General features: G+C 33.9%; 4 protein-coding genes, 1 long non-coding RNA gene and 1 pseudogene across 7 annotated transcripts; 3 read left to right on the forward strand and 3 right to left on the reverse strand.

The window, feature by feature from the left end:
- The first annotated feature begins 15,916 nt into the window (after positions 1-15,916).
- LOC116140638 (exportin-4) lies at positions 15,917-37,005 on the forward strand. 2 transcript variants are annotated; one of them, XM_031426240.1, is made up of 32 exons: positions 15,926-16,185; positions 16,532-16,619; positions 18,219-18,327; positions 18,536-18,634; positions 19,439-19,481; positions 20,003-20,074; positions 20,163-20,258; positions 20,438-20,674; positions 21,032-21,215; positions 21,573-21,684; positions 21,778-21,864; positions 22,542-22,680; positions 22,987-23,083; positions 23,190-23,246; positions 23,350-23,459; positions 28,921-29,025; positions 30,285-30,358; positions 30,489-30,564; positions 30,921-31,157; positions 31,540-31,611; positions 32,875-32,946; positions 33,045-33,109; positions 33,199-33,301; positions 33,393-33,524; positions 33,956-34,099; positions 34,832-34,939; positions 35,060-35,110; positions 35,176-35,253; positions 35,328-35,441; positions 35,737-35,933; positions 36,123-36,192; positions 36,720-37,005. In XM_031426240.1, exons 1-32 carry the CDS (start codon positions 16,078-16,080, stop codon positions 36,906-36,908), a joined length of 3,525 nt encoding a protein of 1,174 aa, XP_031282100.1. In that variant the 5' UTR covers positions 15,926-16,077; the 3' UTR covers positions 36,909-37,005. The 2 variants fall into 2 exon arrangements, 1 of the variants encoding a protein (XP_031282100.1); XR_004129660.1 differs by lacking the exons at positions 33,045-33,109; positions 33,199-33,301; positions 33,393-33,524; ... (6 more) ...; positions 36,123-36,192; positions 36,720-37,005 and adding an exon at positions 31,773-31,880 and having other exon boundaries at positions 15,917-16,185.
- A 6,906-nt stretch (positions 37,006-43,911) lies between these two features.
- On the reverse strand, positions 43,912-48,704 carry LOC116140576 (RNA-binding protein 42). Its single transcript, XM_031426195.1, has 6 exons — positions 48,329-48,704; positions 47,745-47,922; positions 46,193-46,290; positions 44,596-44,692; positions 44,213-44,298; positions 43,912-44,121 (listed from the first exon to the last, which is right to left on the reverse strand). Exons 1-6 carry the CDS (start codon positions 48,560-48,562, stop codon positions 44,068-44,070), a joined length of 747 nt encoding a protein of 248 aa, XP_031282055.1. The 5' UTR covers positions 48,563-48,704; the 3' UTR covers positions 43,912-44,067.
- Positions 48,705-54,739: 6,035 nt separating this feature from the next.
- Positions 54,740-62,108, reverse strand: LOC116140577 (annotated as a pseudogene).
- A 1,284-nt stretch (positions 62,109-63,392) lies between these two features.
- LOC116140563 lies at positions 63,393-63,799 on the reverse strand. Its single transcript, XR_004129653.1, has 2 exons — positions 63,694-63,799; positions 63,393-63,602 (listed from the first exon to the last, which is right to left on the reverse strand). It is a non-coding gene; the product is annotated as an uncharacterized LOC116140563 (long non-coding RNA).
- Positions 63,800-83,537: 19,738 nt separating this feature from the next.
- LOC116140569 (putative lysine-specific demethylase JMJ16) lies at positions 83,538-93,850 on the forward strand. Of its 2 annotated transcripts, none has more exons than XM_031426182.1 (12): positions 83,538-83,578; positions 85,599-85,913; positions 86,063-86,134; positions 86,472-86,549; positions 86,670-87,182; positions 87,340-87,564; positions 87,830-87,991; positions 89,030-89,398; positions 89,973-91,350; positions 91,451-91,554; positions 92,104-92,301; positions 93,152-93,850. In XM_031426182.1, exons 2-12 carry the CDS (start codon positions 85,602-85,604, stop codon positions 93,473-93,475), a joined length of 3,735 nt encoding a protein of 1,244 aa, XP_031282042.1. In that variant the 5' UTR covers positions 83,538-83,578; positions 85,599-85,601; the 3' UTR covers positions 93,476-93,850. The 2 variants fall into 2 exon arrangements, with proteins under 2 accessions (XP_031282042.1, XP_031282041.1); XM_031426181.1 differs by lacking the exon at positions 83,538-83,578 and adding an exon at positions 83,740-84,204.
- A 22,940-nt stretch (positions 93,851-116,790) lies between these two features.
- LOC116140573 (protein LIGHT-DEPENDENT SHORT HYPOCOTYLS 1-like) lies at positions 116,791-118,283 on the forward strand. The gene has a single exon (XM_031426192.1). The coding sequence runs from the start codon at positions 117,394-117,396 to the stop codon at positions 117,988-117,990; it is 597 nt and encodes a 198-aa protein (XP_031282052.1). The 5' UTR covers positions 116,791-117,393; the 3' UTR covers positions 117,991-118,283.
- The last annotated feature ends 15,059 nt before the right edge of the window (positions 118,284-133,342 follow it).

The following is a 133,342-nucleotide window of genomic DNA, read 5'->3' on the forward strand; positions in this document are numbered from 1 at the left end:
ATTTAGTCCTTCATTTAATCATTTTTGCATTAAGTTATTCGAAAAAAAATAAAAATTTAACCAACCAAAACATTTTTACTTTCAGCTGTAAAATGTAAATAAACGACTTACCCGGCCAGCAAAATTTCTCCATGGTCTCAAACAATCTGTTTATGTAGAGATTTCTGCGATTCATTGCCCTCTCACTGAAACTCTTTGATGAATCTAATAGAATTAAATCCTAATTTATTACCTATTAATTAATTAATCTCTATTTGTTTTATGCTAAGTAGAAGTGAAAGAGAAAGTAGTTTAATAATAAAGATGCAAGGATATTCAAATGGCGGAGGAGGAGAAGGTGGCCCCGCCGACTTGGCGAAGCTACAGTCCATCATGCAATCTACCGAGATCGCCTGCTCTAGCATTCAGGTGTCCTTTTGTTTCCGACTTTCCGTACACTTCCATTTTTTTTCCTTGGCTCTGTTTGTTTCCTGAAAAAATGCAAGAATTTGAGATTACTGTTTGTTGTTCCCTAGAAAATGAACTGGAGTATTAGAATCAACTACAAGTATACAACTAACTTCATATGATGTAACTATAAACCCTATGAGTAGATTATGTTGTGTATGATTTATGGAAGTCAATGAAGTTAGATTGATTGTTGATGGATTTTCTCAAGTTTATAAGGTCTTATAGTGGTTTTGAGATTGCCCGTTGATTGAGAGTTTGTGTTTTATAAAGTACGTATTGCTGTTGTGATAGGTTTGAGGAATATTATGCTTACAATTGAGTAAATGTGGGTAAGGCTTAGGTCAGTTTATTCCAAACCTGAGTCCTCAAGGATCGAAACCAAATTTTAAAGAACCATCCTAGGCCCATGAGTTTTCCAAGGACGGACCGGTCGTATATGGGTTGGGAATTTTTTTTTTAATTTTTTGTAAAATTACTTTTAAACCCCTAAATTTATTATGTATCTTTTTATTTTTTAGGGGGTTTATAGAATTTGGAGGGTTTTAAAAATTAACGGCCTGGGCCAAGCCGGTCCCTCCTCCCTTGGGCCTGGTTTGGTCCTAGGGATTAGTCCTAGTACCGAGTTTTGGGCTCGAGTCAAATTCTCATCTCTATAACTGAGTCATACAACTAGGCAAAAAACAATAGAGTAGTCATTTTACATAAATTTTGTGTAATTTTTATCTGGTTGTATGACTCAATTATATGCGAAACATTATTAAAAAATTTGATACTTCGTATTAGAAGGTTTTTGAAAAGTGACATTTACACCCCCAGAACAATAAACCCTAAACAAAATGTCAAATTTTTTTGGGTGTATCAATTGATTGAATTAGGTTTCTTTTGTAAAAAATGCTTCGTCAATGTGATGAATTTGAAGTTTCTAATGACTAAGAAAATTTCCTTTAAGTTTTGTGATCATAATGAGAATATAAAATTTGTAACAATATTTTTGTGTTGTCATTTGATTTTATCTTTTGTCTATACTTGATGAAAACAAAATAAAAAATATTGGAAGTCAGACAATCACAAATGACTGGATGTTAATATTTAGTAATGTGTACAAAACATGTCCAATGTATAACAAGAATAATGCTATCCTTAATCACGAACTTACTAATCGTTTTACTATCCTTTGTCAAAATTACATATGGTACCCGTACTGTGTTTTATATTTACAAAGGATAGTAAGATGGTTAGTAAGATCGTGAGTAAGTATAGTATTATTGGTATAACAATGTAAACGAGAATTGGGTGTTTTGTATGATTTACAATTGGCTTTAATTAACTTAAGTCAATTAGCATATAGTTTTCAGGGTGCATTAGTTGCATATATAACCAGCTAGATGTGTGGAAAATCGATTAACCGGTTTCGGTTAACCAGTATTTTGAACCAAAATTGAACCGAATTCATGCTTAAACTGGTTTTGAAACAAACCGATTAATCGATTCGAAAAACCGGTTAACCGGTTTTGAACCGGCTTTTTCAAAAAAAAANATGTCCAAAAATCACTCAGAAGGCCACGGACTTGACAGTGGCAACCATGGTAACATGCCTTTTTTAAGGCTTTTCCATACCTATTTACCTCCACTTACTCCCTAACATTTCCTAACCATTCTCCCCTATGAAAACATGTTAAATGATCAATAATAACCTCCTTTGTAATATGTTAAATGCTCATGACACAACCATTTCCATTAATTGCCATCAAACTTCAATTTTCTACAATTCACATATAAATCCATCAATTGCAAATTATAGCTTCAAACCAAGCTCAAATTCTTTTGTGTGACAAGGATTAAGGTTCCCTAATACCAAACCTAGAAAACCTAATTCTTATTTCATGTCAAATGAGGGTTCCCTTACCTTGTGTGAAGGAACCACACTCTTTTGCAAATTTCCTCCTTCTTATCTCCAATTGACTCTTTATCCTCCTAGTATCCTTACTAAAGGAAGAAATGGAAGAAATATAAGACACTTGAAAGATTACAACTAAGAAGCTTGAAATTTTAATGGGGGAAAAAGAATTAATGGAGAAGTATTGAAGAAGATGATGGAATATTGTAGAAATATTGAAGAAGATGATGGAAAGTGGAAGAATACAGGCTCGTTTGGTACACAATTTTTCAGTATTCTATTCCCTATTCTATCCAAAATACACATTTATTCCTTTATTCTCAAAATATTATTCTATATTATTCAATTCCTTTTAAACCCCCTGAATTTGTTAATTTAACTAAACACCCCCCAATTTTTTTTTTTTTTTTTTTTTTAGAAATTGACAAAAACACCCTAGCAACCCACATTTGCCAGATTCCGACCACCATCATCGAAAGCTGGCCGGAATCTAGTATAATGGCGCACTATCGACTAGATCTGACCAGTAGTGCTTTAATCTAGCCTTTTCCTACAGTCAAAGATATGGCCATCTTTGGCCGTAGCCAATCGTTGACCATCAACAACGGCCATATCTTTGGCCGTTGTTGACGACCAAATGCGACCTGATCTGGCCGTCAATGTCCAAATCTAATTGTAGATTTGGCCTTTTCCGGCCAGATCCACTGTGGATCTAGCCAGAAAAGGCCATATCGACGCACGACCGGCCAAATCCAGCCGGCAGTGCACCGATACAGCGACTCCGGCCACCCTCCGACAGTGGTGGCCAGCTGTCGATATTTAATGGGTGGGTAGGGGTGTTTTTGTTAATTTTTAATATTTTATTATAGGGGTGTTTAGTAAATAAACAAACATAGGGGGTATTTCTATTAATTTCCAAATCTTACATCGTAATACCCACCCAATTTTACTTTTTTTCAAAATATTATTCTAAAAAGTATCAGAATAATGAACTAAACGCATCCTACATGTACATGTGTTGGTCGACTTATACAAACTAAAATCAAGATTTTTTTGCAAAGTTCATTAATTTGTCTTTTACATTTAATAACTTATAACATTATTTCCCTTTTTGCCCTTAACAATTTTGTTTTAATTACTCCTTAATCCTTCATCATCTTTATCTTGTCAAGCCAACAAAATATCATCATTCTTTTACTACTTTACCCCTAAGGCATGTGCATGGTAGTTAACTTAGCACATAAAAATGAGAAGACTATTTTACCCTTGGACGTATCGGTGGGGTTTATAGAAGGAGAATGAAGAAAATGGCAAATGACAAGGAAGAAAACGGCGAACAGCAAGACGATGAACGACAAAGTATAAAGGTGAAGGAGAGAGCTTTTAGATTTAGGGTTTCTAATTTCTTAATTCCCAAATCGATTTTTACATTATTTGAATATGGGTGGATTTGCAATTTTTAAAACTTATAAATTTCATATGACCGCTATAAATTCAAAAACTGTCAAATTCATCCTCGAGCTTGGAAACACTTACAAGCTTTTTGAGCCAAGTTGTACTGTGATCGAACTCAACTCGTGACAATAGTCNCCCATTGTCCATGCATCTGTTTATCTATCTGTTTCTTTTACTCCCAATAACACTTCTCTACCATCACCTTCGTTATCCCCTGTCCTGAGGGAAATAATTTGTTTGTAAAAAATTTTCTGCTTAATAATATGCAATTGAGTCCGAAAATATTCCCTTGCCATTAGAAAATTTAGCTCAGAATGACAGCATACAACATTGAGTCAAAATACCCCATTGAAAATGTTAAAGTCATTTAAATGGAATGTATATCTCGACGTGGTGGAAAAGCAGTTAACATCATACTCCTGATCAAAAGAATGACTTAATTATGGATTTTGTGGGAGTGGCTGCTTCTGCAGATGGAACAATGGCAATTGCAAACGGGTGAATAGGCAACAATTGAATAAAGATGGGGGAAAACACATTTTCAGAACCCATATTTTCTAAACCTTTCAGCAAAACACTGATGTCAAGATTCCAGAAAGCATCTATTAAGATTGAAGTTTGCTTAAACACTTCTTCAATCCAATGTGGTACCTTCTTTAAGAACCTTCCGTTCTATCAACTTTCGACACAACTTCTTAGCCTCCTCTGCCATTCCAGCTTCGGCTACACTTTTGAGTATAGTGGAATAAGTTGCTTCGTCTGGCTTGGATTGACGTGAGATCATTAATTCTAGAACTTGTATTGCCATATCCAGCTTCTTACTTCTACATAATCCATGGATGATCATCTTGTAAACACAATTTGTGATCATATGGCCTCTTTTACCCATCTCCCTCAGTATCTCTACTGCTTCCTCAACTAGATCTGCCCGGCAAAACCCCCAAATCAAAGAACGATGAGTAATATCGTCAGGAATGATCCCATTCTTCATCATTTGACCATATANCGAGAAAATGCAAGAATTTGAGATTACTTTTTGTTGTTCCCTAGAAAATGAAGTGGAGTATTAGAATCAACTACAACTAACTTCTTTTGATGTAACTATAAACTATATGAGTAGATTATGTTGTGTATGATATATGGAAGAAAATGAAGTTAGATTGTTTGTTGATGGATTTTCATAAGTTTATAAGGTGTTATAGTGGTTTTGAGATTGCCTGTTGATGGAGAGTTTGTGTTTTATAAAGTACACATGTGAATATGCAATTCTTACTAGTACGTATTGCTGTTGTGGCAGATGCATGTGAATCCAGCTGCAGCTGAGGCAACTATTTTGGCCCTATGCCAGTCACCTCAGCCATACAAGGCGTGTCAGTTCATTCTTGGTAAGTTGATTAAATGTCAGATGGTGAAAAATAAACCTAACACATTCATTTTGTGGTGTAATCGTAAAAGTGTTGGATTGCTTAGCACAAGTGATTGGTTTCATATCTTGTGAACAGCCACTTTATCCACAGTGGCAAAAGTGTAGAATTGAGCCCTAAACACCCGTCTGATTACCTTGTGTTGGAGGGACTAACATGGATAATCACTTTAACTTATAATTGATGTTCTTGTAAAATCATATTTTAGATAGTGTTAGTCAATGAAGAATCGCTGTTAACCATTATGAAAGTGCTGACACTAAACGTAATCATATTTCTCATATGGTTTTCTGGTGAGTTCCTGTTCAAACTTCAAACGTTAGATGCATACATGAAGTTAAGATCTATTAAAGTATCTGAGAGAACAAGAAAATCACTTTTTGAATATCATGTAATGTTTTTGTTGTTTCCCCAGTCACTTGATAATACAATCTCTAACATTCAGTGGATGGAATTTTCAATGTATATCAACAGAGAATCATATTGTGGTCATATGATGTTGTCAATAGTTAGTGAAGTGATCTGTCAGTTTTAGTCAAGTTAAACATGTTGTGCATTTATGATCTGCTGGTGTTGATACTAAGCTGTCTTTGATATTTTGCATTCTTTTCTTTTTCTTTTGGACATTACAACTACTGGCAATAGCTATTTATTTGAACTAAGAAACAAACTTCTAAAATATACATGCTTTGTGTATTCTACTAGCTGTGGATGTCAGTTCCATTGCTCCTTATGACTGTGGTACATTCCAAGTTATAGCTTTCATCTTGTTTCTTTCTAACTTAGCAGGTTTAATTAGATAATTTTTTTATCTGAATAGAAAACCTAAATTATTTTATAAAGTAATTGTTCTATTTTGTGAATACAAGGTTTTTTGTTTTTATAAATAGTTGTTACATTTTATGGCTTTAGACTGGAAAGATAGTCTATAGAAATTGTTCTCAAAGTGAAGGAGAAGTGGAAAGAATCTGATTGGAGAAGAAGGCTTTTTTTTTTTTTTTTTAAAAGGCAAAAGTCCAAAAACAGTAAATTATTTGGTTTTAAAAAGAAAGGTGCATTAATGAATGTAGCTGTGATTAGTATGGGACCAACTGGATGTGAGATAGATGAGATTTGGTTGCTTGCATTAAGAGATGGCATTAATTTCCTTGGTTTCTCTAGTTGTAAAGAAATGGAGTAGACTTTATACTTTATGAGGTATGCTATTTTTGAATGATTTAGTTCTTAAGAAATGTTTAAAACCTTTTCTTTGCTGAATTCCCAATCTCCTAACTGTTCAATTTATCTGTTCATTAGGTTACAGTGCTTATACATATTGATGATACTCTCGTCATAGTCTGGTACTAGTTTGTCTATTGCATGGATTTTACTAAATAATATATTATATATATATATATATATATATATATATATATAATATCTATAATATATATATATATATATAACAAATATGTCAATATATGAAACAAAAGTTATACATTCGACATATATATATACAATTATATGATATACATTTACATTTACATATATATGGGATACATTTGACATTATGCATTATATATTATATTGATATATATTATATAAGTATAATGTATATACCTATATATGTTGTACATTATAATTTATACATATATGCTATTACTATAATCTCGTTAATACATAATATATATGAATATATTATTGTTGTTTTGATGGATTATAATGAATCAATAAAATCACTATAATTTTTTTTTGTCCCTCATTGAATCATTATTTCAATTCTTTACCTAATTGTCTTGTTATATTGTGAATTGTGATAGCTATTTATTTAGAATTATTATAATATATATGGTAGTTATTTATTTAAAATTATATAAATATATGTATAATGTATCATATATATACAATATATTAGTATTAAAGAGACATTATATTGTATACTTTACTTAATACAATAATACATAATATTATACGTTAATATATATTATAATTTCATTTTGATATTTGGATTCATATAATCATTAATCAGGGGCGGATCCAACAATGTTGAGGACTTGAGGGTGGGCATTTGAACAAAAAAATATTAATATGTATAATTTCTGGATTTGCCCTACCCTAATAGAATTGTTAATTATATATTTAATTTTTTTTTTTGTCTTTCGTTTAATATGTATTATTATATAATTATTTTTTTTTTTGTTGGTATATATAATTTGGAGAAAATAATATAAAGTATAAAACTTAAAATACAAAAAAACCTCCAAACGGTGAATTCGGGATCAGGGAACGGGTTTTTCAGGGATTCCTGAACGGGCTTCGGGTCGATGCGGGGAATCCCTGGGCTTTCAGGCGGCCCGTGCCATCCCTAGTTTTAACTTTAAAGTATCTAATTTATGATATTTACTTTATAATACTTTATAATGTTTGTATTAAATTTGTAGAAAAAATAATTTAAACAGGAGTCAATAATTAAATATATGTATTATACTTTTGAATTTCACAAAATAATAAACACATGCCCAAAATAAATGTGATTAGATTATTACAATTTACCAAAAATTATAAGAATATACACAATTGCTTAACGACTTACAAATAACACAAATTCATTATCCTTGTAATTAATTAATGAAAATTTCCCCGTTTGGGGATAAAATCCCATGGGGGGAATTTCCCCATGAAGCCCCGTTCATCGGGTTAGGCCAGGACGGGGAGGAGTGATTCCATCCCCACAGATAGGGACGGTCATGAGAATTGTTCCTGCCACTGAGGACGGTCATGGAGTGGATATCGAGGACGGGGACGGGGAACAGGGTCCCAGCTTTGACCCGCCTCGCGCCATCCCTAGGTTAATGGCTTGGTCTCATTTCTATAGTAATAATGGTGGGATCAAATTAATTTTATTACTATGAGAAGATTAAACCTAATAAAGATATAGTTACAAAAAATTATTGTTTGACTTAAATTATCCTTGCGCATGTGGTATACAGATAAAGTATGTACTGCATAATAATTAATTAATAGAGTATGTCAAATCCAAGGTATAGAGATTAATAAAAGTGATGACATACTTTCGTGTCAAGAAGCTCTAAACATACCTGAAAACCTAGTAATATTTTGGTTTTAACAAGAAAATGTCAATGCTGGTGAGTTGTATCGACAAGTTCAAAGATGTATGACAGCTCAAAAAAATAAATCATTATCCCGAACAACTTAGATAAATATTTTATTTCATCTTAACGTTTATATAACATAGTATATATTTTTGAAAATTACAAATAGTTATTACTGTGGGAGACAAGTTTTTAAGATGGGACCTAAAAAATTATAACTATTAAAATGTGGAGTTTCTTCTTATTATTAATTAACCAAGTTTAGGCCATAATTTTTTATAAACTCACAGAGATATTCTTATATAGAGTATTACTATAAAAGTATCTATCCCCACCCAAGCTTTGCAAAATTGTAAGTTTTCACCCTGGTTTCAAAATTATATTCCCACCCTAAATTAGTAGTAAATCGTTTAATATAACGGTCAAATGGTAAAAGGTCATTTGAACTATATAAATTTGAAATGAAAATAAAAAATTTCAAATAACCCTCCATATCTCAAATTTCTCTCACAAACACCCTAAATCACAAAAACTCACAAGAAACCCTAGGAGAGGTCGCCAACGATTGGAGAGCTAATCGGTCGAGAATGTTGAGGCTTTTGAAGAGGAGAGGCCGGTGAGTCAATAGGTGGTGAGAGATTGGATTTTGGTGGTCGGATTTGGTCAGAAAGGAGGGACGGTTTCGTGAGCCAGAAATCGATCGAAATCTGACGATTGGCATGGTCGTGGGGGTGGGGTAAAAGGAGTTTTGGTGTGTGAGGCACGAGGAAGAGAATGGTGATAGTGGGGAAAGTGTCGTTGCCGAAATAAGGCAAAAAAAAACAGGTGGTCGTGACCCTCTTAACCTCCCTTAGATTAGCCAAAACTATTGTCAACGACCTTTCCCATCAACACATTTTTCTCCCCACTGTCCCCCCACCAAAACCCCTCTCATTCCACATTGTTTACCCTATCGTTTGCCATTGGGGAATGGGTGGGAGTTTGTGATCAGTGGTGGGTGTAGGTTGGTTATGGGAAAGGTTGGAGATGATGAGGAGTCACCGATCGCCAGGAAATTACACACAACATTAATAAAAAACACCAATAGTCAGTAGGAAGCTGCAATAAGTGGAAAAGGCCACGAGATGACCAAATTGCATAAAAACTTGACTGTTATGCAAAAAAAAGGTGATAGATAGCGATCGGTGAGCAACCATAGTTTAGGGAAGTATGAGTTTTGAAGAGGAGAGGCCGATGATGTTGATGGTGGTGAGGGGGGAATTTTTTACGTTGAGAAGACCAGAATTTTAGTCCTGAAAACAAGGAAATCACGCGAAGTTATAGCAGGTGGCCAGTCGATCGACGAGCAACAATGGGCAGTGATGATATGGGTTTTGTTTAGGGAGAAGTGGTGCATCATGATGGTGATATGAGGTGGGATTTTGGCGTGGGGAAATCGGCGAGAAATCAACCCTGAAAAGACTCAAATCGTAGTGGAGGCGGAGGCTGAGGCAAAGAGGAGTTGGAGAGATTTGATGTGGGGGTTAATAATGTATTTACTAATTTGGAGGCTAAAAGTTGTAACTGTGTTGGTTTAAAGGAGGGAATTGGAATTTATGAAATAAAGGTGGAAACTTGCTATTTACCAAACCTTGCGTGGGAAATTGTATACTTCTTGTTAATCTATTGATACATTTCAAAAATATTTGTAAAATATTTTCAAATAAATACTAAATGTTAAAAAACTTGTAGTAATCCTAACATTAAAATGTGTTCTAATCTAGAAATATAAATTTTATTTTAAATGGATAGTTAACGTACCTAAGATTTTTACTTTCAGCTTCAAAATGTGAATAAACGATTCACCCGGCCAGTAAATTTCCCGAGAAAAAAAAAATCTAAAAACCCTGAAATTTTCTTTATGGTCTCAAAAAATCTGTTTATGTGGTGGCTTAACCAGACTTCTGCGATCATTGCCCTCTCACTGAAACTCGTTTGATGAATCTAATAGAATTAAATCTAATTTATGCCTAATAATTAATTAATCTCTATTTGTTTATACCAAGTAGAAGGAAAGAGAAAGTAGTTAATAATAAAGATGCAAGGATATTCAAATGGCGGAGGAGGAGGAGAAGGTGGCCCCGCCGACTTGGCGAAGCTGCAGTCCATCATGCAATCTATCGAGATCGCCTGCTCTAGCATTCAGGTGTCCTTTTGTTTCGTACACTTCCTTTTTTTCCCTTGGCTCTGTTGTGTTTCTACAACAACATGGACCAGAAACATTTAGCCAAACTAACTATGTAACAAATTGCAGATGGTTAATCAAGCAAAATCTGATTAAAGTAGAAATTACAATCGGATGCCCATTCAAACTGCAGATGGTTAATCACTAACTTCTTGACACCAAACAATTTCAGATTCCATTTCAGAAAATTACAATAGGATGCCCACTTCAAATTTGAATAAAAGTAATACAACAATTAGAGCAACAAACAGCAGAGTCTCTGAGCTCGAAGTTCAATTCTCAGAAATCCCAACAAATCCCAAAACCCATTTCACCAAAATCATGTGTCACAAATTTCCTACAAATATGTACCATTTAATCCTAAAAATATAACAGGTCTTAAACTAGCAAACATGAAACCAAGTTTAAATAACACAAATACACTACAGATGAATCATAAGAAGCCGACTAAAAGACAGCAACCCTTCATCTCCAAGTTTTTCAAAATATGCAAACTACTCAAAAAATTAAAATTCTGAAACATTCAATCTTCAGTATGCAGGAAAATAACATTATTTATTATTATTATTATTTTATAATTACTCTACTCTCATAATGTAACAAATTTATAGCAATTGCAACAGAACCTTATCTATTTTTTTGGTAACCAACAGAACCTTATCTATTACATATTCACCCCGGATAAGATCCAGTATACGTACATAGATAAAGCCTTTTTCTGCAACATCAACTATTAAATATTCACCCCGGATAAGATCCAGTATACGTACATAGATAAAGCCTTTTTCTGCAACATCAAATCCTAGAACCCCATTTCCAAAGAAAACTGATTCAGCAGATAACATACAAGTGTTTAAATCACCGCTAGGAGTAATTAAGGAACAGAGAATTGTATAGACAAAAGAACATGCTAAAACCCTGAACCCTAATGATTAAAATTAAGGTGAAACATTGAGAAAAGGTCTTGAACTGAATTGAATTACCAGGTCAAAGGATAGAAGAAAATCCAGTTTAGCGGTTTTGAATGGATTTTCAAACAAAAATTCCCATTTGAGACCTAAAAATATAAAAATGTTGTTTTAGTCCTTCATTTTGTGCCACCTTACATTCTTGCATTAGGTTAATGTAGGGATGGGCGTTTCCGCCGGCCCCAAGGGGATCCGGCCCGACCCGGCCTGAATGAGGTGGGGAATCCTTGAAAATATCAGGAATGGTCCTCAAAAAAATCCCCGACCCATCAACCCCGCCCCTGTGGAGCCTTGCCCTGCCTCCTTTTATTGAGAATTTTATGTTTTTTTTTTCTTTTGCGAAATTATATATAAAGTTAGAGTTTAAATCATGGTTTTAACTAGGGATGGCACAAAGTCCGGCCCCGTCAGGACCCGCCCCGAGCGGGGCGGATTTTCCCCGAATTTTTTGGGCTTCGGGCCAAGATCGAGCCTAAGATTGGCCCTCGGAATTCGGGGTCGGGATAGGTTTTGGCTCACCCCGCCCCGCACTGTCCCCGGCCCGTATATTATATATTAATTTTAATAATTGAAAATCAATCATATATACCTATAATAATTTTAATATTTGAAAATTAATTATACATTATACAATAACAAATTATAATTGTGTAAGTATTTTATGAAACTATATACAAATAGGTAATAAATAAAACTAGATTAAATATAATAAATCATTATATATATATACTATCTCTATATCTATATATATATATAGAATATATATATTATATATATATATATATATATATATATACATAATATGTCAATATTATGAAACAAAAGTTATACATTCGACATTATATATTATACAATATATATGATAACATTTAACATTATACATTATATGGTATACTTGACTTATGCATTATATATTATATATGATATATATTAATAGTATAATGTATATAAAATATATGTTACATTATAATTTATACATAATATGCTATTATTCTAAATCTTCGTATACATAATATATATGTAATATATATTTGTTGTTTGATTGATTATAATGAATCAATAAATCACTATAATTTTTTTGTCCCTCATTGAATCATTATTTCAATTCTATTACCTAATTGTCTTTGTTATATGTGAATTGTGATAGCTATTTATTTAGAATTTAAATATATATGGTAGTTATATTTAAAATTATATAATATATATGTATAATGTATCATATTAATACATTATATTATGTATTAAAGAGACATTATATTTAACTTAACTTAATACAAATACATAATATTATACTTTAATATATATTATAATTATCATTTTGATATTTGGATTCATTATAACATTAATCAGGGGCGGATCCAACAATTGTTGAGGACTTGAGGGTGCATTTGAACAAAAAATATTAATATGTATAATTTCTGGGTTTTGCCCTACCCTAATAGAATTGTTAATTATATATTTAATTTTTTTTTGTTCTTTACGTTTAATATGTATATTAATAATTAATTTTTTTTTTTTTGTTGATATATAATTTGGAGAAAATAATAATAAAAGTATAAAACTTAAAATAAAAAAACCTCCAAACGGTGAATTCGGGATCAGGGAACGGGCTTTTTTCAGGGATTTCCTGAACGGGCTTGGTCGGGATCGGGGAATCCCCTTGGGCTTTCAGGCCGGCCCGTGCCATCCCTAGTTTTAACTTTTAAGTAATGTATCTAAATTATGATATTTACTTATAATACTTTATAATGTTTGTATTAAATTGTAGAAAAAATAATTTAAACAAGGGAGTCTAATAATTAAAATAGTATTATTACTTTTTGAATTTCACAAAATAATAACACATGCCCCCAAAATAAATGTGATTATATATACAATACCAAACCATATAAGAATATACACAATTGCTTAACGACTTACAAATAACACAAATTCAATTATCCTTGTAATTAATTAATTGAAAATTCCCCGTTTGGGGATAAATCCCAATGGGGGGAATTTCCCATGAAGCCCCGTTCATCGGGTTAGGCCAGGACGGGGATGGGAGTGATTCCATCCCACAGATAGGGACGGTCATGAGAATTGTCCCTGCCACTGAGGACGGTATGGGAGTGGATATCGAGGACGGGGACGGGGAACAGGGTCCCAGCTTTGACCGCCTCGCGCCCATCCCTAGGTTAATGGCTTGGTCTCATTTCTCTATAGTAATAATGGTGGGATCAAATTAATTTTATTACTATGAGAAGATTATAACCTAATAAGATATAGTTAAAAATTGTTTGACTTAATATCCTTTGCGCATGTGGTATACAGATAAAGTATGTACTGCATTAATAATTATTAATTAATAGAGATGCAAATCAAGGTATAGAGATTAATAAAAGTGATAGACATACTTTCGTGTCAAGAAGCTCTAAACATACTTGAAAACCTAGTAATATTTTGGTTTTAACAAGAAAATGTCAATGCTGGTGAGTTTGTATCGACAAGTTCAAAGATGTATGAACAGCTCTAAAAAAATAAATCATTATCCCGAACAACTTTAGATAAATATTTTTATTTCATCTTAAACGTTTAATATAACATAGTATATATTTTTTGAAATATACAAATAGTTATTACTATGTGGAGACAAGTTTTTTAAGATGGGACCTAAAAAAATTATAACTTATTACAATGTGGAGTTTCTTCTTATTTATAATTAACCAAGTTAGGCCCATAATTTTTTATAACTACACAGAGATTATTCTTATATAGAGTATTACTATAAAAAGTATCTATCCCACCCAAGCTTTGGCAAAATTGTAAGTTTTCACCCCTGGTTTCATAAATTTCATATTCCCACCCTTAAATTAGTAGTAAATCGTTTAATATAACGGTCAAATGGTAAAATGGTCATTTGAACTATATTAAATTTGAAATGAAAATAAAAATTTCAAATAACCCTCCATATCTCAAATTTCTCTCACAAACACCCTAAATTCACAAAAACTCACAAGAAACCCTAGGAGAGGTCGCCAACGATTGGAGAGCTAACTCGGTCGAGAATGTTGAGGCTTTTGAAGAGGAGAGGCCGGTGAGTCAATAGGTGGTGAGAGATTGGATTTTGGTGGTCGGAGTTGGTCAGAAATGGAGGGACGGTTTCGTGAGCCAGAAATCGATCGAAATCTGACGATTGGCATGGTCGGTGGGGGTGGGGTAAAAGGAGTTTTGGTGTGTGAGGCACGAGGAAGAGAATGGTGATAGTGGGGAAAGTCGTCGTTGCCGAAATAAGGCAAAAAAAAACAGGTGGTCGTGACCTCCTTAACCTCCCTTAGATTAGCCAAAATCTATTGTCAACGACCTTTCCCATCACCACCATTTTTCTCCCCACTGTCCCCCCACCAAAACCCCTCTCATTCCACATCTGTTTACCCTATCGTTTGCCATTGGGGAATTGGTTGGGAGTTTTGTCGAATCAGTGGTGGGTAGGTTGGTTATGGGAAAGGTTGGAGATGATGAGGAGTCACCGATCGCCAGGAAATTACACACAACATTAATAAAAAAACCACAATAGTCAGTAGGAAGCTGCAATAAGTGGAAAAGGCCACGAGATGCACCAAATTGGCATAAAAACTTGACTGTTATGCAAAAAAAAAGGTGATAGATAGCGATCGGTGAGCAACCATAGTTTAGGGAAGTATGAGTTTTGAAGAGGAGAGGCCGATGATGTTGATGGTGGTGAGAGGGGGAATTTTTTACGTTGAGAATGACCAGAATTTTAGTCCTGAAAACAAGGAAATCACGCGAAGTTATAGCAGGTGGCCAACGTCGATCGACGAGCAACAATGGGCAGTGATGATATGGGTTTTGTTTAGGGAGAAGTGGTGCATCTGATGGTGATATGAGGTGGGATTTTGGCGTGGGAAATCGGCGAGAATCAACCCTGAAAGACTACAAATCGTAGTGGAGGCGGAGGCTGAGGCAAAGAGGAGTTGGAGAGATTTGAGATGTGGGGGTTAATAATGTATTTTACTAATTTGGAGGCTAAAAGTTGCTAACTGTGTTGGTTTAAAGGAGGGAATTGGAATTTATGAAATAAAGGTGGAAACTTGCTATTTTACCAAACCTTGCGTGGGAAATTGTATACTTCTTGTTAATCTATTGATACATTTCAAAAATATTTGTAAAAATTATTTTCAAATAAATACTAAAATGTTAAAAACTTGTAGTAATCCTAACATTAAAAATGTGTTCTAATCTAGAAATATAATTATTTATTTAAATGGTAATAGTTTAACGTACCATAAGATTTTTACTTTCAGCTTCAAAATGTGAATAAACGATTCACCCGGCCAGTAAATTTCCCGAGAAAAAAAAAATCTAAAAACCCTGAAATTTTCTTTATGGTCTCAAAAAATCTGTTTATGTGGTGGCTTAACCAGACTTCTGCGATTCATTGCCCTCTCACTGAAACTCTTTGATGAATCTAATAGAATTAAATCCTAATTTATTGCCTAATAATTAATTAATCTCTATTTGTTTTATACCAAGTAGAAGTGAAAGAGAAAGTAGTTTAATAATAAAGATGCAAGGATATTCAAATGGCGGAGGAGGAGGAGAAGGTGGCCCCGCCGACTTGGCGAAGCTGCAGTCCATCATGCAATCTATCGAGATCGCCTGCTCTAGCATTCAGGTGTCCTTTTGTTTCCGTACACTTCCTTTTTTTTCCCTTGGCTCTGTTTGTTTCTCGAGAAAATGCAAGAATTTGAGATTACTTTTTGTTGTTCCCTAGAAAATGAAGTGGAGTATTAGAATCAACTACAACTAACTTCTTTTGATGTAACTATAAACTATATGAGTAGATTATGTTGTGTATGATATATGGAAGAAAATGAAGTTAGATTGTTTGTTGATGGATTTTCGTAAGTTTATAAGGTGTTATAGTGGTTTTGAGATTGCCTGTTGATGGAGAGTTTGTGTTTTATAAAGTACACATGTGAATATGCAATTCTTACTAGTACGTATTGCTGTTGTGGCAGATGCATGTGAATCCAGCTGCAGCTGAGGCAACTATTTTGGCCCTATGCCAGTCACCTCAGCCATACAAGGCGTGTCAGTTCATTCTTGGTAAGTTGATTAAATGTCAGATGGTGAAAAATAAACCTAACACATTCATTTTGTGGTGTAATCGTAAAAGTGTTGGATTGCTTAGCACAAGTGATTGGTTTCATATCTTGTGAACAGCCACTTTATCCACAGTGGCAAAAGTGTAGAATTGAGCCCTAAACACCCGTCTGATTACCTTGTGTTGGAGGGACTAACATGGATAATCACTTTAACTTATAATTGATGTTCTTGTAAAATCATATTTTAGATAGTGTAATCAATGAAGAATCGCTGTTAGCCATTATGAAAGTGCTGACACTAAACGTAATCATATTTCTCATATGGTTTTCTGGTGAGTTCCTGTTCAAACTTCAAACGTTAGATGCATACATGAAGTTAAGATTTATTAAAGTATCTGAGAGAACAAGAAAATCACTTTTTGAATATCATGTAATGTTTTTGTTGTTTCCCCAGCCACTTGATAATACAATCTCTAACATTCAGTGGATGGAATTTTCAATGTATATCAACAGAGAATCATATTGTGGTCATATGATGTTGTCAATAGTTAGTGAAGTGATCTGTCAGTTTTAGTCAAGTTAAACATGTTGTGCATTTATGATCTGCTGGTGTTGATACTAAGCTGTCTTTGATATTTTGCATTCTTTTCTTTTTCTTTTGGACATTACAACTACTGGCAATAGCTATTTATTTGAACTAAGAAACAAACTTCTAAAATATACATGCTTTGTGTATTCTACTAGCTTTGGATGTCAGTTCTATTGCTCCTTATGACTGTGGTACATTCCAAGTTATAGCTTTCATCTTGTTTCTTTCTAACTTAGCAAGTTTAATTAGATAATTTTTTTATCTGAATAGAAAACCTAAATTATTTTATAAAGTAATTGTTCTATTTTGTGAATACAAGGTTTTTTGTTTTTATAAATAGTTGTTACATTTTATGGCTTTAGACTGGAAAGATAGTCTATAGAAATTGTTCTCAAAGTGAAGGAGAAGTGGAAAGAATCTGATTGGAGAAGAAGGCTTTTTTTTTTTTTTTTTAAAAGGCAAAAGTCCAAAAACAGTAAATTATTTGGTTTTAAAAAGAAAGGTGCATTAATGAATGTAGCTGTGATTAGTATGGGACCAACTGGATGTGAGATAGATGAGATTTGGTTGCTTGCATTAAGAGATGGCATTAATTTACTTGGTTTCTCTAGTTGTAAAGAAATGGAGTAGACTTTATACTTTATGAGGTATGCTATTTTTGAATGATTTAGTTCTTAAGAAATGTTTAAAACCTTTTCTTTGCTGAATTCCCAATCTCCTAACTGTTCAATTTATCTGTTCATTAGGTTACAGTGCTTATACATATTGATGATACTCTCGTCATAGTCTGGTACTAGTTTGTCTATTGCATGGATTTTGTTTGATAGTCTGAAAATGTTAAACGATCAAAAGTTACCTTCTACTTCTAAATCTCATGTTGGATTCAATAAGGTTGTTCACCTAACATTGTGTAGCAGCACTTTTATTGATAATTTTGGTGTGTGGTTATAAGGGATTTGACGATTCACAAGCCAATCTTTCCTGCTTAAAAGTGGTTTCTGTTTATGTCAGAGAATTCACAGGTGACAAATGCAAGATTTCAGGCTGCTGCAGCAATTCGAGATGCAGCTATGAGAGAATGGGCATTCCTTACAGCTGATGACAGGAGAGGCTTGATAAGGTAAATTTTCTATTTGGATATTAAATGTGTCTGTAAATAACGAATGCAGATCTTTGTATACATACCTTTGGTCAGTTTCTAGTGAGCATTATGATCTTCACATCGGATAAGTATCGCATGAAAGTCTCTTCTTTATTCAATTTGATTAATGCACTATTCACTCAATTTGTTTATTGGTCATGCTACAAATAATATATCTGGTTTGCAGTTTTTGCCTATGCTTTGTTATGCAGCATGCTTGTTCGCCAGAAGGTTATGTCCAAGCAAAGGTGTCTTCTGTGGCAGCTCAGTTGATAAAAAGAGGATGGTAAGCTACCCATAAGTTTATTTTAAACTTCAAGGTTAAGATGTAAAAAATGCATAAGCTACTTGTAGTGCTGATGATGGTATCTTTACACGTCATCTAGCTGCTTCATGTTTCTGTTTATCCAAAAACCCAAAAGAAGGGAGAGAGCTTTCAGGATTAGGATTTGTTTTTATGTTTGCAATATGAGGTTTGGTGATTTCATAAATATGATATGATTTAATCTTTAAATCATGGGAGCTATATGGAAACTTTTGGGTTGGTTTGATTTTACTTGAAGGGGGACCAAGTTTCATTTGTATAAGGGCGCAGGGTTCCTGAGCCCTATGGTGAGTAGAAATATCGTCCTCATCCCCAACTTAAATAATTTTTCCTCTCTTTGCCTTCGGCCCCAGACTTGTGGATGGTTTTTTGACAACTAAAATCTGGTTTGAGTGCTTCTTAGGCTGGTAAGTTATTAAACAAATTGTTTTGGTATTGTTAATAAACTGGCCATGTATTGGTGGCAGTGGGATTATAAGTGATAATGTTGATCTCATTAAAAAGGATGGACCCAGAAAGGAAGGGTGGGATCTAGCAGCAGAACACAAAATATTAAACAGATGATTTGAAGTGAAATGATAATTTTCCCGAAGATATTATGAATTTGAGGATGAGTTAGTGAGGAAAATGGCTGCTTTGTTATTTGCATCTACGCAGTTCATTAAGATTTGAGTAACATTTTAGCTGATGGTTGTATAGAATTCTATGTTAGCCATGTAAGAAATCGGAATTTCTATTGTAATTGTGGCTATATATTTTCTGCAGGCTTGATTTGTCTGCATCTGAGAAGGAAGCATTTTTTAATCAGGTACTGTTCTTCCCTCTTTAATATCTTTGTATCAATTATAACTTTTCCAAGCGTTTTCCCTAAGAACTTATGTTTCTCTAATATTATGGGTTAGTAACATTTTGGTGGGCCATCAATCAGAATTCTTGTCACAGTAATTATACAGGCTCTGCCCCACCTTTCTTCTGTCTGGGGCAATGAGTTGATATTTTCTATAAATTTGTGACCGAATGTAATACCAGATGTTAGTGACTTATACCATTTCTGCACATCAATAATGTGTAAAAATGCAATAAGTTGTGCTCAGAAAATTTAATGACAGGAGGCAAAAACAGTCACAACAGGCAGATATTCGCCATGGAGAATTATAATCTGGAACTCCTAAAATCCATAGGGGAATCAAATAAAAAAAAGAATGGCTTTGTAACTGTTTCATTAATATCTGTAAGATGACATAGCAGCCTTTTGCAAACCTTATTTTACTTGTTATGTCAATCTGGATACTTTTGTTGGTTGGCTTGTGTAACTGTCTATGGCTTCAGGTAAACCAGGCTATTTACTGTAATCATGGAGTAGATGTGCAGTTCATTGGAATCAATTTTCTGGAATCTTTGGTACATGTCTCCTCAATTCTTGTTCTTATCTGCTCTTCACTATCTTACATCATGTTTCCAATTTTAAGGCTAAGATTCTGCTTGGCAGGTATCTGAATTTTCTCCGACTACTTCAAGTGCAATGGGCCTTCCTAGGGAGTTTCATGAGCAGTGCCGGATGTCGTTAGAGCAAGACTATCTGAAGGTTTTCGCATGACTGTTGGCATTGTGTTTGCTACGAAGATTATTGATTCTTATTATATTGAGAGTTATCCCTTAAATGATAGGGCATTTTTGTTCATAAGCTTCCTTAATCATAATCTTTTTATACCCTGATCTTTTTCTTTTTTTATTTATTTATTTTTTGTATGTTATGAATTATAGACATTTTACTGTTGGGCACGAGATGCTGCTATAAGTGTTACAAAAGTAATAATTGAATCTGATGCTGCGGTATCTGAAGTTAAAGTTTGTACTGCTGCACTTCGTCTCTTGCTTCAAATCTTGAACTGGGATTTCCGGTATAACACCAGTGGCACAAAAATGAGTATAAATGTTTTTTCAGCTGGAGTCAGGCAAGATAGTGCTTCAGCTAAGAGAACTGAGTGTATCTTAGTGCAGGTAAAAAATTTGCTCAAAATCTTTTGATTGGTGACTATGGTCATGATGGTGCATAAAATAGAAAGGTAACACATGGACTTAAGCATTCAAAAGTAGTAATTAAGTGTCTGGTTGCATATGATGGTAATAATAACCCATTCTTGCTTATAAAGCTCTTCATGATCTTATGTCAGTAAAATAATACCTGCCAAAAAAAAGCCACTTTTAACAAAATTATAACCATTATAACTTTATCTTTTGTATCACAGCTTGCTCTGAAGAAAAGGTTTTGCGTTACATTTTTTTAATGTGATTCATGTGACAGTTATAATTTTGTTCTCTACACATATCAGTGATACATGTTTATGTTGATTGTAGCCTGGTCCAGCATGGCGTGATGTTTTAATTTCAAGTGGTCATGTTGAGTGGGTCTTGAACTTATATGCGGCACTGAGGGAGAAGTTTTCGTATAAGGGTTACTGGCTTGACTGTCCCATTGCTGTCTCTGCTAGAAAGCTTATTGTGCAATTCTGCTCCCTAACTGGAACCATATTTTCTTCTGGTATGGGTTTCCACTCTTTATGTTTACCATCATGTGTTATATTTCGTTGTTGATGTTTGCTTGGCACCCTCTTAACAATGATATAGCAAGCTGTCAATTTAATTAATGCTTAGAGAATTTGGAATTCTTGGTATTACTAGCTTGCCTGCTCAGTCACTCTTGATGCCATAAACTTGCCCTTAAAGGATGCAAGATTCACATTTATAATCAAAGTTCTATCTGCATTTTGCAATATTATCATTGTTACGAATATTCGTTTTACTCTTTAAAAAATGTGATTTGTTTCAAGTTCTCATTAGTTAGGGTGTTTGATTATATGTGATATATGTTTTTCTGTTGAAATTCTCATTAATCTAGATAATGGGCAAATGCAAGAGCACCATTTGCTACAACTGCTATCTGGGATATTACCATGGGTTGATCCTCCTGATGTTGTGGCTAAGGCAATTGAATCTGGAAAAAGTGAAAGGTCATAGCCTTTAATTTTATTTGTTTTACTATTTGTTTTATTTTGCCTTTTATGTTTTGAAAGGAGTCTTACAGTTATTTTGGTTTTGTTCAGTGAGATGCTTGATGGTTGCCGTGCATTGTTATCTATTGCCACTGTAACAACCCCCTTCATATTTGACCAACTCCTAAAATCGATAAGGTGCGCTTCAAATATATATTTTGGGACTTGTTAATTATTTTTCCCCTTTATTTATCTTTGACTCGTGGAAGGATTAATACTTGGAATATGTCAAAGGAGGTGGCCTAATGTGTGCTTATCTACTAATTGGTCATTGGTGTGTGTTGTGCCTAACTGATGTTTGAAGTGTTGATCATCTGTTCGTCATTACTCTATTGCTTCAAGGTTGTGGTATAAGCTTTTCAAGGAAGCAGGAATTTCTTGAGTTAATTTGGTTTATGTTTCATTTTTATTTTTTATGGTTGAGCTTGTCTTTAATCATCTTCATGGGCTTTGGTTACCAAGGAATGTCATGACACCTCTTTCTTCTTTATTCACTCAAATTGAGATGCTGTTTTGCTTTGATTTTTGAGTTCTTTTTCGTATTTCCTTTTCAGATTTGTCAGGTTTTGTTTTCTGTTTATGTTTTTTAATTTCTTTTTCAATTAGATTGTAAGGTTGTGTTTTTATGGTGCACTGTTGGTTCGCCAAAATTTTACCTTCATTTCAACTAAATTCATGAATTGTCTCTGTTTCATAAATAATAAAAGTTAAAACAAAAGAGAGAGAGAGAGAGATTTACTTTTATGTTGGGGGATCTACAGTTATATTTTATAATGTAGTCTTAAAATGATTTTAGTTTTTGCCATGATGTTCAGGCCCTTTGGTACTCTTACCCTGCTATCAACCTTGATGTGTGAAGTTATTAAAAATCTTATGCTGAATAGCTCAGAAGAGGGGACATGGAGCTGGGACGCACGTGATATTTTGTTAGATACATGGACCACCTTACTTGTGGTATATGATTTTAACAAACTTTTGTGTTCATTTATCTTGTTGTTACTCTTTTACCATACAATGTTGTTTTAATTTCTTTCAATTTATTGGTTAATACCTTTTTCAAGGATAATTGCTAGTTTAGTTCAACCTGAATCTTGGAAATTAGTGTTCTTGTAAAGGTTGGAATTTCAGTTTACAGTTTATCATGATTGAGTTTGATCAAAAGTCATGCTTTTATCTGAAAGATGAAGTATTCTTTCTTCTTGGGTTTGTTTAGTAGTGGTCATCAAATCATAAAAAATAAATTGTTGGAATTCTTTTCAGTCAATTGATAGCAAGGAAGGAAATGCATTACTTCCATCCGAAGTGTTAAATGCTACAGCTAGTCTCTTTGCCTTGATTGTAGAGTGTGAGCTAAAAGGTAACTAATATGCTTCGCTGTTTATGTTTCTTTTTCTGCAGCATTTGCAATGCTACCATTCTCTCTATTACAAGTTCATTCTATAATTAATTTTTTTGTTGTATAGTGGCTTCTATGTCAGCAATGGATGACAACTTCAACTACGTTCAGGCTTCCATTTCTGGTATGTCAAAAGGCTCCAAAGACTTTCGTATAAAGTTTTCCCATCTTTTACCTTTTGTCATCATTGGATCATTGTTCTATATCTTTGTTTTATTTCCTTGCAGCCATGGATGAAAGATTAAGTTCTTATGCTCTCATTGCAAGAGCAGCAATTGATGCTACAGTTCCTCTACTCACGAGGCTGTTTACAGAGCGCTTTGCACGGCTTCATCAGGTGCTTTTTATATTTACATTACCATCATTTGGGGAACCAAGTGTTTGGCTTGTGGCTAATTGATTATAGTGAGGCTTTATTATGATGGTGCAACTGCAAATTGCTGCAGTATCCTTTGCATATCAAGGCATGATTATGCTACAATCATACTACAAACCATGAACCATTTGTTGAACAAAAAATGCTGAGATATGAATAAGGCTGTTTTTGGAAAGAGGAGAAAATAGTTTTCTATTTAAATCTTTTAGCGAGCAATTTATTTCACTTGAACTACAGTTCTGTAAACCACGAATAAATATTAGGAAAAATGTATTTATATTGGTGTAGATATATTAAGAACAAATGATATTATAAGTAATTAAATAGAAATCAAGAATTAGGAGATTTGTTACTCCACTAATATATATATGTATACACGCACACACAAACTGATGTACCTTAATAATTCTCTTGTAAATAAACGTACTAAGGATGAATATTCACACACACTTCTCATTCATAGCTTAAAAGGATACATATTTATATACACTTGTAGTGTTCTAAACTAGGTAGGTGATCAATCTCTATTAGGATACCAGGGATCCCTATAATCCAGGATTTAATGTGATCCCATAATCTAGGAAGTTATATCACTGTACACTCCCCCTCAGCGGAGTATAATATCAATCATACCCAGCTTGTTACAAAGATAATCACTCGAATCCCAGTTAGAGCCTTTGTGAAGATATCTCCCAATTGTTCTCCAGTCTTCACGTACCCAGTGGAAATCAACCTTGCTGTAGTTTCTTACGGACGAAATGGCAATCGATCTCAATATGTTTTGTTCGTTCATGGAACACTGGATTAGATGCAATATGAAGAACCGCTTGGTTATCACACCATAATTTCCTGGTACTGAAGTTTCAAGGCCTATTTCAGTCAGGAACTAATTTATCCACTTTATTTCACAAACAGCTTTGTCATAGCCCTATATTCCGACTCTGCCCTTGATCGTGACACGACATTCTGCTTCTTGCTCTTCCATGATATTAAATTTCCTCTGCCAAGACACAATACCGGATGTGACTTCTATCTACCTTGGAACCTACCCAATCTACATCTGAGAAACTTCAATATGAGATGACTATGATTGGCATATAATATACCACGTCCAGGGGCTCTTTTCAATAACACAAGATCTCCTCCAAAGCCGCCCAATGATGACTGGAGGGAGGCCATAAACTGACTGACAACCTTACTGAATATGCAATATCTGGACGAGTCATCCGTAATAGTTCAACTTCACTCGACCAATCTTCTATATTACTAGGATCTCCAAATAGTTCACCATCTTTGTAAGCTGCATATAGGAACCATCGAACACTACATGACTTTGCCCCCAATTTCCCTGTCTCAATTAATAAGTCGAGCACATATTTCCTCTAGAGAGGAATATACCTCGTTTGCTCCTTGTAACTTCAACCCCCAAAAATACTCAATATCTCTATGTCTTTTGTATGAAACTGGGTATGGAGAACAGACGTAGAGATGTAATGCCCACACTATCACTCCCGTAATAACATATCATCCACATACACAACTAGAGAATGATGTCAGTTTCAGACCGTTTGTAGAAAACAGAATGGTCAGTTTTACATTTCAGCATACCAACTCTCAACAGCCTAACTAAACTTTCCAAAGCAAGCACAAAGGCTCTGTTTTAACCATATAGAAGTTTGCGAAGATAACTACTTTTCCATACTCCCCGTGAGCAACAAACAAGAGGTTGCTCTCATATATACCTCTTCTGAAGATCGCCTTAAAAAGCATTCTTGATGTCGACCTAATGCAAAGGTCAATCATAAGTAGCTGCCATAGAGATAAACAGCTGAATAGGTGAACTTAGCCACAGGGGAAAAAGTATCAGAATATCAACTCCGTAGGTCTAAGCATATCCTTTAGCAACCAGACGAGCTTTTAGTCGAGCAACTAACCCATCTGGAGTAACTTTAACTTAAACACCCATTTGCATCCAATTGCCTGTTTTCCTGAAGGTAAATCTACCAATTTCCAAGTACCATTGTCATCTAAGGCATTCATTTTCTCTATCATTGCATTACGCCAACCAGGTGAGAAAGGCTTCATGAACAATTTTAGGGATAGTAATAGAATCAAGGGAAGCATAAAAGAGCTGATGAATGTGACAAATGATCATAAAACACAAGAAGAAACAGGATAAGTCACTGTTGTTTACCTTTTCGCAATGTAATAGGAAGATCATCACTTGAAACTGGATCAGATGACGAAGAAGTTGGTGCCGGACATGAAACAGAGGAGGTGGACGACGAGTAGACTTTGACAGGAGCAGGATCAGAGATAGGAGCCGATGAAGGAAGCGCAGGTATAGTGACAGGGTCAGAGACAGAGCCGGTTCAGTATTGGTGTAGGGGAAGTGAAGGTATAAAGTAACAAATCATCATTATCATCATCCTTCTGACGATCTGCAAGAGAGAGGGAAAGTATGGTGTTTCTTCTAGAAAGGCAGCATCAATGGAAACAAGATACTATTAGACTTGGACAATAACACCAATATCCTTTCTGAAGTCGAGAATAACCACTTGGGATCTAATTTAGTGACTGACAGTCAACATCCGAACAAAGCAAGTGCTACCAAATACCCTAGGCAGAGGAAATAATGTTTTGTTAGGAAAAGAATACTGTACGGAGTCTCACCATGAGGACAAAGACGGCATACGGTTAATCAAAAAGCGCGGTGGAAACTGCATCAGCCTAGAATGTTTTAGGAACATTCATTTGGAATAATAAGCTCTGGCAGTTTCAGAAGATGTCTGTTTTTCCGTTCTGCTATTCCGTTTTGAGATGGAGTATCAACACATGAAGTTTGATGAAGAATGCCATTCTAGTTATGTAATTTTGAAAAGAAACGACCAGATATCTTTTGCATTATCACTGCGCAATGTATGAACAGAAACATTGAATTGAGTTTTAATCTCAGTACAAAAAGCACAGAAATAAAAACAAATCAGAACATTTTTCATTAAGAATAACCAAGTTACAGAGTAATCGTCCACAAATGTAACAAAATATCAAAACCAGTTTTAGACAGAAATGGACAGGGATCCCAAACATTGAGTGAACTAATTCAAAGGGAGAATTAGCTTTTTATTGACTCTAAGACTAGAACTGACACGATGATTTTTACAAACACATGACTCACACTCTAATGTAACACTTTATTAAACTGAGGACACAATCTCTTCAGTGAAGGAAGAGATGGATGGCCAAACGACAATGTACTTGAAACGGGGATGCAACGCTAGAACAAGCACAAGTGTAGATTTTGGTCTGTCGAGAATATATAAACCTCCAGATTCGTATCTTTACCAATAATCTTATTCGTCGTAAGGTCCTGAAACAAGCAATAATGGGAAAGAATAAAACACAACAGTTAAGAGCACGAGTAAGTTGACTAACAAAAATCAAATTGAAAGAAAAATCTGGTAAATGTAAGACATTTGACAAGGGACGCTGTGGATAGGGTAACTGTGCCAGACCCAAGAACGTAGGATGGTGACCCATCTGCTAAAGTCACATTCGAAGGGTTTTTGATTGATAAGTAGCAAAGAGATTGGATTACCTGCATGTATCTATTGTACCAGAGTCAATTACGAATTTGGAGGATGAGGAAAGGAGACATGTATTTGGCTTACCTAAGTCAGTCATAGCCGTGACAGAAGTAGGTGAACTTTAATGATTCCTGGTACAATGAAAACTTGGCAAATTCATCTGCAGAGATAACTGACTGATCCGAAGTATCATTAGTGGATGCAACATGGGCAGAGGGATTTCTTTATTTCTGTTCTGAAGCTTTCTACAATCACGCTTCATGTTCCTGGCTTATGGCAATAGTGACACACAATTCCTCCCATATTCCTATTTGACCCTCCTCCTCTGTTGCATTCAATTGTGATCGCCCAGATTTAGTCATTCTTTTGACTGACGAAGCACACTAAACTAAACGGTGGGGTATCTTCTGTGCGAAGTACCCTACTAAAGACTCTTGCAACGAAGAGATCTCTAGACTAGCTAGAACTGAGACTTAGCAGTCTCAAATTCAGAAGGAAGACTTGAAAGAAACTCATGACTGCTATTTGCTCCCGTTGTTTTTGTTGAACTTTGACATCAGCACTAAAAGTACACCCTGTTCAACACTTCATAAGTCTTCTTAAACTCCATAAAATAAGTGTAAGAGACTTATCTTGTTTCTCTGCACGGTAGAATGCCTTACACACTTCATATATGAGAAACATTTCCTTTTCCAGAATACAGAAACTCCAAATAATCCATCATTTCTTTAATAAACTCACAATGATATTAGGCCAAGTACCTCACCGTCAATAGAGTTCCGTATTTGTAGAATCAACCGAGCATCATCCCGAGCCATGTCTTTTTCGAATCATCCTCAGGTGGTCATCGTCATGTGATCATCTTTATCAATACTCTCAAATACAGTATAATAGTTTTACCAATCATGGTAATTAGTTATACCATAGCTATCTTCTGTATTTTTCGACATCGTCGGTATCTTTTCATCACTGGCTTTGTATTAGACATGTCTTAAACAACGATAATCCCAATGCACACTAACAAACGTTTAAAACAAAGCAAACTAACAAATTTCAGTGACACACCAAATCAATTAACAGCCACCACCAACCAGAGGCCACACACAACAAAAATCCAATAAACAACGAAAACAAAGTGTCAAGATCACAACTAAATCCTCAGAATATCCAAACAAAGAACAGCAGTGAACCAGTAAGATTACCCACCCAGCACGAAAATGTGTGTACAAGTACTGGCGAAGCAGACGAAGAGAATCGGAGGAGACTTCAGCGGTGGACGTGCTATCACGCGCCGGCGCGTGGTACTGTTCACTAGGAGTTTCAGGTAGCCGTGGAGCTCACCCGCGGGATTCTGATGGCCGAAACTCGGGTTTGCTATTCGGCGGCTTCTGAATCTCCCTAGGGTGCGGTGTGGAACAAATCTCAACCTAAACAGGTGTTCCCAATTGAAACCCAAACCCTAATTTCCCAATTTTGAACCCAAACCCTAATTACCTTTTTAAAGCTCTGATACCATGTAAATAAACGTACTAAGGATATATTCACACACACTTTCCATTCATAGCTTAAAATGATACATATTTATTACACTTGTTGTGTCTAACTAAGTAGGTGATCAATCTCTATTAGGATATAAGTGATCCCTATAATCCAAGATTTTAATGTGATCCCTATAATCTAGGAAGTTATATACATCTGTAACACTCTTTAATATACTTTTACAGTCTTTTAAAGTAAAAAAATATACTATATAGTTTTTTTTGCACTATTTGCTAAAGATGCCTATTTTCTGATTGGCACCTGCTTTTTTATCTTGTTATTTAATTTGTCTGTAGGGCAGGGGCATGATTGATCCAACTGAGACTTTGGAGGAACTTTATTCATTGCTACTAATCACTGGACATGTACTTGCTGATGAAGGGGAGGGAGAGACACCCTTGGTACTTGGTCACTTTTTCTGCTTATTACTAAACTTTGCCATCTTAAATCAGCCACGTTTTATAAATTTTTTTATTTTATGTTCTCCGATGTTTACATGCTTTGCTCACGTGCATATCAAATCAGCCCCACTTTACAATATAATTTGTACATGATCTAGTGTTCATCTTAAGACACAACACAAGTTGATTATCCCCTTTGAAAAGTCAATATTTAATGCAGATTAAACTTTCTAACTTAATTTTACTCCTCCAAAATTAGCCTTGCATTAGCTTACTCTAAAATATAGGAAAATGCCAATGCGGTGAGATGGACTTGAGAAAGCCAAATAAATGCATCATCAGCAATTTCAATGGCAACAATTACTGGAGACCTGCTGAAATAGAGGAAAGTACAATTATGATTGGACTAGGAAGCATATAATGTTGACAGATTGAAGGACTTTCTTTTCTTGATAACTTTTGCCGTTTATATAACAAAATGCTTCTTTACCAGCTGTAAATTATATAATTCAGTTGCAGTGTGCTGAAGTGTCCTCTCTGCATTTTGGAAAAGATTGCTCTATTTTGGATAATCAGTAACTAATTGGTAGTAATTGATGATGAGCTACCATTATAATCACAGAAAATCTCCTCAATTCTTTTCATCTGTTTCTTCTTTCTTCTTGAATTTCGATTGCTTTTTTAGAACTTAACAAGTTGAATGCATGTGCTAGACTATTATTACTCTTGAAACAGAAAAGTATCGTCTTAGCTTCTCCTTTTATCATTATTTGATTATTTTATTTTATTTATTTTTGTTTATAAAAAATGAGTTAATATAAGACTAATTTTACATAAGTAAACAAGAAATCCAGTGAAAGACTAGCATGAGAAAGAAAAAAATCTGTATGCCGAAATTTGTCAAGTAAGCAAAAGGTGCATATTTTATCCACCCAGCTTTCGGAAACTTAAAATGTACAGGACTAACTCGCTTTTCCCTCTCAATTTAAATGAATAAAAACAGAAAGAGGAATCTCAAACCTTTTAGACATTGAATTCCAAGGTGAAGCTGAAAAAAAACCCTATCCGCCTATTTTCCAAATCTTTTTTTAGCATTTCTTGTATATGGCTGATTGTCTCATTCCAGATAGCTGTTTGCTGCATTCCTGGTTGTGCATAAATGTGATGAATTTTGGATTAACTTCTAAACGTTACTGTATTTGAAGCCAGCATCTTGTTACCTGGAATTCTATTTATGATTTTTACTTTGTGATAATCAGGTTCCAAATGCTATACAAACTTGTTTTTTGGACACCTTGGAAGCAGATAAACATCCAGTTGTCATTCTCTCCGGGTAATCTTATGCTCATTTTCACTCACCTATACAACTGCCAAACTGAACCAATTTATCAAATTTTATTCAGTTTCAAGTTTGGAGCAAGAGATGCAATAATTTATGTGGTGCTTATTTTTATTTGACGCAGCTCAATTATAAAATTTGCTGAGCAGTGTTTAGATCCAGAAATGAGATTATCAATTTTCAGTCCTCGACTTATGGAGGTACCTTATTGTTTTAATTTTCTGACCTTAAAATTTGCTACTTCACCCGTTCTGCAAATATTACTACTGGCATGAACCCATGTGTGATAGGTTGTTCACATGCTTTATAATAGTTCCAATGAAGTTGATACATGAAGCCTGTCCTTTATATGGTGGAGATCCAATGGTGGTGGGAGACTATGATTGAAATTCTTGGATCCCTCTCTCATTCTGTAAACTTTATTCTTGTACTAAATGGCTTTGCCATAATGGAATTAACAATTATTATGATGGGGTGTTATTTTTTAAAATTTTGATTAATCTATGGTCATGTTATGCCATGTTGGCTTACTTGTTTGAGCTGATGCCATATGCAGGCTATTGTATGGTTTCTCGCAAGATGGTCCCAGACATATCTCATGCCTTTTGAAGAAATTAGAGATGGTTACAGCAATTTTGGTCATGATTACGAACATCAGCTTCAGTCATTACATTCCAGGAAAGCTTTGCTTAGTTTTTTTGGAGAACATAATCAGGGAAAGCTCGTGCTTGACATTATTGTTCGTGTTGCTATAACGACACTTGTTTCATATCCTGGCGAGAAAGATTTGCAGGTCAACATATAGAACCTTTTCCTCTATATTTTACATTTATTAAATGTCTGCTATATCTTCCTCTTGTTTGCTTATGCTGTATGTTGAGAGGTTTAATAAGTGAATCATTATATATAGACAGTTTGAAAACTAATTTAAGTTGCATTTTGCATCAATGACTTGACATAGTTGAATAATGAAGTGGCTTTTTAGCCTTTAAATGATGTACAATAAGTTTCTCATCAAAAAAAGAAAAACATGCCGTCATTTATGAAAATGGAAATAGTTTCTTTGACTGTGGCTCATGATGCTGTCAAATTATTGAATGTGCTCATAGATCTTATTTACTGTCCAGGGAAAGAAAATGCTTTGGATATTGACCTTATTATTATATGCTTGACAGGAACTCACATGTAACCAGCTACTACATGCACTGGTTCAAGGAAAAAATATTTGTTTACACCTTGTTGCACTGGTGAGTCATAGGCTTCTCTGTAGTTTTGAATACAAAACCCACTACTTTGCTTATCATTTCCTTTTCTTCTTTTTCCTGATGAGTTACACACTTATCTGTAATTTAAGATGCCTTTATTATTTCTCTTTTTTCCTAACAGTGTTCACAAAATTACTTTTAAGATGATTATGAGATACATTAGGTTAACAGCAAATGTTCAAGTCTCATGAAATCACATCCTGAATAGTGCAAAAGCGTTAATGGAGCCAAGTCTAAACATTTTACATTAGGTATTGTTGAGCACTTGACTAGTGTGGTTATATTGAGCATGCAGGGGTCTCATTTCTTACTTAGTGTCATGCATTTTGTATTATTATGACTCTAATTCAAGAATGAGGTGTTCATCCTAACCAGCAAGTTGATGATCCGAATGAATACGTAAATCTGAAATTGCTAATTTATTTGTCAAGTGAAGAAGGCTAATAAAGTGCCTTACTAAATATCATAGTAATTTTGCCATTGCAGTACTATTAGTGATGCTTTATTGGCCTAGGTTACGATTACATCATTTGAAATTTGGGCGATGCTGTTATCTGGTTAAGCTATGGCATCTGATATCTTTTAGTGGCAACCTGAAATAAGAGTATGTGATTTGCCATATATTACCTTGTATTATACACTCGTACAGAGCTTTTTTACATGAAAGCAGTTTATAAAGGGATATTGGTCCCTGGACTGATTCCCATAGTCACAGGAAGTTGGTTTCTTTAGGTACCTAAATTTATATGGAACTGGAAGGGCCTACTTGTTAATGTTTTTCATCACATCAGAAGACTTTAAGCCAAGAAATGAAGAATGAGTGTATACTATTTCTATTGTTCTGTAACCGTTGATACCAACAGGCTAAGTTTAAGAAAGGGCTAAATAGTAACATTTAAAGTTGTTGGTGTTGATGGTTGATTGACTTTAAAGCTGTTTGGTTCAGTGCATTTTTACTTCATATGGTGCAGAATGACCAAGACTATCTTGGTAGGATAATCTATATTGGCCATTTGACTTAGGCATTGAAAATAATGAACAATTCATTTATTGAATAGTAGAGAACTCAACTCGACTAAATCTTAATTCTAAATAAATGAAACAGGCTGCATGAATCCTTCTGCACCACCCTTTGGTCCGAAGTGTCTGGACAACTTATTGAAGAAGAAATCTTTTACATGACACTTTCTTTTTAATCGAATTTTGGTTGTATACTGTAGTTACTTATGTTGATATGTATTGCAGGATTCATGGCGTGAACTGGCAAATGCTTTTGCTAATGGTAAAACTTTGTTTTTGTTAAATTCAACCAATCAGGTGAAACTGCTATCTGATATCCTTCTATAATTCCCTGATTTGTTCAGTTATTAGTTTTTTGCCCCTTTAGTAACTATAATTCTTTCATGCTTCTCCAGCGTTCACTAGCTCAAACACTTGTTCTCTCAGCTTATGGAATGAGAAATGCAGAAGCATCAAATCAGTGAGTCTTCCAGTCAGCAGTTATCCTTGTGCGTTTCTTGTCTGCTTTTAGATTTTATGCCACTAATAACCTGACATAATTTTTCTTAGATATGTACGGGATCTTACTAATCATATTACGACATATCTAGTAGAATTGTCTAACAAGAATAATCTCAAAAATGTGGCACAACAACCAGATGTCATTCTTTCAGTAAGTACATGAGTTTTCTGGTTTAAAATATTGTGAATTCATGGATATCTTGAGGGATAATTTTTCCTTCGTTACATCTCACATCCTGTAGGTCAGTTGCTTGTTAGAGCGGCTCCGTGGAGCTGCCAATGCCACTGAACCTCGAACACAGAAGGCATTATATGAATTGGGCTTCTCTGTAATGAACCCTATTCTGCTTCTTCTTGAAGTTTATAAACACGAGGTATTAAACATTTCCCTGTGCATACTTTTCTTTGTCAAAATTAACTACAAATGGTTCCATCATGCACTTTTTAGTTTCACATCCTCCAAAAAATTGCCTCAAAATTTATTGTTTCAGTCAACAATTAACATCAAGTAGAACTCTTGTCGTTTATATATAAATGATTGATTGCTATATTCATCTCAATCAGTTGTTACTTGTTTTTGCCAAACTCTTCACAAATATTCTTGTCCACTATTCTTTTTATCTTGCAAACAGGATTTTAGTTTTTCTAATTAAAATTTTAAATCTCCTATGATTTCAGTTTATGTTGGTGAATTAAAATCAATTGTACTTTTACTTTCTGTTCTTGAAATTTAATCTGCAATCATCCTAATATGTTTTAAAGGTTGTAGTTCATTTACAAGTACTAACTTCTGATTGTTTCTTAGTCTGCAGTTGTTTATCTGCTACTTAAATTTATTGTTGACTGGGTAGACGGACAAATTTCTTACCTAGAGGCTCAAGAAACTGCTGTTGTTGTAGATTTTTGCATGCGTTTGCTTCAACTTTATGCATCTCACAATATCGGCAAGGTAACTTTTTTGGCTACCTGTGGTGCTCGTATAAAAGCAATGCTAGTCTAAAGATACTGGTGAAAGAGTATAAAGTAAGCTTTATCATTGCATCTGATTCTGGCTGTATTTTTTACTCTTACCATTGGTAATTAAGTTGCATTTCTACTTTTCAAGGCTGCTCATTTGAATTGTATTTCTATATGAGAATTAATTATTTTTGGCTTCGATGCATTTGGTTTGAGCCCAAATAAATTGTAACTTTCAAACTCTCTACCCTCTTTTAAAGAAGGTGATTGATGAATTGAGAATACGAAAGCTGTCCATTTTAGCTCCGTATGCAGGTTCTGTTTTATTGTAAGTACTTGTCTCAGGACTTGCTGCCTCTATGGATCACCATGAAATAGTTCAAGCAATAGGGAATATCATAGAAATCCATGAAAGATAGTTTTTTAAGCCAACCTCCATCCAAGATTTCATGTTGTCCTAGATGGTTGACTGGTTTGTGATATATAGACACCTAAACAAATGTAAAAGCAATAGACTTTGAGTTTAAATCTCCTTACACCATTAGCACACATGTACTTGTTCATATATATATGTAAGGGAAGGCATATTATGTTTTAAGCGATATAAACCAAATTAGTCTCATTGCTTTACTGACTTACAGAAAGCTAAAAATGACTGTTGCCACGTCTGTAGACATCTAATATTTTTCTTTTTCAAATTGTCTTTCATTCACCATTCTTCCAGGTTCTAATGACTCTCTCAAGCAGCTTACTTAATGAGGCAAAGACTGAAAAATACAAAGATTTGCGTGCTCTTCTTCAACTTCTCTCAAGTCTCTGTTCAAAAGATCTAGTAAGTTTTTCTTTATCTTGTAACATGTTTATTTATAACCTTGGGAGTGGAATTTCCATGTCATTTGTATTAGGCTTCTAGTGAAGCTTGTTAAATTTCAAGAAACAATTAATATTGCAGGTTGACTTCTCGTCAGATTCCATTGAAGCTCAGGGCACCAATATATCTAAGGTAAATTTATATTTTCAGTCCTCTTATGAATCCCATCAATAGTGCCTGATGTGTTGATCTTGTAGGTTGTTTTCTTTGGTCTACACATTGTCACCCCTCTTATATCCTTGGACCTGTTGAAGTACCCCAAGCTTTGTCATGATGTAAGAGTTCTCTCCTTTGGTGGAATGGCCATAGTGTTATCCTTGGGAAGCTGATTTGCTGTTTTTTTGTGCAGTATTTCGCATTGCTTTCTCATATGTTGGAGGTTTACCCCGAAACTGTTGCCCAACTAAATACTGAAGCTTTAGCTCATGTACTTGGAACTCTTGACTTCGGTCTTCACCATCAGGTAAACGTCTGTCTATTGTATTAGTAATGATGTTAATCTTTTATGAAAATGTTTAGTACTGCTCACATTTTCTTTTAAAAAAGTATCCTTCTTTGTGATTGACATAGTTAAAGGGAAATATGCATGTTGTATATGCTGAGCAACATGGCCCTTTATGGCCCTCTGCTCATATTTGGCATCAGTCATTGATATGTATCACCATGTAAATTTGTTTTGGGCTGCTTTCAGAAACATTGAATCAGTTTGCCTAGAATATGTAGCTGAGCTTTTTCCTCTTTTTATATCAATGCTACAGGACTCAGAAGTTGTTGATATGTGCCTGAGAGCTTTGAAAGCTCTTGCCTCCTTCCACTACAAGGAGATGAGTGCTAGTAAAGTAGGCTTGGGTGCACTTGCTGCTGGTCTCAAAGATTCAAATGGAAATCCACAGGAAGGGATTTTGAGTCAGTTTCTTCGTTCATTGTTGCAGTTACTCCTTTTTGAGGACTACAGGTAAATTGTTGTCTTTTGTGTTATTATATAAAGTTACAGTAATCTTATATTAAAAATGGTATGGTGTTGTCTATAGTAGTTGACACTCTTTATCTGCAGACATGCAGTCTAAACATAAGCATGCATATTAATTTTAATTTTGCTTCTTTGTACTTGTACCTTATAAGTCAATTTTTTCTGAGCATTCAGCCCCGATCTGGTCAGTACTGCAGCAGATGCTCTCTTTCCATTGATCCTCTGTGAACAAGGTTTATACCAGGTATAACCTAAGCTGTTTCTGTGATCATCAAAGTCATTTGAAGTTATCATGTAATTCTATGACTTGAAATCTGTTTACTTATTACAATCTTTCAGTACTTTTTTGTTTAGTGATGAAATTCTTGTAGTAAAGAACTTTTATTCATTATAAGAAAAAGTGTTACACTGAAATCTTCACGTAGCTACCGATGCTTCCCTCATATGAAAGACTATTTTTAGGTTGAAGAACCAGTTTTAAGAACTACTGGTATATTCCTCCTTTTTCAGTCAGGTGAAATTGGATTGTAATCCTTAATGACGGGATAGTTTCTTAGAACTCTGATGAGTTGCACTGAATGAAGATATCAAGTTATATCAAGTTATATCGCTTTGCTGTTTCTATAGCTAACTGAATTAGTTTACATTTGTGCCTTACAGCAGCAGAATGGAAAATTATTAATCAGAAAAATATCAGTCAATGAATTATGTTGTAAAAGTCTGTTATATGAATGTTTTCTAAGAGGATTTTTGATCGTTTGTTGGCTGCAGAGATTAGGAAATGAATTGATTGAAAGGCAGGTAAATCCAACACTCAGATCAAGACTGACAAATGCATTGCAGTCCCTAACGAACTCAAATCAGCTTTCTTCTACTCTTGATCGTGTGAATTACCAGAGATTCAGGAAGAACCTAAACAACTTCCTGATTGAAGTTCGTGGATTCTTACGGACAATGTGATATGTGCAATCATATGTATATATGTTGGAAAAAACTTTTTGTTCTCTCATTGTTACTGTTGTGAGATTCAGAAATTAAAGGAAGCATCCATTTGTCACAGCCATCATTTTCAGGCATTGCTTGTGCATATTCCCGGAATGCAATTCAGCTGGTAAAAGGTGGAGTCAGGTGATTGATGCAGGCTTTGTAGAGCAATTTGAAGTGAATTATCACAGTGAGAACACTTTCTCTTACAGCTCTCATCATGGTTTTGCATGTTGATATCACTGCAGTTTAGCGAAAACTATCTGGAAAGCTTTTAGTGTGTTTGCCTGGTATCTGTTATGCTGCCATATAGGTCATCCAGAATCTTGCACCTGTTGAAAAAGGTCAGCAGACGCTGGATATGACTATATGCTGTGAACTAAAACTGGATCTCCTGGAGCTAGACTCTCCCAGTCAGTGATGGGCAGTGGGAAGTGGGAACGTTACCAGGCAATTCATTCTTGACCCTGCAGGTTCCTTTTACTTTTTCTTTGTTTCATTTCGATTCTTTTTGAGATGCCAAATTTTTATTGAGCTTATGTTGTTGAATTTATAGTAACAGCATAACCCCATTTATTTGTTTATAGAGTAGATTGGTTGTTAAGTATATGGGGGATTGATAGCAATAGAGATTACAGTCAAATAAGAGTTCTTACTTATAAATCTACATAAAGATTTCCGCTAATCAAAGCAGGCACTAATATGAGCCGAAATGCACAATATGATAAAATGTAAAGCGAATGTAGGAGAGTTATATGAAAACCAAATTTGTAGAAAGAAAATTCTAATAGCAATCAATTTATTAATGATAATTTCGTTTGGGCACTTGGAATTTAAATTAAGGTAAAGATTGACTGTCTCAATGGGGTCTCTTGTCCTGGTCGGAGGAGAAATTACCAATCATCTAGCATTTTCTCACGCTTAAACGTTTAATACCAATGAGTTTTATATTTGAGAGGAAATAGAAGACTATACCTTCACCATATTAACTATTAAAATTCAGTAATAATAGCTATGTCCAAATCTTAAGAAACAAGGTTCTTAATTATGTACCGAGAGAGTAGTATAAGCCAAATGTAGGGTATTTATGACCTTATCTTTCTTATCTTAGGCCTATTTCAGGCTTTCAGCGTCGCAAACTTTTTTTCACACTAGAGGGTTATTAACAGGATTTATGGCTTTATTAATAAGCATAAATGTTAGTAACTAAATTCGCATAAATGATGTCAAAACTCAAAAGGTTGCTTTAATATTTGAGTAATACTACATTTACAAATAAATTTTACAAAGATCTTCATACAAAATAATGTGGCAAAAAATGAATAGAAGAGTAAATTTAATGAGTTTTATTTTTTGTTTCACTCTTTCAATTATTTTTTGCTACATCACTTTGTTTAGAAATCTTTGTAAGATTTTTTATAAGTATAGTATTATTGTTAATATTTACTAATATTGTTCTCTCATTGGAGTGAGAAGGAGCAAAGGAAATGTTTTGTAGCATCATTCCTTGAACTTTAATTTTCCCGAAAGGTCCTAAAACAATTGTTTATGTAAGGTTTTTCAAAAAACACCATGTTCCCACCCAAAGTTTCGCAAATGTACAAGTTCCCACCCCTAGTTTCATAAATCCCCAATTCACACCCTTAAATCAACACCCTTATTGATTTTTGGGATTTAATAAGTGCTATTATTAAATTACTCTCGACAGATAAATTATTTTTAACCTCAAAATTAGCAGAATTACCCTTAAATCAACACCCTTATTGATTTTTGGGATTTAATATTACTCTCGACAGATAAATGATTTTTAACCTCCAAATTAGCAGAATTAAAATGACCATCTTATTTTCAAATTTATTTCAACAACACCCCCTTCTTCAACCATTCACTTCATCCCCATCTCCAACCACCCAGCCATTGCCGCCACCGCTACCCAGCCACTATCACCATCCAGCCAAATTAATAAAATATAGTATGAAGTTTAGTAAATCCAATCAATCCATCATTTCCTAATTTCTTCCTAAATCACAATGGACTCTATGCTGTGCTAACAAACCTCCTATTGTTCTCGCTCTCGACTTGCTGTGATTTTAACCTTTGAATTTTTTTCTCTAATGCCTCCAATTCCACTCATTTTTCCTCACCCAAATTCATCTTTAACTCCGCCCCCTCCGCATTCCAAGTCTCTGTAGTATGATTCCTGCTATGCACAACATCTATTCTATGTAAATTCTTTATTAAAAAAAAATTAACATCTCCCATTTTATTTCTTAAATTATTTATTCTTCTCGTAATTTTGAGAGTAGGATAGTGGTATTGTTCACAAGGTTAGATTTCTTATGATGGCTTGAGGAAGAAAATATATTTATGGATAAATGTTTTGAGAGGGTTGGGTGGTGGCTTTGGGTGAGGAATTTTGTCAAACAGGTGGTGGGCGGGTTGGCTATGGGAAGGTTGGAAATGATGAGGAATCGCCGACGACCAGGTAATTACACACAACACACACAGATCAACACCAAAAAAATCCGAGGATTTGTAGAGACTTGGAATGCGAAAAGATGAGTGGAATTGGAGGTATTAGAGAATAAAAGAGAGAGTTTTTGATGGAAGTGTTGGGGTGTTCGGTGGTGCCGATATCTGGCTAGATCAGGCCTGAAACGGCGGTTGAATGGGTGGAGTGGGTCACGGGAACGATGCAAATCCAGCCAGAAAAATTCATATGCTTAACAAGGCTACGACGTGAATTCTTTTTGATGGATGAATAATGTAATTTACAGTTCTCAATTTTTACAGGATACCATTTCATATTTTTCATGGTTCTATCGCCATGGAAGTGTTCTTATCCTTTTTAATTATTATATATATGTAGAAATGATAGGCTTACACAGAAGAATATAAAGAAAAATATACAAAGACAAATCTTACCATTTTTATGATTGTCTTTCTCTCTCTCTTTTTCTTCTTTTAAGGGTACAATTTATCTTTGTATGGTTGTCTTTGTATTCTTTTTTGTAAGAGTAGTATTTCTCTTTTATAGATATAGTGTTAATATCTCACCTGTTGAGATTATTCCAAATTAGTAAGGAGTAAACGAGAAGGAGAGAAGAAAAAAGAAAGGCTTAGATCTGGCTAGTGAAAGAAATTTGATATGTAAAGGGTTAAGGTAAAATTTTCATTTTTATTTAAGATTTAATGTAGTTTAAATTACCATTTTACCCTTTAAACGTTAAATTAAATGATATTCTGTTAATTTAAGGGTGGGAATCTGGATAAATGAAACCAAGGGCAAGAACTGAAAATTTCACTAATCTTTGAGTGAGAACCAATGTTTTTAAACCCAACTTGGGGTGAAACCTAGTGGCGGATCCAAGAATTTCACTTAATGGGGGCAGAAAATAAACGGAAAAAAAATTAAAACCAATCATATTCAGACTTTTTTTTCATTATGATGAGCTTCAACAAAAAGTTACAAAATACAAATAAATATCTTCAAAAAACACAATTTTTGTAAAAATAAAACAATTTTTCTACAATTGTCCTCGACAAGTTTTCATATTCCGAAAATGTTGGATAATTATCTCATCATCAACTGTATCAAATACATCTTTCTCAATATAAGTAACCAAGCAATCATTCATTTATTGATTTTTCATTCGATTGTGTAACCAACTTTTCAAAAGATTCATTGTAGAAAAAGTTATTTCAACGATCACAGTCGCAACTAGTAAAACCAATACAAGTTTCACAAGTTTATAAACCAACGGATACAAAATGTATTTTTTAAGCTGAACTAAAATCTTAGCTAAATCACCAATTCCTTCTAACTCAGCAAAATTCATCACAAGAAAGCTTGTTAATAAGTCCTTGTATGGTTCTCAAGTACCATCAACTCAAGTACAGAAAAATCAGTTAGATAAAACTGGGCAAAACAGATCAACTTATGCTTGTCAAAAGCAGAGAATGAAATACTTGGATCTAAACATGTCATACAAAGAAGCAGCTCAGTACTAACCTTAGTGAAACGAGTGTTAAGTTTTTGAAGTTGCATATCTATCACTGTATAAAACAATTCAACTCGATAGTGATGCAAATTTTTCATGTGCTCAACTCTTTTTCGTGGCCGCCTTCGAATTGCAAACATATCATCCATATTCAAAATGACAATATCATGTTTTTGGCAAAATGAAGAAATTTCACTCAACAAAGATTTCTATCTTTCATCTCTCAAAAATTGTAACCGTTGTTTTGGAGACTTTGACTAAGGCTATAGCATTTACAATGTCTTGATCTTTTCTCTGCAATGCTTGTGACAACTCATTAGTAATTGCCAATATATTTTTCATCATATGCAAGCTAAATGCAAAATCAAAAGAATAGATTACGTCTAATAGATTTAGGGGTTAAATCAAATCAAGTCGAATATTTGGTAAATCAAATTCAACTCGATCTCTATAGTACCAAGTTCGAGTTCCAGTTCAAGCCTGATCGAACTTGAGAAATCAAGTTCAAACTCGAACTCGATACTTGAAATTGGAAATCGAGTTCGAATTCAAGTTCGTATAATTGAGCTTTTTTCGAGTTTTAGTCGAGTTTTATTCGAGTTTAAGTTCGAACTTGATTTCAAGCTCATCTAACAGGGGTGGATTTGCAAATTTTATAACTTTTAAATTACATATAACCTCTATTACTTTAAAAACTGTCAACTTAACTATCGAGCTTGAAAATACTCGCGAATATATTGAGTCGAGTTTTACTCGATTAACTACTCGAACTCGACTCGACTAATGTAGAGTCGAGTTCAAGCCAACATCAAGTATAGTTTGAGTGGCTCGTGAATGGCTCGACCTGATTTTCACCCCTAAATAGACATGCTTCACCCGTTTGTTCAGGATTTAAGCCATTGCATGCAAACCCAAAAGCTCTCATTCCTTTCATTTTCACTCCCAATAAAATTTTTAAAAACTAATAGATCCCCTTGCATATAAATAAAAATCACAAAGAATATGTAATAAATATATTAGAATTAAAAACGGGGTTTTACAAAAACAAAATCCAAACTTACCGTGGGGGTCGACTATTCCGTCTTCAAAATCTCAAAGATTTATGAGGATAAAATTTAAATAAATAGAAAATCTAAAATTTTTTAAAAATTGAGTGGGGGCCGTGGTCCCCACTCGTCATTCATTAAATCCGCCCCTGGTGAAACCTGACAAAGTTGTTGGGTCCCAGTTTGACCGTTGACCGTCGACAAAAACATCTAAAACTAAGCAAATACACCCTTAAAAATTACAATGAAGTCCCTATATGTTTAAAATTTAGCAAACACACCCCAAATACAAATCAGCTGGCTACTAGTTGGCGGCGACGACACCCCAGATGCAATCCCAATCGTCCATTGACCCATTCCCCTTAAAATATACCCAAGATCTAGTCGAAATATGTTCGATTTCGGCCAGATCTCATCGATGCCAGAGTCATCATTCCAGGCCAGATCTCAACGATGCCGGCATCGAAATCAATGTTCCGAAAATCAGACCGAACTATGACCCGTTCAAGGGTCCGATTTTCGGTTTGACCGGTTGGATCGTATTCTGTAAAAAAAATTTAGTCCCTGAAGGTTTGAAATTCATCAAAAACACCCCTATAATACTCCCTTAAGGTTTGAAATATGTCTAAAACACCCCTATCGTGCGAAGAAACTGGTGAGTGGTGGCGACAACGACGATCGACGGCCAATCGAAGTTGGAATCATGGGGCTTTTGATGTATAGGTTACGGCAAATCTGATGGTGGTGCTAGGGAGTTCTATCGGCGCCAGAACTCGGCGGAATCAACAAAAGAAGCCTGATGGTCGTGTGAACTTTAGGTGGACGTTGAGCGACGAAGGCGACTAAAAATGGCTAGGTTTTGTCGTAGAGATGCCGTCACGTCGAATGGTGGTGTTTTTCCCGCCGAACGATGCCAGAATCCGATGCGATTGAGCAGCGATTGGACCGCGACTCGACAGTATTCTGACAGTCCAACCGCTGCTTAATCCGATTTAACGAGAAATAACAGTTTTTATGAGATACCGGACCGAAAATACCACCGGTTCCTGGTCGAACCTGTCCGACCGGACAGTCCGGTCCAATTTTTAGAACATTGTCGACAACCCTCCCCATCACCCAGAAATTACTTCCCTCTTCCCCCCGACCAAAACCCACCTCACCCTACCCCCGTTAGCCTCGTCAATTGCCAACAAAAGCCGGTTGTTGCCCTGCTAGTTTTGTTCGATTTCTGATCGATTTACTCACCGAAAATCAACTCCGTCACCACCATTGCATTCACCGACACTTTCTCTTCAAAAGCCCCAACATTCCAGCCATTAATTGTTCACCGATCATCCTCCCAAACCCTAAGGTTTGGGGTGAATAAGAAAAATATAAACCCAGCCCATTGAAGCTTCCGAGTCCCCATTGAACCGATTAAACCGACCGGCCAGGCCAGGTTTAAAACATTGGTGAGAACATGTTGTTTGCTCTTTTTAATAAATTTAATACAAACGTGGACATACCGAAGTAATGTATTTGATAACACCTTGTTTAAGTCGTAGAGCCATCAGGCTAGCGCGCGCATAGATAAAAAATTAAACCTTTTTGGAGTTTATACACATTACTCTTATTTAATTTTATCATCTCCATATATAGAAAGGATACCTTTTATAAAATAGATTTCCTAAAGTCATCTGAGATTTAAGAAATTGAATCTTATTTTTACAGGGGGGGTCAAGACTCAAGACTAGAACCGTAATTGAACTTTTCAGGTGTACAATTACATAATATAAGTTGCCAACCTAGTGGAGACTATGAACAAAATTTATTTCGTTTATAATCAGACTGAAATCACAATTTCTTGCTTGGTTAAAACTTAAAAGCTGAATTTAGGAAAAGCATAGACTAAAGACATAATCAATATGGTTCTATCTTTATGAAAAATTCAAATGAAAGCTAAATAATTGGTTACTGAAATTTTATATTGAAACAGATACAAACTAATTCAAGTCATTATCTATTAAAAGGAGGGGTAAAAGATTCTTAGAGATACATTCTAATTGCTCACTCAAAAGTTTCATCATATGTGTACACACATTCCACTGATCACTTGTGCAAGAAACTCTTCTTTGGAAGCTTCGGTTTCTTTTGATTGTGATTCTGTCAAAGTTCACAAATATAAATCACCACATTAGCAGGGCTCACACAATAGGTAGATTAGATAAAACACACCCATCAGACATAGAATTACCTTATGCCTTCCAAGGGCATCGAAATCTGTCCTCTCCTTCCAATTGCTCTTCCGCAGTTTTATGGGTCGATTTCCAACATATTTACCTGGAAGAGGGTTGTATAAGTAACATTAGTAATGCAAAAGAATTAATTTAGTTTCAGAGCGCAGCGCAATAGTGCACCAACATAATATCAACAATGCTCTACTTATAAAACAAATATTACAATTTCATACGTTAAGTAATGTGATATATATAATATGAGATAATGTGATAAGTCATACAATTATGCCAAATAAATTGTCACATTACTGGATACTTATTTTATAAGTGTAGAATTGCTCACAAAATATGTTAAAAGAAGATAAAGAGAACTTGGTATTGATGTTCAAAAATTACTTACCATTCATTTCTTTAAGAGCGGCTGCAATGTCAGCAGGGTTTGCAAAGCTAACAAATCCATAGCCCTTGGTTTTGCCTGTCCGCTTATCTCTGACAACCTAACATCACAATGTGAAAGGTGTTTATACACACATGTTCAGTTTCTGATAATAAGATAAGATAAGATATCACAAACCATCTTCATAATATTCATCAATAGAGAAGAATAAAAATAAAAACAAGAGAAACAATGTTAAATATGATAACAAAAAGAGAGAGTCACACAGCATAGACACAAGACATAATACATAATACATAGACATAAGAATTGCAACCTAACATTGAATATGAAGCAAAATGCCTACTATATTCTGTCCTACCATAAATATCATACTATAATAAGATTAGTCAAAGCATCAGAAGAGCTTTCCCAGGCTAAAATGACCCTGAATGCAGGAATCAAGGTTTAAAGTTCCCTCCCAAATATGCATCGCAAACTTAAGAGACTACACAATACCATTGGCATCTAGTTTTTTACAAGAAATGTGGGCAAACTTTAACTTCATGGCAAAAACAATAAAATTGCTTCCAAGCAAACACAACACAAACCAGCATAAACTTCAGACGGGCATCAATGGACCAACCCCCATTTAAGTCCCTTTTATTACTATACCGGTTGTTTTTTTTAGGGGAAATTGTGAAATCTTTAAAATTTATTTTTGAACATGTTTTAAGAGATTTACTAATAAGGATCCACACTTTCATAACTTGTCAAAAGACTCAGAACCAAATCGCAGTGGGGATGAGATTCATGCTGGATCAAACGTAAAACAGAGTAGGCCATAAGGGATCAGCAGGTAAACAATCTATTTTTAAGGTCAGCTAAGGCAAAACTCTTTTTTTTTTTGGTTTTCTTTTTTTCTACTTTCAATAAGAAACAAAGAAGTTTGTATTGAGTAGGAAGATGTAAAAGAACTTTTTTTTTTTTTTTTGTGTTGGAAAAGGAGCGCACATGGATATCATCAGTATGGAAAAAAAGTAAGGTATCAATGTATTATACACTTTTAACGCTTCTTAAAATGTCAATATATTAGAACCCACTTCAAGAGTTCAATGGACTAACCTGACTCCAACTCCAACTTGTTCAAATCAACTCAATCTTGCTATAACTCATGTAAGTCCATGAATTGGGTAAAATTTAACCAATTCAAGCCTCAGACGATTCCAGCTGTTCATATCCAATATTAAAAGGTCAAACCTGACTTCAAGCTATTGGAGATCTCATATATAGATAAAGAAATTCAAAATTTTGAGACATGTTAGGGTGTTAAAAACATCCTCAGACAAATTAAATGACTTCCAAATTGATGTCATAAGTAGACAAGCTTGAATATCATCAATCAATGTAAATTGGAGATCCAATGTGCAAGTCAGAAGCTAATCACAGATCAGAGGTCTAACTGGTACAAAAATTGTAGACAAAACCTACCTTAACATAAACAAACATAATATAACTTCTCTGTGCCTTCAAACAGAAATCTGAAGAAATACAAAAAACTTCACAGCAAGCAATGTTTATGATACTAGAATAAAAAGAATCAGGTGAAAATGAAACTTACCTTTGCCATGTTGAAGGAAGGAAATCGAGAAAATGCTTTAGAAAGAACATCATCATTCACCTCATTACCAAGATCACCACAGAATAGGCGATAGTCATCTGCAGAACGTTAAAAAATAATTAAACACATCAGAGTTGCTTGTGGTGGAAGAGCAAATACATAAACAATTACATCAGTAGAACAATGTGTCCAAACTTAAGAAATGATGAATCAGAATGCTCAGAAACAAAAGGCAAAGACACATTAAAAACCATATAAGCATTTATATAAATCCTGGCAGAGCAATACAAAACAATTATCAAACAAACATTAAAAAGCACACATTTAGTAGTTAACTTTATTTTATTATTTCTTTGAAATAAGCAGAAAAAGATTATGTTAAATATGAGCGAAATACAAGACTCAGGACCAGTGGTCCACTTATCAAACGCTTATGAAGAACAAAAATCTAAAAACAAAGCATTATCTTAGTCTTCAACTGTTTCCCAATTATCAAAAATATTGGGAAAGCTATTGCAACATGAAACCCATAAAACTAAAACACCATCTCCCTACAATTATCAAAAATGTTTCAATCCCTCTCCAGTCAAATGACCCAGTATACAGCCATCACCACACTTCTCCATAGGACACTGTTGGATACCTACCCAGAATCACTAACTCAAAACACGCCTCACAGCAATCACAATGAATCAACCCAGAAAACAAACACAGGAAATATCAGAAATTATATATATATATTGAAGATGATGAACTCTACACCAATTCAAAGGGGAGACCTGGGAAAGGGCTACTTGGGAAGGGGCGAATTGGGAGAGTAGGCCACCTAGAGTGAAGCCGTCCAAAGTAGGCCAACGTGGATGTTGGGTCTCGAAGCGTGGAGGAATGTTAGGATCCCACATTGGAAGGGAAAAAGGTGGTCATGTGGGTTATAAAGGGCTTAGGCACCCTCCCTTGGCAAGTCGGTTTTCCAAGGAGAGTTCTATCCAAACCCACAAAAGGCCCACTGCCCAGCCCGATTGTTTGAGTAGTTAGATGGGTATCCATCAGACACCTTTGTATAGAATAAATCCCTCTAATTGCACATAAAAAATTAAAATAAAAACAAAACAAGAAGCACCCTGAAGCGCACTTAACAGCTTGTGCCTCAATTTCCAAAATCATAATTTTCAGAACATTTAAGTCCCAAAAACATCATACTGTACATCAAAATGAAGTTTGCCACTAATAAAACATTAGATGACGTCTGGACTTCATAAACATACAATTAGGTATGACAGGAAAACATAAGTGGAAGGGATTTCATAAATATTCCCTATTGGAAAGTTAAAATCATGTTATATTGGTCTAGCCCCTTCAGATTTAAACATATGTCATCAACACCATTCTTATTAAGCATAAACAGCACCCTAACAAAATCAAGCCTCGACTTCAGTAACCAGAAAATCTAACAAACAAACTAAATCTGAAGCATAAAAATAATTCACTCAACTACACTAACTTCACAAAGCCATCATCAAACAGAGACGGGTAAAATGCATCAAATTCTTACTTTCAGGCCAATCAGCAAGGGTAGGATCTTCCCAAGTTTGTCCAGCAGCTTTACGAGGAATTGCTTTCTTTTTAGTTTCAGCCTTATGCTCAATCTCACTACTCGCAAGCGCAGCTTTCACACTCTCAAGCGCTTCAGGAGTAATCGTCTGGGCATCCCTTTGAAACAACTGTTGTGCCTGTTCAATCAAACTACAATGAATCATCAAGATAAACCTTACAACATACCACAGTTCCACAACTAACTTAAAATCTAATTCAAAGTTTGAGTTCCACAAGTTTTAACTGTTGCGCCGGTTCGATTCAACTAAAAAAATTATCAACATAAACCATACAATACGGCCACAAGTACAAAACCTAAAACTTTATTCATATAGAATCCAAATCAGTAATTTAAATACCCGTTACTCAGACAAACGAGTCATGTCATTACGTATTTCTATTAAAACCTGACAGATATTTTGAAAATAAATTCCTAAAATACTTTTAAGATATTTTGAAAATTAATTCGTAAAAGATTTGTCAAATATTTTGAAAATTAATCCATAAAATCAACCAAAATGAAAAAGATGAAACTGCACGGACCTGGTGGTACTGGGGGAGCGAATAGACAGGGGCGGAGTAGACAGAGGGGACGACGGGAGCGGGCGGAGGAGCAACGTAGGGTTGAGGATATGTCGTCGGATCGGGTTGTTGGAGGTGGAAAGGTAAGGGAAAGTAGGAGCTAGTAGTTGCCGTTGATGATGATGGTGTTGCGTTGTATGTGAATTGTGCAGAGGAAGAAGCCGATGGAGCGGCAGAAGAAGGTGGAATCGACATTCGGCTGAAACGTCGTCGGATTCTAGAAGAATGATTCCTTAATTAGGGTTTGGGAATTAGAAAGACGAAGAAGGCTCTAGAGCTTTGTTTTGGCCAACGGACTAACAGCCTTTGAGGGTGGACGCCTGGACGGATATATCGCTTGTGTAAAATTACTATTCACACCCTTGACTTAAAATTTCAGAGAAAATTAATATTGTAATATTATATTACTATTTGTTAAATGATGTAATAAGTAGGCTTTCTTGTGACTAATGTTTTTCAAATAATTTTCTTATATATCATCAAATTAATAATACAAATATTTAGAGTATTTAATATATATAAATACATTGTATCAATATAATATATTTTAAATATTTAGATTGATTTTATGATTATTTTTAAAAAAAAAATCATGATATTTTGTTTTCAAAATATTGAAATAATTATTGAAAGATATACTTGGTAAAATAATAAGGCCACTGCAATTAGTTGGCCCATACCTAACCAATAACACGGGCTAGAGCTTGCCTGGGTAGCCCAAGGTTGGTTAAGGTCAAGCCCATGAAGCCCGCAATGATGCTCATTTATAACATCACTGACCACAGGTCCAATAGAAGCAAGCCCAGCGGCCGAATTAGTGGACTCATGTTAAGTTCCTATAAACTCATTTATAACAATTATCATTATGTCGTCTATAATAACCTGGTAAATTAAGCAAAAATTAAAACTACAAATAAATAACATAAAACATGGATAATAATATGACTTAACTTTTTTTTTTTTTTTTTTTTTTTTTTTGTGTGTGTGACGGGGTGTCTGAGCCAACTTGCGTGTACCCTGACTAATCCTTCGGGACCTTGAAATTAACGACTAGATAAACCTTTCAATGCCCACCCTCGTTAGCAAACGAGGGGAATCGAACTCAAAATCTCTTAAGTAATACACCCAAAAGTCTTTATCTCCTATGGATATATAATTAGTTATACTTACTACCGCAATCTCATGTATTATATCAACACTAAAAATTTATGCGCATCTCAACTAATCTCCAAGGTCTATGGAACACTTTACAAGTCCAAAAGATCAGGTAAACCACAATCTTATTGTAGTAGGTAACTTCAAAGTTTGAACCTAAAAACTTAAAGAAGTGAGCAAACTTTTTTTACCGTCAGGCCAATCCCTTGATTGACTAGCTAGTTCAATAATTTGATATTTTGAAAAAATTTCAGTTTTATAACATTTTTATTTTAATTATAATAATATAATTTAAAACTGAATTTATTTATTTTTAGCGAGCTGGTGGTTTTGCTCCATAATATACAAAGCCTGAACAGCGTTTTGGACTGGTAAAAGTAAAAGCAGTGTGCTGCTAATAGCCCACTGTTATTTTATTTCATAATAATAAAATCATTTGTGGACCGAATCAACATCTAACTACCCACCACAAGTAGTTTATTATGTAAAATCTTCATCATGATTGTTCTCACTTTTCTAAGGAAACAAGAAAAACGATACTTTATCAATGACTTATATATATATATTTTATCTCAGCTCTATTTATTTATTATTTTTTTCAAATTACTTTAAAATTTGACATGAATGGGGTGTCACTTATATTTTAGTCCATTTTAAATGGAGAAATATTGTTCTATTATAAAAAGGTGAATCTCCACTATTTACCTAGTGGTGGAGGTAACCTTGAGTCAATTAAAGTGGGGGGGTCTGTTAGTTATAAATACCCCGCATCCCTTTCATTCTTCACTCATCCAAGATTTTAGAAAACACATTATATCTCTCACAACTCTCACTTCTCTCACTTTCATCCCTTTTATTTTACTTTCTCCACTTTATCCTTCCCGAATTATTACTGAATAGCACTACTAAATTATAACACGTTATCAGCACGAAAAGCTTAACAAGTGTAACGGTGCACGCCTACTGAAAGTAAGTATTTTCACCCTACAAGTGTTATTTAATCTTTGTTTTCACCTTTATGGTCGGATTTATGTATACTATTAAATTCCACCTCCATGGACGGATTTATTTATTATTGTTAAATTCCACCTCCATAGTCGAATTTATTTATTACTGTTAAATTCTGCCTCCATGGACGAATTTAGTTATTACTGTTAAATTTTGCCTCCAAGGTCAGATTTATTTATTATTGTGAAATTTCGCCTCCATGTTCGAATTTATTTATTATTGTTAAATTCTGCCTCTATAGTCAAATCTATTTACTATTGTTAAATTCGCCTCTATGTTCGAATCTACTTATTATTGTTAAATTATGCCTCTATGGTCGGATCTATTTACTATTGTTAAATTCTGCCTCTATAACTGGATCTATTTATTATTATTGAATATCGCCCTAATGGACAGATCTATTTATTCTTGTTACATACAATCTTTATGGTTAGGTATGTTTTTATTAAATTTTTGATAACCAATGTTAGCAAATATGCTTCCATATTATATTTGATAAATGAACTTGAAGTTCCATAAATAAATATCGTTTTAGAACTTGAAGTTCTAAATACTAATTACAAACATGAAGTTTGTAAAACAGAGACAAAACTTGGACCTAAAGTTCCATATCATAAAGATGAAGTTCTGTAAACATCATCACTTATGTAAATTATTTTTTTAAGGATGGACTTCGAAATTGAGACATCGATATCTAGTAATGGTAGAGACATTTGTATAGTAGATAATGCAACAACGCACACCATCCTTTGAGATAGAAAATATTTCTCAGGTTTGACCTTTACCGAGACTAAAATAAATACCATATCAGGATCTGCAAACATAATTGAGGGCTCCGGAAGAGCAATACTCGTGTTACTAAGTGGAATTAAATTAAGTATTTATGATGCTTTATATTCTAGCAAATCCAGAAGAAATTTGCTTAGTTTCAAAGATATACAACTCAATGGATACCACATTGAAACTTTAAATGAAAAAGATGGAGAGTTTCTATGCATCACTGCTAATATTTCATGTTAGAAGCATGTACTAGAGAAATTCCCTACTTTCTCATGAAGGTTATATTACACATTCCTGAAGAATGTTGAAGTCTATGTAGTTATGAACCAGAAGTTCACTGATCCTAAACTTTTTAGAATTTGGCACGACCATCTTAGTCACCCAAGATCTACTATGATGCGTAGGATCATAAAAAACTCACATGGACACCCATTAAAGAACCTGAAGATTCTATCACTTAATGAGAGTGCTTGTATTGCTTGCTTACAAGGCAAATTAGCACTTAAGCCATCCATCACTAAAGTTGGTGTAGAATCCCCATCATTTTTACAAAGAATTCAAGGGGACATATGTGGACCTATTCATCCACCAAGTGGACATTTCAGCTACTTTATGGTACTAATTGACACATCGGCAAGATGGTCACATGTTTGTCTACTATCTACCCGTATTATTGCCTTTGCTAGATTGTTGGCACAAGTTATCAGATTACAGGCACACTTTCCAGATTACCCAATTAAAGCAATTCGTCTAGACAATGCTGGCTGGTGAGTTTACCTCAAAGACATTTGAAAATTATTGTACAACAATGGAAATTGATGTTGAGCACCCAGTACCACATGTACATACCCAGAATGGTATGCAGAGTCATTTATAAAGCATATCCAATCAATTGCAAGAACTTTGCTATTACGTATGCAATTACCGACTTTTGCCTGGGCTCATGTTGTTTTACATGCTGCGGCGTTAATTCGCCTAAGACCCACTACATATCATCAATACTCTCCAATACAGCTTATATTTGGGCATCAGCCTAATATATCCCATTTAAGAACTTTTGGTTGTGATGTGCAAGTTCCAATTGCACCCCCTCAACCCATCTTTAACAATTCAAAGGGACATTTTGCGGATTGTCATTTTGATGAGACAACATTTCCATCTTTAGGGAAAAAGGTAAAGTCTCCTGAAGTAAGGCCTGAGCTTTCCTGAAAAGTAAATTCTACGTCTCATTTAGATCATTGCACATCTCAATCTGAAATTGAAGTGCAAAGAATAACACATTTGCAAAATATTGCTAACCAAATGCCTGATGCATTTACAGATCTAGTGAAAATAACGAGATCATATATTTATGTTGTCAATACACTAGCAAGGATTGATGTTACAAATGAACAATCCATACGGACAACAATCAATTCATTTGTCGCACGCTAGAAGCGTGGTAGGCTTATTGGAGCCAAGGATATTGTTCATAGGAAATGAAAGGCACATAATCAAATAGATGTCATTGCTCCTAGGAAATGAAAGGCACAGAATCAAATAGATGTCACTGTTCCTAGGAAATGAAAGGCACATAATCAAATATATGTCATTGTTCCTAGGAAATGAAAGGCACAGAATCAAATAGATGTCAATATTAACAGTATTGAAATAATTGACAATTCCACATCTTCTAAACTAACTCCAAAAAAGTTAACAATCCCTGAAAGGACAGAAGCCCCTGAAGAGGAAGAAAACCCTAAAGGAATACAAGAATATAGAATTTAATAAATTTCTATAAACTATGCTCACTCTAGAGAAATGTGGAATCGTGAGACAACTATTGTCGATAACATATTTTCATACGCAGTAGCTACTGAAATTATGAATGATGAGTTTGAGCCACGTTCTATTGATGAATGTCGAAAGAGATATAACTAGCCAAAATGGGAAGAGGCAATTCAAGTAGAATTAACCTCACTAGCAAAATGTAATGTATTTGGACCTGTAGTCTAAATGCTTGAAAACATGAAACCCATAGGATACAAGTGGGTATTCACAAGGAAAAGAAATGAGAAAAATGAGATTGCAAGGCATAAAGCCAAACTAGTGGCTCAAGGTTTCCTACAGAGACCTAGAATTGACTTTGATGAGACGTATTCACTAATGATGGATGTAATCACATTTCGATACTTGATTAGTCTATTAGTCTCAAAAGGACTTGATATGCGTCTCATGGACGTTGTCACTGCGTATTTGTATGGTGCACTAGATACTTATATCTATATGAAAATCTCTAAAGGATTCCAAGTGCCAGAAGCAAATAAAAGGAACATGTATTCAATAAAATTGCAAAGATCGTTATATGGGTTGAAACAATCAGAACGAATGTCGTATAATCATCTCAATGAATATCTGATGAAGGAAAGATACGTCAATGATCTTGTATGCCCCTATGTCTTTATAAAAAGGTCAGAATCAGGATTTGCAATTGTGGCAGTATATGTTGATGACATGAGCTAAATAGAGACTCCTGAAGAGGTCACAAAAGCTACTGAGTACTTAAAAAGAGAATTTGAAATGAAGGATATCGGGAAAACAAAGTTTTGTCTCGGCCTGCAGATTGAGCATTGTTCAGATGGAATTTAGCTCCATCAATCAAATTATACTGCAATGATCCTTAAGTAATTTAATATGGATAAATCTCACCCCTTAAGTACCCCAATGGTAGTTCAGTCTCTTGATCCTAAAAAGGATCAATTCGTCCTAAAAAAGACGATGAAAAGATACTTGGTCCTGAAGTACCATATCTAAATGTAATAGGCACATTATTATATTTGGCACAATGTATGAGACCAGACATAGCATTTGCAGTGAATCTGTTGGCAAGATTTAGCTCTGCACTAACTCGCCGACATTGGAATGGGATCAAACATGTCTTTCGTTACCTTAGTGGAACAAAAGACTTGGGATTATCCAATGAAGCCTGATAATGATCCTAAATTAGTTGGCTATATAGATGCTGGGTACCTTTCTGATCCTCACAAAGCACGCTCACAGACAGGATATGTTTTCACTTATAATGGTACTGCAATATCATGGCGCTCAACAAAACAAGCATTGGTTGCCACTTCCTCCAACCACTCCGAGATACTTGCGCTTCACGAAGCCGACCGAGAATGCGTATGATTAAGATTTACCATCCATCATATTAAAAATACGTGCAAATTGTCATGTACCTCAGATGCTCCCACAATTATAAATAAAAACAATGCAACATGTATTGCTCACGTCAGGGAAGGATATATCAAAGGAGACATAACCAAGCATATTTCACCAAAGTTCTTTTACACACACGAACTCTAGTATTTGTAGAATTCCACAAAATCTGTCTCGAAGTGAACATAACGATAACTTGGTATTGAGTGTTCACAAAATGATACTTACCATTCATTTCTTAAGAGCGGCTGCAATGTCATCAGGTTTTGCAAAGCTAACAATCCATAGCCTTGGTTTTGCCTGTCCCTTATCTCTGACAACCTAACATCACAATGTGAAAGGTGTTTTACACACATGTTCAGTTTCTGATACTATGATAAGATATCACAAACATCTTCATAATATTCATCAATAGAGAAAGATAAATAAAACAAGAGAAACAATGTTAAATATGATAACAAAAGAGAGAGTCACACAGCATAGACACAGACATAATAATACAAGATCATAAGAATTGCAACCTACCACATTGAATATGAACAGCAAAATGCCTACTATATTCTGCCTCCATAAATACTCATACTAGATATAGATTAGTCAAAGCATCAAAGAGCTTTCCCAGGCTAAAATGACCCTGAAGGCAGGAATCAAAGTTTAAAGTTCCCTCCAATATGCATCGCAAACTTAAGAGCTACACAATACCATTGGCATCTAGTTTTTACAAGAATGTGGGCAACTTTAACTCATGGCAAAACAAATAAAATTGCTTCCAAGCAACACAACACAAACAGCATAAACTTCAGACGGGCATCAATGGACCAACCCCCATTTAAGTCCCTTATTACTATCCGGTTTTTTTTTTAGGGGAAATTGTGAAATCTTTAAAATTTATTTTTGAACATTTTTTAGAGATTTATATAAGGATCCACACTTTCATAACTTGTCAAAAGACTCAGAACCAATCGCAGGGTGGGGATAGATTCATGCTGGATCAAACTTAAAACAGAGTAGGCCATAGGGATCACCGTAAACAATCTATTTTAAGGTCAGCTAAGGCAAAACTCTTTTTTTTTTTTGTTTTTTCTTTTTTTTTTTTCTACTTTCAATAAGAAACAAAGAAGTTTGTATTGTAGGAAGTAGTAAAAGAACTTTTTTTTTTTTTTTTTTTTTTGTTCTGAAAGGATAGCCCCATGGATATCATCGTATGGAAAAAAAGTAAGGTATCAATGTATTATACACTTTTAAACGCTTCTTTAAAATGTCATATATTAGAACCCACTTCAAGAGTTCAATGGACTAACCTGACTCCAACTCCAACTTGTTCAAATCAACTCAATCTTGCTATAACTCATGTAGTCCATGAATTGGGTAAAATTTTAACCAATTCAGCCTCAGACGATTCCAGCTGTCATATCCAATATTAAAGGTCAAAACTACTTCAAGCTATTGGAGATCTCATATATGATAAGAAATCAAATTTTGAGACATGTTAGGTGTTAAAACATCCTCGACAAATTAAATGACTTCCAAATTGATGTCATAAGTAGACAAGCTTGAATATCATAATCAATGTAAATTGGAGATCCAATGTGCAAGTCAGAAGCTAATCACAGATCAGAGGTCTAACTGGTACAAAATTGTAGACAAACCTACCTTAACATAAACAAACATAATATACTTCTCTGTGCCTTCAACAGAAATCTGAAGAAACAAAAAACTTCACAGCAAGCAATGTTTATGCTACTAGAATAAAAGAATCAGGTGAAAATGACAACTTACCTTTGCCATGTTGAGGAAGGAAATCGAGAAAATGCTTTAGAAAGAACATCATCATTCACCTCATTACCAAGATCACCACAGAATAGGCGATAGTCATCTGCAGCCGTTAAAAACATATAAACCATCAGAGTTGCTTGTGGGAAAGAGCAATACAAACAATTACATCAGTGAACAATTGTCCAACTTAAAAATGATGAATCAGAATGCTCAGAAACAAAAGGCAAAGACCATTAAAAACCATATAAGCATTTATATAAATCCTGGCAGAGCAATACAAAACAATTATCAAACAAACATTAAAAGCACACATTTAGTAGTTAACTTTATTTTATTATTTCTTTGAAATAAGCAGAAAAAGATTATTAAATATGAGCGAAATACAAGACTCAGGACCAGTGGTCCACTTATCAACCGTTATGAAGAACAAAATCTAAAAACAAAGCATTATCTTAGTCTTCAACTGTTTCCCAATTATCAAAATATTGGGAAGCTATTGCAACATGAAACCCAAAAACTAAAACACCATCTCCCTACAATATCAAAATGTTTCAATCCCTCTCCAGTCAAATGACCCAGTATACCCATCACCACACTTCTCCATAGGACACTGTTGGATACCTCCCAGAATCACTAACTCAAACACAGCCTCACAGCAGATCACAATGAATCAACCCAGAAAACAAACACAGAAATATCAGAATTATATATATATATGAAGATGATGAACTCTACACCAATTCAAAGGGGAGACCTGGGAAAGGGCTACTTGGAGGGGCAATGAGAGTAGGCCACCTAGAGTGAGGTCCAAGTGGGCCAACGTATGTTGGGTCTCGAGCGTGGAGGAATGTTAGGATCCCACATTGGAAGGGAAAAGGGTGTCATGTGGGTTATAAGGGCTTAGCACCCTCCCTTGGCAAGTCGGTTTTCCAAGAGAGTTCTATCCAAACCCACAAAAGGCCCCTGCCCACCCCGATTGTTTGAGTGTTAGATGGGTATCCATCAGACACCTTTGTAAGAATAAATCCCTCTAATTGCACATAAAAAATTAAAAAACAAAACCAGAAGCACCCTGAACGCACTTAACAGCTTGTGCCTCAATTTCACAAATCATAATTTCAGAACATTTAAGTCCAGAAACATCATACTGTACATCAAAATGAAGTTTGCCACTAATAAAACATTAGATGACGTCTGGACTTCATAAACATACAATTAGGTATGACAGGAAAACATAAGTGGAAGTGGATTTCATAAACATTCCCTATTGGGAAAGTTAAAATCATGTTATATTGGTCTAGCCCCTTAGATTTAACAATATGTCATCAACACCATCTTATTAAGCATAAACCAGCACAACAATCAAGCCTCGACTTCATACTAAAATCTAACAACAAACAAATCTGAAGCATAAAAATAATTCACTCAACTCACTAACTTCACAAAGCCATCATCAAACAGAGACGGTAAAATGCATCAAATCTTACTTTATTCAGGCCAATCAGCAGGGTAGGTCTTCCCAGTTTGTCCAGCAGCTTTACGAGGAATCTGCTTTCTTTTTAGTTTCAGCCTTTTGCTCAATCTCACTACTCGCAAGCGCAGCTTTCACAACTCTCAAGCGCTTCAGGGAATCGTCTGGGCATCCCTTTGAAACAACTGTTGTGCCTGTTCAATCAAACTACAATGAATCATCAAGATAAACCTTACAACATACCACAGTTCCACAACTAACTTAAAATCTAATTCAAAGTTTGAGTTCCACAAGTTTTAACTGTTGCGCCCGGTTCGATTCAACTAAAAAAATTATCACATAAACCATACAATACGGCCACAAGTACAAACCTAAAACTTTATTCATATAGAATCCAAATCAGTAATTTAAATACCCGTTACTCTCGACAAACGAGTCATGTCATTACGTATTTCTATTAAACCTGACAGATATTTGTGAAAATAAATTCCTAAAACTTTTAAGATATTTTGAAATTAATTCGTAAAAGATTTGTCAAATATTTTGAAAATTAATCCATAAAATCAACCAAAAAAAAGATGAAACTGCACGGACCTGGTGGTACTGGGGAGGCGAATAGACGGGGGCGGAGTAGACAGAGGGGACGACGGGAGCGGGCGGAGGAGCAACGTAGGTTGAGGATAGTCGTCGGATCGGGTTGTTGGAGTGGAAAGGTAAGGGAAAGTAGGAGCTAGTAGTTGCCGTCTGATGATGATGGTGTTGCGTTGTATGTGAATTGTGCAGAGGAAAAGCCGATGGAGCGGCAGAAGAAGTGGAATCGACATTCGGCTGAAACGTCGTCGGATTCTAGAAGAACGATTCCTTAATGGGTATGGGATTAGAAAGACGAAGAAGGCTCTAGAGCTTTGTTTTGGCCAACGGACTAACAGCCTTTGAGGGTGGACGCCTGGACGGATATATCGCTTGTGTAAAATTACTTCCACACCCCTTGACTTAAAATTTCAGAGAAAATTAATATTGTTATTATATTACTATTTTTTAAATGATGTAATAAGTAGGCTTTCTTGTGACTAATGTTTTTCTCAATAATTTTCTTATTATCATCAATTAATAATACAATATTTAAGTATTTAATATATATAAATACATTATCAATATAATATATTTAAATATTTAGATTGATTTTATGATTATTTAAAAAAAAATCTGATATTTTGTTTTCAAAATATTGAAATAATTATTGAAGATATACTTGGTAAAATAAGCCACTGCAATTAGTTGCCCATACCTAACCAATAACACGGCTAGAGCTTGCCTGGGTGGCCCAAGGTTGGTTAAGGTCAAGCCATGAAGCCCGCAATGGATGTTAATTTATAACATCACTGACCACAGGTCCAATAGAAGCAAGCCCAGCGGCCGATTATGTGGACTCATGTTAAGTTCCTATAAAACTCATTTATAACAATTATCATTATGTCGTCTATAATAACCTGGTAAATTAAGCAAATATTAAAACTACAAAAAATACCATAAAACATGGATAATAATATGACTTAACTTTTTCTTTTTTTTTTTTTTTTTTTGTGGTGGTGACTGGGTGTCTGAGCCAACTTGCGTTACCCTGACTAAATCCTTCGGGACCTTGAAATTAACGACTAATAAACCTTTCAATGCCCCCTCGTTGCAAACGGGGAATCGAACTCAAAATCTCTTAAGTAACACCCAAAAGTCTTTATCTCCTATTGATATATAAATTTATTATACTTACTACCTCAATCTCATGTATTATATCACACTAAAATTTATTGCGCATCTCAACTAATCCCAAGGTCTATGGAACCTTTACAAGTCCAAAAGATCAGGTAAACCACAATCTTATTGTAGTAGGTAACTTCAAAGTTGAACCTAAAAACTTAAAGAATGAGCAAACTTTTTTTAACCGTCAGGCCAATCCCTTGATTGACTAGCTAGTTCAATAAGTTGAATTTTGAAAAATTTCAGTTTTATAACATTTTTTTTTAATTATAATAATATACTTTTTAAACTGACATTTATTTATTTTTAGCGAGCCTGGTGTGTTTGCTCCATAAATAACAAAGCCTGAGAGCGCTTTGAACTGGTAAAACTAAAAGTAAAAGCATGTGCCGCTAATAGCCCACGTATTTTTTCATGCCTTAAATAATAAATAATTGTGGACCAAATCAACATCTATCTAACCCACCACATAGTTTATTATGTAAAATCTTCATCATGATTGTTCTCACTTTTCTAAGGAAACAAGAAAACGATACTTTATCAATGACTTATATATATATATTTTATCTCAGCTCTATTTATTATTATTTTTTTTCAAATACTTTAAATTTGACATGAATGGTGTGTCCTTATATTTTAGGCCATTTATAATGGAGAATATTGTTCTATTAAAAAAGGTGAATCTCCACTATTTACCTAGTGGTGGAGGTAACCTTGAGTCATAAAGTGGGGGGGTCTGTTAGTTATAAATACCCCGCATCCCTTTCATTCTTCACTCATCCAAGATTTTAGAAAACACATTATATCTCTCCACAACTCTCACTTCTCTCACTTTCATCCCTTTTATTTTACTTTCTCCACTTTATCCTTCCCGAATTATTACTGAATAGCACTACTAAATTATAACACGTTATCAGCACAAAAGCTTAACAAGTGTACGGCCAACGCCTACTGAAGTAAGTATTTTCACCCTACAAGTGTTATTTAATCTTTGTTTTCACCTTTATGGTCGGATTTATGTATACTATTAAATTCCACCTCCGGACGGATTTATTTATTATTGTTAAATTCCACCTCCATAGTCGAATTTATTTTATTACTGTTAAATTCTGCCTCCATGGACGAATTTTAGTTATTACTGTTAAATTTTGCGCTCCAAGGTCAGATTTATTTATTATTGTGAATTTCGCCTCCATGTTCAATTTATTATTATTGTTAAATTCTGCCTCTATAGTCAAATCTATTTACTATGTTTAAATTCGCCTCTAGTTCGAATCTACTTTTATTGTTAAATATGCCTCTATGGTCGGATCTATTTATTATTTAACATTCTGCCTCTATACTGATCTATTTTTATTATTGATATCGCCCTAATTGACATATCTTTTATTCTTGTTACATACAATCTTTATGTTAGTATGTTTTTAATTTTTGATAACCAATGTTAGCAATTGCTTCCATATTATATTTGATAAATGAACTTGAAGTTCCATAAATAATATCGTTTTAGAACTTGAAGTTCTAAATACTAATTACAATCATAGTTTGGTAAACAGACCAAACTTGGACCTAAAGTTCCATATCATAAAGATGAAGTCTGTAACACATCACTTATGTAAATTATTTTTTTAAGGATGACTCGAATTGAGACATCGATATCTAGTAATGGTAAGACATTTGTATGTGATAATGCAACAACGCACACCATCCTTTGAGATAGAAAATATTTCTCATGGTTTGACCTTTACCGAGACTAAAATAAATACCATATCAGGATCTGCAAACATATTGAGGGCTCGGAAGAGCATACTCCGTGTTACTAAGTGGAATTAATTAAGTATTTATGATGCTTTATATTCTAGCAAATCCAGAAGAAATTTGCTTAGTTTCAAAGATATACAACTCAATGGATACCACATTGAAACTTTAAATGAAAAGATGGAGAGTTTCTATGCATCACTGCTAATATTTTCATGTTAGAAGCATGTACTAGAGAATTCCCTACTTTCTCATGAAGGTTATTTACATTCCTGAAGAATGTTGAAGTCTATGTAGTTATGAACCAGAAGTTCACTGATCCTAAACTTTTTAGAATTTGGCACGACCATCTTAGTCACCCAAGATCTACTTTATGCGTAGGATCATAAAAACTCACATGGACACCCATTAAAGAACCTGAAGATTCTATCACTAATGAGAGTGCTTGATTGCTTGCTTACAAGGCAAATTAGCACTTAAGCCATCCATCACTAATTGGTGTAAATCCCCATCATTTTTACAAAGAATTCAAGGGGACATATGTGGACCTATTCATCCACCAAAGTGGACATTTCATGCTACTTTATGGTACTAATTGACACATCGGCAGATGGTCACATGTTTGTCTACTATCTACCCGTATTATTGCCTTTGCTATTTTTGGCACAAGTTATCAGATTACAGGCACACTTTCCAGATTACCCAATTAAAGCATTCGTCTAGACAATGCTGGCTGGTGAGTTTACCTCAAAGACATTTGAAATTTATTGTACAACAATGGAAATTGATGTTGAGCACCCAGTACCACATGTACATACCCAGAATGTTAGGCAGAGTCATGTATAACTAATCCCATCGCATAAATGTTAGTAACTAAATTCGCATAAATGATGTCAAAAGGCGGCTTTAATATTTACTAGTACTGTTCTCTCATTGGAGCGAGAAGGGGAAAAGAAAATGTTTTGTAGCATCGTTCCTTGAATTTTAATTTTCCCAAAGGTCATAAAACAATTGTTTATGTACGGTTTTTTAATAGAGTAAACGCCATGTTTCCACCCAAAGTTTCACGAATGTACAAGTTCCCACCCTGGTTTCATAAATTCCAAATTCTCACCTTAAATCAATACTGTTTTTTATTTTTGGGATCTAATAAGTGCTATTACCAAATTACCCTTGACAGATAAATTACTTTTAACCCCCAAATTAGCATAATTAAACAACCATCTTATTTTCAAATTTATTTCAACAATACCCCCTTCTTCAGCCATTCATTCATTTCATCCCCATCTCCAACCACCCAGCCACTGCCGCCACTGCTACCCAGCCACTATCACCATCCAACCAAATTAATAAAATATAGTATGAAGTTAGTAAATCCAATCAACCCATCATTTCCTAATTTCTTCCCAAATCACAATGGACTCTATGTTGTCATGTGCTAACAAACCTCCTATGGTTGTCGCTCTCGACTTGCTGTGATTTTAACCTTTGAATTTTATCCTCTAATACCTCCAATTCCACTCATCTTTCCTCACCCAAATTCATCTTTAACTCTGCCCCCTCCGTATTCCAAGTCTCTGTAGTATGATTCCTACTATGCACACCATCTGTTTTATATAAATTCTCTATTAAAAAAGAATTAACATCTCCCATTTTATTTCTTAAATTATTTATTCTTCTCGTAATTTTTTCATACCCAAGTAATTTATTTGATTATACCTTGTTTTAAGTCATAGAGCCATAAGGCTAACGCGCGCATAGATAAAAAATTAAACTTTTTTGGAGTTTATACACATTACTCTTATTTAATTTTATCATCTCGATATATAGAAAGGATACCTTTTATAAAATAGATTTCCTAAAGTCATCTGAGATTTAAGAAATTGAATCTTATTTTTACAGGGGGGATCAAGACTCAAGACTAGAACCGTAATTGAACTTTTCAGGTGTACAATTACATAATATAAGTTGCCAACCTAGTAGAGACTATGAACAAACTATATTTCGTTTATAATCAGACTGAAATCACAATTTCTTGCTTGGTTAAAACTTAAAAGCTGAATTTAGGAAAAGCATAGACTAAAGACATAATCAATACGGTTCTATCTTTATGAAAAATTCGAATGAAAGCTAAATAATTGGTTACTGAAATTTTATATTGAAACAGATACAAACTAATTCAAGTCATTATCTATTAAAAGGAGGGGTAAAAGATTCTTAGAGATACATTCTAATTGCTCACTCAAAAGTTTCATCATATGTGTACACACATTCCACTGATCACTTGTGCAAGAAACTCTTCTTTGGAAGCTTCGGTTTCTTTTGATTGTGATTCTGTCAAAGTTCACAAATATAAATCACCACATTAGCGGGGCTCACACAATAGGTAGATTAGATAAAACACACCCATCAGACATAGAATTACCTTATGCCTTCCAAGGGCATCGAAATCTGTCCTCTCCTTCCAATTGCTCTTCCGCAGTTTTATGGGTCGATTTCCAACATATTTACCTGGAAGAGGGTTGTATAAGTAACATTAGTAATGCAAAAGAATTAATTTAGTTTCAGAGCGCAGCGCAATAGTGCACCAACATAATATCAACAATGCTCTACTTATAAAACAAATATTACAATTTCATACGTTAAGTAATGTGATATATATAATATGAGATAATGTGATAAGTCATACAATTATGCCAAATAAATTGTCACAATACTGGATAAAAAANTAAAATGCATTTTTCATGAGCAATATATTTTAAGAGTAAACGACTTTTTCCCACCCAAATAATGGTCTAACAATACTTTCCCACCCAAAAAGTTACAAAATACAACTTTATTACCTACAACACAAATTCGTTAGTAAATTTTGTTGTGAAAAATGGCAGGATGGTCAAAAGTCCGTTATGAGTAAAGGCATGATGGTCAATTAACATTTTGAATCAAAATTTAAGATTCCACTTTGCTTGAAAAACAACAAACAACGAAGGAAGGTGACGATTCATGGCCAACGACTAACGAGTAACCAAGTGTCAGGGTTTGGGGGGTTTTGAAGAGGGGAGGTCGGAGGTTGAAAGGGTGGGAGAAGGTTGGTTGGGACAAATGGTTGAGCAGGTGGGGTGGTGTTGTCTGGTGAGGTCTGAGTTTTGGTTGGGGCAAATTGTCAAGCAAATGGTGTGTGCCAAGGTTTGGAAGTTGCGATGAAGGTTGGGGAAGGGGGAAAAACTAGAAAATTCACCTACAAACTCAACCAATTTAACACTTCTCAATACACACAGCAATCTCCTACCAATTTTTTGTCAAACCAACTCTACAAGCAACTGTTGGTGTTATAAAACGCAACCGTCGCGCGATGGCAAGTGCAGTTCTTGGACGGTAAACGGTGACTGGGGACATTCAATGGGTGGATGGTTTTGTTGAAGAGAGGATGGGTGTTCGAATGGTGGTGGCATGGGTGATTTTCGATGGAAAAGTTGATTGGAATCTGGCTTTGAAGATGGGAAATCGTGCTAAAAGGACAGTGGTCATTGGCCGACAATTGAAGGGTGCACCGATGTGAGAGTGAGAGGAGTTTGGGTGTGGGTGTGGGTGTGGGTGTGGGTGATGTGAATAGTTTGATGGAAGTGTCGAAGGGTTGCAGTGGTGCCAGAATCAGGCCAAATCTGACCTAATTTGGCATAGGCCTATTGGAGCCAAGAATACTATTCCTAGGAAATGAAAAGCACATAATCAATCGATGTCATATTAACAATACGGGAATAATTGACAATTCTACATCTTCTAAACTAACTCCAAAAATTAATATCCCTGAAAGGACAAGCCCCTAAAGAGGAAGAAATCTCTGAAGGAAACAAGAATATATTGAATAAATTTCTATAAACTATGCTTACTATAGAGAATCTGGAATTGTGAGACAACTATTGTCGATAAACATATTTTCATATGCAGTCTACTGAAATATGAATGATGAGTTTGAGCCACGTTCTGTTGATAATGTCAAAAGAAACATTACGCCAAAATGGGAAGAGGCAATTCAAGCAGAATTAACCTCACTAGCAAAATGTTGTATTTGGACCTGTAATCCAAATGCTTGAAAACATGAAACCCATAGGAATAAGTGGGTATTCACAAGGAAACGAAATGAGAAAAATGAGATTGCTAGGTATAATGCCAGACTAGTGGCTCAAGGTTTCCTGCAGAGACCTAGAATGGACTTTAATGAGACGTATTCACCAATGATGTGCAATCACATTTCAATACTTGATTAGTTTATCAGTCTCAAATGACTTGATATGCGTCTCATGGACGTTGTCACTGCGTATTTGTATTACACTAATACTTATATATATATGAAAATCTCTGAAGGATTCAAGTGTCAGAAGTAATAAAAGGAACATGTATTCAATAAATTGCAAAGATCGTTATATGGGTTGAAACAATCAAGACAATGTGGTATAATCATCTCAGTGAATATTGATGAAGGAAGGATACATCAATGATCCTGTTGCCCCTATGTCTTTATAGAAAGGTCAAAACTAGTTTGCAATTGTGGCAGTATATATCGATGACATGAACTTAATGCTCCTGAAGAGGTCAAAAGTTGCTGAATACTTAAAAAGAATTTAAATGAACGATCTCGGAAAACAAAGTTTTGTCTCGGCCTGCAGATCGAGCATTGTTCAGATGGAATTTTGCTCCATCCATCAAATTATACTGCAAAGATCCTTAAGCAATTTAATGTGGATAAATCTCACCCTTAAGTACCCCAATGTAGTTTAGTCTCTTGATCCTAAAAAAGATCATTTCGTCCTAAAGAAACGATGAAAAATACTTGGTCTTGAAGTACCGTATCTAAATGCATAAGCACTTATTATATTTGGCACAATGTACAAGACCAGACATAATTTTGCAGTGAATCATTGGCAAGATTTAGCTCTGCACCAACTCGCCGACATTGGAATGGATCAAACTGTCTTTCATTACCTTAGTGAAACAAAGACTTGGGATATTTATCCGGAAGTCTATAATGATCCTAAATTAGTTGGCTATAAAGATGTTGAGTACCTTTCTAATCCTCATAAGCGCACTCGCAGACGGGATATTTTTCACTTATATGGTACTGCAATACATGGGCGCTCAACAAAACAAGCATTGGTTGCCACTTCCTCCAACCACTCCAGACACTTGCGCTTCACGAGCCAGCTAAGAATGCATATGGTTAAGATATGTCATCTATCATATTAAAGTACATGCAAATTGTCATGTACCTCGATGCTCCCACAATTAATAATGAAGACAATGCAGTATGTATTGCTCAAGTCAATGGAGGATATATCAAAGGAGACATAACCAAGTATATCACAAAATTCTTTTACACACACATCCAGCAAAAATCGAGATTGATTTCAAACATTTGCGCCATTGATAACTTGCAGATTTATTCAAAGGCCTACTGACATCAACATTTGAAAAGTTAGTGTGTAAGATCGGTATGCGGGCGATCAATAAGTTACTATTAATTTCTACCATATGAGGGGGAGCATTGATCAAAAGAATCGATTAGGGGGAGTTTTTTCTTTAGAAAAGTTTATTGTACTGGACATATATGCAGGTACTGCTTTTTCCTTGTTCAGTTTTGTCCCATTGGTTTTCCTACAAGGTTTTTAATGAGGCAGTATGAAACGTCCAACTTCATTGTAGAGTTGTATTTCTTTACTTAGGTTTTTTTCCCACTGGGTTTTTCTCGAGTAAGGGTATACAATATTTGTAAATGTGGATGTCCAAGGAGTATTATAAAAGGTGAACCTCCACCATTACCTGGTGGTGGAGGTAACCTTTCAGTCGGTTAATTGGGGGGCTCTTTGGTTATAAATAGGGCTACAAGCAACGAAAGTTCGCAAACAACTCATTGTTTGTTCGATTACTGTTCGATAATGTTCGCGAACAGTTCAATAATATGTTGATCGAGTTCGAACAGGTTGTTCGTTCGATTATGTTCGCGAACATTATACGTTCGACAATCCATCCGTTCGCGAACAATCGTTCAATTTCGTTCGTTATGTTCAAAAACATGTTATGCATTATTATAATTTTGTTTTCATTTTTTATTGTGTTTGATTTAGTTTGGATGAATTTTTTTAATGGTAATCATAATAAAATATATGTACTTTTGTTTTTTTTATATATTAATATGTTTGGATTTATTTTTTTTCCAAATGTCATCATATTAAATATATAGTAATAGCATTTTAATTCAAAAGTAATAAATTATTAATACATAGCATGATAAATTTAATACATAATAGATTGTATAATCAAGTGATATATATATAATAATCCATAACATAATAGCTTCATTTTTTTTTTCCAAATGTAATCAATAATTAATATTTAAGATAGTATGTCAATTAATAAATAAAATATAGTATGGTAAATTGATAAACATAACATATTGTATAATCAAGTGATGTATAACATATCAAATTTAATAATATAATAGTTTAATTAAACTTAAATTAATCACACATTGTATTGATCATATATATAATAAACCCTCATACAATTATGAATTTATAGGTGTTGATACAAAATATATAGTAGATAGTAATGATACTATATATATATATATATATATATATATATATATATATATATATATAACAAATTAATCACACATATGTATTGATCATATATACAATAGATTTTCATTCCATTAAAATTTATGGGTGTTGATACAAATATATGTAAACATTTAAAATATTTATGATAATAATATGATAACCTATAATTTTGGTAATTCATAACATATTTAACCTATGATTAATATATGTATAATAATAATTTTGTCTATACACATACACATTATATATAACAAATTATCATACATTGTATTGTATAATTTAATGACCCTCATTTCACTATGAATTTATGGGTGTTGTACAAAATATATAGTAAACATTTAAATATAAGAAGTGCTAGTTTTAACAAGACAAATACAAAAGGGGCATACAAAGACAATCCCTACCCTTGATCTTCATGATTTCTCTCTCTCTCTCTCTTTCTCTTTTCCGTTTTTTCCTTCCTTTGTATAAGTCTTTGTAAGGATAGAAAAAACAAAGAAAAAGCGGAAAAAGAGAAAGAGAGAGAGAGAGAAATCATGAGATCAATGGTAGGAATTGTCTTTGTATGCCCCCTTTGTATTTGTCTTTGTAAGACTAGCACTTATCGGATAGCATTTTTCTTAAAAATTTTGATAATTTATGCAATGATAATAAATATATGATAACATATAATTTTGGTAATTTCATAACATATTTAATTTATGTTTAATATATGTATGATAATAATTTTGTACATACACAATTTATATATATATATAATATATGTTTTGAAAATCCAAAGTCCAAGTCGAAACCCACAATTTGTTTGAATGATTTATTATTCGTTTAATTTTTTTTGAAGTTTTATTATTTATGATGGTTAGTTATTTTAATTTACTTAGTTTTTATTGATTTATTTAAATATATATAAATAGAGAGTTTGTTTATTTTCAAATGTTGAATTAATGGGTATGAATTATAAATTGTTGTATGTTTGTTTTTATAGCATGAATTGAAAAGTTAGTGTATATTTTTTATTCGAACATGTATTCGACGATTATTCGAACATGTATTTACAAGTTATCGAACAGTTATTCGAACATATATTTACGAGTTAGTCAAACGAACATGAACGAGTTATTCGAACAGTATTTACGAGTTAATCGAACGAACACGAACGAGCTTTTTGTTAATCGAACGAACACGAACACACATCCTGTGTTCGTTCGAGTTCGAACATGAACAATCAAACATACTTATCAAACATTTTCGAACGGGCCTGTTCATTCGTGTTCGGTTCGATTGCAGGCCTAGTTATAAATACCTACATCCTGTGTTCATTCGAGCTCGAACACGACAATCGAACATGCTATCAAATGATTTTCGAACGGGCCTGTTCATTCGTGTTCAATTCGATTGCAGGCCTAGTTATAAATACCTACACCCCCCTCCCTCTCCTCCCCAATCCCTTTCATTCTTCACTCATCCAGATTTTAGAAAGCATATTATATCTCCACAACTCTCACTTCTCTCACTTTCATCCCTTTTATTTTACTTTCTCCACTTATCCTTCCTGAATTATTACTGAATAGCACTACTAAATTATAACATGTTCTAATTTTTAAATTTTTTTTTTTTTATCACCTGATAGTTCTCAAGTACATAATACCATGGTTGTCAAATAGTGTATTGTATCGTGCTTGAAAACCTAATTTTTCGAATCGTTATCGCTATCGTATCGTATCGTACGCAGGATACGCCTTTTTCAAAAAAAAATAAAATAATAAATTTTTTCTAAATTAATATCATCCCCATAATTAATTAACAATTTTGTGGTATTATTGACTTTAAATTATGCTATTACGTAATCAAAATTAACACAAAATTACGAATTTATATCATTTCCTCTCAACCATTCATATCCTTTCCAAGATCAATGTTAATATCTATAACTCCACTTATGTTATTATTATCATGCAAAATGGGCAACAGATCTTCCTTTTCTCTTTCTCTATCATAATGTAAAATTTGGGCAGGTTATAGTGACCGTTTTGATAAGCCAGATTCGACTTGAAATTTTTTTTTGGACCTTTGGCCCAAATTAATAAAATCGTATCGATTTGTATCAATATTTTAAGGATACAAATAGATACGTATCGTATCGTAGGATACTATCAACGTATCGAATAGTTTAGGATACCTCTCTGATACGTATCGTTGACGACTCGTATCAAATCGTATCATAGGTATGTATCGCGTATCGTAGGAACTAACAACCATGCATAATACTACTTATAATCACATGTGGAAGACACCAAATTGGCCTAAATATCAAAGGGATGTCTTTTTCTTAGTTAAGTTTTAAAAAAGTTGAATTAAAATGATTAAATAAAGAACAACGAAATTTTGTACATCTCTCACAACTCTCACTTCTCTCACTTTCATCCCTTTTATTTTACTTTCTCCACTTTATCCTTCCTGAATTATTACTGAATAGCACTACTAAATTATAACACGTTATCAGCACAAAAAGCTTAACAAGTGTAATGGTGCATGCCTACCGAAAGTACGTATTTTCACCCTACAAGTGTTATTTAATCCTTGTTTCTGCCTTTATGGTCGGATTTATTTATACTGTTAAATTCCACCTCCATTGACAGATTTATTTATTACTGTTAAACTCCACCTCCATGGTCGGATTTATCTATTACTATTAAATTCTGCCTCCATGGACGGATTTATTTATTACTGTTAAATTCCGCCTCCATGGTCAGATTTATTTATTACTATTAAATTTCGCCTCCATGTTCGAATTTATTTGTTATTGTTAAATTCCGTCTCTATGGTCAGATCTATTTACTATTGTTAAATTTCGCCTCTATATTAGGATCTACTTATTATTGTTAAATTCTGTCTCTATGGTCAGATCTATTTATTATTATTAAATTCCGCCTCTATGATTGGATCTATTTATTATTATTGAATATCGCCTTCATGGATAGATCTATTTATTCTTATTACATACAATCTTTATGGTTAGGTATGTTTTTATTATATTTTCAAGAACCAATGTTAGCAATTATGCTTCCATATTATATTTAATAAATGAACTTGAAGTTCCATAAATAAATATCATTTTAGAACTTGAAGTTCTAAATACTAATTACAATCATAAAGTTTGTAAAGCAGAGACAAAACTTGGACCTAAAGTTCCATATCATAAAGATGAAGTCTGTAAACATCATTACTTATGTAAATTTCTTCGAATTGAGACATCGATATCTAGTAATAGTAGACATTTGTATAGTAGATAATGCAACAACGCACACCATCCTTTGAGATAGAAAATATTTCTTAGGTTTGACCTTTACCGAGACTAAAATAAATACCATATCAGGATCTGCAAACATAATTGAAGGCTCTGGAAGAGCAACACTCGTGTTACCAAGTGAAATTAAATTAAGTATTTATGATGCTTTATATTATCGCAAATCCAGAAGAAATTTGCTTAGTTTCAAAGATATACGACTCAATAGATACCATATTGAAACTTTAAGTGAAAATGATGGAGAGTTTCTATGCATCACTACTAATATTTCACGCTAGAAGCATGTACTAGAGGAACTCCCTACTTTCTCATCAAGGTTATATTACACATTCCTGAAGAATGTTGAAGTCTATGCAGTTATGAACCAGAAGTTCACTGATCCTAAACTTTTTAAAATTTGGCACGGCCGTCTTGGTCACCCAGGATCTATTATGATGCGTAGGATCATAGAAAACTCACATGGACACCCATTAAAGAACCTGAAGATTCTATCACTTAATGAGAATGCTTGTATTGCTTGCTCACAATGCAAATTGGCACTTAAGTCATCCATCACTAAAGTTGGTGTAGAATCCCCATCATTTTTACAAAGAATTCAAGGGGACATATGTGGACCTATTCATCCATCAAGTGGACCTTTTTGCTACTTTATGATACTAATTGACACATCGGCATGATAGTGACATGTTTGTCTACTATCTACCCATAATGTTGTCTTCGCTAGATTGATGGCACAAATTATCAGATTACATGCACACTTTCCAGATTACCCAATTAAAGCGATCCGTCTAGACAATGATGGTGAGTTTACCTCAAAGACGTTTGATAATTATTGTACAGCAATGGGAATTGATGTTGAGCACCCAGCACCACATGTACATACCCAGAATGGTATGACAGAGTCATTTATAAAATGTATCCAATCAATTGCAAGAACTTTGCTATTATGTATGCAATTACCAACTTCTGCCTAGGCTCATGCTATTTTACATGCTGCGGTGTTAATTCACCTAAGACCCACTGCATATCATCAATACTCCCCAATACAACTTGTATTTGGGTATCAGCCTAATTTATCCCATTTAAGAACTTTTGGTTGTGTTGTGCAAGTTCCAATTGCAACCCCCTTAACCCACCAAAATGGGACCCCAACATCATTTGGGAATATATGTTAGCTATAACTCAACTTCTATCATCAGATATCTTGAGCCCTTAACGGGCGATCTGTTTACCACACATTTTGCGGATTGTCATTTTGATGAGACAACATTTCTATCTTTAGGGAAAAAGAAGCCTCCTTAAGTAAGGCCTGAGCTTTCCTAAAAAGTGAATTCTATGTCTCATTTAGATCCTTGCACATCTCAATCTGAAATTGAAGTGCAAAGAATAACACATTTGCAAAATATGCCAACCAAATGCCTGATGCATTTATAGATCCAGTGAAAATAACGAGATCATATACTCCTGTTGTCAATACACTAGCAAGGATTGATGTTACCAATGAATAATCCATACGAGCAATAATCAATTCATTTGTTACACGCCAGAAGCATGGTAGGCCTATTGGAGCCAAGAATACTATTCCTAGGAAATGAAAAGCACATAATCAAATCGATGTCAATATTAACAATACTGGAATAATTGACAATTCTACATCTTCTAAACTAACTCCAAAAAAGTTAATAGTCCCTGAAAGGACAGAAGCCCCTAAAGAGGAAGAAATCTCTGAAGGAATACAAGAACATATAATTGAATAAATTTCTATAAACTATGCTTACTATAGAGAAATCTGGAATTGTGAGACAACTATTGTCGATAACATATTTTCATATGCAGTAGCTACTGAAATTATGAATGATGAGTTTGAGCCACGTTCTGTTGATGAATGTCAAAAGAAACATGACTAGCCAAAATGGGAAGAGGCAATTCAAGCAGAATTAACCTCACTAGCAAAATGTAATGTATTTGGACCTGTAATCCAAATGCTTGAAAACATGAAACCCATAGGATATAAGTGGGTATTCACAAGGAAACGAAATGAGAAAAATGAGATTGCTAGGTATAATGCCAGACTAGTGGCTCAAGGTTTCCTGCAGAGACCTAGAATTGACTTTAATGAGACGTATTCACCAATGATGGATGCAATCACATTTCAATACTTGATTAGTTTATCAGTCTCAAAATGACTTGATATGCGTCTCATGGACGTTGTCACTGCGTATTTGTATGGTACACTAGATACTTATATATATATGAAAATCTCTGAAGGATTCAAGTGTCAGAAGTAAATAAAAGGAACATGTATTCAATAAAATTGCAAAGATCGTTATATGGGTTGAAACAATCAAGACAAATGTGGTATAATCATCTCAGTGAATATCTGATGAAGGAAGGATACATCAATGATCCTGTATGCCCCTATGTCTTTATAGAAAGGTCAAAACTAGGATTTGCAATTGTGGCAGTATATATCGATGACATGAACTTAATAGAGCTCCTGAAGAGGTCAAAAAAGTTGCTGAATACTTAAAAAGAATTTAAAATGAACGATCTCGGGAAAACAAAGTTTTGTCTCGGCCTGCAGATCGAGCATTGTTCAGATGGAATTTTGCTCCATCCATCAAATTATACTGCAAAGATCCTTAAGCAATTTAATGTGGATAAATCTCACCCCTTAAGTACCCCAATGGTAGTTTAGTCTCTTGATCCTAAAAAAGATCATTTCGTCCTAAAGAAGACGATGAAAAGATACTTGGTCTTGAAGTACCGTATCTAAATGCAATAAGCACATTATTATATTTGGCACAATGTACAAGACCAGACATAATATTTGCAGTGAATCTATTGGCAAGATTTAGCTCTGCACCAACTCGCCGACATTGGAATTGGATCAAACTGTCTTTCATTACCTTAGTGGAACAAAAGACTTGGGATTATTTTATCCAAGGAAGTCTAATAATGATCCTAAATTAGTTGGCTATAAAGATGTTGAGTACCTTTCTAATCCTCATAAAGCGCACTCGCAGACGGGATATGTTTTCACTTATAATGGTACTGCAATATCATGGCGCTCAACAAAACAAGCATTGGTTGCCACTTCCTCCAACCACTCCGAGACACTTGCGCTTCACGAAGCCAGCTAAGAATGCATATGGTTAAGATATGTCATCTATCATATTGAAAGTACATGCAAATTGTCATGTACCTCAGATGCTCCCACAATTATAAATGAAGACAATGCAGTATGTATTGCTCAAGTCAATGGAGGATATATCAAAGGAGACATAACCAAGTATATCACCAAAATTCTTTTACACACACAAACTCCAGCAAAATCGAGAGATTGATTTCAAACAAATTTGCGCCATTGATAATCTTGCAGATTTATTCACTAAGGCCTTACTGACATCAACATTTGAAAAGTTAGTGTGTAAGATCGGTATGCGGCGGATCAATAAGTTACTAAATTAATTCTACCATTATGAGGGGGAGCATTGATCAAAAGAAGCATCGATTAGGGGGAGTTTTTTTTCTTTAGAAAAGTTTATTGTACTGGACATATATGCACTGTACTGCTTTTTCCTTGTTCAGGTTTTGTCCCATTGGGTTTTCCTGACAAGGTTTTTAATGAGGCAGTATGAAATACGTCCAACTTCATTGTAGAGTTGTATTTCTTTACTTAGGTTTTTTCCCACTGGGTTTTTCTCGAGTAAGGGTAAATACAATTATTTGTAAATGGTGGATGTCCAAGGAGGAGTATTATAAAAAGGTGAACCTCCACCATTACCTGGTGGTGGAGGTAACCTTTCAGTCGGTTAAATTGGGGGGCTCTATTGGTTATAAATAGGGCTACAAGCGAACCGAACAGTTCGCAAACAACTCATTGTTTGTTCGATTACTGTTCGATAATGTTCGCGAACAGTTCAATAATATGTTTGATCGAGTTCGAACAGGGGTTGTTCGTTCGATTATGTTCGCGAACATTATACGTTCGACTAATCCATCCGTTCGCGAACAATCGTTCAATTGTTCGTTCGTTTATGTTCAAAAAACATGTTATGCATTATTATAATTTTTGTTTTCATTTTTATATTGTGTTTGATTTAGTTTGGATGAATTTTTTTTAATGGTAATCAATAATAAAATATTATGATACTTTTGTTTTTTTTATATATATAATATGTTTGGATTTTATTTTTTTTCCAAATGTCATCAATAATTAAATATATAAGTATATAGCATTTTAATTCAAAAGTAATAAATTATTATAATACATAGCATGATAAATTTAATAACATAATAGATTGTATAATCAAGTGATATATAATATAATAAATCCAATAACATAATAGCTTCATTTTTTTTTTCCAAATGTAATCAATAATTAAATATTATAAGATAGTATGTCAATTAATAAATAATAAATATAGTATGGTAAATTGATAAACATAACATATTGTATAATCAAGTGATGTATAACATATCAAATTTAATAATATAATAGTTTAATTAAACTTAAATTAATCACACATTTGTATTGATCATATATTATAATAAACCCTCATACAATTATGAATTTATAGGTGTTGATACAAAATATATATGTAGATAGTAATGATACTATATATATAGATATATATATATATATATATAATATATATATATATATAATAACAAATTAATCCACACATATGTATTGATCATATATTACAATAGATTTTCATTCCATTATAAATTTATGGGTGTTGATACAAAATATATATGTAAACATTTAAAATATTTATGATAATAAATATATGATAACCTATAATTTTGGTAATTTCATAACATATTTAACCTATGATTAATATATGTATAATAATAATTTTGTCTATACACAATTACACATTATATATAACAAATTAATCATACATATGTATTGATTATATATTATAATAGACCCTCATTTCACTATGAATTTATGGGTGTTGATACAAAATATATATGTAAACATTTAAAATATAAGAAGTGCTAGTTTTACAAAGACAAATACAAAAGGGGCATACAAAGACAATCCCTACCCTTGATCTTCATGATTTCTCTCTCTCTCTCTCTTTCTCTTTTTCCGTTTTTTCCTTCACTTTGTATAAGTCTTTGTAAGGATAGAAAAAACAAAGAAAAAGCGGAAAAAGAGAAAGAGAGAGAGAGAGAAATCATGAAGATCAATGGTAGGAATTGTCTTTGTATGCCCCCTTTGTATTTGTCTTTGTAAGACTAGCACTTATCGGATAGCATTTTTCTTAAAATATTTATGATAATTTATGCAATGATAATAAATATATGATAACATATAATTTTGGTAATTTCATAACATATTTAATTTATGTTTAATATATGTATGATAATAATTTTGTACATACACAATTATATATATATATATATATATATGTTTTGAAAATCCAAAGTCCAAAGTCGAAACCCACAATTTGTTTTGAATGATTTATTATTCTGTTTAATTTATTTTGAAGTTTTATTATTTATGATGGTTAGTTATTTTAATTTACTTAGTTTTTATTGATTTATTTAAAATATAAATATAAATAGAGAGTTTGTTTATTTTCAAATGTTGAATTAAATGGGTATGAATTATAAATTGTTGTATGTTTGTTTTTTATAGCATGAATTGAAAAGTTAGTGTATATTTTTTATTCGAACATGTATTCGAACGAGTTATTCGAACATGTATTTACAAGTTATCGAACGAGTTATTCGAACATATATTTACGAGTTAGTCGAACGAACATGAACGAGTTATTCGAACAGGTATTTACGAGTTAATCGAACGAACACGAACGAGCTTTTTGTTAATCGAACGAACACGAACACACATCCTGTGTTCGTTCGAGTTCGAACATGAACAATCAAACATACTTATCAAACGATTTTCGAACGGGCCTGTTCATTCGTGTTCGGTTCGATTGCAGGCCTAGTTATAAATACCTACATCCTGTGTTCATTCGAGCTCGAACACGAACAATCGAACATGCTTATCAAATGATTTTCGAACGGGCCTGTTCATTCGTGTTCAATTCGATTGCAGGCCTAGTTATAAATACCTACACCCCCCTCCCTCTCCTCCCCAATCCCTTTCATTCTTCACTCATCCAAGATTTTAGAAAGCATATTATATCTCTCACAACTCTCACTTCTCTCACTTTCATCCCTTTTATTTTACTTTCTCCACTTTATCCTTCCTGAATTATTACTGAATAGCACTACTAAATTATAACATGTTCTAATTTTTAAATTTTTTTTTTTTTATCACCTGATAGTTCTCAAGTACATAATACCATGGTTGTCAAATAGTGTATTGTATCGTGCATTGAAAACCTAATTTTTCGAATCGTGTATCGCATATCGTATCGTATCGTATCGCAGGATACGCCTTTTTCAAAAAAAATAATAAAATAATAAATTTTTTCTAAAAATTAATATCATCCCCATAATTAATTAACAAATTTTGTGGTATTATTGACTTTAAATTATGCTATTACGTAATCAAAATTAATCACAAAATTACGAATTTATATCATTTCCTCTCAACCATTCATATCCTTTCCAAGATCAATGTTAATATCTATAACTCCACTTATGTTATTATTATCATGCAAAATGGGCAACAGATCTTCCTTTTCTCTTTCTCTATGCATAATGGATAAATTTGGGCAGGTTATAGTGAACCGGGTTTGATAAGCCAGATTCGACTTGAAATTTTTTTTTGGACCTTTGGCCCAAATTAATAAAATCGTATCGATTTGTATCAATATTTTTAAGGATACAAATAGATACGTATCGTATCGTAGGATACATATCAACGTATCGAATAGTTTAGGATACACTCTCTGATACGTATCGTTGACGACTCGTATCAAATCGTATCATAGGATATGTATCGCGTATCGTAGGATACTAACAACCATGCATAATACTACTTATAATCACATGTGGAAGACACCAAATTGGCCTAAATATCAAAGGGATGTCTTTTTCTTTGTTAAGTTTTAAAAAAGTTGAATTAAAATGATTAAATAATAAAGAACAACGGAAATTTTGTAAAATGCATTTTTCATGAGCAATATATTTTAAGAGCAAACGACTTTTTCCCACCTAAATAATGGCCTAACGATACTTTCCCACCCAAAAAGTTACAAAATACAACTTTATTACCTACAACTCAAATTCGTTAGTAAATTTTGTTGTGAAAAAGTGTAAGATGGTCAAAAGTCTGTTATGAGTAAAGGCATGATGGTCAATTAACATTTTGCATCAAAATTTAAAATTCCACAACAAACAACGAAGGAGGGCGGCGATTCATGGCCAACGACCAACGAGTAACCAAGTGTCAAGGTTTGAGGGGTTTTGAAGAGGGGAGGTCTGAGGTTGAAAGAGTGGGAGAAGGTTGGCTGTGACAAATGGTTGAGCAGGTGGGGTGGTGTTGTTTGGTGAGGTCTGAGTTTTGGTTAGGGCAAATTGTCGAGCAGATGGTGTGTGCCAAGGTTTGGAAGTTGCGGTGAAGGTTGGGGAAGGGGGAAAAACTAGAAAATTCACCTACAAACTCAACCAATTCAACACTTCTCAATACACACAGCAATCTCCCACTAATCTTTTTATCAAACCAACTCTACAAGCAACTGTTGGTGTCATAAAACGCAACTGTCGCGAGATGGCAAGTACGGTTCTTGGACTACAAACAGTGACTAGGGACAGTCAATGGGTGGATGGGTTTTGTTGAGGAGATGATGGGGGTTCGAATGGTGGTGGCATTGGTGATTTTTGATGGAAAAATCGACTGGAATCTAGCTTTGAAGATGGGAAATCGCGGCCGACAATTGGAGGGTGCACCGATGTGAGAGCGAGAGGGGTTTTGGTGTGGGTGATGTGAATAGTTTGATGGAAGTGTCGAAGGGTTGCAGTGGTGCCAGAATCAGGCCAAATCTGACCTAATTTGGCAAGTGGTGGTTTTGGCCACAATGGAGGCTTAGAAGAGAAGAGAAGAGAAGAGAAGAGAAGAAGAAGAGAGAAGGGTATTTTTGTTATTACAATGAATATCATTGTGTTTAACAGAAATAATTATCGGAATATAATGTTTGGGTAGTAAAATTGTATTTTGAAACTTTTTGGGTAGAAAAGTGTAATTAGTCATTATTTTGGTGGGAAAAAATCGTTAACTCTATATCTTAATCATGGGATGCTAGCAACGAAAATTAATTTTCGTCCTCGAGCCTTGGGTTTAGTAGAATTTTGTAGCAACAATATGATTCCTGCTTGTTGATGAAATTTCCTTTTTATTAAATTGTGTGAGGGTATTTTCATCTTATAGATAAGGACTACAATGTTACTAAAAAATTCTACTAAACTCAAATTTTAATTAGCCCAAACTTTTGGGATGAAATTTAATTTTCCTGATTCATGGGTGGTTGGATAAACCATTCAGAATTTGAACATTTAAAATGCTTTTGTAATTCATCTTCATCCAATAGATTTATGTACACGACACACGTGATACATTGCACAAGTCAAATGTTGAATATTATTAAAAATAAAATTCCTCTCAGAATTAAAATATTAAAACAAAAACAGCTTTCATATACAATTTTAAAACCTAATTTAAATATCGAATACTACCATTGAAAATTCTCTTATATTTCACAATTTAAAAATAAGAATAGCTTTTGAACATTATACCACATATGAAATAAGTTTAAGAAACAATATTAGAGCCAACTACCTCAAGATAGTCGAGTGGTTTGATAGAAACTTTTAGGTGTATTACTCAAGAGGTCATGAGTTCGATTTCCTCCTCAGTTGCTAATAGGAGTAACCACTGAACTCTTACCCAATCGATAGTTCTAGGGTCTCAGGGATAGTTCTAAAGTCTCGAAGGATTAGTTGAGATACGCTAAAGCTGACTCAAACACCTCTGATCATAATATATATATATATATTGGAGCCCAACGAGCAACCATGGTCGAATTCAAATTTTAGAGAAAATTATTTTAATTTTATAAATTCTAAAATTATATTGATTTTATAAATAAATAAAAAATATGTTCGTTCTTATAAATATTTTTAATTTTTAATTTATCAAACACTTGTTAATAAAATTTTTGTTAGCTCACTCGAAAATAAAATTCTGTTAAACAACCCAGAAAAAAGTTAATTAAAATGCTCAAAATTCTTAAATGCAATTAATACAATATAAATAATTTAAGCAATTATTTCAAACTTATTAAAAGACATAGTTAATGTTGAAAAATTTTGGCCAACTATAAATTTATTATTTCACGAGGAGGAGGGCTAAAGAGACCTAGACTTATTAAATTGTGATAAATAAAGAGCCTAACCCCCCTATAACAACTTTTTTTTTTCTTTTTTTTTTTTTTAATGATTTGGAGTGTCTGAGTCAGCTTACGCACCTCAATCAATCCACGAAACTCTAAAACTATCAACCGAATAAGAGTTCTAATGGCTATCCCTATTAGCAACTGAAAAGGGACTCAAACTTATGACTTCTTGAGTAATACACCCAAGAGTCTCTATTGAATCACTTGATCACCCAAAGTTACCTTGCTAATTTAAACACCAATACTTCCTCCATATGTCATGTGATTATATATTATATGTAACATATTTAATTTATTTATTTTTTAATAAATTTTATGAGTATAATTTTCATTTAATTATCATGAAATTTGACATCCCCAATCTTCTAATTGTTCCAATCAAATCTTCTTCCTAATTTTGAGGCAATAAATGGATATATTAATTACCAACATTCCCCTAATTTATACGAGACATTTAGAATGATAGGGTAAATAGGTTACAATTTTTGACAAATTACAAAATTTATAAAAAATAAGTATTTTTCTAGGATTATATATTATAATAGAATTATAATTTTAGGATAAGGTACCCAAATCCTTTTATCAAAACATAAAGAAAAATAACTACCTCTAGATAGTTTAACAGTTCGTTTGAGACTTTTAGGTGTATTACTCAAGAGATCTTAAGTTCGAATCTCTACATTCACTAACAAGAGATAGTCACTGGAAGCTTATTTGACCGTTAACTTTAAATCTCCGAAAGATTAGTTGAGATGCATGTAAGCTGGTCCAGACACTCCCCTATACCCAAAAAAAAAAAAAAAAAAAAGTAGATTGATAATTACTTATCAATAGCTATATTGATAATAATGTTTGTACACCTAACTCTTATTCGAAATTGAATGATAATTACGTAATACAACACGTCACAAGTTTTATTTAATTTCTCTCTCCCAAAATGACATATATGCTACATGACATAATCACATTATTTGTACATTAACTCGTTATTTAACTGAATCATACCTTTTTTTAGATCGAAATTGAAGATAACACAATAAGATCTGTAGTATTCTTTAGGCCGCTGAAACATGCATATCATTTGTACACATAACAAATAGTACATTTCACATCATGTCATATACATACTTTCTGGTGGTCGAGTGGTCAACTAGGATTTTTTGCTATATTACTCAAGAGGTTATGAGTTTGATTCACCTCGATTACTAATAGGGGAGGTCGCTAGAGTTCTTATTTGGTCGATAATTTTAGGGTCTCAAGGGATTAGTTGATGTGTATGTAAGCTGGCATGATACCCTACTCATAAAAAAATGATATTGTAAGTGCAGCTACAAGGAGCTTTTATCCGGTCGATAGTTTTAGGATCTCAAAGAACTAGTTGAGGTGTGTACAAGCTGACCCGATACCCTCAATCATAAAAAAAAAAAAAAAAAAAAACGCATTTGTAGGGATTAGTTAAGGTGCATGCAAGTTGACCCGAACACCCTGTTTAAAAATAATAATAATAATAATAATATTGTGAGAAAATATGCAATAAATAGCTTATTATCCTATGCATAAGATACACATGAAATTTCTAAATCATGTAAGATAACAAAATTCAATGGTTTTTCACATCAATTTACCTAGTGGCATAATCTATTCACATGGGATTGTATACCTAATACTTTCTTCAAAAATCGAAACTTAATTACAAAGTCTTACACATCACAAATTTTATTCAATATTTTTCGTCTCAAATAATTTATACTATGCAACGTACCACATCATTTATATACCAACTCAGTTTATATGTTAATAAATATCACATGAATTTAAATTGAAATCGAAGATAACACATAGAGACGTGTAACATGTCTTAGCCGACACTAACATTTCATACCGTCTATAAACATGGCCAAAAAAATCTAAACAATTTTAATTTCAATACGGTTCATAAAGAATATTAATTATTAGATTAATGATACCTTAAGAATATTAGAAAGCAAAAGGTATTGCAATTTTTTAAAAATTATTTTTTTGCCTTTTGTATATAATAACATCAACATAAATTAATATTTATTCTTTTAGTATTGTAATATATTTTCTTAAAATATACGACAAGACAACTGTTATATTAAAATAAGAAAATATAAGAATATAAACGGTGTAACCATCTTTGGGTGGTCAGATAAAGTGATAGAGATTCTTAGATATATTATTCAAAAAATCTTGAGTTCGATTTCCTTCGATTACTGATAGGGATGGTCACTAGAAAATTTATCTAATCGTTAATTTTAAGATCTCTAAAGATTAATCAAGGTGTATATAAACAGGTTCGAACAACTTCTATCACTACATAATTCAAGAGATTTTTAGTTCGATTTTCTTCGATTATTGATAGTAATGATTACTGAAAGATTTATCTAATCGTTAATTTTAAGATCTTTAAAGATTAATCGAGGTATATATAAATAGGTTTGAATAACTTCCATGTATATATATATATATATATATATATAGTGGTGGATGATAAATTAGAAAATGTGTTTGAGCACAATCACCGAAAAAAGAAAAAAGAAAGAGAGCTCACACGCAACACGCATCCTTGACAAGAAAAAGAGGAAACAGCCTAATTACAAATACAAATCCAAATCCATGGGGCGGGGCCGCCCGTAGAAATAGATATTTAATTCCCCACTTTTACTAAATTATCCCATTACTCCACTCTCTACAAATCACTCCACGCCACGCTCTTTCCTTCACGCAACAACGATTTTTAAATTACAAAACCAAACCAAACCAAACCAATCCACCCAACCCAATCCTCCGGGTAATTTCAATATCTCACGTTTTTTTCAATTTCTCTTTCTCTAAACATTTTAAATATTTTTACATTAATTTTTTTTTATCACCAAATTTGCCCTTTTCTACTAACATATGATTTTGACTTTTCCATAAAACAGAAAACTGGGGACATAATTAAGGCAGTAAGACAGGTAGCCTGCCCTTTGATAAAAGGTAAATATTTATTTCTATTCTAAGTTTCTAAACCTAAAAAAATATTAAAAATAAGAAAAAGAAAAACACAGAAGATTACAAAATTCCTTTTATTTTTATTTTTGGTTAAGGGCTGGAGTTTCTAGAACTTTTTTTTTTTTTTTTAAGATTTTAATTTTTGCTGTAAACTCTGTTGATTGCAGTGACCCACAAATTTTGTTCCAGATTTGCCCTTATCTTCCTTGTGTAGTTGATTGGGATTTGTATTTGAGATTTTGAAGACCCAAAATTTTGTTCTAGAATTCTAGGGTTTGTTTGATTGATTTAGAAAGTTGGTATTGTTTTGTTTGTCATACGTGGATTTGTGGGGTACCCCTTTGAAGCCATAGCTTTTTCTGTAGCTATTCAGACCATCTGGGTTTTTGGTTTAGGGTTAGGATTAGATCTGAATTCTGATAATAATCTGATTGATTATTATTTTTAGATTTTTTTCTTGGATTTTGAAAGAAGGGTTTGAGGTTTAATATTTCTAGGTTGATTTTTTGAATTTCCTAATTTTGTTAATTTATTCTAATTCTGGGTGTATTTAATGGAGTTTGAGCTGGATTGAGTAAACTGAAAATTGCAGACTCTTGGATCAGGACCCTGTAAGCCCAAAATTTGTATTCTTTTGATTTCTTAATTTCTTGTTAATTTTGTCCTTTTATGTAATTTTACCTGATTTCAGTGGGTATTCAGTGATGCATTTGTAATTTTAGGGTTTTTTAAATTAATTATTATGGTTAGATTGGCTGATCTTGCATGTATGTGATGATGAAATTCACTTGAGTTTTATGAAAAACTTGTTTACAGTCAAATTGATTATGCATTAGGTCTTCTGATGGAAGAATTTAGTTGAATTTTTTAGATCAAGGGCGTGATCTGTATTGTGAATCTGGACTCAGCTGCAAACACATCTTGGATATTCATTCAAATCTTTATTTTAGAAGACAAAAAATCGAATTAAATAGATATTCCCAGAAGATAGGTGAATAGTGAATCTGCCCTTTAAATTGGCATGATAATTAAAATATTTGATTTATTAACACTAAATACATTACTTTGCTTTTCATGGTTTATGTGATGGTTTACTGTTGTAAAGCTGAAAATGGGAAATACAAGATACCTGTGAGATTTTGTTGTGATGATTGAGCATGGAGTTGTTAAATTTTAATGGTGATGGTTGAAATGATCTCTAGGCTAAGTAGATATTAGCATTCTAATGTTTCCCTTTAAGGCAGAAGATGCTGAAGTATGTGAAAGGTTATATTCAGGTTTACATGCCATCGGTCTTTTGGATGAAGAAACCTATAAGTAATTAGGATCTTCCTTCTCTTGAAATTTTTCTTCAGATTGCTGCTTCATTGCAGATGTTTATAGTTGTAAGGAATAGACCTTTGTATGTATTTTGTTTAAAAGAGGTAGTACCTCAGGGTGGGGAGGGAAGAAATTCTGGAATAGGTATCAATCCTTATTCATGAAGTTAATTTATGAAATTAATGCTATGCGCTCTCTCTCTCTGTCTCTCTCTCTCTCTCTCTCTCTCTCCCCCTCCCTCCTCCCCCTTCCTTCTGCTCTAGGATAGAGCCAAGTATCAGTTTGTCTATCAAATATTTGCTTATTGGTTAGAGCAAAGCATATTGTAGTGTTTGTACACCTTTTGAAATCATACATTTTTTTTCTTCCAAATTATGGTTGTCCATGGATTATCAATTATGTGCAGTAGAAGATAACAATGTAGCATGATGTATTTAGTATAGACTGTGAACTAGATAGCTAATTTTAACCATAATCATCTATTATAATCTTTTTATTGGCAATTTTGAAGATATTAGATTTTGCACTAGCTACCATGGAGTTGTACATAAACTTTGTTATACTGCAAGGTTATAAGCCTTTGGTTGGGCCATTATTCTATGTATTGGATTTTAACTTAAATAATTCACTTTCATCTTTAAATTGTGATTTATTGATAATATGACCTATTGTCTTTATATTACAGAAAATGGGGACGGAACTCATGAGAGTTTGCGTTAAAGAAGAGAATGATGACGTTCCATCAGTTCCGCCAGGTTTTGAGTCATATGCATCTTTCACCTTAAAACAGGTACAAGATAATGAAAAACATGATAGTGACATTAAAAGCAGTTGCTCTGCTTCTGGAAGTGCCTCTGGATCACAGCAAGTTCAGGTAGAAACTGATATTGGTGATTCTGATGGTGCGAAGACGAGGTCCCTTCGGCGTAGACCATGGATAAACTACTTGCAATTTGATCATAGTTCAGATGATGAACCTGATTCCGAGAAGCTTGGTCAAGTAATGTTATTAGAATTTTTCCTCTTAAAAGTTCTGGTTTTCTATTTTTTTTTTTTTTTTTTAACCTGAATTTAACAATATAACCTGTACTTTCATTTCTGGAGTTCTACATGTCTTGATAGTGACATATTTAATGTTTATTAATGCAGAATTTTAGTGTTAAGCCTTGTCTTCCTAAGGGTGTTATCCGTGGATGTCCAGGGTGTAGTGATTGCCAAAAGGTTATTTTCTAAAACTTCTGTACCACATACTTTTTATGCAGTCTAGCTCATCAATATTGCTACACCACTAAGATCCCCTTTTATTCTTTCCTATCTTATTATCATTGCCTCATCAACCTAAGGCAGTCTGTGTGCAATATATTAATAGAAGCAATTACTTATGAATTGCTCCAAAGTATTTGACAATTTTTCATTGGGCTGGTTTTGTACCATGATTGCTGTTTGGCTGGTGATCATAAGGGTAGCTGAACCTTGCAGTCTTGACGTTGTTTTTGATATATTGCGTCCCCTTTCTTGTCCTACGTCTTCTATAGTCTGTAATTGATTTATGGAACAGGTCATTGCAAGATGGCGTCCAGAAGATGCTCGCAGGCCTGTCCTTGAAGATGCTCCTGTATTCTATCCTACTGCAGAGGTCTCTATTATTGCTTTCTGCAATTGAGTTATTTGAATACAAAAGCTGGCATTCTACCTACTTCTTGCGAAATCTGGCATCAGAATTTAGATTACTGAAGTGGTTTTATCCTTTTTCCAGGAATTTGAAGATACGTTGAAATATATAGCTAGCATTCGTCCAAAAGCTGAACCATATGGAATTTGTCGGATTGTTCCCCCACCCTCTTGGAAACCTCCTTGTCCACTTAAAGAAAAACATAAATGGGAGGGTTCTACATTTGCAACCCGTGTGCAAAGGGTTGACAAACTTCAGAATCGGCATTCAATGAGAAAGATGTCAAAGTTCCAAAACCATACTAGGAGAAAAAGGCGTAGATGCACGAAAATGGCTGTGGATTGTGGAACTGATAGCGGCAATGTCCCTGGATCTGGTGATGAGAGATTTGGGTTTGAACCTGGTCCAGAGTTTACTCTGAATAAATTTCAGAAATATGCAGATTTTTTCAAGGCCCAATACTTTAGCAGCAATAGGAATGATATTCAAAATATGGGAGTTAACGTAACTATGCTTCAAGAGCACCGGGAGCCATCAGTGGAGAATATTGAGGGGGAATATTGGCGGATAGTTGAGAAAGCAACTGAAGAAATAGAGGTATGACGTGTGAGTTGTCACGGTTTTCTGGTTTATAATTATTAATTGATTTGCTTCTTTGCTGTGTCCTTGTTTTGCTTATCAGATATCTCATCATCTTTTCTCAAAAGAGTTTGTGAAACTGAGCCCTTAATTGTTGTGCTTGTTTCCTGTGCAGGTCCTATATGGGGCTGATTTGGAAACTGGGGTTTTTGGTAGTGGGTTTCCTAAAATGCCTATTCAAGTTGGTTCTGCTTCAGATGAGTGGTACATAAAATCAGGCTGGAACTTGAATAACTTTCCACGGCTTCCTGGATCTGTCCTCACTTATGAAAGCGGTGATATATCTGGTGTTCTTGTGCCATGGTTGTATATAGGGATGTGTTTTTCCTCCTTTTGTTGGGTAAGAATGCCTAAAGTTTTTTTCTATTGGATGAAATGAATGTTGTTTTTTCTTTTGTAAACTTTTATGCTCTAGCATGACAAATTCCAACTTTCAATCAGATTATTGCATCCAAAATAAATTTACCTGATGAATTAACTCATTTATTTGTTTGCATCAAAATATAAGGTTGCTTAAATCTGAAGCCATAATTTTGTTAATCTGTTCTAGATTTCAATGTTGCTGATTGTTTAGTTGTACCTTTTGTTTACATGTGGGAGAACAGCATGTCGAAGATCATCACTTGTACTCACTAAATTACATGCATTGGGGTGCTCCAAAAATTTGGTATGGTGTTCCAGGAAACAATGCCCTTAAATTGGAAGAGGCTATGAGAAAGCATTTGCCTGATCTTTTTGAAGAACAGCCTGACCTGCTTCATAAACTAGTAAGTAAATATTCATGTCCTATGTCACAATGTTTTTTAGTGCTATCAAGCCTAATAATGAATTTAATTTTCTAGAAGCATGATATACGCATGCTTGCATGCACAACATTCTGTCACATTTATGTTTGTTGAGTAATTTGGGAAGGCATAAGTCGTTTTTTATTTTATTTAGTTTAGTTGGGGATAGAAAGCTGAATCCTACTAATTTTAAAATGCCTAGTTGTACATGTTGCAGACTCATTTTGGAATTGGTCTCTCATGTGTCTTCAGCAAATGCTATTGACATTGTTCCTCTTAGCTATAGTTCTTTATGGTTTATGATTTGGTTCCTCTTTCTTTTCTTTATATGTGGTGCATTTTAATCTATCTTGTTCCTCCCCCTTTTCTTTGCTGATGCTTTTGTGTGTACTTATATTTAGTCTGTTAGAAAATGAGCTCCCTCTTCAAAGGGTACTTGAAAATTCTGCTATTTGCTTTCTTGCATAATAACTCAAAACATTGCTTTCAATATACAACTCCATAAAACTTTTGCCTTACAATCCCACCAAAGGTATAATGTTTCTGAATCAAAAGTGAGATGCTGGAAGCTGAACGAGAAGGGTTTCATTGCCTTAAAAAGTTTAGGCTATGGTTTTTTAGCAATGGATAAAGAAATAAATGCTGAATGATCTCCACCTCCCTTTTACATGTTAACACCAATTAGGTGATAAACAAACTTGAGGTCTATTCCTTTGATCAATATCACAGTATTAATCTTTCCTTGGGTCGTAGTCCTACAAAAATTTGAATCTTACAAGAATGTCTGCTTTATATATCATACGTAATAATTGAAATAATAAAAATTAAGGACTGTAAATCAAACCAACTGAAATAGGATTTGCAATATGGCCTCCAAAAACTACCTGCCATTTTTGAATCATCAAGTGAGAATTCTCTAATTGAGAAATAAGCTTAGGAATTTTTTATGCTTCCCAGTCATTTATCTTCATATATATGATTCTATATTGCATGTCAGCCTGAACTTGTTCTTTCATGCAGGTCACACAGCTTTCCCCCTCCATACTGAAATCTGAAGGAGTGCCTGTCTATCGCTGTGTTCAGAACGCTGGAGAATTTGTTCTGACCTTCCCTCGAGCATATCATTCAGGATTCAACTGCGGCTTCAATTGTGCGGAGGCAGTAAATGTAGCTCCTGTTGACTGGTTGCCCCATGGGCAGATTGCTATAGAGCTATACCGTGAGCAGGGGCGTAAAACTTCCATCTCCCATGATAAACTTTTGCTTGGGGCTGCAAGGGAAGCTGTAAGAGCTCATTGGGAGCTTAATTTACTGAAGAAGAATAATTTGGATAACCTAAGGTGGAAAGATTTGTGTGGAAAGGATGGAATCTTGGCAAGAGCACTTAAGGTCAACTTTGCCTCTCTTATTCTTTTCTTGATTGGACTTATTTATATCAGATATATTATAGTTGAAATAATACTTGTGAAAGAACTAAGTAGAAATTTGGAACTTTTTAAAGCCAGTATGCCAATGCTAAAAGTAACTCCGAGCAAGATATCTAGAGTAACAGCAAACACAGAGTTACCTCTAAGAAAATTATCATTTACAAATCATTTTATCATTTACAAATCAGTGCCCATAGGAAGAATTATCTTTTGAGATGGAAAATTTGGGATACAGTGGCACTACTCATCAAATATATATTACTGTAAATGCATAACAGTGTATTAATTAAGTGGTGGATGAAAATCAAGATATCATTTGGCAGCTTAATTTTGGCTCTGATAGGTTAAGGTGGCTTCACTGTTTTTACATATTAGTTTAATTTGTCGAATTGTTTTTATGATTTTCACATAAAAACCTGGAATATTAACTCTGGACTTACTAAATCTTTTACTTCCAAAAGCATACACTTCACAGACAAATATGCACACCTACATATCACTTTACTCTCTTGATTTTGTTTATTTCTGCTGTTTAGACCCGTGTAGAAATGGAGCGTGTGAGGAGGGAATATTTTTGCAGTTCTTCACCAGCAATGAAAATGGACCGTAATTTTGATGCCACTAGTGAGAGGGAATGCAGCGTATGCCTTTTCGACTTGCACCTGTCTGCGGTGGGTTGTCGTTGTTCCTCTGATAAATATGCCTGTTTGAATCATGCAAAGAATTTCTGCTCATGTGCTTGGGGTGCCAAATTTTTCCTCTTTCGTTATGACATCAGTGAATTGAACATCCTTGTTGAGGCATTGGAAGGGAAATTAAGTGCAGTTTACAGATGGGCAAGACTAGATCTTGGACTGGCCCTGAGTTCATATTTCTCCAGAGACAATATGCAAGTTGATAATTTATCTCATTCCATTGATAGCAAGGAACATAAAGAGGTGAAATCCCAGCCATCAGAAGCTAGGATATTTGGTTTAATGTCATTTCAACAAAATAATAATCCATCAGAAGCTATCTTGCCTTTGAAAGACATGAAAACATCGTCTACATCTGACAAATCTTCTCATGGAATTGAAATAAAGACCGAAGAATCTATCCATTTGGCTTCCAGTCTAAGACATCCTGTTTGTCAGTTCTCTCAAGAAGATATGTCATATAATGCAGATCAATCTGACCAGAAATCTTTATTAAATAAGCCTTCGGTTTTCGGAAATAATACTGTTATACTTCTTAGCGACGATGAAGGTGACGAACCAAAAGAGCCAGTTTCAAAAAGATCTACAGGAAGTTCTGTAAAAGATGTAGAACATTCTAAGCGATTGGCTTCTTCTGAAGATAAAGCGAGCACATGCAATCATGATAAAGGTCCAGTCTTGTTTTCCCCAGTAACTGATGCTGCATTAACAAGTCAAAAGGATTTGCGTTCGGTATCTGATGTACAAAGGATTAATTATTCATCTAATACTGTGCAAGTGAAAGATGAACATCATCCAGATGGTGGAACATTGTTGGCATCTAATCCACCAGAAGTTCCCTGTCCTGTAGGCTCTACACATGAAGAATCTGGTAGAATTCTTTCAGGTTCCACAATTAGTGGGGAGACCAGTTGTCATAATGTGGCAAATGTTGGGAGTAACCTTCAGCATCTTCCAGCATGTGATAATGGAAAGTCTAACAATGAGGATACTCATGAAAAGTTGGGAACAAATTCCACCTCAAATTTAGTGAGCAATATGAGAACTAATACAGGAAATCCATCTTGCTCTCAAAATAATATAGACAGATATTTCCGCCAGAAAGGTCCTCGTATTGCAAAGGTTGTGCGGAGAATCAACTGCAATGTTGAAGCCCTGGAATATGGCGTTGTGCTTTCTGGAAAATTATGGTGTAACAGCCAGGCAATATTTCCCAAAGGTCAGCATATGGATTCTTTATAGAGATGATTAATTTTGAGAGAGATGGTCAACTACATGAAGAAGAAAAGTACTTATGGACTTTATTTTACTTGATGCAGGATTTAGGAGCCGGGTTAGGTACATAAGTATTCTAGATCCAACAAATATGTGTTACTATGTTTCAGAAATTCTTGATGCAGGACGCAACGGACCGCTCTTTATGGTAATTAGTTTTTTTTTCCCTTCCCCCAAATTACTTTTATGTCATGCTATGTATTATGCCATATACATTCTACTCTTGCTCTTCTGCAAGGTTCTTGCAAGAAGTCTTGGGAAGTAGTTTTTCCAGTGTGTGTATGATTTCTGATGATGGTTTTACATAAAAGAAACTCAATAGAGATATTAAATGAATGATTCCTGATGTATTCAACTGCTAAACTATTACTGAACAAGGTCCAGTTTTGCTTGCTGACATAGCTACTATGTAGCTTCTTTTTGCTTGTATAGAAAAGGAAGAATCATAATAGTTTGATTATCAAATTTCAGTCCAACCCTCTTGACACAAATAATTCAGCATTATGTTATTTGAATTATATCATCATGTGCTCCTTTAAACTAAGGCTGCACTATTTGGTTAGCCTAAGAGAGTGTATTCTCAGGGATAAGTATTATGAGTGTGTCTTTTTTTCCTTTTCTTCTTTTAGTCTCACTAAACTGCAGAAAATCAATAAATTGATATCAAGGAGGCATGACATATTCATTTAATTTTCAGGTTTCCTTGGAGCAAAGTCCCAGTGAGGTATTCATTCATATTTCTGCTGCCAGATGCTGGGAAATGGTGAGAGATAGAGTGAATCAAGAGATAGCAAAGCAACATAAATTGGGAAGGACAAACCTTCCTCCTTTACAGCCTCCTGGGAGTCTTGATGGTTTTGAAATGTTTGGGTTTTCTTCTCCAGCAATTGTGCAGGTAAATTAGCCATTAGGACTGATGACAATATGATCAAATGCAAGTACTTGAGCGATTGACATTCTTTTTGCGTGCGTCTTCTTCTATTCTCTTTTTTTATTGTATTCTAGGTTTTGTCTTTTGGGTCATCTGGGGTTGAATAAAACCTTCTGATGGATAATTATGGGACCTCTAATTTGGAGTGCTGGACAAGGGTTGACAAATAACATTATGAGAACAATAGTTAGTCTTGAAGTATTATTAGGTGCTTCTATGCAATGTTTATGCTGAAAGCCAAGATCACCCAATACTTTATTACTTGTGTTAGAGGCTATGAATGTCAATATTAGCTATAACTCTATACATGTTTTACAGTTGCACATGAGATATTATTTCTCTGTCTTTTTTATTTTCGCTTGAGTAAGAAGTTGAGGTTCAAGAAATAGTTTAAAGCCTACTAAAAACAAAACACAGCCTGCTTCTTTTTGAACAGAAAGTCAATTGATAATGGAAGTTGGTTTGTTTCCTTCATTGTGATCTGTTGACTTTTCTTTTTCAAACAATTGGGTTGGAGTATTATTGCTGCCATGAATCACTTAAGACTCTTTACGAAGTGTTCTACATTGTTTTCTTCCTCTTTGTTATTCCACTATTACGAACTTTGTGAAATGAAAATTTGTATCTTTGAAGCACTATTAAAATTGTCATAATCTTCATTTGTTTTTTCTTCTCTTCCTTTCAAACATCTTTGCCCTCCTATGGCTCAAGCATTTCTGTATCCTATGATTTCATGGCTCATTAGTTTTCTTACTTTATGAGAGATATGTTCATTAAATATGATACTTGGTTCAATTTTCATTTCTTTTAACAGGCCATAGAGGCAATGGACCATAATCGAGTTTGTATGGAGTATTGGGATTCCCGGCCCTACTCCCGGGCTCAAATGCAGATTCGACAACCTTTTCAAAATTGCAGTAACTTAGATAGGGCATCTGGGGAACAAAATAATCGGGATTCACCTGGGAGCCATCTCTTGCCGGTTGGAGCTGATTCAATTGTCAGAGGCCTTTTTAAGAAGGCAACTGCTGCAGAACTACACTCACTTAATAGCATTTTAAATGAAAATAGGCCAGCAGCTGATCGCTTCTTGGTAACTCAACTTCTTAACGAAGAGATTCACAATCGTCCTAGCTGATTCATTATTTCGGATCAAAACCATACCATGGCAGTTTTGACTTCTGTAAATTCCCCAGTTCTTTCTTTCACTTTGCACATGCACCCACATTTCTCATTCATCATTTTTTTTCTTTTTATTTTTAATAGATAAAGAAAAAAAAAAGCGAGAAAATAGTGTATGGAATTTTTTTTCCTGGAAATTCATCCAGTGGATACCCCCCATTTTTTTTTTTTTTTTTTTTAGAGTTAATATGGTGTACGGTACGCGGTGTCTAGCCGGGGTATACATTTCAAGTCTAACAGTTTCTACTTTTTAACTCTATAAAACTTGAGTTGAAAATGCCTATGGATCTTTCTTGTAACAATTAATATAAATTCCTTCTAAATTTCTCCATGGCATGGGTGCTGTCACTTGATATATGTATTAAATTTGGAAATCACGGAATTTTTTTTTGGTGAATCCGAGAAACTGAAATCTGGGCAATTCTCTTCCAGGTTTTATTGGATGAATAAGAATAACTAATTCTAGAAGACAATTGTTAACCTTTTTCTGGCGGAGTAAATTAATTATCTCAAGTATAATCATGACCCGATGGAGTCAATGAGTTAACGTTGCAGGGTTTTTTCTTCTATACCCCGGAGAGAAAAGGACGTGTTGATCGCCTGCCGGGTTTTTGGAAAGGATGAAAAATTCCCCCTTGGATCCCATTTGCTGTTAGACTCCGTTACCATAAGTGAACTTTGGACCTTTGACTTTTCCAATTACGTTAATACCCTTAGAGAAGAATAATTTCAATTTAAAATACTGAAATACCCTTATGTAACTAAATGACGGATTTACCCCTTAATGGGCATTTGGTTCAGGGAATATTGAATTACTAGAAAATTAAATTACCTTGAAGATTACTGAGAATCTTTAAAAAAATGTGTTTGGTTAATTGGTAGGTATGTTATATTAATATGTTTGGTTGGGAGGAACAAATTAGCGGGTATGTTATTTAAATTACTGAATTGTCCTCTAATTAAATATTATTATTATTATTATATTATCTGTTAATATTGATTATTATTTGGATCATATAACCCGCCTGCATTTAAAAACTTAGCAAAAACAACCCCATAATAAAAGTTTTAAAAATCAACAAAACACCCCCACCAACCCAACCATTGCCGACCGTTGGCAACCATCGCAGGCCGCCGGCAACCTAATGGCGCACGGAAGGCAGGAAATGCCTCCGTGCGCCGTATGGCCATTTCCGACCAGAGATCTAGCCGAAATTATCTAGACGCAACATATCTGTCCTTTGACGGCTAGATATCTGGCCGGAAATGGCCATATCGGTGCACGACGGCCATTTTCGGCCTTCCGTACATCGTTCCAACGACGGCAACAACTGACTGCAGCGATGGTTGCCGGCGGCAGGTGGGTGGGGGCGGTGGCTTGGGTGGGCTACAATTTGTTTTGAATTCAAAGGTAATTTTGTCCAAAAAGTTAATTAATTGGGGTGAAATAGTAAAAACTATATTCATGTAAATAAATTTAAAAATGAAAGTATTATTGTCCTAAAATTTTATTAATAAGAGATAGAATTGTAACAAAAAAAGATTACTTTGATAATCTTAGAATACCTAAAAAAATAAAGATAATCAGATTACCTATAATATTACCAACAATAACTACTATTAGTATTTAAAAATTACCGGAATTTTATATTATTTGACAACCAAACGTGATAATCAAGTAATTTAAGATAATATAACTCCAGTAATCCTACATTACTCCCAACCAAACGCCTCCTGAAAGTTGATGTAAAAAGGTATCAAGTTTGGATAAATGTTAGTAATATTTTATTATTTTTATTCAATCTTTGTTATGACTAAAATAACCTTTTAAACATTAAAAATGGTGCTATGCTAATATGTTATTTACACACAATCGGCCATTACACACAATTTTTTTTACAAATAGCATGGCACCATTTTTTTTCTCCATCAACCATGTATACCAACTCCAAACTCCAGCTCCCTCACAAACACATCTGCGCAGTCAATTTCAGGAGGCAATATGCAGTTCAGTTGGTTTTGAAAATATATGGAATTAAGAACCATTATAACAATATCAAATCCTTCTCAAAAACATTTGAGTATTTGTTATCATTATATATCAATTTCCCAATTATATGATCAAAAATCATTGCACAAACATAATGCCCAATGAATTGATCAGCTGTGGACACCACAATACATACACAAAAGGTTACTACAAATATGTTCAACCTAATAATAAGCAGCCTGCACAAAAGCTTACTGCAAATGCTTCAAGCTTTTGACAAAAATGCTCCCCAAAAAGTCACTTGCAAATGGGTTCAAGCTAATCAGAAGAAGGCTGCAAAAGAAAAAAAAAAAAATATATATATATATATATATATAATGAAACAGTTCCAATTAGTTTCCACCAAAAAAAAAAAAAAAAAAAAAAAAAGGATTCCATAAAATCTATTATATCCTCTGAGATAACTATCATACAAATAACACAGTTCATAAAAAATTCACCTGTGAAGGCCTAACCGGTTGAGAGTTTTGCTGTTTTAATGCTATCATATTATCCCCACATCGAGTTATACCAGTCCTAAAGTAAAATGTAACATGACAAAGAAAAGGTTTAGTCATTTGTAAACAGAAACTTAAACTGAATTTGAAATGTGTTTACAAGAGCATACATCAATACTGTCTAAATCAAAACTGGCAGGTTCATTAGCATGTTCACTTGCAGGTTCATCTGAGGTGCCATTGACTCACTAGATGAGATGTTTGACCTTATTTTTCTGCATAAATTAAATATAACCGGATTAGTTTCCAATACAATATTATTGATACCAAAGTTCAAACAAATTACAAAAATAAATAATTACCATTGTTGCTCTCCTCTTCCTACACTCCCCTCAAATAAGTGGAAAACCCTTTTGTTGTGTCCCAATTCTACAATATGAGAGTTATGTTCCTAAAGAACTTTTTTTGGGTTTATTAACCTCTCTTCTTATGGGGTGTTGGCTTTCCAAGTTTTCTCTTGTTCTTAAGGCCACTAGATGGGGATCTTCTGGGATTTCTGGCCCTAATGAAATCTGGGAGGGGCTGAATAAAATGTTTATAGATTTTTGTTCAGTCCTCAACATTTTTTTTTTTTTTTTTTTATAACCGGTTGTCTAGCAGCTTCGCGCACCTCAACTAATCCCAGGTCCATTGAACAATCTACAAGCAAAGGATAGGTAACCACAATGTTATTGTGGTAAGTGCTCAAGGTTTAAACCCAAAAACTCAAGAATAGCAAACCTCCTTGACCGTCAGGCCAACCCTTTGGGTTAATCCTCAACTTTCATGGGTAAAATCAACAACTTACCTCTTATATGTTTGATAGAGATCAGGCATGTCTCTGATGCCGCAGTGCATAAAGTCTACACCCTTAAGGGCGTAAAAGCATGAGAAAGGTTGTTAAGGAAAGGGACCACAAAGTACAGGTGTCATTGGGGGTGATTCAGTTTTGGAGAATACAAATTGTGTGAGTAAGGGTAATTGTGGAAAAAGGGAATTAGTATATATTCAGGGAGGTTGTAGTGAAAAGATACTATTGATTTTGGGTTGATAAACAGTGGAGGCTCCTGGCTCTCCTCGAAACGCCAGGTGTTAGGATATTCTAATGCTCATCTGTTCTATTTTCATCCATTTCTTCTGTTTAATAAAAGTAGTGCGGGTTCATTTGTGTCTTGAGTTGTGATTGATTGTGTGTTGACTGATTTGTGTAGAATTATTACTATTGGGAGTTGTTTGATTTATCTGCAGGTGGTTGTATCAATTGGTATCAAGCCAAGTTGGGGAATGGTTAAATCCAAATGAACCTAGGATGGATAAGGTGGAGAGGAGATGATACAGAAAGAAAGACATAGGATCCTTGAAAATTGACATGGGTAGTGTGAAAGAATATTTGACAGAAATGAGGGAGTTAATGCCATGAGAGAAGAGAGGAAGGAAGGAGAGAACAAGAACGAGAAAAGACTTCTTCATCGGCAGAGAACCAGAGTGCTAGTAAGATAAGAGTCAGAACGTGAAGACAGTGGAAGACGAAAAAGAAACAACCGGAACTGGAGCTACCCCTTTAATGGAGAGGATCCATTTGGATGGTCTTTCAGCAGGCAATCGCTACTTCACCATCAATCATTTCCAAGAGACAGAAATGGTGGAAGCAGCAGCAGTTTGCATGGAGGGAAGAGCTTTAAGCTGTATCAATGGGTCGAATCCAGAGCACCTTTCATTCGTGGGAAACCTTCAAAACAGCCTTGATCGACCGATTTCGACCATCTTTTAAAGGATCAGCACATATGAGGCTTTAGTGGCCTTGAAACAAGAAGGGACAGTTACCGAATATAGGAACAATTCGAATCTAGTGCAGCACCTTGAAGGACCTGGGTGATGAAATGCTCAAGGAATTTTCGCGAATGCTTAAAAGAAGACATAAAAGCTGAGCTTCGTCTGTCTCAGCCAAATACTTTATTTGGGCTGATAGATCAAGCCCACAGGATTGAGGAGAGAATTAATATTGGATAAACAAAGCCCAAACCATTTAGGAACATAATGGGTCGTGGGGAGCCTTATTCACGGGTCAGCCCAAACCCAATCACAAGAACAAATTGGTCGACCTTCAGTGAAAGACCACCAGACCTGTCATCGTTAACGTCAAATTTCAACAAAACCACCGAACGAAAAGAGAATCGACTGAGTCTGTGGGTTCCGTCAACCGATCTGTAATTTCCGGCGGCTTTCTGACGTTGATCTGCAGTATAGCAGAGCGTGGGCTCTGTTACCGCTGTGACGAAAGTATGGACCAAACACCGAAGTAAAAACAAGTTTCTGCAGGTGTTGTTACTCTTGGATGACGACGACGCACATCCACAGGAAATGAAACGAAACGACGAAGAAACCCACGGTGAAGGTAAATCTCTAGCCCTTTCGATGAACTCCATGTGGGTATTTCTTCGGGAAAAACCTTGAAATTACAAGGGGAGATTGGGAATGAAAGGGTGGTGGTTTTGGTGGATAGTGGGCTTCCCACAATTTTGTCCCATGGGTCGTACAAAAGTTAGGGCTGAAGGTGGATGAAGGGAAGCTTTTGGAGTAATGGTTGGGGATGGATGTACCATTAGGGGAAAGGGGATTTGTAAGGCAGTGAGGTTGAAACTGCAAGGAATCGAAATACAGCAGGTTTTTCCCTTTTGAATTAGGAGGGGCAGACGTGGTTTTAGGGGTTACATGGCTGAGTAGCTTGGGGGATGTGAGCGCAAATTGGCAGAAATTAACTATAGTTTGACTGGGAAGGGAAGAGGTGAATTGGGAGGGGATCCCCTACTGGTAAAGACGGAGGTATCACTAAAGACTATGGTTAGGACTCTGCAGTCTGCGGGAAATGGGTATTTGGTGGAATTTGGGTCCATAGGATTGAAGGAAGAGCCAATACAGGAGGAAACTGACCCGGGAATAATCGAGTTAATAGACAGGTACCCACAACTGTGACCAGAATCCTAAATTACCACCCCGTAGGACCATGACCATGCCATAGAACTTCAACCAGGTTCCAAACCACCCAATATCCGACCCTAAATACCTGTATTTTCAGAAGATAATCGAGAGGTTGGTGGGGAAATTTTGTCTGCAGGGATTATCCAGCCTAGCGTCAACCCATATGCCAGCCCTGTTTTATTGGTCAAAAAGAAGGATGGAAGTTGGCGATTCTGTGTGGATTAAGGCATTAAACGATATTACCATACCCGACAAATTCCCAATACCGCCATGAAGAATTACTTGATGATTATCCGGGCAGCCATTTTCACTAACTGGACCTAAGTCAAGTTATCAATTCGGGTCGAGAGGTTGATGTTCCCAAAACAGCCTTTCGCACACATGAGGGGCATTACGAGTTCCTTGTGATGCCTTTGGCCTCACTAATGCACCCTCCACATTTCAAGCCTTAATGAACTCAGTATTTAAGCCAGTTCTCAGAAAATTTATCCTGGTCTTCTTTGATGATATCCTTGTGTATAGCCCTTGCTTAACCACACATCACACTTAACACTCACCTTTCAGATTTTGCAGGAACACAATCTGGTGGTTAACAGGAAAAAGTGCTCCTTTGGCCAATCTAAGCTGGATAATTTGGGTCACCTAGTCTCGAATACGGGGTTGAGGCAATCCGAAGAAGATTGAAGCCATGGTATCCTGGCCGCGACCGTAAATGCGAAGGGAGTAGAGGTTTCCTTGGGTTGACAGGTTATTAGAGAGTTTGTAAAGGGTTTGGTTCAATTGCTCAGCCCCTTACTCAGTTGTTAAGAAGGACTCTTTCACTTGGAATGATTCAGCTCAATCGGCTTTTGATAGTCAAGGAAGCCATGACTACCGTCCCTATTTTAGCAGTTCCAGATTTCACACGGCCCTTTGAAATTCAACAGATCATCAGGAAGGGGTCCGGGGCTGTTTTGGCACAGCAGTCCGCCCGATGCATTTCTCAGCAAGGCATTCTCCCCTACAGCCAATTGAAATCGGTTTACGAGCTTGAGTTGATGGCCATTGTTTTTGCAGTTAGAAATGGATCACTATCTGTTGGGCAGAAAATTCCTTATCAAAACTGATCAGCGCAGCCTCCAATTTTTAACGGATCAACGATCAAAAACTCCGGAACAACACAAATGGATCCCCAGTTAATGGTTTTACCTTTGACATTCAGTACTACCCAGGGGCTTCCAACCGAGTAGCAGATGCTCTTTCCAGAGAGAAATGGGACCGAAGTGGCACACCTTTCAGCCTTATCTACTTACAGTTTTCTGAATTTGAGGAGATGGCCACGGAAGCACAAACCGATCCGAAACTCAGGGAAATCATTCAGGATCTTCTCCTTAACTCTTCTAGCCGACCCAACTATCGAATCCGCAGAGGCTGCCTATTCTATAAGGACAGGCTGGTTTTCCAAAAGGGTCCAGATTGTTTTCCAGATTACTGAACGATTCCATCAGAGTCCTAGTGGAGGTCACTCGGGTTTCTTCCGAACCTACAAAAGAGTATCGTCGTAGTTTACTGGGAGGGCATTCGGGGTATATACAAAGCTTCATTAAAACCTGTACCACCTGTCAACTAAATAAGCAGTCGTCGTTAAAACCTGCCGGACTCCTCCAGCCTCTTCCCATTCCAGAACAGGTGTTTGAGGATATCTCTATGGACTTTATAGGGGTACCCCGTTCAAAGGGTGTGGATACCATCTTTGTTGTCGTTGACCGTTTAACCAAGTACAGCCACTTTTTTAGTCTCGGCCACCCATACAATGCAAAGGATGTCGCCACCATATTTGTTAAGGAATGGTCCGTCTACACGGTTTTCCCAATTCCATTGTTTCTGACAGAGATAAACTCTTCATGATCAGTTTTGGCAAGAGTTGTTCAAGGCTGCCGGTATGTGTTCTGAAATTTAGTTCGGCTTACCATCCGTAGACCGATGGGCAAACGAGGTGATCAATAGGTGCCTCGAAACATATCTTCGCTGTTTCTGCATGCGCAGCCCTCAGTGGCCTAATTGGCTTCCTGGGCAGGTATTGGTACAATACAACCTACATGGATCCATCCGAATGACGCCGTTCAAAGCCCTCTATGGAAGAGATCCTCCCACCCTTTTAAAATTCCCAGACTGTCCATCCGCTGTGGAAGATACAATGTCCAACTTACCGAACGTAATGCCATTTTAGAGAACTTAAGGACAATTTAGTGGCGCTCAAACTCGCATGAAAAACAATGCTGATCTTCACCGGCGAGATGATTGTTTCCAGCCTGGTGACTCGTTTTCCTAAAGCTCAGCCCTACAGTTTAAGTCTCTTGCCCGAAATGAACGAGAAACTCCCCCCGTTCTACGGTCCTTACCCTGTTCTGGAACGCATAGGACCAGTGGCTTATAAATTGGATCTGCCTTCCACAGCCCCATCCATCCTGTATTCCATATTTCTCAGCTCAAGAGGAGCTTACATCGTCGGTACCCATCCAACCCCTTCCTCTCACTCTCTGAAGATATGGAATTAATGGTCCAACCAGATACTGTTCTTGCGGTGCTACCCTGTCAGGTGGGTCTAAGAGGTCTCATCAAATGGCAGCATTTACCTGATTTTGAAGCAACCTGGGAACCATATGAAGTGATCCGATTACAGTTCCCACAATTCCACCTTAGGACAAGGTGAATCTTAAGGGGGGGGGGGGGGGGGGGGGTGGGGGGGGGGGGGGTAATTAATAAGCCAGGCAGTGCATAAAGTCTACACCCTTAAAGGGCGTAAAAAGCATGAGAAAGGTTGTTAAGGGAAAGGGGACCACAAAGTACAGGTGTCATTGGGGGTGGATTCAGTTTTGGAGAATACAAATTGTGTGAGTAAGGGTAATTATGGAAAAAGGGAATTAGTATATATTCAGGGAGAGTTGTAGTGAAAAGACACTTTTGATTTTGGGTTGATAAAACAGTGGAGGCTCCTGGCTCCTCGAAACGCCAGGGTGTTAGGATATTTCTAATGCTCATCTGTTCTATTTTCATCCATTTCTTCTGTTTAATAAAAGTAGTGCAAGGGTTTCATTTGTGTCTTGAGTTGTGATTGATTGTGTGTTGACTGATTTGTGTGAGAATTATTACTGTTGGGAGTTGTTTGATTTAATTCTGCAGGTGGTTGTATCAGTCTACAAGGAATGTCAGTAACCTGCTAGTAGCCACAATCACACACCCAATGTTGAAGGTTCTCAACATATTGTCTAGCATCTGTGTCCCAACATTCATATTTCATATCCCCACCTGGTAGAATACCAACATTTCTTGAATTCACTGTTGCAATATCAATCAGTCCACTAACTTTTGGAGGGAATGGTGCTGTCCATTTAGCTGATTCTGCATGCCTTTCGTTAATTCTCCCAAGTGTTTTTCTCTTGATATTTTCAAGAAGTGTAATGAGACGCTTCTCTATTTCTGCATCAATCCAAGCATTAAAGCTTTTAGACATATTATTTGTGATGTATCACCGCGTATTTGATGGTGAAAAATATGTATAGACCAATGTTGAGCTCCAATTTTATCTAAACACTCCCATGCCTCAACATTTTTAGCCTTAATCTCATCCATAACAACCTTGAACTCAAATTGGTTGAAAGCCCTTGAAGCTGCCCAAAACATTCTCTTATACTGAATTTCAAGCTAAGTGAGCCTGAAATTGGCATATATATGCCTAGAACAGAACCTTAAATGGGCTTCTGGCCAAATAGCCTTCATAGCTAGGATGATTCCCTTCTGCCATCTGACATAAAAGTCATTCCCCTCCTATGACCTATGAATCTTTCAGAATACCAAGAATCACTACTCTCACTTTCAACAACACTCACTGCAATCGGAATATTACACAATTGTTATCTATTGTCACTACAGCCAACAACATACCTCCATGTAAGCCTTTCAGATGGCAGCCATCAATACCAACAAATGGTCTGCAAGCCATAAATGCCTCCCTTTGAGCAGCATAAGAAAAAAAAACCCTTTTAAACACCTTGTCTTTACCAAAGATTTTAACAACTGATCCAGGGTTAGTAGTTCTAATTATGTTAGCATAACTATGAAGCTGAGTGAAGGAGAAGTTGTACCCATGATATGTACTCTCCATGGCTATTTGTTTTGCCTTATTAATCTTCTGAATGTTGACCGTAACACCATATTTGGATTTCAACTTCTCCTAAATTTTCTTCCCAGTGGCTTTAGGATGGCTCTTGATGTACTTTACTAGTTTCCTAGCTATCCACCCACTACTCACTCCTCTGTCTACTCATTGTCTTTGGTCTGCACTTGAAATGTTGAAGTCCCTATCATGACAGAGGCATGAATCCTCACTCGCACCCTTCCCCAAGACACTCAACAGTAACTCCTTGTGGCTCATTCCTAATCCTGTCCAGCATAAAACACTCTTGAACTTTGTAATCAGTCAAAATGTCCCTAAAATGTTGTACATTTCTAAAGATTTGACCAACCTCAAATTTTATCTCATTTCTTTTTGGCCCAATCTACTGAAATTCTCTACCGTGCATTGCCTTAGGAATGATACATTTTAAGAATGAAATCACAACAAAATACCCTTCCACAACAAATATGAATGAATGATACATTACATATACAGTATCAATATAGCAGTCAATCAATGACATGCAAACAACGTCTATGAATAGTAATCAAATTACACACAGACACATGCATTTTACACTCAGCCATCTAAACTCATATTTAAGCAAAATTTATATATAAGAACAACAGAGTCCATTCAAGGGTTTTGATTTATGAATGCAAACAATAAAGATTTCTTACATGCAATCTAATCTCAGTGCTTCTCAACATTGTTTTGCAACATACAATACTTCCAATTTTACAGAATGAATAGTGCTTCTCAACATGGTTTTGCAACATACAACACTTCCAATTTTACAGAATGATATTACACTCAATCACATACCAAATCCATTAATACAAGCCATATTTTTAAAGGGAAATTTTCGGGTCTACAAAAATCTAACAAAGCGAAAACATCATAAACACAAAAATCTTTTTTTTTTTTTTAATGCATGTAGAACTTATGAACAGTAGCCCTCCATCTTTTACTTACCTTATTCACGTTGTTGTTAAGTCTTGAGAAACTACCACACGGTTCAAAACGCAAGCTTTCCCAGGTTCATCACTCGTTGCCGCCAGTGTTNTGCAACATACAATACTTCCAATTTTACAGAATGAATAGTGCTTCTCAACATGGTTTTGCAACATACAACACTTCCAATTTTACAGAATGATATTACACTCAATCACATACCAAATCCATTAATACAAGCCATATTTTTAAAGGGAAATTTTCGGGTCTACAAAAATCTAACAAAGCGAAAACATCATAAACACAAAAATCTTTTTTTTTTTTTTAATGCATGTAGAACTTATGAACAGTAACCTCCATCTTTTACTTACCTTATTCACGTTGTTGTTAAGTCTTGAGAAACTACCACACGGTTCAAAACGCAAGCTTTCCCAGGTTCATCACTCGTTGCCGCCAGTGTTAACCGAATCGTTGTCTTCAATACCAGGCTACAAGGGTTTTTTTTTTTCCCGCGCATAGAAGTTTCTTCTGTGGTCCACACTGGTTTGTTTATGGCAGGTGCATAGAATGTGTTTAATAGGGCATGGGAATAGAATATGGTTTTTTCGATAAGTCCAGCTTTCTTTTGTTAGATCCTAGGGCTGTGAATTGTTCTAAAATTAAATTACTTAATTGCCCATCTAAACAAGGTTTCAGATTTTTTTGCCTAATGAAATTACTATTTTAACCTTCCGGCAACTGACTAAATTGACTTCTGGTAACAGAGTCATAACAGCAAATGGGATCCAGGGGGTTTTTCATACTTTACGAAAACCCTAGGGGCGATCCACTTCTTCTCACGGGGGTAGAGATAAAACCCCCTAACATTGCATCACAATTTCTATGAAAAGAATGATACAGCGTTAATCCTAAGGGTTTGGTCTAGCGATCAAGGAGGTTTGTTCCCTTTATTGACTTCCTGATTTCGAACCTTGGAATCACTTACTACTTTTGTGACTCACTTTAAAATATTGGGCTTGTAAAATGTTCAATAGGTCTCGAGGAGTAGTTAAAGTACACACAAGCTAACCCAGACACCGTGGTCATAAAAAAAAAAAAATGATACAACGTTAACTCATTTCGGTACTATGTAGTATGAAATATTGATAGTTCTATAAAGCAAGGGCACCAGTTTGTCTTTAGGTTAAACCATGAATGGGTATAGTAATTTTACCTTTATGTTGGGCTTATTTTGGTTTATATCAGTTGGGCTTTTTTGTAAAAAAGTCACAGACCAAAAAATATAGATGGGCCAAATCTTAAAGTTACCCCCACCCACTTCCACTTCCTCATCTTCATCTCCCTCTCAAAACTCCATTGCTACATTTGCCTCTCCTCTCCCCGACTCAATTATTATTAGCAACCTCTGTTTAAATAGTTTCTTCCAAAAAATTATTAAATGCAGTAGGGTCTCTTGATCAAATATGAATTTAACAATTACAAATTTTGTCCTCAATTAAAATTTATTATAATCATGGGGAGGGGTTAAATGAGAATATAGTTTAGAATTTCACTCACCCATGTTAGGGATTTATAACTAATACATTACGTATATTTTTCTCACCAAGCACTTCTAATTCGCTTAAATGGAATGTGACGACATAATTTATACATTTAATATTATATTGTATCTTGTAATCTCATTATTTGATGAATATTGACCATTAAATCGGCATCTAAACATCGAATCAAATCGGTATCGAGACACCCATATCTTATAACATTATTAATGTTTTTCATGTCTTTTCATCAAAAAAGTGGCATTTCTTGCAAGCTGTAAGATAGTGGGCTCCATAAGTACTACCATCGGAGCTTCTGCATTCAAATTTGGCACTTAATAATTTATAAATAGTCATAACACTATTATTGTGAGCACAATTTGTTGATGATAATATTTAATTTATTATTAATAACATACAATGTTAGACGTAAATATTGACATTAAAACGGATCTACTGTTTATTGTATCGTGTATGATAAAAAATATATTATCAAACTAATATCATAATCTTCAGGATAGATAAATAAGTAAAGGGTTTATGTTAATTTCCCCCCTTGAGATCATTTACCATTAATTCATCCGTATGTTCAAAAAGTATCAAAAACCACCCTAAATATATCAAAAAACCCTTCCAACAATGCAAAAACCCTATAACAAGTGAACGAAACAGATGAGTTTAATAACAAGTGATCTCCCATGAGGAAAATTGAATTAACCCAAATAAGTAAAGCAGAACTATAGTCCTTATTGTTGTTGAACAGGAAAGTCCAATAATGGGATAGAGAGGGTAGCAAAAACAGGAAAAAGGGCAGCAAATTAAAAGTTTTGAAAGAATTGTTGATAAAACCCTTCTGTTCCCTGAACAAGAAACAAGTGAGAGTAGGTGGGAAAAATAGATTACTTTTGCAGAGAAGGAGATGGTGAATTTTTCCATTTTTGTGTTAAAACTGAGAAAATGCTGTCTACTCTAAGTGGAAAAAAAATTGACACTATTTCTTGGTTTTAACAACTACCTAATTTAACCATAAAGAGACTGATTCTCAGTCTCGGTCAGGACCATTTTTGAATCTGATACAGTAAAAAATGTAACCCAATTTGCAGGATTGAGATTCCAAATACAGGGATTGTGTTTCTTACTTTAAGTGGAAGCTGCACAGTTTTCCTTTCTTAGTATTATGTAGATTGGTGAGTGTTATTTAATTCTCTTTGTTGACTATCATGATGTAAAATATTATTGGGTTCACAAAATATTCCATATTCCCAACCAATCCCACATAATTTATACATAAAATTAAGAAGGTTGGACACTTGAAGCCTGGATTTGTTCATCCATAATGTAATATTTTAACTGCCAGCAAGTGAAGTGAAAGCTTTTATTTCTCCAATAATTCTTAACTCTTTTGGCACTTCAATGCAAATGGTCCCTCCCTTCCTTGTATCAACTCTAAACCCTATTCTCATTTCTTGAATTTTTGTACACTCCTTTTGTTAAATTACTCCTTCCATAAAGCTATTGGATTGTTATATAATTCTTTAATTGAAAACTTACTTCGAAAAATCTACTTAATAAATATGATATGTACTTCATCACATTATCTAGTTCATATCATAATGAACCCATATAGTTATGACCTGGTCATACCAACCTTGTCGAACGGGGCTTGAAGTTAACCAATTGGTAATCCTAATTGGTTTGAAAATATGATATTTGGATTCAAGTTGGAGGACGTGTTTTAAACCTTACTATTTGAGATAAGTAAGAGATAAATTTAAACCCCTCATATAAGGTAAATAGAACAATGCAAACCTAAAGAATTGACCTGACGGTCAAGGAGGTTTACTTTCTTTCTCGAGTTCTTGGGTTTAAACCTTTAGTTCACCTATCATAATAACATTGTAGTTTATTTAGCCCTTTGGGCTTGTAGGGTATTCAATTTGATCCCAGAGATTAATTAAGTTGCGCGTAAACTGGTTCGGACACCCCGATTATCAAAAAAAAAAAATAGAATAATGCATAATGATCTTAACTTTCTAAGCCTCGCTTGGTTCAAATAAGCCTAAAACCCATTTAAAATCGTTGAAAACAATATTATTTTCTAAAAAGTATACCAAAATTACATCAATGAACTCCAAATAAATACCCAGTGAGAACAGTTATCGAATCCTAATCCAATCATTAATACCATTTAAACTTTTGGTAACTTTTCTTTATAAACTTCCGCAATTTTACCCAATCACATAATGCCCTTTCTCGTTTTGGGTAACTAATAAAACTAATAAAAATCATTAATCATAACAACTCTACAACAAGTTATACAATTCGAACGAATCAAATTTAGTTAAGCTTAAAGATGACTTCATCTCATAAAGGATATAAGATAGATTTTTATCATTGAAGACTTTTATCATTGAAGACTTCTTGTACATTATATTTGTGGGCAATTTCTATGAAGTTTCGTGATTTGTTGCTTACGAATTTTAAGTGTTGCACTAAGCCAGAAGTGAGTGGAGATAAATATTTTAGATCTTAGATTTGATTTAAGAAATGGGTTTATTTTATGTTTTAAAAAAAAATCAATTAAATTTTGAAAACAATAGAATTGTTTTTTGTTTTTTAATATTACTACCATTTTTTCATTTAAATTACACCTAAACTTGTATTCTAAAACACTGAATTGCATCCTAATTTCAAAAATTATTTTGGGATTGAGAACTAAATAATCGCTTAAATTTCATGTGGGTTCAAATATTTTTTATTTATAAATTTAGCTATTGAGAAGCCGATTTTAAACTCTTTAATTTAGTTATTGAATCTATACTAGCATCAATGGATCATAGCATATAAACATCACAAAACTTGGTTATATTACGTAAGATTATTGTAAATAAGAATTATTATTTTTTCTTAATCTAACTTTATTAAGATCATAATAGCGTAATCAATTTGATTGTTTTGAGAGTGGGAAATAATGTAAGAAATTTGTTGGCTTGTTTTAAGTGGAATTGTGTAGTTGTCTTTTTCAATCAACCCAAGGGATAATCAATGGGCAACAAGATATTCCCCTCCACAATCAAAAGATTATCAGATTGATTTTATATTCTTATTTATCTAATTTCCAATCTATTAGTTGCATTAATTTTGACTTAATTATTGAGAAATTCTATCCTATATGTATTGTCACTTCTTTCACTGATGTTAACAAAATAACAATGGATACAGTTGATATTTTTTATAATTATTATTTGTCAAAAAATTTCTGAGTTAATTTTATCCACTCACCACAGATCGACAAGTATATCCGGGACCTTACAGATTTTAAGATTATTAAAACTCAAAATCTCCTAATTTTAATAAATGGTAATTATATCTCCTTAATGTTTACTTAATTATCGTTAAATTTCCTGCACAAAATAGTGTAAGGGAGTTCAATATTTAATTATGGGGAAGATTGGTGATAATTAACTACTTCTGGGTAATCAAATAGTTTGATAAAAACTCTTTAATATATTACTTAAAATGTTTAAAATTCAAGTTTCTTTTCGATTATTAATAGAGATAATCATTAGAGTTTTTATTTGATCAATAATTTTAAGCTCCCAAAAGAATAATTCAGATAACAATTGAGGTGAGCGTGAGTACTAAACACAAAAGGTGAAAGGGTGACTGAGAAAATACCCCTTTCAATAAGAATAATTAATTCATTTTAATAACTCTTTGCAATTTCTTAATAGTATAAATAATTTCTAAGTTTAAGAATTTTAATTAAAATAATTTTTTGGTTTATTGATGCGTCAATTCAGATGATGATGTTGAACTGCCATCCACTTTTGTCAAGTCAGTGCTGTAAAATCAGAAAAGTTTTAATTAAATTTCAAAGGGTGATTAAAAATTCTAGTTTAGGCATCATTAAAAGTCATACAGAGGGCTGTAGAGTAGTACAATAATGAACCTTTAAAGGCTGAAAATTATTCTTTCGGTCCAGAATTAACTGGCCTCATCAAAAGAAACTTGAAAGAAACTCTTACGATTTGACAAGATTCTTTCAATTTTTCATTTTCTAAAAATATTTAAATTATTTTTGTGGTAAAAAATATATCATATTTAATAAAGAAAAATATCAAAACAATAATTTTAAGATGTTCACCATTTACAAAAAATAGATAATTTAATGTTTATATTAAAAAAAATTACTGTTCATATTTACATATTTAAATTCGATTAAAATTAATACTTATTCAAATTTTAGGTAAAAGAAGAAATGATAAGTAACTTAAACCCAAAATTCAGCCCTCTTTGTTTCATTATTTTGAATCATTTTTTGTTATCCTATTTGGATTAAAAAACAGAATATATGTTTATTTATTTATTGAGATTATTATTCTGAAAATTAATCCAAATCAAATAAGATTTTTCCTATTAAAAATGAAAAGAGGGAGAGACTTGTTTTCTATTATCTTATTCTATTCAACTCAAAACATTTTTTTAACCCTATTTAACTAAAAATAATTACCTTTCACTCTTTTCAATTTGAAAATTAATTTACCTAAGACCATCATCACCTGCCGCCAAATCTAGTTGTAAACGAAGACCAGAGATCTAGCTAAAAAATACTACATCAGCACACGACTGGTCAACTTGGCCGGTCGTGCGTTGTTCCGGCGGTGGTGGCTGTCGGCCATTTGCCTCTTGGGTAGCTGTGGTATTTTAGTTAATTTTCAAACTTTTTATTGTGGGGGATGTTTAGCTAAATTAACAAATGTAAGAGGTTACAAAATGATCTAAATACTTTAAGAAAATATTTTCTAAAAATGTCTCAAACAACTATTTAATATTTTATTAAACTATAATTTTCAAATATTATACCAAATACATTCTCATGATCATATCATATTCTATTTAATCCAACTCAACTCAAGTTAAATAACTTTTTTATAATAACATTTTCTAAATAATCTACCAAACAAGCCTGATTTTTAAATAAAAAGTATAAAAAAGGTTTGTGAAAAATTCGACGCATTCACAAACCCAGTGCAAGAACCAATCCCATAATTGACAGTTCATAGAAACTTCCCATTAATTTTACAATACCTATATGTAAATATGTTAATTACAAGGGAAACTAGTTAATAATTAAGCAAGTGCATTTTGGAGGCATATTACACTCATTAAGACCAACTCCAACCCATTGTACCAAATTGGTGTGATTTTTTTGTATAAAACACTATTGCATCTCCAACTCATTACACTAAATATTACACTAAAAATAATATTCTCTTTCTTTTTCTTTAATTGTAATAACCAACAATTAATCTATTTTACTCATTATTTATATATATATATTAATTAAATATTATAAATGATATTTTTATTAAATAATAATTACTTTGAAAATTATACTATTTTAATAAAATTAAGCATTTATTTAATCAAATAAACATTACAATTAATATAGAAAAAACATTACATCTAATATAAAATGATACCCAAAAAAAAAAAAAAAAAGACAATAATAACTCAAAAGTAAAATTTTATACTGATAGTAATTTAATTTTTCGAATTCAGAACTAATCTATTGGAATACTAAATTGTTATTTTAGTAGATGTTGTATTTTCTTTTAATTTTAGTGTTTTTAAATTAGTGTTAATTTTTATTTTGAGTTATTGTAGTTTAATATTTGCATTGAATAAAGTTTTGTTTTTAATTTTTCATCATTTTTTGAATTATATCATTATTATGAATTTATTATTATAAATATTAATATAAGTAATAATCAAATTAACTTAAATACAAAAAAAAAAAAAATTTATTGTATGAACAGTGCCACGCCAATTTGGTGTAGAGCTAAAGTGTTGCACCAAATTTGGTGTGGCACTGTAACAGGACACCAATTTGGCGTAGCAAATGGCGTTGGATTGGAGTTGAAATTTGCGTTATTTTGGTGTAAATAGGGTTGAAGATGCCCTAATCTATTACTTGTTGGTGATAACAAAAACAATGTTGTTAAGTGTTAATATGTATTTTTACACCAACGAGATGTACGTAAACTTTTAAGATAGTTTGCGCAAAGGGTTTAAAGGAGACTAAGAAATGAAATATGATGTTGAACTTGTGGTCAATAATAAAGATAATGCATAAAAGTAAATGAAAGAGCAGACAAGGATAGTTTTTAAAGTAATTCGGATGTAAAGTGCAATTCTACGTTTACTGTTATCTTATTGATGTGTTTACAAAAGATATTTACACTAAAGAGATAACAACTCTATGTCTCTTCAGAAAATTAGAAGCTGGATCCTTGGTTTAGAGTGGAAGACCCCTATTTATAGTGTTCTAAATATAACTCTTAGTGTGAAGTAATCCACATACAACTTGACAAGTGACACTGCACTCGTTGGCTTATAGATAAAGTAGTACACATGCTAGTTAACACGTGGTTTAGAAGACAACTTCCACTTAGGGGTGAAGAACTCCACATGCAAACTAACAGGTGGCTTTGAGAGGCGATTGGCTTCCTTTCCTTTGAAGTTTCTCATGGCTTTTAAAGGAAGTGTCTTTTAATAAGCTGACACGCTTCCTGGTGATAAGACAATGTAGGAACACATGGCGTTAATTAAGTTTGCATAATTTTACCACCCAACATTAAGTAAGAAACCAAAGGTTCAAAACAAATCATTAATCAATTCTAAAAGTTGCTTCAATCACATTAAGTAAGAAACCAAAGGTTGAAAACAAATCATTAATCAATTCAAAGAGTTGCTTCAATCAATTAGATGAAGATAAATTCTTGAGTTAAAGAAGAATATTCTTCTTGAGGAATTGGATCAGATAACATATTATTTGAGTTTTTAATTAGATTAATCCCAAGATAATGCATGTCTCAAGGCCTTAATTAATTCTAATTAAATTTGTTAAAATTCAACGTGGAACTCAAAAGATAATTAACAAATCCAAAAGCTCATAAATAATTGGACTGTAAAATTAATTAAAGTGGTTTAGTGTGGCCCGTGGTCGAACTAGCACGTGAAGACATTTCTTAATAAATCTTGAATGACGCCAAAATAATAATAAATATTTAATAAATTATTAAAATAAAATCCAACACAATGAGACATTACATTATGTCTCTGCAGACATATAAACTATTATATAATAAGCTTTTTCTCATTCTTATATGTCTTCTTCTTGGGTCATATATATTATACAACCGACTACATAAATATTACCAAATTAGTATTGACTATTCAATTCATTTTTGTATTTATGCTTTTAAATTAAATCTTAAGGAACTTATCCTATATTTTATTAATCAAGAACCCACCAACCTGAAATTTGTAAGATTTTTTTTTTTTTTTTTTTTTTTAAATAAGAGTGGTTATTGTAAACATTTGAAGTGAAATTGTCACTATTTTGACCATACATCATAAAAATACTTATATTTTTACCAATCCGAAGAGGAAGTAATAATATATTTTCATAATTAGTTCAATATATTTATATTTTTTATATGAACAATACTACATTTACAACTTAATTTCATAAACTTTCTCTCATAACTATGACGAAACAGCTCGCAATGGGTTTCATTTACCTAATAATAGGTCCCACCTATCCAATGACGAACTGTCACTTTGAAATTGTGAGATAATTTATTATGAGTCAATCTTTATTATTCATTTAAAGAGTTAATTGAGGCCGATAGACTTTAGAAGTAGTTAGAGGAATTTCCAAATCAGTACGGATTTTAATTTATCGATTCATTGCTAGCATCAATAATACATAATTTTATTATAAATATAAATAAGAAGAAAATTGATAAAATACTGTTCATGGTGATACGAGGTGCGCATAATGGTTTAAGAAAGAGGAGGCATTGCTATGACCATTCACCTAAACTGAAAACTACCTGTCTTCAATCACAATAATGCCCCATTTAGCTCTTGTGAACTTCAAATTTTTGCTGAATTACCAAAGTTTGATGCAAGATCCTGATTTTTGGGAAGACAATATTATAAAATATTAAAAGCAACGATAACTAAATCAATCTTTTCATGAAAGATTTCTTACTTATCTTTTCGCTGAAAATTTATATATATATCCCTAATATAGATATGAAAATTTATGAGAAAAGTATGTAAATTTGAAATAAGGCCCACCTATATTACTACTACGGAAATGTATTAAATTAATGTTATTATATTTATATAAATGTGTGTAATTATGCTCTTGATGAATGGAAGCGGATAAAGAATTCTGAATTCTTTCATAATGGATGAGCACATTTAGTGAGAAAATCAGCATGAGAATCTGCACAAGAACGGGAAATAAGCTGGGTCTTGATCTGCTCAATAGGATTGCCTTTAATCTATAATAAATTAGGCTGTGTAGTCCAGGATTAGAAAAACATCTTGTACCAAACATCATCAGGGAGGATTTTAAGTTTATTGGGTTTAGAATATACTAAACTTCTAATAGCAATTATTAAGCTATCCACCTAAAAGTTTAAGCTTGTAAGTGAGGCCAACATATATTAGAGCAATAGAACCCCTTGCATCAAATTTGGATTTTTTTTATTTATTTAGTTTGTATGTAGGGATTCAAACTTGAGGCATTTAACTCTGATACCATGTTAAATTGTCATCCCACCTAAAAGCTTAACCCAATTTACTTAACTGCATGATTTACAATATTTTAGTGATACGTTGATTGTTTGGAAACATTATTGGAAGAATACTTTCAACATTTGTTTGTGAACTAATACACTGACCAACCATAATTTTTTTTTTTTTTATAAATAAAAAATCATTTGAACTCGTTTTAAAAACTTAAATTTGAAATTGTAGCATTTCCCTAACTCTTCAATGGAATGAAAAATAATGTTTTTGATTTTGTAGGTTCTTACAAGGGAATTCGAACTCTATATCTTGTGAGATCAAACTAAAATCTAACCCCTAGGCTAATGTCTTATGAAACTCACCCAAATAGCATCATTCCACTGTTTCAGACGGCCTACATAATGACACAAACTTACTTATTTTTTCCATTTATCACGATCATGTGTTTTCTAATTACCTAAAAGATTAGTCTATTGTAGACGTAAAAATCTACTGGTACGGAAGGAAGGATTGATCCTGTGAGGTTGAGGCCACTAGCAATCTGTTGTACCTGCACACGTAAAGAAACACGCGTGAAGCGACGAAAAACACCAGAATGGTGTTCGCCGTAGGCACTCCGACGCTCAAGTCAGCAAGACTGAAAGAGGCTAATATAGTGAGGGCTAGGGAGTAGAAAGGTTACCGAAAGTCTAGTCGGAGACTGTGACTACGACCGTGATGTGAAGCTCTCAAGTAGAAGCTTCGGGTGTGAAGGTGTATTGTCAATCCCCTTTGTGAGAGGGTTGACCTCTGTTTATATAGTGACTATCTGGTCTCCCAATCCTGGTGGGAGTAGGGAATCCTAATGTGACTCTGATACAAACCCTAGAAGAATTAGGGCCGTGATAGGCTGTCTTACCAGTGTCCGGATAGGAAGGTGATTCTGATTAGGAGATCAACTTTGAGTAGGAAAGTGTAAGTCGGGAAGGTGACCTTGAATAGGAGATTGCTCGGGAATAGGAAAATATTCTAAGGGCCATGGGCCCTGGATTTGCCCATGGGCCTAGGAAATGGGCCGGGATTAGGCTTGGCTTCTTCCTTGTCAGGCCCGTTTTCTTATTTGGGCCGAGGACGATTTTTGGCCCTAACATCTATTAAGTGATATTGTCTATCCACCCTTTTAAGCTCAAAACCATACCCGTGTCTATCCTTCACGAGGTAGCAACAATAGGCACGAACCGTATATTCTCTATTATGATTTCTAACTTTTGTTTTGATCATTTATATTTTGTTACTAATTAGAATATCACCAATGTATTTCAATGTTTCATATTCTTAAATATATTATCACATTTTGTGATTATATTCTTAAAAAAAAAAAGTGTAATTCTCATGATTAATATATAATTACCGTCCACTTAATCTCATTTATATCATAACGACATATTATACATGACAGAAATCAAGTAAGGTTGTTATGCGATATATCCATGGGGCATGAATTTGTGCCACATGTCTTGTGACTATACAAAAGGAGCACGAGCTCTCGTCCATGTGTTCTGTGATTATACATCTGCCCAGATCGCGTGTCACACCAAGAAGGAGTTACTTCATTTGTAAGGCCGTCATAGGTTGCTTCAATAGTAAGGTTCACGACTGAGTTGTCATCCAGGTTGCATGTTATTTCATGAGAGAACTATTTCACTAATAAGTCTCCAATAAGGGCAGCTTGTCAAGCCACATGTCGTGTGATGAGAGGGTTACTTCATGAGCAAAACACTCTTGTAACAGTATAAATAGAGGTCTCTCACCTCAAATAAGGAATCCTAGAATTTCATTTTCTCAATAGGTGGGAGCAATTGTCTCACTTAAGAGTAAATAACTTTTGTAAACACACTAAAAATATATTAGAAAAATAATAAGATGACAATAGGATTTGTGCTTTGTATCCAAACCACTTTAAAATATGTTTTTGTGTTCTTCTTATCTATTTACTCTTATTGTCATTATTTTTTCATTGGCTCAACATCATATTCTCTGTCTCAAACAAACCCTTGCTTGAAGATTCCCAAAAGCTTATGTACTTCTTGTTGGTGTCAGAAATCACAACAACAAAATCTATCTAGCTTATAATGTTACTACAAAAATTTGAAATGAGTAACATATAAGTTTTAATTTTTACTTTAATAAAAAAAAATTGAAAATTAAAATAAAATAAAATAAAAGAGAGAGAGAGAGAGAGAGAGAGAGAGAGAGGAAATGGGTAATTGCTGTGAAGGTTCCTTCTATTACTTGAAATAAAATTCATGTAAGATTGGTATCAATCAATTCAATCTTTCAACTTTTAGACAATAGGGTGTTGTTGTGTTGTGTTGCGTTGGACGCGCTCTGAATAAAAGTAAATGACAGCATATTTTAATTTGTGTACAACCATGGGTCACCATCAACTTTACTCACTGCTAAATCCTGTCCTATTTTTAGCAAAAACAGTCTCTTGTCAACTTTACTTATTACCTGAGACTTAAGACCTCTTCACCCATTGGATTTCTCCCTCCCTCTCTTTCTCTCTCTCTTTCTCTTTATCAACCAGTAGTTTAACTTCAGTTCTTTTAAAGAAGTTTTGATGGCTCTGATCTCTCATCATCATCTTTTTCCTTCTTCAAGTATCTTACTGTAACCATCCACCCGCTTGTAACTTCAGTCTTTCCACATTTCTTGCAGCTCTGTTTGTTTTTCTTTGCGCAAACTAATTAAAAGCTCCAATTATTCTTCTCTCTTCAATTTCATATCTTCTTCTTCTTCTTCTTCTTCTTCTTCTTTCGCTCATGAAATAGTATGGATTCCATGCAGAATCTACCTCTCAGATTTTCTACATGAAGATTTAGACTAGTGCTCAATATTTCACCATCATCAGCTCCAAGCTCACTAATTAGTAGCATAAGACCATCACTTCCACTGTTTTCTCCACACACCTCAAGAGTCAACTCTCTAGGGTTCTCTATAGCATCACGAGAAGCCAAATATTAGAGGAAAGAGCCCTAAAAAAAAGGCGAAGACCAACTCTAGCTTGCTAATATTATCACCAAATCTCATCTCATTTAAGATCTGGTCAAGAAAATTTCATTTTCTATGGATTTAGTTTCACCACCACCACCACCACCACACAGTGCGGGCTACTCAAGCCCCCCTCACGCGAACCCAATCGCCACCACACCAAACACTCCAAATAGCGCAAGCTCTCCATCGCCATCAAATTCCACAACTCCCACGACTCCAAGCCGCTATGAGAACCAAAAACGCCGAGACTGGAACACTTTCTGTCAGTATCTCCGCAACCACAGGCCCCCTCTTTCTCTCCCCATGTGTAGTGGCGCCCATGTCCTTGAGTTCCTCCGCTACTTGGACCAATTTGGGAAGACCAAAGTCCACAACCAGACTTGTCCTTTCTTTGGACTCCCGAACCCGCCTGCCCCCTGTCCATGCCCCCTCCGACAGGCGTGGGGGAGCCTCGATGCACTAATTGGGAGGCTCAGAGCGGCCTATGAGGAGCACGGAGGGAGACCTGAAGCGAACCCGTTTGGTGCAAGAGCCGTGAGGATTTATCTGAGGGAGGTTCGTGATTTTCAGGCCAAAGCGAGAGGCGTTAGCTATGAGAAGAAGCGAAAGAGGCCGAAACAGAAGGTAACAGTTACACCACCACCATCTGATTCTGGTTCAAATGGGTGAAAAATAATGAAAAAAAAAAAAAATGTTTTAAGTAAACTAAAATGAATAACAACAGAGACCCGGTTATGTCTTGCGTTAATACTTTGCTTTATAAGTAATGTATAGGGATGTTTTTACTTATTTTGTGTTGTTTTTGCAAGTTTCATTTTAGGTGTCTTGAATGTACTTTGATTTGCTTATTGCTATAAATTACGAATTATGTTTTCGCTATTTGGGTACCTTCAAAATGATATTGCTCTTTCAGAGGACTGTTGAAGTAGCTGAAAATGTAGTACAAATTAATGAGTGCAGCAAGTGATGATATTACTCTTTCTTCTAGTTTTTAACTTTCTCTTTATATACTGATAGTGATAAAATTCCCTCTCGTTTCTGTCCAAACAAAATATACAAATAGAAAATCCGAAATTGATACATACATAATATACATATATTATCAGAATACAAGAAAGATATGCATGTAGATTTTGTCTTCCACATTGTGAAAGCCATCGAGCTCGCTACAAGCTCAATTATGATTAAGAAAGGCTTTTATAATTATAAATTTATAACACTTATACTTTTATTTGAAACAAAGCAATTGCTAGGAGCTAGCAGACATTGTGAATGTTTCACGAACATGGAAACTACAATCTGATCTCTCTCTTCCGTTTTAATTAAATAATTGTTTAGAATTTATTCCAATAAAATATGTGTCTAACGAGGGACAAAATATAGGAGAGGTGGACACTCACGAGCCTTTGAAAGGTGAAGCCGGTTGGTGTAGTAATCTAAAGATAATCTCAACAGATCTATTATTAGGCAAAAAGACAAAACCTAGATTTATCTTTTCTAATATTGATGCCAGCTAAATGTATGTAAAGTAATTAATATATTGCATAGAGGAGGGTGGTTTTATATATGTAAATTGGAATATTATTGGGAGATTTGAGAGGCTATTTCCTAATCCACTTGGGCGACAAGCTTTAATTTGACATGATTAATTAATTAATGATATTAATTAATTTTTTATTAGTTGGTATGAAGTTGGATTGTCCTTTTGGGACTATCTGATTTGGTGTCACCTTTGAAGGATTCACTATTAAAATATTCAAAAGCTTCAAGAAGGAATTTAACAAAATAAATAAAAGCTGTTGATACGATGAGTATATATATGTATGTAGAGCCTGATGATGATATAAGAAATTATGCTCTGCAGTACCTTGAGTGAATCTGTGGAGTTTGTGTGATTAATTCAACTGTTCAAGAATCAAAGCTAAGGATTTGATAGCACAACTAATATATAATTAATTGGCTTAAATATCTGACTTAGTAGTTTAAGATGATTTGTATGTCTTTTGGATGTCTTAAAATCTTCTAGTTATTTAATTTACTTATTGGTATTGGCTTGATTCTATGCTTCCAGGACATTAAATAAAGGGTATGATATATTCTTTAAATATTCTCTTACTTTAAGAAGCAATTGTGCTTAATCATAATTAGCAAATCTAGACCTGCTCGACTAATTGGTCTGGTTTGTTTGGAGTCTGTGTGCTCTTGTTTGGAGCCCACATCCGTTTCTCTTTTCTGTTTGGTTTGAGCCTGTGAGCTCCGTTAGGGCACTTGTGTCCATCTCCCTCCTTTGTTTGGAGCCTGCATGCTTCCTTTTGGGCTGATGCTCTCATCCTTTTGTCTAAAAAGATGGGCACATCTGTTTTGGTCTTCTTTAAACCTCTTCTGAGGGCATGCCCCTAGTTTGATGTATAGTTTTTCTTCTTTTAAGAAAATTTATCCTTTCCAAAAAAGAAAAAAAAAAAATTATTAATCATAATTATTCAGTGTGAAAATTCTATTTTATAATCTGTCAATATGTAACTGCCTCTTTAGCTATATATGCAATTAATGGATCATATGAGCATTATACTTTGAAAGATGATCCTTGAACATATATTATTCATTTACCATTTATTTATTTTGGTTCATTGAGATTTGATTTTGAAGGTATTATTTTGAGGCACTACATGAAGAGATTATGTTGAATCCTTGAATGTGCTTATATTCTTGATTCTGATATATATGATCTAATTGTATAGAGGCATTTGCATATATATATAAAATTGTACAGAGGTGTGTGTGTGTGAGAAAAATTAAGTTTCATGATTTTTATCTGTATAACTATAATCTCAAACAATTTATATGTCGCTATGTCTAGATCGAGGCTCAGTTGTTTTCTGATACAAATTGGATATTATATAAAAAGAGAAAAGAGAAAAGAGAAAAGAGGAATAAAAAACACATGATATTCTTCATGTGTTCTTGTTTCCAGATGTGAATATCCTTTCTTTTTTCTTTTTTCAGTGAACCTTGTTGGAGAACTCAATTAAGTGTGACCTTTACAGAGTCAAAACATCATCAGAGACTACCCTAAAATGTCTCTGTGATGCATTACAAAGTACCCAAATATTAGAGTTGTATTGTATGGCATTTCTACTTCTGGTAAAGTCTAAAAGTTGTTTCAAGAATAAAGTGAATATGCTTTTCCCAATTTCTCTGGTGGTTTTTCTCTCGATGTCCCACCCCAGGCCTCAATCTTAAACAAAATTATATATATGGCATTCCAGGGAAACTTGCTCTTAAAAACTCAATAGACTTGTGGATCTTGCATTTAAGTTTCATTAACTGGAAATAAAATTATTCAAGATCGATTTTCAAGTGGGCTGATTATAAATGCTCCAGATGTACTCAAAAATTTAATAATCCAAAATGTTAGTGGTTGAGAAAATGGATGTGATGTTCCAACTTCTAAAAGCTGTACTGATTTATAGTGGATATTGACTTCATGTCTTTCTAGAGAAAAATATTAGAAAGAGTAATGAATGTTTTTGAGACATATGCATGTACCTGAGGTAGCTAGCTATAGTTTTCTTCTGGTTCTCTTTCGAACAATGTGATGCAATTCAAAAGCAACAGTGAAATTGCTTTTGAATTGCATAATATTTACCTAGATAAATTATTGAGATCTTATTATCATATAATATTTTACCTAAACTTTCTAGGGTTTATATATTTTTTTTTTTCGTATTTTTGTGTATTAACTACAAGCTTAAATTAGTTTTACAATTTTGCATCCTTAAATGAGCACTAATAGAATTGGTTTACCAAAATCGCATTATTCTTTTTGGGTAACACTATATTTGCAATCTAATCTCACAAACTTTTTTTTTCACAATCTTGATGTTTTTCTCACAGTGAGTTTCGTCTACCCAATAATGGGTCTTGCTTGCTTAATTGTGAGTTGTCATGTTAGGATTGTGAGAGAAAGTTTGTAAGATTGGGTTGTGAGTCTATCTTTATTGATTCCTCTTTTATCCTTTCTAGTGGAGATTGTATTACAAATTAAATGTTATTGTAAGGTTTTATCTTCTTCTATGTTCCAAATTTTTTAGTGTTTCCTGGTACTTAATCCTAACTAATGTTTTGTGATGCAGTCGGTCTTCCATGAAGTTGCTTTCTAAGACAAACTTCAAATGATCACATGCAAATAAATTCTCCATAATATAATGTTAGAAATTCATTTTTCGAAAGGTGGTTAGGAATTTATCCGATAAATTCTGCTGGAAACAATTAATTCTAAAATTTAGGAATGCTAGAAGCCCAATTATATACACTAAGTTTTACGTAATTAATTATTTTTGAAAAAAAAAATTTGTCAAATCGAAACCAAAAATTGAACTTCGTATTTTTCAGATTTGATAATGCATCTCTAAAAAGTTTCTTAAGAACGAAAATACAATTTGATAATAGTATTTTTTTTTGTTTTTGTTTTTAAAAAGTAACAGATGTTATCTCGAAAATTTCAGCATTGTGTGTTATTTTTGTTACACACTGCATTGCTGGCAAATAGAGTGTATGTTCAATTTATAAGGTTTTTGGTCTCCATAACTAAGTAGATTTGTTTCAGGTGAAGAAGGCTTGTGTAAAACCTAAAAGCATCTTTGTTGGTGTTATCTACTTAGTTAGGGATGGTGTGGTGTGACCAACTCATGAGCATAAGGATGTCGGGGAATCCCCATCCCCACCCTGCGGGGATGGGATGATCTTTGTCCTAGCCCCGTATGCGGATTTTGAATTCCCAGTATGACTTTGATGATTTTTTTTTTAAATGGTTACAAAACTATATTATGTTAATTATTATCTATCAAAATTAAAAATACTTACAAGATTGATAACACTCTTTTGTCATAATCAAATATGGTAAGCATAACACAATTATTTTATTAATTACCTGTTAATTTGGAAGTTTAAATAATGAGAAATTATTAATATAATTAGAGATGCATCATACATCAAGCTTTCGTAATTTGTAATTTTGTAAAGCATTGAATAAAAATAAAATATTTAATGTAATATTAATTTTTTTTATTAAAGAAACCAATAATATGTATAACAAAGTAACAATAAGAATTAAGAAATATAATAAAAAGAATAAAACATAAGTAAATGAATTAAACTATCATCTATAAGAGTATAAGTTAATATTATTCATACCATTTCATCTCAAGGTACTTTTATTCCACAAGTAAAATATATAATAATAAATTTAAGATAACAATCACAAATTTTGATACATAACTTAAAATATATATTCTTAAATATAAAATATAATAAACGAAAAAAATTTTAAATTTTTAATTGCCTACCCTTGTCCTCACCCCGTCCTTGGAGTCGGGGAATTACCTAGTGCCCCATCCTTGACCCCATTGCCTACTATTTTGGGGAGTACGGGGTGGGTCAAACGCCCATCCCTAGTTAGGGATGGTGTAGTGTGACCATCTCATGAGCATAAGGTGGGGACTTTTCACATTTTACATTGCTAGCGAGAAGAGTTTGTCATAACTCATACTGCTAGTGAATAGAGCATGGGTAGCATGGGTTCACTATTTTATAAAAGCTTGGGTGAGCATACCCCATACTCTAGCAAGGAGAGTTATCCCACGTTGCTGCGAACGAAACTAGGTTCTTTTCATGAAGCTTGGATTCCCATAACTTATTATATGGGGTTCATAAAGCTTGGTTTTTCACAACTTATTAGACGAGGAGTTTGTCACATCACACATAGTTGGCGAATGAAGTTTGTTCAATTCTATTTTTAAAGCTTGAGTCTTCAAAATTAACTTGATGCGTTTTAGGTCAAGGATGCTAGTGTCCCTTTAACTAATTAGCTGGATTGTTGAGTGAAGGACACTTGTGTAGAAGCTAAAAGTAAACTCGATCTATAAAAACTGGATCTATTCTATTTTCAATTCTTTGAACATAGATAGTATTGATGCATCTTTTATACAAAAGGAAATGTTGATGCTAATGAAAATTAAAATATTAAAATACTTAAGATATCTAGAGAATTTTCAAAGTTCTTGCAATATAATATATAATTTTTGGGTCTCGTTAAATAAGTAGATGTTGTTTTGGGTCAATAATAGTTGCATTAAGTCCTAAAACAATCCATTCATATTAGGTTAAAAATGGATAATATCTACTTAATTGAGCTTAAGCTATTACAATTAGTATAAAAGATGACTCGCCATTCAATGATATAGTGCATTATGATTTAATGAGGACTTAAGCTTCATAAGGTGTAGAGTTTGTTACCTCTTACTAGGCTTGCAATCGAACCGAACACAAACAAACAGCCCCGTTCGAAGCTCGTTCGATAAGCATGAAGGGGTGTTCGATTTCGTGTTTGAACTCGAACGAACACAGGATGATTGTTCGTGTTCGTTCGATTAACAAAATGTAAGTTTGTGATCGTTCAACTAACTCGTAAATACCTGTTTGAATAACTCATTCGATAACTTGTAAATACATGTTCGAATAACTCGTTTGTATACCTATTCGAATAAAAAATATACACCAACTTTCCAATTCATGCTCTAAAAAACAAATATACAACAATTTATAATTCATACCTATTTGATTCAACATTTGAAAATAAACAAACTCTCTATTTATATTTATATTTTAAATCACTCAATAAAAACTCAGTAAATTAAAGTAACTAACCATTATAAATAATAAAACTTCAAAATAAATTTAACAAAACAATACATCGTTCAAAACAAATTTGGTCCATATCAAACATGACACAAACAAAAGCAATTTGCATTTTGCACGCACACACACACACACACACACACACACACGCACACACATATATAATGTGTAATTGTGTATATACAAAATTATTATCATACATATATTAATCATAGGTTAAATATGTTATGAAATTACCAAAATTATAGGTTATCATATATTTATTATCATTACATAAATTATCATAAATATTTTAAATGTTTAGATATATATTTTGTATCATCACCCATAAATTCATAGTGGAATGATGGACTATTGTAATATATGATCAATAAATATGTGTGATTAATTTGTTTTATATATATAATGTGTAATTGTGTATATACAAAATTATTATCATACATAGGTTAAGCATATGTTAAATATGTTATTAAATTATCAAAATTATAGGTTATATATATATATATATATATATATATATTATCATTACTGTCTACATATATATTTTATATTAACACCTATAACACCTATAAATTCATAATGGTATAAGGGTTTATTGTAATATATGATCAATACAAATGTGTGATTAATTTAGGTTTAATTAAGCTATTATGTTATTAAATTTGTTATGCTATATATCACTTGATTACACAATATGTTATATTCATAAATTTGTCATATTATATTTAATTAAACTATTATATTATTAAATTTATCATGCTATATATAACTTAATTATACAATATGTTATGTTCATCAATTTATCATACTATATTTAACTAAACTATTATATTATTAAATTTGTTATGCTATGTATCACTTGATTATACAATATATTATGTTCATTAATTTACCATACTATATTTATTATTTTTTAATTGAAATGCTATCTTATAATATTTAATTATTGATTACATTTGGAAAAATATGAAACTATTATGTTATTGGATTTACTATATTATATATCACTTGATTATACAATCTATTATGTTATTAAATTTATCATAACATCATAATAATTTATTACTTTTAAATTAAAATGTTATATACTTATATATTTAATTATCGTTGACATTTGGAAGAAAAAAAATTCAAACATATTATATATATAAGAAAAACAAAAGTATCATAATATTTTATTATTGATTACCATTAAAAAAAAAATTCATTAAAACTAAACCAAACATAATATAAAAATGAAAAAAAAAATATATAAATTATAATAATGCATACCATGTTTTTCGAACATAAACGAACGAACAATCGAATAGATTATTTGCGAACGAATGGATCAGTCAAACGTATAATATTCGCGAATATAATCGAACGAACAGTCCACGTTCGAACTCAATCGAACATATTATCAAACGAATGTCGAACTGTTCTCGAATATCTGTTTACGAACAGTTATCGAACGAACATCGAGTTATTCGCGAATTGTTCAGTTCGTTTGCAACCCTACCTCTTACATCAATTATGAATGAGCTCTTGGATTTGTTTAGAAGCTTGAGGAGGTCATCTCAATAAGGTATAGAGTTTGATACATTTTGCATCAATCGCGAATGAGCTCTTGGATCTATTTATAAACCTGAGGAGGCCATTTCAACTAAGCAGATGTGTTTTTAGTAAAGGACAATAAGACCTAAAACTTATATTATATATATAATTAATATCTACGTGGTTGGAAGGTCATAACTATGACTTATTTTTTCGGAAGGCTAACCAATTTGAAGTATACATAATAAAACGAAAAATGTATTTATGTTGTCGATATGAGAAAATTACATTATTAAAAAAATTACATATTCAATATAGCGAGTTTTATTATTTAAAATATGTAATTTACTTGAAGAAGACGAGAAACAAAAAATAATATTCACATTATAAATTGAACTTATTATAATCTTGTTAAAAAAAGCAACAAAGTTGTTATAACACTAATTCTACATTTTTGTATGATAGTTGGATTAATAAAAATGAACCATTATATATATATATATATATTAGAGAAGAAGGAACATATGCAAAAGAAGACTTAATTTGAATTTACATTGGAACCATATAATCAGAGAAGGAATATCAAGGGATGAATCTTTCAATTTTGCCAAGTTTTCCTTTTTTAAGTATAAGGCCTTCCAATCCTGAATGAGTACATTTGGATTATGCTTTTGTGTAATTGAAGAATTGTATGTTTTAATTAATTGATTTTTACTACAAGGTTACATGCATTATATAGAGAAGTCCATGGATGTTAATGACCAGATCTCGCCCAAATCTAACTGATAATGGCCAAGAATTTGGCCATTAATCCATTGATCTAGGCTGATGTGGCCGTTTTCGGCCATAAATATGGCCAGAAACGGCCATATCAAAGCCTCGTGGTCACGGTGAGCTACTCATAATGACTTTCAGAGACTTTCGATGATGGTTTGCGGTGGCGACAGACGGCGGTAGGGGGTGAGGGTGATTTTATCATAAATTAAAGTTCTATATAAGCATGATATTTTAGCTAAATCTGAAATATTGGGGGTTAAAAAATTATTCAAAAATTAATAATAAAAATAATATTATATTAATATTTAAAAAGAGGACAATTTAGTAATTTAAATAACATATCCACCAATTTATTCCCACTAACCAAACATGTTAATATAACATACCCACCAATTAACCAAACACATTTTTTTAAAGATTCTCAATAATCTTTAAGGTAATATAAGATTCTAATAATTTAATATTCTCAGTAATCTAATATTCCCTGAATCAAACTCCATCTTAGAGTAACTGTATATGTTATGTGTATAGAGTTTAATTTTGGATTTATTAGTTTGTAGGTTTATATTTTTTTTTCTTTCTTTTATGAATCTACATAAATATAACTCAAGTGGGAACATTGGCGTCATAAATCATAATTAAATTAAAAGGTCAAAGGAGGTGTCACTTCACTTCCTCAAATCCAATAAAGTAATAAAAATTGTACATCAACATCAGAACTTTTTCCACTTTAAACAATGTCATGACTTATGCCTAACTTTTTAAGTATATTTTTATGACTTACACCATCCAGTACCCCTGTGGTTTTCGAAATTCACAGTAAGTCCTTATATTATCCCAATTATCCAACTACTTCCTATGCCGTCAGTTTTTTTACCGTTAAAACTAATTTTTGATCTGTTTTGACTTATGAAATGACCAAATTATCCCTAAAACTAAGTTACTTTGAAATCAAGAAAAATATCTAAAGTTTTCAAAATAAAAAAAAAATTAAATTAACATCAAAAATTGAATAAATTTATCTAAACCATAAGAAAATTTAAAACAAGTAAAACGAAAATATAAATTTAAGAAATTCTTTTAAATTGGCAGATTTTTTTATTTTTTTCTAAAATCTTTTCTTTTAAAATTTTTTTAAAGAATTTAAAGATTTTTTAGTATTTTTAAGATTTTTTTTTCCGAAAATTTATGATTTTCTTTTAAATTTTTAGAAAACTTTTTTTTAAGGGCAATACTGTATTTAGTGGTTAAAATCGGTCAAAAATAAATTTTAACATAAAAAATAACAACAAGGGAGATAGTTGGATAATTTAAATTTCGAATACTACAGGGACTGATTGGTAATTATGCAATCTATAGAGATTCTAGATGGTATTAATCCTAAATTTTTATTATCATATAAGCTAGTTCATAAATTAATGGGTAATTAACTTAAAGATTTCGTAATTTCTCTGGGGATAATAATTGTAAACCTCATGAGATATCTTAATAAAATCTCTCGGCTATTTTTGGTAGGTGTGAACACTTTTATACGAAGATATCATTGAATAAATTAATATAAAAATAAAGTAAATAAATATATATTTAAATAAATTAATATAAAAATAAAGTGAATAAATATATATTTAAATAATAGTAAATAACGTGGCAATGCAATAGTACTCCACAATACTTGTATATAAGATTTTATATAAACTTTTTGTATGTATAATATTATTTCTATCCCTAATACGAGTATTTTTAAAAGCTATGACCTTTTATCCTTAATGATTTTGTTAATGTTTCTTAAAAAAAAAAGTCTATTCTTACTAATGACAAGTATGTATCCTATAACCAATCACTAATAATAGAGAATTTAGAGATATCATAGGTAGCTCATGAGGTTCTTTATAAATTACGGATATTTGTGGGTTTATGTTTCTAATCCTTTTCCTAATTACACATCGAAAACAAGACTCTCAATTAACCTAGTTTACCAAACATAAATGCTATAAATTCCTTAATACCAAATCACTTAGTGAAAGATATTTTTATTAAACTATATTTGTAATATTAACTCGAGTAAACGACTTTTTCTCACCCAAGGTATGCCTTAATAATATTTTTTCAATCTAAAAAGTTTCAAAATACAAATTTATTACCCAAAGTTTATATTCTATTATTATCAAAAATATATTTCTCTTAGGGTTTGTGATTCGGTGGCAAATGAAGAGTAAACTTAGTTTAAACTATTAGGACTATTAAAAATGGGAGATTAATAAGCTTTTTGGTAATGATAAGTTAGATTTTAATGATCGAGATTAGTTAAAATTTGATTTGAGAGAGACAATTGCATATTTCATTAGTTATTCAATTACCGATGATTGATAAAGTTAAGGAAAATAAGATTTGAAAAATTTTAACAATCACGATCAAGAAAAAAAATAATAATAGTGTTGTGTCGTAACAATATCGGAATTGATTACTGAGTGCGTTTCTGCCAACTTTGCTGCCGATACTAATTTATTAATTTATTTTAAAAAAGAAAAAAGAAAAAGCTCAAGTGTAAGTTTGTCACGGCATACAAAAAGCTGGCTTATTAAAATTCCGTACAAAATATCCCGCAATCTACGGTCAACAGTTGACACGTGGGCATCAAAATGGTCCCATTACCGCGTGCTCGCACGTGGACATTGTACTGGATGTTGGGACCAGATAATTCCCACTAACCAAAACAAATTTAAATAAACACCATAAACAATGGTCTTTGATGTGACTGATGTGTGCGTCTGCCTAGTATCTCGTGTTTAAAATATTAGTTGAAAATTACACGTGGAGATTTTTGAGCCGCTTGAGGTGCTACATTGTGTCCGTACGACGCGAGAGCTAGCTTTGATGTGCGTGTCTGATTATTTACCTTATATGCTTGGCCGTCCTTTGCTATTTATGGGGGGCACACCTGTGAGCCTCGTTCTATGGAATTTCTGGCCCCACTTTTTTTTTTTCATTTTATAAATTTATTATTATTATTTTAAATTTGTGTCAATGAGGATAAGCCTTTACTTAATATTTTTTTTTCAGAGTAAACATGTTCCTATCTAGGTTTTATAAACCTACAAGTTTTCACATCTGATGTCATAAATTTCATATTTTTATCTTTAAATTAACGTAAAATTATTAATGTAAAGATCAAAGGATATTTATGTCTTTTTGTCTAAAAAATAATAAACCTTATTCTCTTTCACCCTCCCGAATTAGTAAAATTTCAAAACACTCCACATCTCAAGTTTTTTCACAACCCAACCCTTTCTCTTCGCCTCTAACTCCACCACCCCCACCCCCACCCCCACCGCCAACACCACTAGTAGACGATACGCAACACCAGGTCAAGCAAATGACTACACTAATGGATGGTAGTGCATCGATGAGGAGGGAGCACACAGATCATATGTTGACTAGGGACCAAGGAAGTGCGACGAAGGTGGGTGCATAATAGGGTATTGGTGTTGGATTGGCTTGTTGCTGGTTCGGGCAATAGATCGAGCAATTGTTGGGTGCAATTTGGGGGTAGGGATTTTGGTGGACGTCGAAAGGGAAAATGTTCGAAAAAATCTAAAAACAACCAACAAATACACAAACACTCCAAAAAACCAATCTCTTGTCAAAATCAACCTCAATCAAACCCAATTTCCTCAATTAAGTGACACCCTAAGAGAGTGGTGGATGGCAAACTACGAGCAATCGAGGTCAGGGGTGTTGGGGCTTTTGGAGAGGGTGTTGGTGGTGCAGTTGGCCATCATGGGGGTGATTTTCAGTGTCAGGATCGACTGAAATTTGCCAAGATGTGATAATCGCGTGAAACCTTAAGGGGTGGTGACAACAATCAGTGTGCTAATGAGGTGGAGGAGGTTGGGGGTTTTGGTGGGGGGACGCCAGTGAGTCTATTGGTGGGGTCGGAGGTGATATTCGGCGATGCAAAGGCCAGAGAATAGGAACGGTTGAAGAAGAGACAAAAAAGAAAAAAAAAAAAAAAAGCTTGAAGAAGAGCCCCCCCAAAAAAAAAAAGTTGAACAAGAGGATGTTTAAAATAAATTTGAAAGTAATGGTTATTTTTAATTCTACTAATTTGGGGATAAAAAGTAATTTATTAATTATGTGTTAAGGGTAGTTTGGTAATACCAATCTTTATACTGTATCCGACCCAAAACTTACTAATAGAGTTGATTAAGGGTGAAATCTAGAATTTATGAAACAAGGGTGGGAACTTATAGATTTGCGAAATGTTGGATAGAAATATGTGTTCACTCTTTTTTTTATGACCAGGGTCTAACTAATCATTGAGACCTTAGAACCATTGACAGGTAAGAGCTCTAGTGAATATTTCTATTAGCAATTAAAGGAGATTAAACTCAGACCTCTGGAGTAATATACCAAGAGTCTTTGAACCACACTTCCTTGAAATTAAGTACTAAACGGATTTTAGGTCATAAAATAAATTGGAATGGTTGAATTTAAATTGATGAGTTGGTGATGTCCCACACCCACCCACCTCACGCCCTTTAGCATCTCTAGTCATGAAGAAATGAAAGTATGAGAATAGAATAGAGGAGTAATTTAATGAGATAAAAGCAGGGCCCTTGGGCAAGGCTGGCTCGCATTAGGGCAACAAAAATGACTCGGCCATTTTACCTATGCATGGCCTACAGTCACCATAGTTCATCGAGGCTACATTATATTAAGCCCCATTTTTAAATATACCCCATTAACAGTTTTAGGCTACTAAATATCTAAGCAAACCTTTTTATTTCCATATTAGCTTTAATATTTATCTCCTTTTGCTCATGAGACTGTTATTATAGCATGAAGTGATATTGAAGATATTAAATAAAGTTTTCTTCATTAAAATATAGCAATTTATTTGGACGTTCTACCAATATGGAAGATGTCACAAAAGTTAACAGATAAATAAAATTTAATAAATTTTTAAAATAAATTTAATATATTAATATTTTTTTAGAAAAACTAAAATACAGAAGATTCTAAGACGAACATTTCTTCGTAAAGCAATTCCAGTGCTCACAACCAACGAACTTAAAAGTTACACCAAATGGATAGAATAAAATTTAAATAAAGAAAAGGAAAAATAACCATAGAATTAAAGAGAGTAATTATATTTTAAATATAATTATCATGAATAAGGAAATAAGAGATTTTTGGAATAATAATACAATGGTTTATCTTGTAAATATAATTTTCATAACGTCCTCTTAAGTAATTTTCATTTTAAGGATAAAGTTGCAGTTAAAAATAATAAGATTGGTCTAATAAGATAATTTTTGAGGTGCCATAGCATTACTTTTTTTTTTTTTCAATAAAGATAAGTCGACAACTTTCTCACTAATTTTTTCTCATAAATGCAATATGACAATTCGCAATTGGTCAGACGGAATCCAATACTGGTTAGACGGGACACATTGCGAGCAACTAATTGTGAGCTGTCATGTCACGTTTGTGAGAAAAAAATTAATAAAAAAAAAGTGTAAGCATAATAATACTTTTATTTTTATTTTTATAATTAATCTTGGCATGTGGAAAGAGTTTGGGTGGGCTTAAATAACACCACTATTGAATTAGGTATGATTTGTATTACCAGACTTTGGCCCACCTACACCATCCCAATTAAAAGTTATTTTAAAATTATGATGGCATTAATGTATTAAGTGACAATTAATTATTTAGTAATTAATTAGACATTTTATATTATTTGAAACCTATTATTTATATATTTTGTGATCATTATTTGTTGGAATAATTTTTAATGTTAATGATTTTTTGTGATGTATATAAAATATAATATTTAAAAATTTTTAATGATTAGGTTGGTAATTGAATCTGTAAGCCCAACAATCACTATATTCCAAGTAAGGATTTTTATAGCCCTTGAGAGATAGCTATATGAATCCAAGGCTTTGAGGAAAGTTAAATATCCCTCCCGTTAAAATGGCATCTAAAAAAGGGGAGAACGACTTTTTTTCCCACCCTAAAAGTTTCAAAAAGACACTTTCTCACCCACCGTTAAGATGTTAATAAAATCCATATAAACATGGTGTTCATGCGACTTCTACGTTAGATACAGCAGGTTGTGCCTGTTCCGTATTTACAAGTGCGATTACCTTTACTGGGGATACCATCGGATGGGCAACTGACTCTTCTACTAGCTAGGTTAGATTCATTTTCCCCTTGCATCCCCAACTGTGCTATAGGTCTGTGGGGTCGGCCACGTCGACGTATAATGAGAATCTACAAAATGCAAATGGCAATAATGTAAACTAAATGTGTGTATCATGCAAAGTCCAAAATCTCAAACCTAAGCTCTGATACCAAATAATAGGATATCCGACCGTTGTATCCCTAAGATCCTGGCACTCCTAAGAAATCAGGAGGCCAAGACGGATTCTGTGAAATATCTGAGCGCCAAACGAAAAAATAAGAAAATCTCTAAAAACATTTAGAACCTCCGGCCCCCATTATTTCAAACGCCTTACCATGGCATTACTGTACCACGAGTTAAAGGGCCATTTGATTCAATAATTGAACGAGTCAATAGGGGGATAATAATTAGAATACCTGTCTGCACCCCTTTACTTGGAGGCCCCAGCCGTTTCTTTCATGTTAGACATAAGAACTATTGAAGAACTATTGGCCTTGTCAACCAGTGCCGTAGCAGACATAAGAACTTGCTTTACTTCAGAATTAATTTACTTGACCCATTAATATTCTGTTAATTATGTTATATAAATTTGAATAAGTTTTGCTCAACTAATAGTATGCAACAAAGAGAACATGTAAAGCTCAAAGTGAGTTGACTCAGTGTTTAAAATCACAAAGCAGTTTAGTTAACTTGTTAGTTCTGTTATCTTTTTGACTCTGAGTTAGAAATTGTTACAGTTATTTAGTTCTTCAGTTAAGCTAAAGCTGTTTCTAGCTTCTGATTCTAAATCTTCTCTTAAGCAAATATTTATTATTGTATTTT

This window comes from Pistacia vera, unplaced genomic scaffold (genome assembly GCF_008641045.1).
Source record: "Pistacia vera cultivar Batoury unplaced genomic scaffold, PisVer_v2 Contig374, whole genome shotgun sequence".
NCBI classification, from domain to species: Eukaryota; Viridiplantae; Streptophyta; class Magnoliopsida; order Sapindales; family Anacardiaceae; genus Pistacia; species Pistacia vera.

Excerpts from the sequence above, each read along its gene's own strand:
- LOC116140638 (XM_031426240.1), top strand. The coding sequence starts at position 16,078 with ATGCAAGGATATTCAAATGGCGGAGGAGGAGGAGAAGGTGGCCCCGCC. Across the intron at positions 20,075-20,162 it reads TCAATTTTCTGGAATCTTTG|GTATCTGAATTTTCTCCGAC; the intron begins GTACATGTCTCC and ends TCTGCTTGGCAG. Across the intron at positions 32,947-33,044 it reads TGTTAAATTCAACCAATCAG|CGTTCACTAGCTCAAACACT; the intron begins GTGAAACTGCTA and ends ATGCTTCTCCAG.
- LOC116140576 (XM_031426195.1), bottom strand. The coding sequence starts at position 48,562 with ATGTCGATTCCACCTTCTTCTGCCGCTCCATCGGCTTCTTCCTCTGCA. Across the intron at positions 47,923-48,328 it reads CGCTCCCCCAGTACCACCAG|GCACAACAGTTGTTTCAAAG; the intron begins GTCCGTGCAGTT and ends TTGATTGAACAG. Across the intron at positions 44,693-46,192 it reads CTTCCTTCAACATGGCAAAG|GTTGTCAGAGATAAGCGGAC; the intron begins GTAAGTTTCATT and ends TTGTGATGTTAG.
- LOC116140569 (XM_031426182.1), top strand. The coding sequence starts at position 85,602 with ATGGGGACGGAACTCATGAGAGTTTGCGTTAAAGAAGAGAATGATGAC. Across the intron at positions 87,565-87,829 it reads GTTTTTCCTCCTTTTGTTGG|CATGTCGAAGATCATCACTT; the intron begins GTAAGAATGCCT and ends GTGGGAGAACAG. Across the intron at positions 91,555-92,103 it reads GCAACGGACCGCTCTTTATG|GTTTCCTTGGAGCAAAGTCC; the intron begins GTAATTAGTTTT and ends TTTAATTTTCAG.
- LOC116140573 (XM_031426192.1), top strand. The coding sequence starts at position 117,394 with ATGGATTTAGTTTCACCACCACCACCACCACCACACAGTGCGGGCTAC.